The 144,179-nt window shown below is 43.6% G+C and overlaps 1 protein-coding gene and 2 long non-coding RNA genes across 8 annotated transcripts; 2 read left to right on the forward strand and 1 right to left on the reverse strand.

Moving 5' to 3' along the window:
- Positions 1-40,393: 40,393 nt before the first annotated feature.
- On the forward strand, positions 40,394-108,519 carry SLC22A15 (solute carrier family 22 member 15). Of its 6 annotated transcripts, XM_027681220.1 has the most exons (15): positions 40,394-40,691; positions 53,322-53,534; positions 56,617-56,749; positions 57,739-57,903; positions 58,924-59,053; positions 60,744-60,959; positions 62,323-62,463; positions 63,188-63,273; positions 64,024-64,144; positions 65,021-65,093; positions 68,709-68,897; positions 71,495-71,577; positions 90,915-91,023; positions 95,412-95,552; positions 103,382-103,450. In XM_027681220.1, the coding sequence occupies exons 1-13, from the start codon at positions 40,605-40,607 to the stop codon at positions 90,937-90,939; spliced, it is 1,662 nt and encodes a 553-aa protein (XP_027537021.1). In that variant the 5' UTR covers positions 40,394-40,604; the 3' UTR covers positions 90,940-91,023; positions 95,412-95,552; positions 103,382-103,450. The 6 variants fall into 6 exon arrangements, with proteins under 6 accessions (XP_027537021.1, XP_027537022.1, XP_027537020.1 ...); XM_027681219.1 differs by lacking the exons at positions 95,412-95,552; positions 103,382-103,450 and having other exon boundaries at positions 40,544-40,691; positions 90,841-90,961; XM_027681221.1 differs by lacking the exons at positions 90,915-91,023; positions 95,412-95,552; positions 103,382-103,450 and having other exon boundaries at positions 40,395-40,691; positions 71,495-71,587.
- Positions 108,520-123,311: 14,792 nt separating this feature from the next.
- On the reverse strand, positions 123,312-125,878 carry LOC113966665. Its single transcript, XR_003533912.1, has 3 exons — positions 125,736-125,878; positions 124,448-124,639; positions 123,312-123,371 (listed from the first exon to the last, which is right to left on the reverse strand). It is a non-coding gene; the product is annotated as an uncharacterized LOC113966665 (long non-coding RNA).
- A 2,682-nt stretch (positions 125,879-128,560) lies between these two features.
- On the forward strand, positions 128,561-128,973 carry LOC113966664. The gene is made up of 2 exons (XR_003533911.1): positions 128,561-128,723; positions 128,811-128,973. It is a non-coding gene; the product is annotated as an uncharacterized LOC113966664 (long non-coding RNA).
- Positions 128,974-144,179: the final 15,206 nt, after the last annotated feature.

Consider the following 144,179-nt stretch of genomic DNA (forward strand, 5'->3'; position numbering starts at 1 on the left):
TGAACCCAGACATCTGTTGGTCCTGGGTCAGTATTCATTTGCAGTGGCCATATCAATTCTGCAGCCTTCTTTTTGTTAAACTGGACAGGTTTGAATGCCTTGTCATTATGCAGAAGAAGGCAAGCCTGCTTTACATTTAAGGTGGTTCCGATCTTGGATATTTCCCATTCTTCCTGTTCATAGTTCTAGGCCAAAAATGTGATGCTTAGCATGCCAAGCCCTGAATATAGAACAAGAAATACATATCATGCTTCACAATTTGTCTGTAAGATCCTAATGCAGCATGGGTGCTCCTGGGACAGGTGTATTAGAAATCATATTACACTTAAATTACAGAAAACACATATAAGAACCTAAGGATGGCCACAGTGGGTTAGACCAAAGGTATCTTTTTTTCAGCAGTACCAAAAGAGGGCCTGGGAAACCTACGAGAATAACATAAATTTACAGTGTTACTGCCCTCAAATATTCTCTTGACATCCAGTTAATTGAAGTTTAGTGCATTGGATGAACTTTCCTTCTCTGAATTTGTCAAGTTGCTGTTTGAATTAATGTGAATTTTCAGCATCCATAATTTCTCACAGAAAGGATTTCTCTGCAATTTAGGTAAATGCATAAAGAGATACTTGTAAACATGTTTGCAAATAAATTAGCCAAGTTTGCTGAATTACTGTGGCTTCTACTGCTGATGAGCACATGAAGAGTAGTGTTGAGTATGTGGGCAGTAGTGCCATATGTTTTGAACGAATGCATTTGGTTGAAAGCATAAACAGTGGGTGGATTATAGCCAGTTAAGAAAAAGAGGAGAAATCTCCTGCAGCCTGGGTAGGGGGAAGGAAGCAAGACCAAGACCTGGCTCCTTGAAAACATCTGATCACCTTAAATTGACCTGGGCCAGGGTCTGAAAAAAAGAGCAGTCATGCACAAGCACACATATTTGTTATATAGGTTGAAGCTGTGGAAGGTGTCCATGTGGAGCAGGCCCTAAAGGAGTTAACAATACAAGCCAGAAACAGGGATGTGTTAACCTTTGCAACAAACTTGAAAACAATCCCCACACATAAATGACTAGTGACTAGTTTGTGAATTAAGTGGGACAAATAGGAGGAACTTGGTGATTTTTATACATGCCTGATGTACTAAATGGGGTGCGTGGGCTTATGCAGCTCCCAAACATACCTGGCTGGGAGGCAGCACTTAGTGAATTGAGGGGGAGGCAGACGCTGTGTGCTTTGCCACCAAAGACCTTACCTGTGCACATGTGTGCAACTGCTGGCTGCCAGGGTGAGGAAAGAAAAAGTGGATGTCAAGCCTAGCTGGCAGCCAATGCATCTGTCTTCTGTCTTTCACTCCCCCACAGTCGAGGTGGAACTTGGCTATTTTTAAATCGGATGTCTCTGTGTGCAGCCATGGGGAATGCTCTTTCTTGCGAAAAATGAAAAAAAAAGAAAAAAGAAAGAATTAGGATTTTGAAGCCACCTGCATTCCCAAAGCAGATATTTCTCTGTCTATCGATGCCAAACACCCCAGCCCCAAGGTCTCCTTTCCTCACTTGGAAGTAGAACTCGTAAGGAAGAACTTTGCGATGTGACACATGCAGTATAAGAATGGCCTCAGTGGAGGATCCAGGTGCTCTGCCCAGTTCAGTGCCCTCTCCTCAGCCACGGTTTGTATCAGCATCTCACAGGTGAGTGCGCTGAGCCCTCTGGAAGATGCTGATACAAATATCTAGTATTGCAGAGTGAAAATAGGATATGTCTATATGAAACAGAGTTCAAAGGTTAAGAGCATGCCTGTAGGAGTGACACAACAGCCACCTAGCAAACAGGCTATCATAAATATAATTTTAAGGTTTATTTCATACTGCAAATGGCCTATGGCAACCATAGGTTACCAGAGGTAAGAGCTCTCAGGAGCAGTTTAATCAGACAAGCAGGTGGAAGAGCAGCTACTCACTAGCCTAAAGACACCTAATTGGCTCTGTGGTGCCATGTCAAAGAGCTGCCTCGCTGCATATTGACATTGGTTTGTAACAGAAGATTAGAGGAGGAAGGTGAGAACCAGGTGACTAACATTACCAGGCCTGATTTTCTGTCTTCTAGGAAACTGTGACTTGGTTATTTCCTGGGGTCAGAAGGGTTTTGGGGAAGTTAACAATCCCTGAAGGATTTGTTTTCCATTCATTTGTTCAATTTATTTCGCTTTTTAAAATCACATCCACCCTCTTCCTTTTGTTTGTTCTGAACACACTGTATTTCATTTGCCTCCTACTTCTTGATTTCTAGGAACAATGAACAACCATTACCCGCTCTTTTCTTTCCATGCATTAGCTTTTCCACTCTTCCTGCTTTTGTACACTCTATCACAGCTTTCTTCCCAACAGTCTCTTTTCCACTCACAAAATCTCCGTGTTGTTACTCGATACTTTATCCTTGTAGTAAATTGCATGCAAGCAGTTACATGCCTTTGTCCAATTTCGTTGCACTTCCTTTTCTGCAACAGTGTCATTTGGCATGGGGATAGGACCAGGATGTGCTCTTCAAGATGTGGACACATCATAAATTCATACAATGACATAAGGGTGATTTTGGTTATGCCATGTATCCCCTTTTTATTCCATGCTTGGCACAGTCAGCTCTCAAAGTGGCTGCTTGTTCATCCTTCCTTCCCAGTAGTTTTATGCCTGAATGGGAGGTCCAGAAGTGTCTAAGGGTGATACTGGATGAAGAGGAAGCCAGGACTTCTTGGGTCTAAGCCCAGATCCACAACCAGGTCAGAAACTGGTTCCAAAAAAAAAATTCACCTCCCCGTTCCTTAGCTCTGTCCCCAGCAAAGGAGGAGTTTCCTAAACCAATGCAGTAGAACCTGTGTGAAGCAAGGTGAGTGTGTCTGAGATCCCTGGATGAGTGCTGGCAGGAAAGGGAAAGCCAGTGTTAATTAGGGTTAGCACTAATGCTGTTTGCACAATGAAAGTTGTAACACTCTTCCTGACTTGTTGCACTCCCTATGTTCTCACTCCATTGTAAACAAGGACTAAAACTAACAGATTAATAATGAAAAAGTGTAATGTAAATTCAAACAAATCTAGTGCCTGAAACGAAGCAGCAAGTGTTTTCGCCTGTGTGCAGAGTATTGAAGACCGACCATTTTATTTCCACTTGTACAGCTCAGGCCAGCTGTAACTGGCTTTACTCTGGCTTCTCTGAGTTGTGTGGTCATTCTTGGCAAAGAAGGCAAATTGATTTATTCCAAGAAGTCACTCAGGCCTAACAAATTGTTTTTCCTAACAAAATGTTTCCAGGGAATACAGGCAGGTGTCTGAAAAGGCATTCCTTTCCACAGAGGCTTACACCATCCCTGTGCAGGCTTTAACCTCCTCCAGCATCTGCTTCTCCCTCAACTTCCAGACCTCTGGTTCTCTAATCCTGAGCATGTGGAAGGTGGTGTTGGGTTTTCTGCATCTTCAGTCTTCTACACTGATCACCTTCTCTATTCCACTGAGGCTGTGTAGCACTGCTCTCCTGATTTCTGAGATCCTCTTTGAACTTAAACCAGCTGGGTCATAAACTGCTGGATGTTCCTCTCCTTTCATTCCCATGATTTTAAACTCTGCTTCTGGTGTATCCATCCTCTTGAACATGTTTCCTCATGTGTTTCTCAATATGAAATCTGTCTGTTGCCCACAGTTATCTTTCCTGACTGTACCTCCTATTTTTCATTTTGTTTCCCCATGCTGTTTTTTGTTACTGTTCATCACAAATTATTCTCAAATGGCCTAGCTGGGTGGTCGCTTGTTTGAAGGGAAGAAGTCTTAACAAGAATGGCTGGTCAGGACTCAGTCTAAGCCAAGAATATAGCCTCCCTGAGGGATAAAATAACTTCTGTTATCTTTCAGGATTTCCTCATGAATTCAGACTATTTCTATTTGTATCTAGGACAAGTTTTGATGCTTATAGGAACTCTATTGAAGCATCCTAGGTCAGTAACTCCTCATATATTTGTATACATACGTATTCAGATAGGGATGTTTATAAGGCAGCTTCTTTATATTCATCTCAGGCTCCAGATTTTCTGCTTGCCTTCTCAAGAAAACTCCACTTTAGGGCTACAATTAAAGATGAGGAAGAAAAAAGTAAAGCAATTGTATGTCTATGAAATTTCATGTTATAATTCACATTCTAATTTACTTCTTCTTCTGTAGCCTCTGTGTTCATCTCTGCAGGGTTAATATAAGACTCATATCTGGTAGGGAGTCTGGATCTCTTCTGGAGTCATGATTATGTAAAATTACTGCATCCCTTAAAAAAGTGCTTCTAGCCCTCATAGTGTTCAGATGAATTTGAAACTATGCCTTGGAGAGTGCTAGATGCAGAGAAGTATGAATCTGTATGTGGTGTCCTGAGGTCAAAACTCTATAAGAGATGGACTATCTTGCATCATTTTGATGGGGTATCATTTCATTGTTCACAGTTACTGACAATATTTTTAAGAAGACTAGAGTTGTAGTAGGATGCTGTAAAGCAGTTGAAAGTCCATATGACTTAGCAAATGTGTGCATTTCCAGGTGGTGAAGAGTGTCTGATGTTGAAGGCTGTGAAGGAGAAGATGTTTCCATTTCTGTACATTGTAGTTAAACGTTTAGCTCTGTGTAGTTCCACTTCATCAGCCTTTCTTATCCCTGTCAGGGCTGTGCCCATTGCACCAAGAAACTCTTGTTGAACGACTTCAGTATAATACCACTGGTTCACAGGGAAGATTTCTACCCATTCTCAAAGTGCTTTTAAAAGGTGAATAGCTTCACTGGCCTTGTTTTATGGGCAGGGAAGATGGGATGTGGGTGAGTTATAGCACTGAAGAAATCTCGTAGAGGATAGATGGAATCATGATCAAGAGGGAACATGATTGGGGTTTGTTCAACCTGGAGAAGAGAAGGCTCTGGGGTGACGTTATAGCACCTTCCAGTACCTAAAGGGTGCCTACAAGAGAGTAAGAGAGGGACTTTTTACAAGGGGACATAGTGATAGGAAAAGGGGGAATGGCTTCAAACTGACAGGGTATGTTTAGATTAGATATTAGGTAGAAATTCTTTACTGTGAGAGTGCTGAGGCACTGAAACAGGTTGCAGAGAAGCTGTGAATGCCCCATCCCTGAAAGTTCAAGGCCAAGTTGGAAGAGGCTTTGAGCAACCTGGTCTAGTGGAAGATGTCCCTGCCCACGGCAGGGGCATTGGAACTGGATGATCTCTCAGGTCCCTTACAACCCAAACCATTCTATGATTCTATGATTCTATGAGCTGATTCAATCCTTTCTCCACCAAGACTCAGATGTCAGGAGTTTTTATGCAGAGAACAATCCCCTGCTTACCTCCATGAGGTGGCTTAGGATAGAGCAGTAACTAATGATGGTCTGCTAAACCAAACAAGATCATACTCCCAGGTCCACTGATGCTGACATTCACTGACCCTACTGTTTGGAGAACATTTCCAACAGAACTATTCCACAGATTGGTGGTAGCTGTAGCCTCCATGGGGTCATTTATGAAGCACAGCATCTCTGAATTCTTGGCTCTACAAAATATCAAACCTCTGAGCTGGTTTTAGACTGCAAGAACTCTTGCTTGCTATTGACCATAGTTTGCTCGTATTCAGGGTCTAGGTTTAAAGAAAAAAAGGTGATTGTTAGGCTGTCTTGAAGTCCTCTTCAGGTTTCCTCAGGTAAGGTCTCTCCACTGCTCACTTCCTCCATAGTCTCTTAGAATGAGGACTGAGTTGTGAGTTGTCCCCCTGTGCATAGTGGGTATGATCTTCCTGACAACTGCTGCTCTGCAGCATTGAGAAAAAGCTAATGCAGTTTGATTCACCGCTCTCTTGGCGTTGACAGATGAGCTGGCAAGTCTTTTCATGGCAGTTTAGGCTACTTTCATATCCAGCTGCCTGCCTCGTCCATCAGCCACAAGTTATTGCCCCTGTGACAGAAAGTCTCAGCAGCTCCAGTTCATCATCTGGTGTCTCAGTGCTTTTAAGCTAATGCACCAGACTCCACCATGGCAGAGCCACGGGAGGATGCACATTCCCATCTGCCGATTCTGCAAAGGGAGTAGTGGGAGGAGGGTCACCAGTAAGTTCTTAAACTACTACTGTGGGGCTCATCAAAGCTCATCTGTCAGAGCACTTGAGTGAATCAAGTTACTGGTAATTGGGATCAGTATCATTGTTCTGTGCCTGAGCAGACTCCAGCTTATAGGGTATGGAGGCTCCAGCCCAACCCTGGGTCCTTAGAGCCTCAGGTCCTAAAAGGAAAAGTCTCTGCTTTCTTGATGGATTCAAAATTTCATGTCCATATCCATATTTTATATGCTATAGCTGGAAAATTACTATGCTTTTCATTCAGAGCTTGTCATCTCAAGGAAAATTATAGGATGGGTCACAGGAAGAAGCAAATTATGGACTGCATCTAATAAATGGCCACTTACTAGGGCTGCAAAGACTCGGGATATGGAGGGTCTCCCAAGGCTGCAGTTTCACAGGCAGAATTAACATTGCTGCATGGAGCTTGACAAGTATATTCAGGCTTTTTACGCAAGTCCCTCAGGAGAAAAGAGATCTTCCTGTTTGTTAAATGGTGGAGCATGGGGAAGTAGATGGGGAGAAGAGGAAGACTAAAGGCTACAGGTTGAGTCAAGCAAGACTTGGTTTCATCCCTTCTCAGGAAGTCTGCAGGGAGAATACTCTGAGGAGTGTGGCCTGGCTCTGGAAACATGCATTTCCAAAGAGCTCAGCCTGGCTCATTGTCCCTCTGGAGGAAAACAGGAGGCGGAATTGCACCCTCTTCAAGCATCAAGCACAGGTACCAAGGTAGCAGCTGGCTTCAGTCACTCTTGTGGCTGCTCGGGCATCTCCCCCCATGGCATATCCCTCCAAAACCCAGAAGCATCCTGGAGCCTCAGCAGAGGCTGAGACTTTGCCATGATGCAGATGTTGGTGTTGGGCTTCTCCTCACTGGTTGGACTACTCTTCCAGCAGCCAGGAAAAGCAATCATTGGCAAAGGTAATGAGATGGAGTTGGGCACACTATATAAATACTGTTTGGGCTACATTCATAATCCCACACCATGAGCTGCGTTTCCATGAGTGAAGCAGTCTGGCCTCCTTAGATAATCTTAATTGTTTCTGACATGAAGGCTTCTTCTCCTATTTCATGACTTATTTCCCCAGTAGCATTTAAATGTATTAAAACACTGTTAGCTTAGAAAGTAGGCATCATGTTAGCATAATATCTAATCAGAACTAGTCTGCCTGTCCCCACAGGGTTTATTTATTTATTTATTTAGTGTCTGTGCGGTTTTCTTGCTAGATTGGAAAGCTCTTCCTTGACATACTCATTTGTTCTGCTGTGTAATAGAATAGGATCCTTCAGAGCTGCTGACATCTGCTTTATTCTTGAGATCTGCAACTCTCAGCCCACAAAGCAACAATGATAATAATAATAGTGATAATAATAATCACAGTGCTAGGAAGCCTGAGAAGTGAAGTTAAGCATGAAGAGGAGAAGACAAAAAATGTAAGAGGAAAAAAATGGGCTAGCAAAGAATGTTTCAATTACTGTGAGTGTATTTTTATCAGCCCTGATTCTCCACTCATTTACTCATGCTTTATGATTGCACCGCCCTGTGGACTGCAATTAATTTCTTTGTGACTTGCAATATTGCAAGGGAGAGGGGTTCAGACACTGTGGTGTGTGTGATCAGGACACTTGTTCAGGGGTACATTCAGCTCTGCTCTCGCTCAAGTACATTGCTTTGATTTCTCAGTGGCATTGCAGTATTGATTTTGAAGGGAATTAGTTTCTTCAGAGCTTCTGAAGATCTGGCCACTGTGATTTCTCAGGGACTTATTCAGCCTCCTCCCCCACAACTTTATCCTCACATGTCACAGCTGAAATAATTGGCATTGCACTATATCAAACAGAGAGGATGCAGTCCTGGAGGCTGGGGGGAATCAAATCCAGAGCAAGCCTTGACAAAAAGCTGCATGAAGAAGAGAGTTGTTGGGCTAAGCACTGTCTGAAATAGTCCTGGTAACTGTGAGTTCCCACTCTGGGTCATCTTGTCTGAATCCTGCTCTGTTGAGATAATATAGGGCTTTGTACTAAAGAGAAGATACAGTGTACTGCAAGGAGGAAAGGTAGTAAATGGTAAGAAAAGGTAGGAAAAGGAAGGAAACAAGAAAGGAGTGGGAAAAGAGGAAGGGAAAGGTAGAAAAAAAAAAAGGAAAAAAGAAAAAATAAAAAAGAGGTCCTAGCAGTAAGATCAGGTCATGTTGAGCTTCGAGCATCCTTAAGGCAGGGAACTTATCTGACTGTGTTAATCTAAATGGCTGTCTCACATCCCCTAATGTAAATTATTCACACTTACGAATTCTGCATGATTTTTGACGTGAGATGGAAACAAAACTTGGGACTTGTGGTATTGAAAAGCAAGGTTCTAAAAACAAGTTTCATGGCTGGTCTCAATGACTGTGGCCAGTCAATAGACAAACAAATCTAGAAGGGCTTGAAATCAGTGAATTTGGCTCATCCTGACCATCTGGGAGCAAGTGGCTCTCTTGCCCTTTAGCCTAAGGCCCTCTGTCATAAAAACAGAGTGGCTGAGCAAGTACAGAGACCTGACAAAACTCTAAATAGCTTCATTAACAAAGGCACAAACCCACCTGGACTCAGAAGCGAAACTCAGGCTCCAGCATTTGTTGTCCTCTTCCTTTCAGAAGGACAGCCTGGGCTGAAGAGTCTTGCTCATAATGGATTTCCCAAGTCCTGCTTCTTCTGGCCCAGAGCTTGGGTCTTTTTAGAGCCCCCACTACACACTATTACTATTACTGGTGTCATCATTTTTTTAACCTGACGTAGGCGTATGTGACATTTTACAAATAGTAGTAGAGCCACTCTTCTGCTGAGTTCCTTATGTATATGACATGCAGGCATAAGGTAATACAGAATAGAAAAGGGGTTCATGAAAACTAGAGATGGAAAATCTTTATGAGGTCGCATCTGCCACCTTTTTCTCCTGGCCTACGCTTATAAAGTAATAATGCTTATATTAGTGTTTTGCCTGGTTTTAAATACTCTAGCCAGCAGGACTTCTATGTCCCATGGGAGGCTTTTCCATCTACCAGTGGCTCTCCTACACTCAAAAAGAATGGCAGACGGGTGCTTCATGGGACCTCCTTCAGGGCCTCACCCCGTGTCAGACCTGAAGAGGACATATGCATTCAAAAGCTTGTCTGATTTGTCACTACTTGAGCTACATCAACCTGATGAAGGGCCATGGCATCACTCAGACACTCAGAAGCATTTCACTACCATTCTGTTCCACTTCAGGTGAATATTTTCTTTCAGGGAGCAGTAGCAGGAGTGGTTTTCCCAGGAAGCTAATGGATTCTTACACCTCTCATAAGTAACACGGTGCCACCACACTATGTGGGCCATCAGTGTCTTCTGCTGGCATCAGTTTGTGCTCACTGCTCTCTCACACACTGTGATTCAGGCCTGTTTGACTGGCCACAGGCTCATTGGCAACCTCTATCTTTAAGGGTACAGATCAGATTTTCTTTCTGCTATGTCATGTACACTTTCTGATTTTGCCCCTTACTGCAATCCCACAATACTTTCCTTTCTTTTGTGAATAATTGCAGTCTGTGCTCTCTCTCCCTTGGTAGCTGCCTGGCCAAGCCAGCTACTCTTCTCATGCATGATCTTTGCTCAAAATAAAACCCTTTTGCCCAAATTTAGGGTGATTTCTACGGTTCTTCAGTTTCTCCCTGTAGTTTGTTCTTGTCTTTTTGTAAATCAGGTATTTATGATTAGTTCACTAGGCAAAAAGGCCAATCTGTCCTTGTCCTGCTTAGTGAGCTGATGCCTTTGAGTCTGAGAGCCTGAGGATGAAGTAATAATATTTTTCTTGCCTTGTTGGTTAGATAAGACTTAAAAAAGCTCTTAGAAGTTATTTGGAGGAGGAGTGGCTCTTGGCATAGAGGAGGCTGGAATGGGCCACAATCTTTTGGGATAGTTGGGCTAAGGGTGCAGGTGGGAAATGACATGCAAATTGAGGAGGCAGAGTTATGGAAAAACATTGAGTTTGGCTGAAAATTAAAAAAAAAAGAAAAAAAAAGTGGAAGGTATATTACCTCCACTGAAGGAAAGAGAAGCCTTATGGCTTACAGGCTGGTTGATAGGACTCTTGGAAATGAGGGCAGGCTGTAGGGAAGTACTTTCTTGTGAGAGAAATCTGCTACCTCTCCCAGTTTAGCCAATGGGAAAAGAACAAAAATCTAAGGAGCAAGAAGTGTGAGCTCTGTTTGATGAGGGCCCACCATGGGTGTCACTTCCAGAGGAACCTTCACAGGCACTGTTAATTACCTATGCATGCACAGTGGCTTATATTCTTATAAAATTAATCTCTCGGATCCTACCATCTAAATAAAATTGTCATTTATCTTCCACAGCAGCTAAGGTTAGAGAATTTATGGATGTACAGGAGCTCTGAAGATGAGGCCATATTTGTTTCAGTCTCGATTTTTGGGAACTTAACTATGGTCACCCAAACCAAAATGTTCTGTGCTCTGTTCCTAAGAATATGATCACGTAATACACAGCAATTAAGCCAAAGCAAAGAAATCAACTACTCAGAATTTGTCTCAGACACTAAACATGCCAGTTTTCTTGTACTTCTGTGTTACACCATTATGGGATATTGATTTCCATTATTGTGTATTTCAGAAAATTCCCTGGGTAATGCTCTGGTGATTTACTCCAAACTGGGTGTCTCAGTGATCTTTTGGCAGGCAGGAGAAAGAAACACAGCTTGCCTGTCAAGCAAAACCCTGTCAACCCAGCAGACCAAATTCAGCCCATTGTCCAGTTCCTGGTCCTAGTTCATTTTCAAATCAGTTCATATTGTAAAAAAATTTCCACCTCTTCTCCAACTGACAGCAGCAGAAAATTGGACACCCAGGACCCTTGCTGGGAGGTTTCAGAGAGTCTCTAACCTGTCTTATTTTGGTATCTCCCTACAAACTCATGGTCCAAACACCAATTTTTTTTTCTGAGATGCTGTTGGGATCTTAGTCCAGTCACTTGTCCTACGGTTCCAAGATCCCTTTATGATTTATTAGGTTATTTGGCATTTCCACAGTGGCCTTCAGCAGATAGAGAGACTCAGTTGTTGTAGGTGTTGTACAGACATAGGAGTTCCTGCTGTGAAGGATTTCAGGCAGTTTTACTCCTGCCAGTCACCTCTAGGCTAGTGAGAATGTGTTTGGTCAGACAACACACAGGTCCTCAGAGATGAAGTGCAGGTGAGGCAGCTCCTCTGGCTCCATTCATCACATGACCATAGGATGCCCAGAGTGTAGCTGCAGTCATCTTGGTGGCACAGAGCTAGTGCTGAAGTTCTCAGATCGTACTCACTTAGCCTGGGAGGGGTGAGGAGCTCTGATCTCTGGACCCCTTCTCAGGTCCTTAGAGAGAGACCTTGTTTGGCCTGACTGAGTGAAGGGGGTTAGATGTTGCAAGGGCAAAAGTGCACAAAGGCACATTTACCTTTTTCCCTTGGATTTGACCTGGTATTTTTACACTTCTTTTCCCTGATCTCTCTCAGCCCCACTCTCCACCCTCAGAGAAAGACAGACTTGCAGGCAGTGTAAATGATCACTGCTCCACCCAAGAAGGTTCCCCCAGAAATCGCAGCTGCTGCGGACCCTCTTCTCACCTCTCCCTATTTCCTTTCTCCCTCCTGATCTCTTTGCTTCTTTGTCTCCCTCCTCCCCACCTTTCCTGTCTTTGTTTTTTTTTACCCCGTTCCCTCATGATCTCCCTCCGCCTGTGTGTCTCAGTCCCTCTCCCTGGCTCGCTCTCTCTGGAGACAGGTCTAGTGGCCTGGTTGCCATCTGCTGCCTGGGTTGTTTTTTTTTGTGAGTGCGTGCGCGTATGCGCGCGCGCTGGTGCACGTGGGGGTTTTTTTTATGAGGTTGAGATCAGATGGCATCTAATCGATCGTCATGGTCTCCATGGTTACCCGGGTGACAGAGTAGTTGGGAGAGAAACATACTCCAGCCTGGGGCTGTCAGACCATTCCTGAGTGAAATAATAAAAAAAAAAACCAAACAAAACCAAACAAAAAAAAAAAAAAGAAAACAAAAATCAAACCTCTTCCATCATATTTTATGCATTTACATCTCCTCGGATCTAGGAAAACATAGCCTGTGCTTCTGTTTTACATTGTCACCCCTTGACTTGGCTTGAGGAGGAACAAAGCAGACTCGTTTTCCTTTCTGCGTGGTACAGGCATGAAAGTGAACCACATCTCTGAGAGAAGCTCCCCTTTCCCCTTTTGCTTCTCTGAAAGGTTTGATTCGTTACTTTTTTTTTTTTAAGCCCCCCTGGTCACTGTTGTAACCATAATGATTATTTTTATTCTTCTAAATTGGATGGTTAGTCTCTTGAACTGACTACAGGCAATGGTATCCTTCGGGAAAAGAATTGCAATCTATTAGTATGAGCAGTATCTTTTTCTCCCTGGCCTCAGCCCCTAACATTACACCATCTTTAGCCCTCATTGTGACAGATCAATCAATCTGTCTATGATTCCTGTTCAGAAGCAAGAGGAGTGTGATGCTAAGGATGAATTATGGAACTAGGTGAATTTCTTGTCTTTAAAAGCAGATTGAGTTGGGCATGGCAACATCTCTGACTATGGCAATTAGTGTGTCAGGAGCACAGGAGTTAAAACAGCACAGTGCAGAATATGAACCTGCATGAACTGGGGGAGGATGCTGCTGCTGCTGCATTTCACACAATATCATTGTGGCAGACACCCCTCAATAGTCCAAGAATTTCACAAAGTTTGCCTATAGTGCACCACCCAGGTACACCCTGCCTGGTTCTTTGACAGTCATATCCTGGCTAGGCAGACATGAATTTGTCTTTGATATGACCTCAGCATGGCCCCTAAAAGGCAATCAGGTTATGACTCCTGTTGTCTGGCTGCAGCCACAGCACTAGTGCTCATCAAAGCTCACCTTTGCTGTGCTGCCCTGGCCGTGTTCCTGCTCATGGTTTCCAAGCACACAGGACTTCGGAAATGGCAAATGTAAACACAGGCAAAGGAAGCTAATAGCATCGATGCACACGGCTGTGATGGGCTGAGAGGTTGGTGGCCCAGCAGAGCTCTCCAGAGACCTAGAAGTGCTGACTTACTGCTGCTAACTATGAAATGCATCAGATCAAAACACTCCTGGACAAGCAAAGATCTCATAGAGCTGCACATGGTTTGAGAGCTGGATATACTTTCAAATATCTTTTCTCCAGTTCTCAATCAAACTGGTTTTTAGTTGGATCCTGTGGTCTTGCTTTACTTTCTTGCTTTCCTAGTAGAAGCAGAAGGTGCCCAAGTTGGATTGTTTAGTTCAGCCTGTAGATATGCATTGAGGGCAATATTAAATTGTCTGAAGGGTGTCATTGCAGAGGGCATTCTATCCAGCCTAAGTGCACCACCCTCAAAAGGCTCAGGTCTTCAACTATGCCCATTTATGGTCTGCCAAACTCCTTTGTGTGCTATAGGGGTTTAAAAGACCACTAGACATGCATTCAGCTGAGTCCCTACAGGACTCTAGGAGCAAAACATCACCTCAGTTCAAGATGATGCAGTATCCAAGAGGTGCAAAGATTTGACAACACCCACACTTGCAAGGAGGGCGACACGGATGTGAGATGATTAACTGTGATGGGGCAGGAGGAGGCAGGGTAGCACATCAGGGACTCTCCTCATCTTTGAAAAGGGGAGCAGCTTGCAGGAGGCTGTTTAGGTGCTCTGTGCTAGCTGGATGCTTGGGCTCTGAGAGAAGCAAGGGATTGTGAAGACAGACTCTGTAGATATATCAGGTACTTTCCTACTGGGACAGCAAACAAAGCTTTTGGTGTGGAAGGATGTGGTGTTTGGACCACAAAAGTCCTCTCCCCATTCTTTGAAAAATATGTCACATAAGTCCCCTCCACCCCAGTAAAAACTGTCTTGATTAGAAATATTTCCTCATTTGTAGGCAGCCAGGGGTGATGTTTCAGTGTATCCTACTTTAAAAAAAAAATCCATGATCAGGCCTATTTGAATACTGATTCTCTCCCTCCCAGCAGCATAACAACCCTGCTTCTAACCAGCAGGGTGGGAAATCCTCTGCTCTTCAATATTCCCTAATGTTAAATACCATGGGCCTCTTAGATTTTCATTCTGTACAAACACAAACTAATTAAAGTCGTTCAAATACATCCCAGGCAGAGAATGAGAATCTGTTCACTTGACGGAAGACCACTGGCTTCCATGTCCCAGGGAAAGCTCCCTGGCAGTTTACATTGTTCTTTTTGCAAGGGATAATTTATGGTAAAGCCAGTTTCCTCCGAAACATCAGACTCGTGCATGCAGAGGGGAAAAAAAAGGTAAACACAACAGCATCTTTGTGAATGCAGCAATGTGCTGGTGCCTGCCTCTGCATGCTCCATAATATATTAATACACACTGGCTGGCCAATCCCACTGGAGCATTCAATCATGCCACATTATAATAGAATTTAATGGAGCTGACAGCTAAGACCTAGTTGCTGGAGACATGTGAAAGACCTTTGCAATGAGGATAACAATTAATAAAGGAAAGCGCCATAGATTTTTGGAGAACCTCATAAAAAAGTAAAATATCGACATTGATCACGGCATGCAAGGATATTAGACACGTAAATCTAGCTATTGCCTTTATTTATTTATTTGCACATCTTTAATAGTATAGGCACAGGTTTCCCCAAGGCCAAAATGCAATTTCTCTCTCCATTTCTCAGCAGGAGCTTTTCATCTCCCTATTCACCAGGTTTTGAATTGCACATTTAATAAGCGATAAAGAATTCCTGTCTCTTTTCCTTGGGCTTTTAGCCCACAGTTTTTCCCTCGCTTCTATCTTGTGATGGAAACAACAATCCTCTTTACCTGGCAGTGGGTTCCTTGGGGATGTGGGGGCAGTGTAAAAGGGGATCTGGAGCCCACGGGGGGTGTCTGGACTTCAGTGTGTGCTGATGTGCTTTGTATGCCAGGATGCACTGGGAAAGGAAAAGAGTGCATAAAAAGAGGGAAACAAGGTCTACAACTCTGTAAATCAGCCTTCCCCCGTCTGCCTCATCAGAATTTTTTGGCAGGAGGAAAAGCTTATGACTTCACTGCCTGCGGAGAAAAGTCTTCACCTTTCATGGAATATCTGTAGTCATTTTAAAGAATCGATTCTGTGGGTAAACTGCATCCACCTCCACCTTTTGTTCTGATGGAGGTGGCAAACTCATCTCCTACAGCTGCTGCAAGCACTGCTGGGCTCCAACAGACTCAAATCTCTCTGGATTTTTCTGTCTGTGCACAGTTAGCACACTCCTGAATCAGGGCTGCTGCTTGGCTTCTCACCTTCGAGAAGTTCTGAACCACATTTCCAAAAGTATTTAGGTGTGAATCAGTACCTGAGGGGATATCTAGAAACACCTAGATTTGAGCAAATCAAAAACAATAGAGTGGGTACTTGTAAGCAGGCATGGTACAAAAATAAAAACTGGACTGAATACTTACGTCTTTCAGTTTTAAGACAAGCTGCAGTAGGTTACTTTCTTGTCAGGTAAATCAACCTTGTTTTTCTTTCACTTACCTATGTACAGATGCACTTCCCCAAGACAGGTGATGTCTTGCTTGGAACAACAGAGGCCATTTGTCCACATCACAGCAGCAGTGACTGCACAGTGTCATCTCATGCTCTCCTCCAGTAAATTGAGTTTGTCAGTGCTCAGCCACACAGCTGAGTGGAGTGCTGCGTGATGCCTCACCTCTCCTGGGAGAGAGAAGTTGGCATAAGCAATATCGTAATGGGATCCAGAAACAAAGAAGCGTGAATGAAGTGCTAATTGCATTCATAAAGACATTAACAAAGGAATTAAAATGGCAGAAGCTTCCTTTCTCCCTCAAGATTCATATAAACAACCAAAAATATATTAATAATCACTGAGATTTACAATACTTTGAAGAGATTATACAGAGATGGGGCATCAGGTCTTGGACAGACCATTTCAATGGTGGTTTTTATTGGATTCTATATCAGACATGAGGCACTCCACTGCTTTTGTTTATCCAAACTTGTTCTTTTCTTTCTGTTTTTTTTCCTGTCATTGTGCTTCCTTCGAAGAACAGGAGCACTGCTCCTCATTTTCCCCATGATTTCATCCTTCCATTACCAAACTCTAGCACCCTGTTGTTATTTGCATTGCTAAGACTGAGAGAAAACAGTTCCTTGTTAAAATTCTTTCCAATCGATGGGGTCTTTTTCCCTCCATGGGAATATTACTATTAGCCTTAAACTTGGAAAGAGTTTGTTTCACAGATCCTAAATTTTGAGGCTACTTTAAATTGCTTGTATCAGCAAAATGATAGCCCTTTGCTTTTTAGACTGCTTGGCTGTACTTATCACACCTCCCTGACTCTTGCACTCGCCTTCTTTCCACCTGTTGATGTGGTTGCTGTGCTAGTGACAGCTACAGCTAAACCCAGATAAACATTTTTCTCCGTTCACTCATCTTCAGTCACTCATAACTTTCTAAAATGTTCACTCTGGAGACTGCACCCTGCCAGTTCCTCATGACCACTCAAAGGTGGATTTATCTGGCAAGGATGAGTCCAAGCCATTCAGCAGTTCTGTAGAAGGAGATATTTCTATCCCCTTGGTGACTAAGGGGATGAGGCTGAAGTGCCTGCAGAGGCATCATGCACGGAGAAGAGGACCCCAAACCAATGCGGGGAAGTTGCCAGTCCCCTTTCCCTGGGCTTTCTCCATTTGTTGGCTGTGACTCAGGACTTGTGAATGCAGGGATTGCTGTTTCTAGCTCTGGAGGGCCAGGAGGCAGGGAGAACTAGGGAGCACATCCAGGGAGATGAGATGGGATGTGTCACAAACATCCAAAGGGAATGAAGCTCAGATCTTCATGCATGTGAGATGTGTGTGGGAGCATGGGGATGGAGTCCAGGATGGGGTTTCTGATGGAGAGGGGGAAAGGCATGAACCAAGGGGGAAAGATTGTGCAAGGTGGGACAGGATAGGCTGAAAGGAGATGGGGGCACAATCTCTCCAGCATTCTCTGTTCTCAGGAAGAGAGCCTTCTCCAAGGAATGTAGGGACATGAGCGAACAAGGGAAACCTTACCTGAAGACATCTTGAAAAAAGAAAGAGAAGGAAACAAAGGTCTTTGTGCTGGATGGAGTATGGAGGGAGAGATTATGCACCCCAGACACTTTGAAAGAGCTGAACCACTCAGGGAAATGTCCTTGTTTCAAGAGCACACCTCAGCTCTTTCCATGAAAGACAGATTTGGGATCGTTAGGAGAATGAGGGATATTGGAGCTCAAGCACTCACAAGGGTGAGGTAGTTGGTATTAAACCCTATTCCTGAGGTGAATTTAAAGCCTGTAGACCCTCCCACACCAACATGGCATCTCCCACTTCTCGCTTCTGCACTTTGCTTCCCTTCTTTACCCCCAGGCACAACAAAATCCCTCAGAAATGCACCAACAGTCCATCCTTCCTCCTTTGCCTCTGTCCTGTCCCCGACAAGGTCCCGATGACACCTCAGTGAGACCCCCCCATCTACAGTGCTCTCCTGGCATTCCTGCACTGCCTCAAGAGCTCCTGAGGTCAGGAACTAAAAGCACTATAGAAGGAGTGATGAAAAGAGTTGGTGCTAGGAGGAAGAATGAGCAATGGTCCTGCATTAAAGGCAAAAACTAAAATTAAAGCAATTTTCCATGTTACAGACAGCTACAGGAAAACTGGTTACCAATTAGCAGCAGCAGGATTTTTCAGGAGGTGGTGGGAGTCAGGATGGGGCTCAGCTATTCACCTCATTTCAGTATCCCCAGCTCAGGAAGGAAACACAGCCTCGACTGTGACTTCAGTGCAAGTGAATGGAGAGTAAGGGCAGCCTCAGCCCAGGTCTTGTTTCTGAATAAATGAAATGTGTAGCTTCCACGTGGTCAGCCGGGAGGGAGAAGCCTATCTCAGGAGTGATGGCAGGTGCTGCTGAGCTATTTCCATTTTCCAGCTCTGCAACCTCAGGAACCTCTTTAATCCAAACCACCCGCCAAGCTCCATTCACTGGCCCTGAAGATCAGCAGCGGTTTTGGATTCATTTTTAAGGCTGTCTTTAATTTTTTTGAAGTATCTTGCTGGTAGATTTTTGGTCTCACCTGTGACTCAAGAAGAGATTTGCAAATCTCATTCTCACAGTATCAGTTATTTAAAGGGGCACATCACACCAGGAATTCAGGTTCTGCTTTTAATAGAGGGAACACGGGGTAAAGGGATATGAAAAGAAAACTCGGAGGTACAGAAAAGCTTTGGCAGATTTGTTAGAGATGAAAACATTTTTTATTTGAATTCTGTACTCCCTGGGGCAGTGAGGGGAACCAATATGCAATTGCATTGACGTAAAGTATGAAAATCAGAGAGTGAATTTGACAAGAAACTCCACCAAACTCACCTAGCAGCTCAGTGAGGTGCAAAATGTAAAGCAAGCAGAGTAAAGAGGGGCATAGCTCAGGGGCAGGATTTTGATTATTGTGTTTTAAGGCATTAGTAACAGGAATTGAGGTAGGAAAATACACAGAAAGTACGCCCCAGCTTGATTTTACTTGGGCATTATGTTCCACGGTGTTGACAGCTATTGAGAGATGTCCAAGGTAGACAGTAATTTTTTAGTCAATCATGCTTTTAGTCAATCATGCAATTTTTTGCTCTGTCTTCACAAGCAAATATGCACACATGGAAATGTGTGTGCTGCTACTGGTCCAAGTGCTTTTTGGTGTCTAGCTTGCTGAAATGCTTTCAATTAGGGTTTGGAAATGGTTGACTCAGTCAGCCTACACGACACTTGCCAAAGACAAAATTAGTTTCAGTCATTGCTGTTTTCCTTCCCAAAAAACAAAACCCCACTCTTTCCCTTTTCTCTTTCCCTTACATTAAGCAGGGAGTATTTCTCAGGTAGGTGTTTAGCTGATTTTTAATGTCATGGAAACTTCATCTGCAAATTCGTTAGAAACTCTTGAGTAAAGCAGCCTAGTAAAACAGATGATTAATATTGGTAAGCTCCTCATTTGCATATTAATTAGTCTCTGTACTCAACTAATTAAAACAGGGCTGCCTGTTTGTAGACTTTCTGAATTCCAGATTGTTGCTATTGCTCCCATGTAAGTGTATTTAACACAGCTAAGGCAGCCATTGATATTACAAACTAGCCACCCTCAGCAGTGGTAGCAACATTTTAAGACATTTAAGGCTATAAGAGAAGTACTTTCAGTATTTTCTTCAAAAAAACCAAACAAGACTGATGCTTGAAATAGCAGATGTAATGACTAAGCAGTGCTCCTATTTCCCCATTCTGCTCTGACAAATCCAAGGCCAAAGGGAGAAGAACATTGCCGGGCACAAAGAATCCCAGGCTGAACTGCCCTTAAGCCCTGTGGTACTCGCTTTTCTCCAGAGAGGCAGTCTAAAATCAAAGCTAAGGCTGATGACTCAAGACATGAAAATTCAAGATTAATTTTGACCTGTGTTGCTCTGGCAGAGCTCTGTTCATCCTTTCCAGGCTGGAGGAGGAACTAGACTTGGAGTCCCTGCATGTTAGGTGGAGTTGGCCTTGCAAGCCCACCTCATGGCCCCATGTGCTGTGCAGAGATGCTGCGGGGGACAGGCACTGGATGAACTTTTATAGGTAAAGAGCTGCATTTTCCCCATTCCACATTTCCCTGCTTACACTGGCTGGGCAGATAAATTACAAAGAAATTCCTCTGTTGATTCCTTGCCTTCAAACTTTAGCACATAAAATGCAGCCCTCCCATCACGCACAAAGTTCTCCTCCATCACAGAGCCAGAGTGCTGCCCTCTCCAACAGTGTCCTGCCTCCTCCTCCCTTTGCCTGGCTTGAGGACACACCATTGCCCCCTCTGCCATCCAGACCACCAGGCAGCCCCCTCATGTGTTTCTCAGCCAAACACCTGCTGGTGGCCATGATTCTCCTCTGTCTTCCTACAACCCCTTCTAGCTCCTCCTGCTGTTTGTGCTTCTGGACCTGATTCCTGGCACTTTTTCTTTTCTTTCCCCTTCTCATGCACCTGTTTTTTGTTCCTCACAGCTGTTCGCATTCCCCACTTCACTATCCCCACAGTAGTACTGGACTCCTGTAGAAATTCAGGGACTGAGGCTAAAACCTTCAAGGCTGAGAGGCACTTCATGAATGTATATTTACTGCCATAAAATATTTTGCATGGCAGTGACAAGTAGGCTTTCTCAAACTGTCTGTGCACAGAGAGTTTTCCTCACCCTAGCTGCCAATAGCAGTTTGACAGGTTTTATTATACTCCATTATTCACAACAAGCCAGGTCGCTGTGCCATATGCTGTCCAGTCCTGCTAAAGCTAACCATGTGCCCATGTTGGCTGCAAACCAAGGCTGGTTAAAACCTGCTCCTTTTTTGCATGCTATTTGTTTTGAAAGAATTGGAGACAGGGACTTCATGTCAGATGTCCCAGTGTGTCTTATCACACCACTTTGCTCACCCTCAGCAGCCTAAACACCAAAAGAACTGGAAAATCAAGGGTCCTGTTATGGTTTGGATCTGAGATTCTTCCAGAAACCTGCCCTGTCCTGGAGTTGATGCAGTTTCAGTCAGGAAGAGAGCCTTAAATCTCTCTGGGGTCACTGCCAATGTGTTCAACTTGGAGTGAAGCTTTAGATATGGTTTCACACACTGCTTAGTAGGACCCACAACAATGAACAGTGCAATGTTTCTAGGACTAAATCTCTGCTTCACTGGCAACAGCTGTTTTAGAGGCACTGCAGCTACAGCAGTCATGTCTGCATGAGGCTGGACAGACTTCCTACTGCATCTCCAAATTCTAGCCTCCTCCAAGCCTGCTCTCCCTCCTTCATGGCCCATGCAACTTCCTGCAGTCTGCTTTTTAGGTGCTTTTGGTGCTTTGTTTTGTTTGAATGTTTACTGATTTGCCAAACCTTGCAGTTACCAATGCACAGCCCCATCTAGAAAGAACATTTATTGCTGCCTTTCAAGTTTGGCAGACTTTGAATCCCTCTCCTACCCATTGTTTGCACTGTAGCTGTTCTCAGGTGGATGTTTTCCTTCCTCTTGCTGCATCTATTTAGCTGATCCTTGCTGCTCCCACAGCTTTTTCTTCCCAACCCTCCTATGTCAACTAAGCTGACGGCAGAGGCTACTTGTAAGTGCACCCATTTCTGGACATGGCTCTTTTTAATTTAGGTGTGCTGTCTGCTGGTTCTCTTGCATTGCCTTTGGTGGTGTTTTCCCTTTTGGGAAATGAGCAAACACTGTGGAGCATTCCTTTCACCCTGCTCCATGCATGTACATCACCAGCCTGTGATTTCTCAGATCATGCTGCTATGAGGATGCTCCAACACTGAACTGCCTATGATTGCAAGGGATCTTTGTGGTGTGTGGCACCATAAGGACCAAACAGAGGTCTTATCTGCTCAACACTGTCCGTGTGGTATCACTGTGATGGTACATATGATTCAGGGTGGCAGCCTCAGTTTGGAAACTGTGCCTCCCATTGCCCACAGTGAAGGCAGACTCTGCTTATGTGTGCGCTGATGACATGAGGTACATTTGATTTTAAGTGTATATCCAGATTTGCACTTGAAACACAGTGTGTGGCCCAATTCAAGGGCTTGTACACTTGTCGGTGGTGTAGGCAGAATCCACTTGCATTGCCTCATAAGGTCCTTGTTTTCCATCACATCCTTAGTGTATCTCAGTTTCCAAGGGTCCAGTCATTTGCAGAAATTATCATTTTAATGCTGTGTATGATCATGATCTCTAGGTATGACTGTAGCAGACTGCATGCTTCATTTTTGCTATACAACCTGGGCTCTTCCTGGCACTGGCTTTTTCTCTTCATGTTGTCATAAAGAGTCTACAGATGTTCTTCATGGTTTGCTGGCTTGACAGTCAAGGTTGGTAGAACTCTCCATTAGTCTTGCAGATCACACAAAGGGGTTAATATCTAACTTTATCTTAGTCTCGAAGGGCTTTCACGTTCTTGAAATATTTTGCTACAGTGCTGGATAAGATTTACAATAACCTCTTCATTCTTATGCATGGTGAGGATGTTCTGGCATGCTGGCATGATCCTATACAATAAATTAAGCAAGAGCATCTCTTGTTTCCTGAGGTTTGCAAACTGAAAGTTTCAAACACTCACTACTCAAAATGTGTGTTTCTGAGTGCTATTAGTACCTGAGGGAAAAGATTGACTTTAACTGACCTGCCCAGCCTTTTTTAGGCTCTCCACCAACACACCCTGTGACCATAAGCTGAAGGACTCCAGGTAAGCTCAAGACATAGGTGCCCAGATCTAGCCTGAGCTGTGTCCTTTGTCTCATCCTGCCTTACTGGCTGTTTTTCAAGGTTGGACACCAGACCTGTGCTGTAACTAGCTTTGTTCCAAATCCTAGCTCTGACCCCATCTCCTACTGCTTCTGACCAGACACATCACTTCACCTTGTCTGGACTGTCAGTGGTCTGTCACTACTCTGCCCTGTGCGATACTGTGAGACTGTGTTAGTGAAGGTGCTGCTCTGCCTATGCTGAGGTCGCCCTCAGCCCCCTGCCTGCTCTCCTTTGCAAAATAGCCCTTATCAAGCTGCTCCTGGACAGGTATTGTGTTGGTGCTGTCAGGCATGTCCTGTCTGGTCAACTCCATAGCAATAAAAAGCAGTCAGTTTCCCAGTGTTATCAGGAGAAATGGCCCAATGTTGTTGTGGTAGATCTAGAGAGACAATTAATTCATCATGCCTATAACCTTCAAGGAGATGTTGGCACTCAGATAACCTTGCTTTAGTACACTGCACACATCAATACTAAAATTCTTCCCTCTGTTGTGGGTTTGCTCCTGACTTTTCTGAAGCATGTCTGTGGCTTCTTTTGAATCCTGCCTGAAATCAGGATGTGTTTAACTGTTTCAAGGTTGCAGTTTATTGTACAGAAAAACAAATTGTATTTGCCTTCCACTGGCCAATGCATATCATCAGCACAGGATGTATTTCTCCGAGCTCATTTTCGCTTATCATTTTTGCTAGTATTGCACAGCAGCTGGGTCAGCAGTCTAGCAGAAATCAAACTGGTCATTGGTCTCAGAGCAGACTTACTACAATGGTAGTTGAGTGGCAGTCTTCAGAGATGTGCCTAGCATGTGTGAATCTTCCTGGCTCTGTTATCACACTACAGAAATCCCCTGCACCGGAAGCCTGTGTCATGTACTTTACCATCCATTACACAGCTGTGCTTTCCCTCTGCAGAAGATGTCCCACTGGGAGGTGAAACGGTGCTGTTTCTCCAGCATCTTCCACACCTGCTCATGACCTGTATATTATCCATCTTGTCTCTTGAATTGTTTCTGCAAGATGTGTCCCGGATTATGATTTATTAGTCGGCTTTCCTGCTTCAAGAAAAGTGTTACCTCTGGCAAATACATTTGTTCTTCTGCAGCAGCCATTGTTTTAATGCTGCCTTTAGCTGGGTTCAGCAGCCCTTCCTACTCTTTCCCTAAGCCTGGGTTTGTGTCTCTGGACAAGCTGGAGTCCTCTCAGTTCAGATGCAGGATGACTTGCAGGGATCTTTAGCAAGGCTCAGTGACAGTTTTGTTGTTGTTGCTGAAGAATGTTTCTTCTCTGCGTATGTTTTTTTCTGCATTGTATGTATATTGTCACTTCCCCAAAAGCAGCTCTCTCAGTTCTAATTTCCCTGGGGTCACTGTACTCACCAAATACATTGCAGGCTTCCCCATATCATAGGCGTGTACCCACAAGTGTACCTCACTCACTACTTAATCTTTTCCTCCAGTGAGATGGGAAAGGGGTAGATTTAACTTCTCTGTCCATGTGCTCCTTGACCAACAGTGTTTGCATCAAAGCAGGAACATTGCCTTGCAGGCTGGGGCACATAATTTTGAGACTTGAAACAGACTCCCCCTGCACCACTTCTGCAAGTTACTTTCTTTCCATGTAGTCTCATTCTTGCTGTAGATCTCACAGGACTGCAGACAGTCATCCTCTTTCATATTGCCACATGCTCCCTGGGTAAGAACTAGAAAAGCTCCATCTGTAAAAGAGAAGAAATCTACTTAGGGATGAAGATATCTTTTTACAAATAGCATTAAAATATACGTGTACACTGACTTACCAGTTCCTCTAATACTTCTTCCTGACTTCAACACACACTGCTACATCAGAAAAGATGTCCTTTGCTGGATCCTCAAAATCACTGCAAATGCTGCCCAAGGAACTGTGAGCCCTGAGCCCCAAACAACAGATGGAGAGGTTTCAAAGGCTGGAGTCTCCACTTTGTCTAGTAGCTACTTTATTAGTGCCAAACAGATGTGTGTGCAAATCCCTCCTGCTGGAAGCAATGCCTTTGATTCCTGATATCTAAACTATTCACTGGTAGCATGAGCCAACAGCCCAGGTTTAATAATGACTTATTGTTATCCATTGCTTCCTTGTTCCCTGGATCCTCTCCGAGATGAACCAACGGTTTTGGTAGATTACTTGACAGACAGAAATAAGACATTGGCAGCTTCTCAAAGACATCCCAGGCTACAGAAACTTAAATCTTCAACCTCTGCCCCTCAAAGCCAACCCTGAGGATGAATGCTGTAGCATGCTTTTGTAATAGGATCTGAAGACGAACTTCGTTATTAACAGATCACAGAAAAGTGCCCTAACCCCTAGTGATTCCTGACTTTTATCTGACCATAAATGCTGCCCCTCTTGCCCAACCCTGGGAAACAGCCTGAGAAGTTTCATAATTGACTTTCCCTGCTTACCCACCTGACACAGTGCACTTACATGAGCTTACAGGGAATTCTCTGCATATGGCACCTCTTCTAGGCCAGAAAGAAATATTTGTTGTGGATGCTGTGACTCCAGAGTCGCAATTCAGACTTGGGAACTGCTACCTCTGTCTTGCTTTGACAAGCAGCATTACAGGGTGTATGATCCAAAGAGCTATCTGAGTCTCATATACAGGTCAGTGCCTTTGTTTAAACATTCAACACACTTTTTCCAAAAGCCTGGCAAAAGGAATGTGTTTGGAGGTGTAAACAATTTTGACAATTCAAGTGTTGTGTGTTAATACACTGATCAAAATGCTGAGAATTTTCAGGTCAGGGTACATCTGTTCATCTCGGCGATCTTGTTAAGAAGTAAACCCTTATAGCATGGGAGACATTAAGGAAACATTGCAGGATTTCTCTGTCTGGCAGGATTCCTTTCCAGTATTAACTAGTGCTGGATCTTCACCACAGAAGGATTCCTGTCAGGGTCTTAAGCACTAAACAGAGACCTCAGCAGATCAGTGTTAAACCAAACAGAACCAAAAAGGCCAGAAGCACCCCCACACTGTTCCCCAGCATCAGCACTGATGAATGGCGAAAGCCGGCAACCATTCACCAACAAATGAATGCAAGGAGTTTGGACAATGCTAAAAGAAGGAGCAGAGCCATGCAGCCAATCTGCAGAGCTATTCTTGCTCTTGTGAGGTTTGGGTCAGTTCCCTGCATGTGCTACCAATTCATTAGATAAATCTGGGCACTTCTGAGGCTAACAGGAGGTCTCCCTTTGTGTGACAGGAGCTTGGCTTTAAACCATCATTGCCTCTTCCTCCCTACTTAGGAAATATGGATACTTCAGAGGGTAGCTCTCTTTGGGCTTGCACCACCTAGGATGTAACAAAAAGCTAGATCTCCCTGCCTGGGTGCAATGCATCTTGCCTATCAAGAAATAACCCTGAGAATAAGCACTTCTGGTGCTTTGCTGCACTTCATTACTAACAAAGCAGAACAATTTGCATTACAAGTCAGTTGTTTTAGAAGACAATGGGTGAAATCTGGAGCTTGACACTTGGCTTTCACTCAGTCTGTATTCTGTGGGACTACTGCCAGCCAAAGAACTGACTGAAGGCAGTGTAAGATGCAGTAGTACTAACAGAGCATTTTTACAGTGCTATTTGTCCAAAGGCTTCAGAGTACATTTATTAACTGAGGTAAAGCCCTTGAAATCTTTGCATTGACCTTAAGCAGCTTTTGGATCAGTGGCAAAATAAGGAAATATGCAGGTTCTGGAAAATCTTGGCATGTAGGCAAGAAGAATGCTTTATTTCCTGTTGGAGGGACAGAGGTGAAACAGCTTGTCTGGTGCTGCTTGGATAATCTGAGATTGATGCTAGGTAAATACATATGTTTTAGGAAGTACTGACCATGGCGTGAGGATGTTCATTTGATGTGAAATGGGATAAACTTCAAAGTGCAAATTCAAAGAGCTTCAAGAAACTTCTCTGTCTAAAAAAATCCCAAAGTCTCATATGGATTTGGAATAGCACAAATTAAGGACAAACTTCTTATAATTGAATCCAAAAAGCTCTCTTGACTATTCTCTCTTCCATTTCTGCCTTCTCCCTCCTTTGGTGTCTCTGTAGCTGTTATGTTTTATTTACAGATAATTGGAAATGGAACATAAATGAGCCCAACTGGAACTCCAAAGAATTTAGCAATTAATGAGTGTATTTAAAACAGTCTTGCTTAGAGACAATAAAGATGGATGGATGGATGGATGGATGGATGGATGGATGGATGGATGGGGTTGCAGCAGGTACATTCTGACATGTGCAGCGAAAATATTTTAGACTATCCAGAGCTGGCCCCAATTTTCCTGGCTTAGGGAAAAACTCAATCCCCAGACCTAAAACCTAGGAACTGACTTCCCCAAGTGTTGTGGTTCCTGCGTAAGACTGACCTGTCTCTGATCACAGCTTTCAACTGACTCAACTGAAAAGTCTTTATTGACTTTCAAATAGCTGAAAAAATAGATCCCTGCCTGAATTATGGAGTGTGGTTCCTTTTTTGTTGTACTAGGAACATAACTTAACTAGTGGTCATGATGGGCTAGAACATGACAGAGGAGAACATAGGACTCTGCTCAAATTACTAAAGACGTAACAAGACTTGAATAAGGGGCAATTCAATTCTACCTCAAGCGTTGGATTCCCTTTCCCAGGAGGTATATTATCCATGTTGGCTGATTGATAATTCTTTTCTGCTCCCCATGGGCAAAGCTGTGGCTCTCACACACTATTTGCTTGTAAGTCTAGCAGTGCATCTTTGCCAAGAAAAAGACCCTGTGTTTCCATTTTCCCTTTTTCCCTTTCAGTCTACATAGACATATATGTAATTTTTCTCACTTAACTTATTTCTGTTGATTTCTTTATTATCAAATATTAAACTATAGAGAAGTTTGGGCTGCAGTCTATATGGCACATATGATAAAGTTTTTCTAAGTGGCACTGTGGACTAATCATTTCCCAACTGTTCTCCACTCATGAAGAGCAAAAGCAGCTCTGCCTGTATTCTTAGCAAATCTTTCCTTGCTTTTATTGGCAATGCTTCTGTTTTGCCAGCAACCTGTCAAGTTGAGAGCTGTCAACCACAGTTTTTTCGCATTCTCAGATGAAACCTAGGCAACATGTTTTCTATGAAAACACCCTTCCTACTCTTCATTAGTGCTTCCAACATTATTGTTCTTAGTACAGAAAGCAAACATTGGTAGCTTTCCCTCTCCCAGCACTGCATCTTGAATGGAACAGGGCTGAACTGACACGGAGTTTTTGACTATGAAAAAATGTCCAATGAAGTAACAAGAAGCAAAGTCCCTCTTAGCAAGCCGAAAATGGTTGAGTCTGTTTTGCAACTGTATATCGAGGTTAAGAGTTGTATGCTGGTTTTGAATGAACTGGTAGATCCACACTACGCCATGCAGAGATACTTGATTCAGAATATTGGAAATGCTATGGAAATGAAATGGAAGTGTTAGCTTCATTGCACTATGTTCCATTCATGTTCCATGCACCTCTTTCAGCTCCACAAACTGATCCTTAGAAACACATCACACAGGAAGTAAAGCAAGTCAAGTCCAGGAAGTAAGGTTTCTTTTTCCACTCAGTATAAAATACATGGCACATATCTGAAGCATCAACTGGATCAGGATTCTCTTTGCTTGAGCAATGAGCTTGTCCCTACAATCTCTGTTTAAAACTCATCTGGTATCTGTCCATCTCACAAATTATTTAAAATCCAAATCCCTGTAGGGACCTTATTTTATCCTCCTAGATCTCTGTTGTCCTACTGTGTCTACTTTTATTGGGACTTTTCTACCACTGGTTCCCTCCTTGCAGGAAGGTTGCCAGCCCAGACTTTGCAACAAGACCTGGGATAGTGGCAGTCCATTTCACAGCTGCATGTGGAAAAAACCTCCTATCATCTTCTGGCACTGTTGCTGACTCCCTGCACATCTCATAGAGCTTACAAAATTCAGCTTTGCTCATGGCCTCCATTTCCCTAAGCCTCCTATAACCGACTTCTGAATTCTTCTAAATTCTTCTGAATTCTACTCTACCCACCAAGAAGATCTGGTAACATGGGGTAGGATTCAGTTCCCAATACCCACACATGAGGATTTTCAAAATAAACTGTGAGGCAGTGAGGAAGTTAATCTCTGCTGAGAAGCTTGGAGCCCTTTCTCTTGCCCACCCTGGGGTTAGGATGGATATCCCAGCTCCAGCAAAGAGTAACGCAGCTGTTCACACTTGTGCTTCCTTTATCCCTCCTAATGGAGCCTCTGCCCCCTCGACACAACTCACTTCAGTGACTGCAATCATTAAAGGCGTTGGAAATAGGGTCTGAGACTTATGCAAACCGCTGCCTCAGGTGTCATGACCAACGAACCGATCAAAAATGCCAGCTCCTCTTAGAATGCCATCCCTGAATTCATACCCAACGGCAGATCTGTCACACAGTAGCCAAACATGTTAATACAGCTCAAGCCTTTAGGTGCACTTGTACCCTCCAAACTCAGTGGAGTTGCTGTCATCCTCTAACTGTTCAGTGGCCCAGATGAAATTAGTTAGAAGTCTAAACGCAGCTGCTAATAAAGACACTGCATTTCCACCTCAGAAAAAGCACCAGTTTCCTTTTCTACCAGATGTCCTCTTTGGTAGTTCGAGTCAATGAGGAGCTAAGTGATGGAGAATGAACCCAGCCTCCAAGAGGAGGCCTCAGGCCCTGAATGCCAGTAGTGGGAACAGCAGCAGGGAAGTTCTCTATTGCTGCTCCCTACTGGGGCTTGGAGTTGATGTCAGTTCCTACTAATGCTGTTTGTCACCAGAATGTAACAGAGCTGCTTGTGTGAATGTTCTCCTGTTCAGGAAACTTCTTCCCTTGCCTCTACACGTCTCCTGGAGATAGATCTGTGGGTGGGCAGAGCAATCCCAAGAAGAAACGCAGGGTCTGGGGCCAACTGACAAGTACACCCTGGGGATGTCCAGATTTTGGGAGGAAGGAGGTGTATCCTACTTTCTCTGCCTGCTTGTTACTATCAGAGGGAATTAGACCGGGACACCAAACTCAGTTGGATGGATTGTTCTCACAATCCAGAGCTCCCATTGAAGGACGAAAAGGAGCAGGAGTGTTGCCTCCAACGTTTGCTGAGAAGTCCGTAGATATAAGCGCTATGTGTAGCTTGAATTCAGCACCACTGCCACCTTTGGCAGCAAAAGTGCTCTCCAGCTTTTATTTCATTTACAGCAACAGTCCTAAATCAGATTGCTCCGAACAGCCAGCTCTGGACTGAGCAAAGTGGTTTGGGAGCTGGTCACAGAAAATCACACATCTGAGAACCTTTTACACACTTTCTCCCTGTGTTTCCAGCCAAGGAGTTCTCCCCGGGTAGTTCTTCCTCTATACACAGTCCCAAAAGAACAGTAGAAGATTTAACAAAGTTGGCAGTCTGAGAGAGTTGGGGTTGTTCAGCCTGGAGAAGAAAAGGCTTCAGGGAGACGTTATAGCACCTTCTAGTACCTGATGAAGAGGGCCTACAAGACAGCTAGAGAGAGACTTTTCACACAGGTATGTAGTGATAGAACAAGGGGAAATGGCTTTAAACTGAAAGAGGAGAGATTTAGATTGGATATTAGGAAAAAATTCTTTACTGTGAGAGTTGTAAGGCACTGGAACAGGCTGTCCAGAGAAGCTGTTGATGCCCCATCCCTGGAAGGGTTCAACATCAGGTTGGATGGAGCTCTGAGCAACCTGGCCCAGGGGAAGACCATGGTGGGAGGGTTGGAACTAGATGATCTTTTCCCTTCCAATGCAAACTGTTCTACAATTCTATGATTCTGTGAAAGTTTATAGAACTACAAGTGGTATGGAAGATGTAAACTTTCCTCCATTTTACCAAATGAAGAACAAGGCATTGGCAGGTGGTGGGTGGCAGAATAACAACAGAAGGTCCTCTTTTCACAGAACATGCAGTTAAACAGTGGAAATCCTTGCTACAGGACACAGTGGACAAAAAAGTGGGCAGAACTTCCAAAGGGCATTGGACAATGGAAGAAAATCTGTCTAGACCTACTAAGCATAAAGGCATCAGCTGTGGTTGAACCAGTCACACATTGTAAGAAGACTGGGAAATCTTGGGGTATGCTTTCCATCTTCCCTATAGTCTTCCCTTGATATCTGCAACTGGTCAGTGGTGAAGACAATACTGATCTTTGTTGAGAATCACTACAGCTACTTCTATATGCAGTGCACACTAATGATACCGGTAAGGGTTAACAGGACCAGTTAGATCCTAGAATGAGTTAATTTCAAAGTCAGATATATCCCACCCTGACCAGCATGGGAGGAATTGGCCTTCTCTGTGACCATAAGGTACTCATGGGAATAGAAGTGCAGGCATTCATGGCCTTTGACTCTGGATTGAGGAGGACATCCAAATCCACTCCCATGGAGCTGTGGAAGAACTTTTACTGAAATCCCCCCAAAACAGCAACATTAAGAATTGGAGAGGCGTCCACATTTTCATCAGATCTACAGAGTACAGAATCTGCCCTAGAATGAGTGCAGCAGAGTCACCAGGTTTGTCCAGGGAATCACCTACAATTTTCCAGGATAAAAATATTAGTGGAAATAAGCTCTCTTTTTCTTTTATCATACTTATACAGAACGACCAGAAATGTGTTTGCCTCTTGCTGGATGTATTTTAAATTCCTCTAGAATGAATTGATTCAGAAGATCATGTATTTTTAATGAAGAGAAATCCTTCTTTTGGAGAACGAGTCTCTCAGATTTTAGTATTGCCTAGACTTTCTAAAGAGTGTATTAATTTGCTACACAAGACTTAGATTCTACCATTTCAGTTTTCTAACAGGATTTCTCCTATTCAGCCTAAGCTAACTCAAGACAAATTTGCTTCTGTGCTGTAGTCCAGAGACTTAAAAATGTATAAAAACGTCACATGCATTTACCTTCAGGAATTTACCTATGTGATTTAGACTTGGGAAGGGTCACATTCTATCTCTGCCCCTCTCCCAGGTTTTGCCAACATAAATAAATCTCGCAACTACTCTGTACCTGTTATGTCAATTTAATACTCCCCAGCAGTCTGGATAATGTGACCATCGTGGCCAGGTGACAATATGCTGGTAAGACTGACATTTAGCACTGCCATGTCGAGTAAGTGAATCGTCTGTGGAGCAGTTGCTGCTCTCACCTCTGGTAGAAAAATGTTCTTTGGCTTTCGCTGTATACAGCTCCGCGCCTGTATAGCATGATGTAGTGATGGGCACAGTGACTGATAGTAATGGCAGTTAAGAACTAGATCTTTACAAGCCTGAATGGCAAATTTGCATATCTTTCGCCACAAACATCCGACGAGGCTGATATTCATATTCTGACAAAGATTAATCCAGGCTACGCCATCCACTCCCAGAATCTCAGACGTGCCTTACTTAAACAGCACATTCAAGCAGCGAGATGTGCAAGTTGTTGTCACGCCCTATGCTTCGGGAAGCAAGCCAGGAGGGCTAAGGCTCGAATGCCGCTCTGGATAAGCACTCAGCACCCACCGCGGCACTAATTAGCGGCGATTAAACAAGTCGCGGAGCGAATCGCAGCCCAGACCGGGCCCGGCCCGGCCCGGCGGCGCTCGGCCGCCCCCTCCCGGCCCCCGCCGGCGCCGCACCCGCTCTTTGTTCGCGGCGCGGAGGGAAACACAGCCAGCTGTCCATTTGTTTATGGGGGTTTTTTCCCCCGTCCTGAAAAGTGATTAAGGCATCTTCCTCGGTGCCTTCCTTCTGCTGGTGGAAGGGTTCCGCCCTCACGTTTGTTTCACCCGCGTCAGGCCAGCGCTGGGGCCGGGAGGGAGCCTCCCCCCCACCCCGACCTCACAGGGGCTCGCTTTTGCCTTCCTCCCACCCTGCTCTTTTGCCAGAAGTGCCAGCTGCTGAGCAAAAACATGAGAACCACGACACCAGGGGAGGTTTAGATTGGATATTAGGAAAAATTTCTTCACTGAAGGGGTGGTCAGGCATTGGAACAGGATTCCCAGGGACCTGGAAGTGTTCAAAAACATCTAGATGTGGCACTTAGGGATATGGTCTTGTGGTGAAGATGGCAATGCTGGGTTAACAGTTGGCTCAGTGATCTTAGAGGTCTTTTCCAACTGTAACGATTCTATGATTCAACGAAACTATGCCCTGTACAAAAATAAATTACCCTAATCCTGCCCAACTGGGTTGCAAAGCCCTGTTCTTGGGCTTATTTTAGGAATTACTTCAATGGTTATGCTCAGCTGTTGTGTTTGGGTGATTTCAGCTTGTGTTAAATCTGGTTGTAACTCCATAGTAAAAAAGAAGTGAGGCTGAAGTGGTTTTTATCCAGCAGTTCCTTCTCTCACTCACCAAAAGCTACTAATGTTCAGACTATGAGCAGTAGTACAGCCAGCCTTGGTACTGCTCTGATGTCCTCAAAATTCAGATGTAGACTTGTTGTTTCTTTGCATAGACAGCTATACAAAGCTGTTTTGACCCCAGATGGATTTCCATCCTGTTGCAGTGGTTCCCAGGTTGTCCTAAACCAAACGTACAAGAATGTCCCAGCTAAGGTCTCCTGGCTTCCTGAGGTCATGAGCATATAGGCAGTGATGCATCTTTCCTGCTGTCAAGGCAGTGTAATATCAGCTATCACACCATCTGCACTTTCACATCCAGGGTACATAACATCCCCTCCCATCACCTCTGCTGCAGAGACCCCATATAGTCCAAATCCACTCCATGTGAAAGCCTGCCCTGGGACCTCTTTCTACCTGAGTCCCTGTGGAAATCTCTTAGCACGTTAGATGTAAGGGCAGTTCAGTGCCATTGTCTTGATCTCATTTGTATTGTACTGTTAACCTCAGTGGCAAAACCCTCTTGTCTCCATGTTTTCTGCATCCAGCTAACTTCATAGAATCATAGAACAGTTTGGATTAGAAGGAACCTTAAAGATCATCTAGTTCCATCCCCCCTGACATGGGCAGGGACACACTTGTTCACTCATGTGGATTCACATTACTGCCTTCCTGTTTCACTTTATTGCTCTCATTAACTCATATCCTGCACCAGACTAAGTTTCTGAAGGAAAAATAAAAATTAGTTTTGTGGATAGCTGAGAAATCCTTCTGACTGTAGGTGTCCAGGAACTGCAAGGTAAAGCCAGTGGTTTCTCTGGGATGCTGTGCTGGGTAAGGGGTTTGTGTCTTTTCTTTTCCCCATATATGAACTGGGATGTCTGAACAAAAGGATGAATTGAAATGTCCTGTTTCCTTAGGTAATGGGAAGCACCTGAAATTCTCTTTTTCCACGGCCTAGGTGCTCAAGTTTCAAAAGTGTTCTTTGCTGCGAAACCCTGATTGTGGCACTGTCCCTTCCCGGCATTATAAAGTGATGGTCTTTCCTCGCAGACATCTTTTCTAGATGCTGTACAGGATTCCAAGATCACTTTAAGAAGTACAGTTCTTTGGAGAAACGAAGTCCACAAGACCTTTGTGTCTTGGGAACTCCCCCAGGATGCAAACCTGCTTGCTGGAGAAATGCCCTACTATTACCTGTAGAAAAACCTCTCTGTGGCATCCTGGTTATTCACATAATGAGTATCCCCTACCTCCCATGTCTAGAGCTAAAAATACAGAATCCTGTCACCCATGGATGCTTCCTCTTTTTCGTGCAGAAGCCTCAGGTACCTCTACACAGTTCCATAGATCACACTTTGGATAGCCCTGAGCTAGTGCCAGCCAGAACCACATAGCACAGTCTGTGACAACACATCTGGTCAGACAAGAAGGGTCTCGTGAGATTTTCTATGTTGCTTCCACAGTGCTCTTAGGTCTCCAAACTTCTGCTAATTTTGACTACAAGCACCTGTTTGGCATCTGGCTGTCTTTACACCTTCATTTCTGAGGGGTTTTCCTAAGTTATTGCACTTCCTTTGCAAGGGCAGGACAGGAACAGAAGGCTTATTTTGCAGATCGGAGTTTCTGTTGAAGGATAGATTGCTCCCGTGACAACCTGCAGCAGCAGTGGTTAAGAAATTTGATGGGGGGCCAGACATACCGAGCAGAATACCAGTACTGCACTACATGGCACACCTGGGGCAGGAATAGCTGCTGAAATCCAGAGGCTGTCCTTGTTATGGGTTTTTTGCATTTTGAGGAAATTGTGAGGAAGCTATCACTTGCCAAGTGCCCTCTCTGCCTCTAAATCCAGAGTGGTGATGTCTCTGCCAGACAAACCACCTGTAAGTGCTTCTGCTTATTTCTGTGGGATCTTCATTAGTCTCCAGAGCAAGAGACATGGTCCAAATGAATCTTCTGCATGCTGGTGATGATACGGCCGAGAATGAACAGTATAAATGTCAAGATTATGAACACTGCTCCAGCCAAATGATGGCTGCTTGGAAAGAAAAGAGCCTACAAAGAACACATGGGTTCTCTCAAAGGCAGTGGGCATAACTGTTCAAGAGAACCATTTTGAGGTACAAGCATTCACCTTAATGTTCAACATTGTTATCTCTGTCTCAGTCACTGCTGAGACACCATAGTGGCCAATCCTGTCTCTTAGGACTACATTGTTTTTTCTTTTTGTTTTTATGTCTAAGATTTTATTATGTTAAAGCACAAAGGTGTGCTTCATAAACTCCTTTGCTTAGCCTGAAACCCTTGAGGGTGTTTGTGGTGAAACCAGAGCTGCCACCCCAGGATGGACACTGCAGGTAATGTCTAAGTGATGGGAAACTGAGCAGGATCAGGAGTTACAGAGGCTGTTGGCTAAGAAGGGTGTTGGTCATGGATGTGCACTTTGGGACATGACCAGGGGAGACATCTTGAGAGCAACTATCCACTGCCACAGATACATGATATGTAAGCAAGCTCAGATTTCCTGGGAACCTGAACTGGAGCTGTTTTGCAACAGACAACTGTCCATCTAGGAAGGGAGAGGGAATCAGCTTCTAACATAATTCACAGTTCAGACAGAAATTCAGCATCCCCAAGCCTCATCTAAAATTGAAAACTGCCTCCAAAGGAATTGTTTGTTGCTTTGTTTGCAAAAAGTGCAAACAGCACATCAGAGAAGCAAAAATGCCTTGGTGGATTGTTTGGCTGAACACTTAGTCAGGGTATATTGTAATGAGCCATATGCTAGCTTTGCACAGTCTTATGCGGTAAGCCAGCTGCAATGTGCAGCTGATTAGTCTGGTTGGAAAAATCTTCATTTTCCATAACAGGAGGCCAGCAAAGGCAAGCATTCTGTCAGATACCATCAACCCTCTGATTGCTCCTGTCATCTTGCTGTGGATCAGATGAAGTTAAGAGATGAAGGAACCTCTGCTTTATTTTCATCCTAAAGGAAGAACACTCTTTTAGCCCCAGGCTTGTTTAATAGTAACTGTTTTTATGAACTATAACCCTCTTATATTATTATGGAAGAGGTTTCTACCACCTCTTCCCACCAGTGCTGTTCTCACTGCCTCAGTTAGAGCTCAGTTATCTGCAATTCAGCATTCAGCTCAGATGATGTGTTGGAAACCTCCTGTGAGTTAAGGGAATGGAGGTTAGGGGGGGATGGAAATCTGATGAAGTGCAAGATAACAAAAGTGGCTGTGCAACAGGACAGCAAAATCCCATCTCTTGCTGTGGCCAAAAGCTAATGCTTAGGTAGGAATATCAGAAGAGAGGGTAAGTATTTCCTCCAGATACCGGCTTTGAACAATTTGTCTCTCAGGGACTTTCCAGAGACAGAGGTGTTTCCTCTTTGCATTTGATAAACTGTAGATGACTTTGTACCTGTTGATTCTTCACTCGAACTCACCTTCGGTCATCCACGGCAGCCTGAGCTATGGAGTTTCATAGCGTACTCACAAAGTCCACTCATGGACAAGCTGAAGCTTCCTCCATCAGGAACAGATCTTCTTTAGATCTCAGCTGTGCTAAATGCTGAATCCACAATTTGTGTGATCACCCTTTGAACAGGTAAGAAATCCTCAGCTTGAAGGTTGTGTTGTGTTGTATTATTGGTTGTGTTTCTAAGGCAAAATTAACAGCCATTGTCAGAATCTACTACAAATGAATATAACAAATCTGGAAACACAATGCCAATGAACCAGAATGAGTTTTTAGCTCTAAGATATCTAACTGTTTTTGTTGGGGGTTTTTTGTGGTTTTTTTTTTTTACAGAGAGAAGGTAGCTTTGGGTTATCCCTTTGCATTCACGTGTATCTAGTGCTTCGAGTGCTCTGGGTCATCATTACATACGGATAGAAAAGGGCTGAATGCATCTGAAAAAGAAGCCATGCACCTGTCTCAGTTTTGGGGTGCCCAGATGAATTTGATGCGTAAGCCTCTACAGAGCAACAAACCCATGAAGCAGTGGTAGAGGGGGGTTGGGAGCAATGTGGAAAAGTCTATGGCTGAGTAAGAAGCCTGAATCTCTCTCATTAAAAGAAAAATTCCCCACAGACAGGATTGTTAAGAGTATTCTTGTTTGACATGGTTATTAATGAGGACGAGGAGGAAGCAAATTGCACATTAATGAACTTCACAGACAATAATGCTCTGGGAAGATCTGAGGGCTCCAGCAAGGAGACATCATTGGCCAAGTGCAGTGCAGTGCTATCGTTATGTCAACAAAATGCTGAAACCTCTAAACATTGCATCTAATCCTTTCCAAAGCCAGTGGCCTCACCTTTAATTGTCAGTGAAAATCAGGAAGATGAAAAAGCTCTTTTTCCACTAAATTCATCATATGGACATTGCAGAATGTGACATGAGGTGACCTGCATGTTTGGGGTTTAGGATGATGGTTAATGGGTATTTTACTTCACCTAGTCAGTTCTCTCCTCCCCCTATTCTCTGCTTGGCTTCCTTGCTTCATACCTCTGGTCAGTCTGCCACAGATCCACTCCTGCCAAGTCCCACCTTCAGGCTGACCCCAAAACACCACCCTTTCTTCCAACAATTCAGATTACACTGCAAAAAATGAAAAGCCAAATCCCTACTAAAATCAAGCATTTTCGATGGTGTGACCAAAATCTGTAAGGTTTAGAATGAAGTGGGAATATGAGAGGCTCTGTCATAGTGTGACACACAAACTACAGAATCATAAAAATAGTTGAGATTGGAAGTCACTTCTGGAGATCATCTAGTCCACCTCCTCTGCTCAAGCAGGGTCAGCTAGAGCAGGTTGTCCATAACCATGTCCAGCTGGGTGTTCAGTATCTCCACAGATGGACACTCCATAACCTGTTTAAGGCAACCTGTTCCAGTGTTTGACTACCCTTACAGTAATATGTATAGATAAATAAATGCATAAAAATTATTGTATTCAGATTGAGTTTCATGGCTGTTTCTTAATTTATTTCCATTGCCTCTTATCCTGTTTGGGGGCAGCACTGAGAAGAACCTGGGCTCCTCCTCTTCAATACTTCCCATCAGGTATTTACACATATTGGGAAGTTCTTCCCTGAGCCTTCTCTGCTTTAGGCTAGACAATCCCAGCTCTCAGCCTTTCCTCATATGACAGATGATCCAGTCCCTTAATCATCTTCACAATTCTCCAGTGGACTCTGTTTGGGAAGCAGCAGCACAAGAGGAGACAGCTCCCAAACAGCTGTTCTCTGCACGTGTAGAGCATTGTTGCACTATGTTGAATATGCCTAAAGCCAACATGTAAACTTTGGTACAGTCAGGACTGGGGGCTGCAGAGTCAGAGGCGTTACCTCAGCAGAGCCACGGCAGGAGCAGAGCAAGAGCACCGTCTGAAAGGCAGCTCACGTGGAGGTGAATACAGCAGAGAGCTGCCAGTTCTAATTGCTGCCCGTGCAGCAGGCAGAGCCTGTAGCTTGGGTGGCTGTAGGGAAGCAGGGAACTTGGGAAGGAAAACTCCCAGGCAGGGGTCTGGAGGTCCCAAGTGAGAGGGATGAGATGAGAAATGCCTGGGGACTGCAGGGAGCACAGCAATGCAGGAGGCAGTACCCTCCTGATAGGGAGCCAAGTACCATCTCTTTCCCTGGCTCTGTTCACCTTTGCTCAAGAGTTGAGGAGGGGCTGGGGGCTTGATGGCAAAGGCAACAGCTCTCCCTGTTGCTGGGCAGCTGGAATAAAGCTGTAGTTGCCATAGAGTGTGACTGAACTGACTGGGAGAGCAGGAAGGATGCAGGGGAGATGAACACAGAGCATCCCAAGCACCAGGACATCTCCACATCTTAGCTGAGCAATAAAATGAGACAACTGCAGTTGGGTGAACAGCAGAAAGGTCCTGACATTTCAGAAATCCTTTGCTGCTTTGCCTTTAATCAATCTCTACTAAGCCTCAAATATGAAAAGAAGTGCTTAGGGCAAAGGTGAATTCCATATTAAGAGTAAATTGCTTTGATGCTTGTCAATTTGCCAAGATTTTTACAGCAAGGAAATCGTATTATTTCCTGGCTCCTGGCATGATCCTAAAGGTCATATCTCATGACACAACTCTCTTCCTTTCTCTCCAGCTGTTGCTCATACAATAATAGCCACAAGCATAAAGATGTTGCTGTTTCTTGGTACCACGAGGTAAAAAAGTCTCAATAATCATTTGTTTCATGTTCCTAGAGCTTTATTGTAAAGATAGAATGGAAATGGACCATGAAAAGCTCATTGCCATTTTGCATGAATATTGCTATTTCACATATTTATCTCTTCTGTTCCCTGTGCAGTAGAGTTTGTGTTCCCTCACAAACCAGACCCACTACTTTTAAGTGAGAAATTCTACCACATGTTCACAATGAAGGCTCTCCAAATGCTTTTCATAAAATACATTACAACTACAGTTTTGTAAAGACTGTTGTAATGGAGAGAGGCATGTCCTCACCAGGCATTAAATCAATAACAGCAAGATTTGTGTAGGTCCAGAAATGGCCTCTAGTGTCACCTACACAATAGTCTTATGCCACATTTGGCTTTTTTTTTCCCCCCAACTACTAGCAGGTATGCTATGATGTTATCATTACAAAATATTCCACAGCATTTCAGGATCCTGCATGAACTTACAGAATTTAAGCAGTGTGCACTATGTGGGTACAGCTTCCCAGACGCAGGGCTAACACTGTTCAGAATCACAGAATCAATTAGGTTAGAAAAGACCTCTGAGATCTGCGAGTCCAACCTATGACCAAACACCACCAAGTCAACTAAACCACGGTGCTGAGTGCAACGTCCAGTCTTTCCTTAAACACTTCCAGGGACAGTGACTCCACCTCCTCTCTTGGACAGCCCATTCCACTATCTGTGGAGATTCCACCTTTTCTGTGAAGAATTTCTTCCTAATGTCTAACCTAACAGGTGCAAACCCGCTGGACAGAGACTGTAACTTCACTGTGCTCTTAGGATGTGCTCTTCACCGGACGACGAGAGCTAAACTGCCGCACGGAGGATGCCATAAACCCCAGAACCATCTCGCCAGCGCGGACCCGGCGCAGCCTCCTCCCCCGGCCCGCAGGGCCAGCGTGTGCCTTGGTCTAACCAAGGCTCCAGAGGTAACACCTCTCTGCCCCTTCCCCTTCCAAACGGCTGGGACCAGAGGTGCTGCATCTCAGGAGGCACAACATCTCCCTCCACCTGCACCTGCACCCACCTCCCCAGTCCCGCACCCGCTCACAGCCCGGCCCGAGGCAGCTCCGCGCTGCCGCCCTGACACCCCTCACACAGCCCTCACAATCCCTCCCAACTCTCTCATACAGACCCTCACACCCCACCTCACGCACTCCCACCCCAAATTATTTAATCCCGGGCCGTGCGCGTGCGCTAACACCGCGCGCGCTTCCGCTTCCCCGGCGGGCGCCCGGGAAAGGAGGACAGAAGGAGGGAGGGAGGGAGGGAGGCGGCGGCATCCCGGCTGCTCTTCCCGGCGCCTGCGCATGAGCGCCGCATCGCGCCTCCCGCCCTTTCCTCCTCCTTCTCCTCCTCCTTCTCCTCCTTCTCCTGCTGCTGCTGCTGGCCCGCGAGGGCCCGGCTGCTGCTCCCCGCCCCGCCCCGGGGATGCGCTGCCCGGCGGTCGCGGAGCGGGATGGAGGTGGAGGAGGCGTTCCCGCTGGTGGGGCAGATGGGGCCCTACCAGGTGTATCTGTGCGTCCTGCTGGCCGTGCTCCTCCAGGTGAGAGCCCACCTTCTCCCCTCCCGCCCCTGTCCCGAGGGCCCGTGGGAGCGGTAGTGCCGGGAGGGGGATGTTCTGGGTACTGTGGGCAGCCGTTCTCCAAAGTGTTGAGCGGGTGGGAAGGGGTGGATGTCCCTGCGGTGAGTGCTGCCTGGTGCGAAGGCTGGTATGGGAGGGCTTGTGCTGTGGCAGTAGCTGGTCTCCTGCTCTGGATCTATCCAGCATCAGTGTGCTGTGCTCCTGGGACACGGGTGACGTCTATCCAAAGGCAGGGCGAAGTTCTACAGAGTGAATTTGGGGCGGCTGATGCTCTCTGTGCCGCATTGCTTGAGCAGTTGTGCCTTGTGTCACTCACTGAGCCCATTAGGAGTTTGGAGTTTGTCAGGCGAAGGGCTGGTTGGAGTGAAGTTAAGCTGAGGTTTCCATGAGCTAGACTGGAAGAAGGTGACTTCCAGCTCTGCTGGGAATCCTGTACAACCTAAAGTTAATGGCCTAGGCTAGGGATTTCTAGGTTGAGTGTGGCTTGATTGTCACCAGTAAAGTGGCAGGTGGTCAGTGATACCTCTGTGTGCAGATCATCTCATCTAATCAGCTGGTAGGTAAGGACTGCTTATGGTACTTTGATTTGCCTTGACTTAACTCTTGGGAGTGCAGGGGGAATGTCTCTCCATAAGGTATTTGGATGAGGCTCTACGTTTTGAGTAGTCAGGTTTGTATTCTGTGAGGTACAAAACTGGAGCTGTCTTAAGTTTTGTGGTAAAAGTGGATTCCAAAGTAAAGTGGAGTGCTAGATTATCTTTCAGAGACTGCATGACCGAGTGATGTGCTCTGCAGCCACGTTTGTCATCTTTCAACTTTGCTTTATCTTTGTGCATATTCCTATGAGGGTAGGGGTGGAAGATGAGAATGTTATGTGTACCTTCACAGTCAGGCCTAGGACTGAAGTAAGTTTGAATCTGACAGAAGTCTGGTTCACTCCTGTTAGCATCAAAAGCTTAATTGTAAATTCAGCTAGGCTGACAAAGGCTGGGTTACTGCCACTGTGGAAATTTAATTGCTGCAGGAAGGAAGAGGGGAATTTTAGTGTCTTCCCACCTCTGCTGGTCAGTATTTTGTAGTAATCAAGAACTTCCAGTCCCGAGCCATGACACAAGATGTCCTCTCCTGGCAGCTAGGGGACTGACTGAAATACTAAGAAGCTTTATGAGATGACTAAAGAAAATGCAGATGCCCAGTCTTGTTGGAGGGGAACTCCTACTTGGTTGCAAAGCTATGGTGATGAACAGCAAAAGCTTTGTAGGTTTCTGTTTCCTCCCTATTTTTTTTAACTGACTTAGCTGATTAATCCTTTAAAATTAGACTTTGCTTAAAGCTTGTTCTGCTGGCTGAATGGCTAGAAAATTTATATGCTCACTGAAGATTAGGAATTAAGGAAGTAGTAGTTACTTTTTCTTCCAGTACTGGTTGTGTTCTGGAATGAACTGCAGCCACAAGTGCTCTGTGTTTCGAGAATTTTAAGTAGTATCGGTCAGCTGTTCTGTAATGTTTGTGTTTGTCTGTTTTGGTTTTAATGGATTAACTTGCATTTCTCATGCGAGGAGTAAACAGAAGGATCACTGCAAATCCTAGAACTAATTCAGAATAACTAAAGAAAACATGGTAGCAGGTCTGCAGGTCTGTTTTTTTTTCTTCTTGTGTTATTTTTAATTCTTGAACTTTACCAAAGAGGATCATCGTTTGATTGGTATATTTTCTTTGCTTCAGGTCATTCAGGCACAGGAGTCTGTAAGGGATTTAGATGTGAAGTTTTTTGTCTTTCAGTCCATGAATAGATTTGGACTTATACAGCTGGTTACTGCTTGGGTGGTTGATTGCTTTTTATGTTCCTTTATTGGTGCCAAGTTACATAATGTGTCACTGGGATGTGCAAGAGCAAGACTGAAGGCAGGTTCCACGACTGGTATTAGTCTTTTGTCTGGTTTATCATCAACATTTGGAGGATGGACCCAAAGGTAAGTAATGTCTGGTGTGTGTGATGTAGATTTAGGTAATCCTGGGCTCCTTTAATGGACTTGATGCAGCATCTGTCATCAGAATGAGAACTCCTGGTAGTCTATGACACTGGCTCTGCCAGGGGCTGATTGTTCCATTTTATTGCTTGTTTGCCTGTCCACTTCCATGTCCTCCCTCATTTGGCCTATATTTTCACATTGGCCTATATTTTTGTGTTGGCCTGTTGGTATAAAAAATATTTCTGCATTCTTGAAGATAAGAATATCCCATGTGTGAAAAATATTTTTATCTTTGCTGTGTGAAGTCCCTTAATCTCTGATGCCTATATCCTGAGCTTAAACTGTGCTTTCCCTTCCCACTAAGATTCCCAGCAGATGCTCTAACTTTCCTTGTAGGCTTTTGTGCTTTTTCTTGTCTGCATGTTACTGATTTTTTTATTTCATACTCTGTAAGTGCTTTCCCTCATTTTAGTGTTTTTCTTATATAAATTTCTACAGTAAACTACTTCCACCACGTAGTCTTATTGACATGCCGACATATCTGATCTCTGAATTCTAATTACAAACATAGTCTAGCTCACAGAACTTCTTTAAGGCACCAAACACTTCTGTTTGTATGGGTGAGAATTTCCACACGTCAGTTTTCATGTGGGCTTGCATGAACTGGGACTGGACCTGTGGAGTGAGCTTACTGACATTCTGGCAAAACCCTCCAGGTTGCTTGTAGTCAGAAAAATGTTTTTGTGTGTTATCAGTGTAAAATAAATTAAGTGTAAGTCTTGTGGGCTGTTTCTTTCATCTTCCCTGATTTGTGTTATTCCTCTGCTACCTGCTGCTGTTATTCATTAACCTGTTGAGCTGTTACTGTATTAAGGTATGCCTGGCTTATTCACTAACTTAATTGGAATTTGGAAGATTTTTAGGAATGTTCTGTAGCAGTGGTTGCTAGCTTCATAATGGATTGATGACAGCTAATGTAGAGAACATTTTTCCAAATTATATGGAATTACACAAAGACTGAAGTTACCTGAAGAATGTGAAGATAGACTAATTATGTGAATTTGAGGTTGGACTAGTCTTGCATTTCCAGTATATCTCTGAGTGAGGGAGAAATAAAGGGAGCTTAAAACTGTTAAAAAACTTCGTACTTTATCTTGAGCTCAAAGTAACTGCTTGACACCTGTTGATTACTGGAAAGGTACTCACGATCTTTTGAAGAAATGATATTGAAGCATTATTAAAGAACGATCTTTTGATGTTCGTTTAGTGTGTGTGGCAACTTGATCATCAGTCTTGATCAGATGCTTGAGAGCGTACAAGCATATTTAAAAATAAGTTTCTTGGTCTCTAATGATTCAATATAGGCAGTTGAAAGAGGTTTGCCTTTGCCAGTGAATCTGAGCTATAGGATTGCCCAAGTCCAAATTGAACCTGCAGAAATGTGAGAATGGAGGTGTGTTCCTACTATATCTCTATTGAAAGGCTTTTCAAAACATGTTAGAGTTTAAAAGGGAGTTCTTGTTTGCACAACTGAAAAAGGCTTTGCCTCAAGTTGAGTAATGTGCATTGCACAGCAGTATGGAGAATTACCAAGGGTAGTTTTTCCATCTATCTTAGGAACTCATTACTAACTAAAGGGAAGATGGAAAAACATTTAAGATAGTTACATCAAGTTGCTTGAATGGTAGTTCGCTTTAAGGCAAAGGCATTCTTGATGCAGTGCAGCTATAATGAGCAGTGTTACTAACATCCCTTCACTGTTGACAACAATGTCATGTATGACTTCTATCATTACAATATCACAATGCAGAAAGATGCTCCTTAATCAGCCCATCTGCACAAATGTTATGAGGGAAAGTAAATTCTGGGACATGTGACTTAAGTAAGGCGGGTTCATCCCGAATAGTTAGAAATAATTCAGAAGAATAGTGTCTGTTTTCTGACAGGATACAGATGTGATCCCATATGTAGCCTTGTTTTACTCTGTTTCTTGACACTTCTTATCTACACCCTCTACATATTCTACCTCTTTTAGTGGCATGAGACGTAACTCTGTAGTTGCAATGATGGTAATGAAATACTTTGTCAGTGAATCTTCTTTTAATACTTATGTTTGCTTGAGTATATTAAGCTGTTCTTTGAACTTGCCAGAATTGATCATAAATTGAACACCTTATTCCCAGTCCTTGGTGATGCACACTATTAGGACTTTATTTGAATTGAAAGTGCAAAAGAAATCTGAAATTTAATGAACAGTTTAAAATTAAGGAAAGAGAGGGATATTACACAAGTTGCATTACAATTGCTAGTATAGAGTGCTGCAGTTGTTCCAGAGGCTTCATTACAGGTATTATGTTTACCCAGAGTTACTTGCACCATAACTTAAGACACAGTTGAACTATAAGTATCTGTAGGGTAAGTAAGCAAAGTGGCAGATATAAAAACAGGAGAAGTAAGAGTTCTAAGTCCCTCTGATTCTCAGGAAAACAGTTGCAGAATGTGGAGTCACTTATGTGGAGGGGTGATTTCAAATATGGCATGAATACAAACATAAAAAGTAGGGACTCAAGTTTTTTTTCTTGAGGAGATCTTCATATTCCCCCATCTTTTTGTGCATTACTCAGAACATGCTTATGATAAAGGATGTTCTTGCTTTTCTTGTGGATGTGATGAAGGCTTTTAGAGTGGTTGCATCACTGAATACAAATCCTTGTTCTGGTATAGTGTATTCCTGTTTAGGAAGAAAAATAAACTAGATGGGCATAAATAATGCAGAAGTGTATAAACTATTAATCCAGAAAGATGTGCTGCTACTCATTTAGCTAAGAATATTTCTACCTGAAAGTTGGTGGAATTTTTAAGTGAAGACCAATCCTACAATTTACTTCAATTAGCTGGGGGGAATCTCCTAAGGATTTAAAAAAAAAAAAAGGTAGTTGTTTGGTCACATGACATTTCATTTCAACGATTTAGATGCTAATCAAGACTCCTTGATCCCTTACTTCCTTCATATCCTTAACTGTTCCTTAAAAGAAACAATCACTTATCTTTAATTATGTTACACTTATAACCTTAAAAACATGAATGCAGCTGATGCAGACATTGTGCTATATTCTGCAGAAAACCTGAAATAACAATGCTGAGTTGTGACATGCTTCTTTAGCAGTGGGGTCCTTAGACTTCCACATTACATCTGAAAGTTGGATTGTAACAACTACTTCCATACTGATTAATTTTAAATAGCTAACTTGCTATTGTTTTTTTTCCAAAAATAATCCTTAGTGGAGGGAAGTCATGAATTCCTTATCAACTGCCTACATCTCCATCTTCCCTCAAAATTTATGTTGCCTTACACTAGTTTGATTCTCTCTCATGTAACTAAGCTTTATATTTATTTGCAAAAGTACGATCAGAGCAAGCTGAAGGTTTAGAAGAAAAGTGAGCTGTAACTTCAAGACCTTCCCTTCTTCAACTGCATCTGAACGGCAAGACGTGTAATTGAGCTCATATTTAGGTGGTTTTAAGTGCCACTGACAATTGCTGGATGTTCTTGCTCTTCTGAGGATCACTACCTTTCACTTGACACTGAAACTGCATTTTCGGAGTGTATGTATCCGTATCAACACCTCTAGTCAGCTTTTGCAATTTAACTTACAAGCCTGACTTCAGTTTTTGTGCAGTTCAGTCCTAGAAGGTGCCTGTTCGCTGTGCTGTTGTAAAGACCTTGACAGAATTATTGCTGATGGGCATAGCAAGAAGCAGGAGTTTTGAGAGAGGCACTATGAAGTAGGCATTGTGAAGGCCTAGCAACAGAGGGAAGGAAGCATGTTGTTCTGCCTATTTAAAAAAGTAACCCAACTATTTTTTTAAAAAAAAACACATGCTGTGTAAAGAGTGAAGTTGTCATAAGGAACTTGCTCTGGGGTTCTTCACTCGAGCTGTGGATGAATGTCTTGCTTTTTGCAAAGTCTTTTTTAACAACTGGGAGTGGAAGGTGTCTGGGAGGCACTGTGTCAAGAGTAATTGTCATCTTTATATGGAGTGTGGGTAAAATATATGGGGAGATGCTTTCAGATTTTAATAATAAAGTTATTGTTATGTAGAATATTTTGTGCAGTGGAGTGGTATTTGGATTCAGTGGGAGCTGAAGAAATCCTATCTTTTGCTATTCATCAGGGTGTCTTTCAGCCTGGCAAACTGGGCAGTCTGTCCTCTGAGCACCCTTGGGAGATGAGCCTGGGAGTTAACAGGCATAGTTCTACTGGATAGCAAAGACTATGCGTTAAACATATTTCTGTTATGACACATTGTCTCCCTTTCCTTCTTCCCTGCCTGTGTGTACACACAGTCTCTAACTGCCCATGTTTTGTAGGCAATAAATTGCTGTGTTTTTCCACTAGCAAGGCACACCATCAAGGCTCTCCTCACTGGCACTTCCTCCATTGTAGATGCTCTAATTTCCTTTTCTCTTGGGTGATAGAATTATTGGTGTGTAATTGAACTCAGAATAGTTGTTTCCAACCTGCATATGATAGTTGCTCTTTATTTCTGACACAGATAAAGTTTTGTGCTCTCAAAAGTCTTTATTTTAACTGGAGTAGTTAATATAACTACTTCTGTAGCTCTGCTATGTAGTTATACTTGTGCCTTGTGTGCATTGTTTGCATTAAGTAAAACCTCTGTTTGGTTTTTCCAAGTGTCAGCTGAGCATGACTGGAGTCCCTCTGGAGCAGCAACATCTGTTTTCTAGGTCTTGTCTGTTTACAGTATGATCTCTGACGAAGTTTATGACTTAGCCTGGTTAAACATTGTATTTGTGTTCACCTGGTCATTTTCCTAATCCTGGTGGGTTTGGGCTGAAAGGGTGTTAAGAATTTGCCTCAGAAGGCACAATGAAACTTTTGAGATCCTCACGTAAGGAAAGCTGGAGAGAGTTGTATGTATAGCTTATCAGGCTTTCTGTTTGCGATATGATGTTCAGTTATTGTTGTCTTAAAAATATATAAAGACCAGAGGTCTCTAATATTTTTCAATTTGCAGATCCCTTATGGACTCCTCACTGAAGAGGTTAAGTCCTTGTACAGTAAATTTAAGACAGCTGACAGCTTTGTTTCTTAATTATTTTTTCCAAGCACTTTTAAGAAGTAATTCATGGAATTCTGAGGCCTGGAGGCTGTAAGCTAAAAATCACTGGTTTAGCAAGTTCCACCACAAAACTGAAAAAAAAATGTTCTTCAGTTCTGAAGCATTACATTGCTCTGAAATAGCAGTAAGCCCAAGACTTTTTTTTAATTTAAAAAACCCACAAACAGCAAAACAGAAGTACAGCTAATTGCTTACCCTCAGACAGGTTCTTAAAATGAATAAATAAATGAAAGTATCTTATGCAAATGTCATCATTGTCTATTAGTCTGGATATTTAGACCAAAATGTCTGAAGTAATGGGTAATTTACCAAGTTAAATGCTTTAGCCAAGAACGTGCTCTTCTCATAATCGTAGCAGAACTGCCTCTGTAGGACCAAGGTGTTCACCCAATATTCTTTGGCAGTGTCCCAGACCAGTGTGCTCAGGTGAGGACTTTGACCTCTTGTAATCCTGTCTGTGACTTAGGTATGTTCATAGCCAGCACAGGCTGGAAAGTATGGAGGGAAAGAGGGACAAAGGTGAAATCCAGACAAAAGAATAATCATGCTTTTGGAAGCAGGACTAAATCCTGCCTGATACTTGTTAGCCCACAGTTCCACTCTTTCTGCCAGCCATTGCTGCCTTTTTCTTTATGTTATCCTATAATGCCACTGAGGAGGTCCAGTCTTGAGCTGCTTTGCAGTATATTCATGAACTGAAATAGGAACTTCTGGCACTTCTTTGCTTTGTTCTCTTACAAGTTCTTCTTTACATAGGAGCAGTGGAGCGGCACTTCTGACGTGATATTCGTGAAACTGTATAGCTGGTGTTTGACTGAGGAGTCTTGCCACTTGAGTGCACATAAAAGTATTTTAGCTTTCTTGAATAATCCCGTTGAAGCAGAGGTAGTATTTATAAAGCTTTTTGCAATTTTGTTTCGTGTTTATTGTCTTGGTTTTCTAACTTACCAGGGTGTGAGGTTTCTTTTTGTTTTTGTGTTTTTAGAGGCAGAAAAATAATACTTCCAACTTCTTTAGTCATGTTCAGAGACCTGTCAGCCCATGATGTGAGGGTGCAGTGTTTCCATGGCCCCATGAGGCAAAGGTGTGTACACAGGGGCTGACCGCAACTTGGACTGACGTTGCAGAAAGCTTGTAGAGTGAAGCTGTTTGCTCTTGAGATGCCAGAGTTTGTCCGTGGAAAGTAAAGCAGCCCTTGTCTGCGCACGACAGCACTCACCTGATTCATGGGCACATGTGCTGGCTGGCCAGGCTGAGCAGGAGTAACAAACCCCTGCCACTGCCCACCAAAATAATGCTGAGCATGACACGGAGTTGGGAGGTGTGTGTTTGGATGTTTGGAACAGAGAAAAAGGGAAAGCTAAGGGATCATTTTCTACAAACCTGTAGGAAGCGAGGCTCAAGGAGTGATGGTTTGCTGTGCAGTGTTAGTTTTCAATGTAGATATTAAAGAATTTCTAGAATGAAGTTATGGTTTGGACTTTCTTCTGTGGATTCTGGAGGCCTGCAATTTCAGCCTGAAAAACTATTTCGGTAGGTTTTTCTCTGTTTCTCTTCAGAAACCCTAAGTTATTTCAAAATATGTGTCTGCTCTGTCATTGCTAAGTCACAGGTGATGATCAGCAATGGTTACATTCTGCATGGGGAATATTTCCTCTCAGAGTGGGGCTGGGAGAGATGACCTTATGTTCTTCTGCACATGGTGATTCTCTGCTTTAACTACAACAGCCTTTCCTTCTCCCATATGGTGTTCTCCCTGTTATTGTGCCACCAAGAAGGAAGGATACTTTGATAGGAGAGTGTGTTTTCAGCAGCAGATAATAATTTTGCAGCAAGAAGACATTTTGGAGCTTTTCTACATCAGAGTTATTGAGGAGAAAAAATCATGTGAATTTAAAGACAAATCACCCTTTGGAAATAACTCGGAGCAGATGAGATGATCAGATTTTCAAAAATAAGGTTGCCCTCCAGCTTTTCAGCTGCTTGTCATGGGTTCAGAAGAAATGACTGTAATCCTGAACTGTAACCATCTCTTCATCAAAGGCTTCTACCGGAGCAAGATCATTCACTGTTCTTCCTTAATTTCTCTCTTTCCTCAGGGTGAGGTTTTAATGTTTCTATATTTGAAGGTCAGAAGTTGGTGTCTTACTCATTATTTTGTTCATCAGTGAACGCTTCAGCTGATACTTGTCTAGAATGACCAGGCTAGTTCTGAACTGCTGATGAGCTCCTCTTGGTAGCATTGAAGTCTTGCTTTTGTTTTTCTTTTGTGTTTTTTAATGGGTATTTCTTACATTATTTTTATGTGTGCTTTCATTATACACAATTGAAACTATTTAAATTTCTTCCTCCCCCTCCCTTGCTAGTCTTATTAGAGATTCTGCATCTTTTTTGCAAGTAATTTATTATGAAAATGAGCACCAGGAAAGCTGGTCAAGGCATTGCAGGCACTTCTATTAATAATAATTTTAAGTTAATTTCAAAACCTGTCAATGAAATAGCTATAACTGGCTAACTAAAATCGCTTCTACTTAGCAGAGAAAATGGAAGTTTACAGGTTATTAAGGCCTTTTAATAAATTTCCTTACACCGTAGCCTTCTCATCTAGACAGACTATAAAGTTTTGACCTAAGGAGAATATCAACAAACAGGAGAAACTAAAACCAACAAAACTCTCATCATTTCATTATCAGTGACTATGAGCTGATGCTTTGTACCCCTGTGCTTGGTATTCATCTTGATTAATACAGATCAGTGCAGGAAATTTGGTAGGGTACTGTAAACACCCATATATAGCCAAATAAAAATGTTTGAATAGGACCTGTATACTAATGATATAAGTTTGACTTGACTTGGGTTATAGAACAAATGAAAAATGAAGGGCTTTGTTTGCTACAGTGCATATAATGCAACCATTTTATACCTTATAGAGTTGTTATATAATATTTCTGTTTGATTTGATAGTGTTTTACGTTCTTTACCAGTCTGCACAACTATGTTACTGTTAAGTGCAAGCATTGAGAATTCTTAAGGGAGGAATCTCCAGATTCATTAACGCAAACTCCTGCCTCTTACTTAAATCATGAAAACTCTTTTTTGAAATTCTTTTAAGTTAAGAGTTTGCTTTTTTTTATGACCACTTTTAGAAAATCTTTCTGATCTTCAGAATTGTAAATGAATTTTGGGGGGGTGTTTTGTGGGCCTTGTTTTCGCAATGAAATGAATAGGATTTACTGTGCCTCTTGCCCAAACTACAAGGCAGGTGTTCAGTAGGAGGCAGAGTCTTGTGTCAACAGTGACTCCAATGAACTTGAGTATAGAACTATATTATATGATAGCATCAAAAAAATCTCCGTCTTCATATGTTTTTCTGATTCCACAGATCAATTCAAAGTATTTCTATCTTTGTTCTATCCTTTGTTGCTGCAGCCACTAGGATACTTAAGACTGATTTTTCTGTATTGAAAAAATATCTATAGTGTTTGTCCATGTGCCTGCAATCGCTTATTTTTCTATTTAGTTTTCTGTAGCTGGGGTGAAGTTGACCTAGAGCAAAAATGAAAAGCGTTATGCTTTCTTTCTTTAAACCAAATGCCTTGAGGATTTCATTTCCTGATCCACTTCAAAAATATGTTTATTATTTCACAAGACAAAAGCAAGGATGTAACTTAGTCCTGATGTGGAATTGGCTGAGTGAGTCAGAGTATAGGGGTGCACCACATATCATGACCTGTAATTCTCATTTCTGAGTAATTTCAAACTGTTCTTGAGAGTACTATATCTACACATCCCTAGCAACATGGCCACTCAGCTTTTTAACACTGCTTTCCCCATGTAATTTTAGTAATTGCCTTCTTTCCCAAATGAATTCTTTTACTTTTCATTGTTGTCGTTCTAGTTGTCCTTTAGCTTAAATAATGACATAGTTAACAGATAGTGGTTTTTTCAAATTCCTTCTGATATTCAATAATTTTAGTATGGAAAATGGAAAGAAATTTTTTTTTTTTTAAATATCTACCTTCTGCCACTACAGTAGCAGTTTATCCTGTAGATTGCAAAAAGGAGCTGTTGGGGAAAAATGCTTTCGGGGTCTCTCTTTTCAGTTTAGTAGTAATTTTCATTTAGATCTAGGTTGTAACTTCAGCTGTTATGCTGTTGTACAGAACAGAATAGTATTGTCTGGTGTTGCTTGCATCAGAATTCAGAGGTCTTCAGACTGCTTTTTTTGCGCCAGTGGTCTTCCCAGTTTTGCAGATTATTTATGTAGCAACCTTCTGAGGGAACACGCTTCCTACGGGTACATTCTTCCCAAGAACATATGCAGGAGGTGCTGGGAGGAGAGCAAGGACTATGTTAGGGAGGTGCCTGAAGTGGGGTTTGAGGGATGTAGAGGCATGTATGAGTGTTTTTTTGAGAAGCAACAGGAATTTTTTTCTTTGTGTTTTTGTTTGGAGTTTTGGGGGTTTTATTTGTTTGCTTGTTTTGTTCATTTTGTATGGTTTGTTTTGGTTTGTTTTTTTCCCAGGAACTACTGTGCTGAGTTACAGATCCCCAGTGAAGGCTTAAGACAAAAGGCAGTTTTCTTTGAAGAGTGTCTGGGGGTCTTTTTGATATTACCAACAACTTTTGTCTCTCAGAAGACTTTATCATCTGTCTTCTGTTGCAAAATTCGTGGCACTTCTGTGTTCAAACAGGTCTCAAACTACTAGGTTTTAAGGTGGAGCTGTAATGTGGCCTCTGTGTTTTTCTGAGCAAGCAGCAGTAATCCAGCTCTAGATCAGGCTTGAAATGTCTGGATTTCCAGCAGTTTTATTTGTTCTTTCCTAAGCAAAAGCTGCTGTTGATCACTTAGACCTTGATCATTTAGACATGTATGTATAAATGTGTAGATACATAAAAAATGCGTATATATATAAAAAAATATATATGTTCACACTTTTCTCTCTGTCCTTTTTTAAAGAGTGAAACAGGTTCATAGAAGATTAAAAGAAAAGAAGGAATAAATGTTATTAAAACTGGAAAAGATTAGATATGAAACCATGAGGAGGAGATCTATTCCAAATATCAAATTAGAGGAGTGAACAACACAGGTGGATATAATAGAGGAATATACTTGCATTAAAGAATAGCTTTATTTTGTCTCCCTAGTACTGCAAACAAATCTTCATGCTTCCAGGAGGTGTATTTGCTATGTGTGGGAGTTTGGGGGCCTCTGACTAAGGGAAAGGGGTCAGGAGGGGAACTTATTTTCTATCAAATAACCGACAGATAAAAAGTGCAAGAACCACTTGGTTGAAGTTATGGTTCTTCAGTGTGTGATACTTGGTAGATGGGGGCTATACCTGACACCTCATAGTGGTAGAAGGCAAATATAAGATAGGAATATTTTTAATACTGATTTGATCCAGCTGTGCAGGAAACATTGCCTGCATGTAAGTTTAGCATCTTTGCTGTTTTTTGTCTTTCATGCCAGCTCTACGTGGCCACTGAAGCCATCCTCATCGCATTGGTGGGTGCAACTCCTCCCTATGACTGGGATCTCCCAGGGCTCTCAGCTAATCAGAGCCATGGCAACCATTCAGTGAGTGAGCAGAGAGCTTTTGGGGAATGGCTTCTGACTGCCAATGGCAGTGAGATGCATAAGCACGTGCACTTCGGCAGCAGCTTCACATCCATAGTCTCTGAGGTAAGTCTGAAATGGGTTTTGCTGCCTATGTGTGAGTAGTAAATCTTACTGAGTTGGTTTTGGGGGACTGGCTGTACTGCTGCTTTCTTGCATTCTAATGCATGATTTGATTAGGAAACAAAACAGGTGGTCCCTTCAGGTAGAGAACAGGTAATGTATTTGCATCTTTACTGACAACAAAAGCTAGCTTTATTTTGCTATGCAGATCCAATGTTCTGCTCCAAAACTTCCCACCTTTTCCATATGGAAGTTATATATTGGTCTGATTCCACATTTGAGCTGGAATCACAACGTTCATTTTACTAATGTGGTCAAAATCCTTTATGGACCTTGAGGTCTTTTTGGCCACCTTTGGTGATTCCCTTGCTAAGCTCCACTGCACGTAGTACATCCATTGTGCAGCTGGCAAGCAGTGGAGGAACTGGAGAGGAAGTGGCTTCTGCAGTCTTTGCAACTCCAGATGTGGGAGAGGACATGAGCAGTGGGGAGTTAAGTGGACAAAGCAACTCTCATTCTGTTCCAGAACAAGCTTCTGCTTTATTGGTGTGGCCTCCGTGTTTTGTAAGTGTTTTCTTTCATGGTCTAGCCACAGTCCCTACTGGAATGATTCCAGACTCTGCGTTGATGAGTGCAACACCTGCCCTTCCTGGGGCCATCAGTATCTGTTAATGTCAAATTGTTCTGTACAAGAGCCCTGAATGCATTGGTTACAAGACCTGAATTTAGAGCTGAACTCTGGAGCTGTGCAGTACCACTAGATAGTTCATGGCTATTGTCCAGAGGTATTAATGCTATCTGAATTACTCCTCTAAAGCACTTTATTGGTTATAAGCACATTAATAAAAGTGGCTGGCTTTGGAATAGTATGAAGCTTTGTGTACAAAAGGCATTGCTTCTTACTCTGGTAATAAAGAGGATATGAGTACTTATGACACTATGTAAATTAAAATTCTAATGGACGGTGGATTTCTTAAGCATTATTTACACCCCAGTAAGGTTTGCAAACTTTCCCTGGGCTTTTTCTTTTTTTGTTGTTGGTTTTGTTTTTTTTTTACTTATTCAAGAATCTTTAATTCTCTAAAACTTAATGGTCAGACACGCTTGTAGAGGCTAGCATATGACATAAATTTTATAAAGATTTTTGTCATTTTGGTTGCATAAATAAGAAATGCAGGTAAAGAACAAGGTTTACTTGAAAAATAAAAAACTAACAAGAAAACAAAACAAAAAATCCCAAGGCAACTTGTGTAGATTCTGCTCCATTGTTCTTTAACATACATTTTTTTACAAGTCCCATGTGAATAAAATCTTATTACCTCTCCTGTTTCCCCCTATTAAAACACAGTTTTTAAAAAATTTTTGCTGAATGTGTGGTATATTTGGAAGTTATGTGCTCAATGCAAAGGTTTTGGTGAGATCACACTTAATTTGGGGATAGTTCACCAGTATGTAATTTCATTACTGATGTGTAAAAAGATTTTTTTCTGCATTTGAGGCAGATTTTTTAGTGCTTGTCTTGTGGCATCACTTACTGATAATGTGACCATTGCAAATTTACACTGAAAAATATTCAAATGTAAAAAGCTTCATTTATGAATAACAAGCATATATGTAACATGCTTTTATGTAGAAAAGCCTTCAGCTTAAAAGGCTTAGATGTTGAGCTTAATTTTCAGAACAAATTTTGCTATGCAACCATATTATCCCTTAATCCCTGAATGATTCAGAAATCATCTAATCTCAACAAGTTTCATGTTGACAGCTTCTTTCATGTTTATACTAAAAGTTAAGGCATGATTCTTGTAGCTCTTACAAAACAAATTGACCATGTTATTTCAGGATAAAATTAATCTCTTATGCAATTATATAAATGTATTTTTCTGGAAATTGTTTTTAAAGTCTACAGAAGCTTCAAAAGCTGATTTGTGGTCACGTGTTCAGTTTTAGAATTGAATTTTTTCAGTCTCGACGCTTTATTGGCACATTACCTACTGTATCAGTAAACACCTCACCATTAAAGTGACAATTCAAAATGAATCATATACTGCAAGTTATTTTCTTGGAGCTTATGAATGATGTTTTGTTAACTTCCTAATCTTGGTGAGGTTGAATTGCATGGCTCTGTTCTCATGGTGAGGTAGTTTATAAGTGAGCTTTGAAATAATATAAGCTTTGCTAGAAAGGATATTTAATGGGATTCTGGTAGAGGAAGAGAAGATTATGAGGAGCTTAGAGTGTTACTGCAGAGATAATGACATAATCACCAGCTTACCAGCACAGGCAGAAAAGTTGGTTGTCACTAAAAGGAAACATTATCTCAAGATGCAAGATAAATAGAAAAGAAGATGTGGAGTGTTTAGAATACAAAAGGAAATAACTTTTAAACAATGACCGCATGGCATATTTTCATTCTACACTTTTGTGGGGGAAAATTTTCTGTCAGGTTCAACTGGAGACGTTGAGTCTGTAAGAATCAAACATTTGAAGATTAGGTTTGTATTTGGAATTGAGAAGAATTGGAAATGACAGAGTATTCTGTAAAAAAAATGAGTATGTGCAGAAAACTTGACTAACATGTCTAAAGCTACCAGAGTATTTCTCAGTGACAAGACAGTTCATAAGGAAGAGCATGTGCAGGATTATCTTCAGACATAAACCACAATTATCTTTTTTCATTGTGTGCCTACACACTGCAGGACATATGTCAGTAGGTAGAACTGAGTCTATTTAGGTTGATGGATTTATGTGAGAAAAGGCAGAAAAAGGGAGAGTGGGAGAAAGCTGCAAAAATTAGAGTATTCTGAGGGATCTGTTTTGGATTTCAGAATCAAAGACTGCATGTGATTTGGGGGAACTGTGCAATTGGTTTGTACCCCAGGTGAGTCTGGGATACTGCAGTTGTGTTTTGATGACTGACTGGTGCTCTACTGAATATGATGCTTAGAAGATTTACACAGAGTTTGATCTTCTCTAAAATATGTCATCCCCTCCACCTACTAGCTGCTGGTGATCTGCTGAACTGCTTGGATTCTGCTTAATTTGCCTTTTTGTTGGTGTTTGGTTTTTTTTCCCCTCTGTCCAGTGGTTCTTGATTGGCAATGCATCATACAAAGTCAGTGCTGCCAGTTCTTTCTACTTCAGTGGTGTGTTTGTTGGAGCAATCTCCTTTGGTCAGCTCTCAGATCGCTTCGGAAGGAAGAAAGTCTACCTCACAGGTAACCACTGCCACCTAATGAATGAAGTGGTGTCATGTCTCTGAAGATCAGTGGCAGGAGCCCACTTTCTGCTAGAGCTTGATATGCAGCTGTGACTCATGTGTTGTGATTTTGTTTGTTTGTTTTTTCCTTCCAATATACTTCAGGAATATAAGTCATGAAAAGAAATTAATATTTGACTGTTCAATCACCCTATGAATATCTGCGAGGTATTCTGGATTTGAGAGTCATGCCGTAAGGGCTTACATCCATGCATATTGTGGTCATGGGATCCCTGCAGGTTGCAATTAATATTTCTAGTAATTTTTAATAGTGTTCTTACATGTATAACCTGTTAGGAATTTGCTGCACCTTTTATCCTCTCTCTGCATGATTTAATTTTTATGTATTTGTGATCCTCATAGTGTTTTAAAGCTCATAAGCTTTTTTACTATGCTTGGATCACGTATTTTAAACTGCGTGTTTTGTGTGTGTATAAAGTTTTGTGTCAGTGGATGAGCACATAGAATTTTAAAAATGGATTTTTTTTTTAAGGAGCAACCTCATTCAAAGCAGATAAAGGGGAGGCTTGCTATGCAGTGCAAAGCCACCATGTTTTGTCCACTTGCAATGTTTCTCTTCTCTAGTTTTTGTACACTGCTGTCTAAGAATGAGGGGAGATATTTGGTCGTGTATTTAGTCTGTATTGGGGATAAATGTCAAGCCATCCTAAGTGAAGTCAGGCAGTTGTTCTGAGTATATGAAAAAAATTGTCCATCATGAACTGAATTTGAAGATTTAATACTGCAAACTTTGTATCAAAACCCACTCCTTTTGTGTCCTCCCTCTATGATATTGACTCCAGGTATTTAAGTTTCTACCCAAATCTGTGGTGGTATAGTTGACTGATTGTTCAGGACAGATGCCAGTGAACATCAAGTAAAGATTCTAGTAAATGCTTCTGTTTCTTTAGGTACTCTTCTGAAGTGAAACTTTGCCGTGTTTTCCAGGTTTTGCTCTTGACATCTTGTTTGCCATTGCAAATGGATTCTCACCCTCCTATGAATTCTTTGCCATCTCTCGATTCTTGGTAGGGATGATGAATGGTGGGATGTCACTGGTAGCCTTTGTTCTACTGAATGAGTGTGTGGGTACTGCCTACTGGGCATTAGCAGGTAATGTGCCTTTATTGTCAGAATTTATAGATTTCAGCCTCTCACACCACTTGAGACACACCAAAGCTAACACCATAGCAGTTGCAAATTTAGCTCTACTTGAGCATCTCTGTGACCAGTCTTTGAACTCTGCTTTGTTTAATATGAGCCTTGGGCAAGCAGAGTAGATTACTTGGGGCCATTCAGGTTTCTACATCACTCAAGTTGACAAAGATCCAGCTGAAACATCTCCTGTGAATGTTACCCAGCTAAATACTCATCCAAGGGTTGTCACAGCCGAGCACTATCCATCAGAATTTTGGACTCTGCTAAACAGAGCTTAGTGTTTGTGTACTAACTATCAATTTTTTCCTTCCTGACAGTTCTCAAAAAGAAATCAAAAGAGCTTTTTATATAATGGGAAGATGAGACAACTGTTGTTTATATGTTAAAAAAAAATAATTGTCCCATGTGGTAATTAACCTTAGAATTTAGAACAAAAGATACAGACACCCTTAGCTGTCTTGGTTGATGGTGCTGGACCTGTCCTTCAGACATGATGTGTATAACTTGTACTGTTACAGCTCCAGGGCTGGACTTACCTAGTCTGTGCCAAGTGCCAAAGAAGTGCTATGCTGAGACTGTAGGGTATCTTACAAATGGTGAGAGCTACAAATAAATACTATATGTTCCTAACATACCTAATTTTCAATGGTTTGTAGTATTTATTTTTACACATAGAAAGCTGAAACATACTTATATTTGGAATTAGAAGACTTAACTCTTTATAGGGCTTTGGGTGCACAGGACGTAGAAGAGTGCTTTTGGGGCTCTTATTGATCATTGCAATTAAATGTAATTCATCTGCCCTCCTTGAGTGAAGAACAGAATATTCTTTGGTCAAAGAGGTGTGTGGTTTTGTCTGTATTGCTGAATGAATTTTTGTTAATGAAGAATTAGTTCTTGTCTGATCTCTGTGCGTTGAGATTTACTAATGTTTCTTAAAGGAGTGATAATGTTTTGTTTTTAATTGTATATTAGGTTCTATTGGTGGCTTGTTCTTTGCTGTGGGAATTGCCCAGTATGCTTTATTAGGGTACTTCATTCGTTCCTGGAGGACTCTGGCTGTTGTGGTTAACCTGGAAGGAACAATCGTCTTTATTCTCTCTCTGTAAGTTATTTTTCAAACTGAGTTTCATAAAGAAAGAAATTTTAAAAATAAGCAAACAAAACCAAGTAACAAAACCAAACAACTAAGTCAAGATGCCTTTCTAGGATGGCATGAAATGGTGTAAATATTTCTCTCAGCTTTTACCACCCCATGTTCTGTGGTTTGTTCGAACAGTAATGCTGCAATGTTTCACAACGTAAGTCTACATTGTATGGTATATGCATAATTATTGTAGATGGGAACAGTCTCAGAGTAGTATAGAAGCACATCCTATTCTTTAGCTGGCATATATGGATGATCTAAACTGTTGTCTGGTATGCTACAAGGCACTACACATACATGTTAAGAGATGGAAAAATGATTTTGTGGTTATGTGATAACACAATTTCTCTTATAAGTTTGTCTTATAATTGTGCTTACACAGAAGGAATAGCATCAAAATTGCTTGCACATACAGTCTTAAAGGTGACATGCAAAAGAAATGGGCAGCTTCCTTTTATTTTTTCAAATGTGATCTTTTTGGAGATAGTAGGGGGTTTGCGTTTGTGGATTTTAGCACTCAAAGCTATGTGATGCACTGTGCTTTTCTTTTCTTACCTACTTCCTGACATCTAAATCTCAGTAACTGAAAGAAGAAAATAACTTTAGCTGCTGTTTAAACTAAAGGGGTTTTTTTTCCTTTCCAACCTCTATTTAACTTCAGTAACTTTTTGAATAAAGCCTTTGCTAAAGAATCCACATGCCCTTTCAAAGGAAGCGTCAGAACTCAGGAAAAGGTCTCAGAGGCTGTTCATGAGGTGAAAGGGAGAGCTGACACTTCAGATATTTCAAAACTTAGTGATGCTTGGGGCTTTTGGCGAAAAAATTTTAACTTTCAGATTGCTATGTACAATTTTCTTCAATGAGTTATGCTTGGGACTTCAGAGCTGTGCTCAGAGGCCTATCTTGCTATAAAAAAGGGCCTTTTATTCCGAATTTCACACTGCCTTCCTCCCACATGGCTTAAAAATTACTCTGTGCAGAAAATACAATCAGATTTTTATCATGGGGAAGAAAATACGTTCTTTTCTAATCTTTCCTTTTATAAAAGCACAGAATCACTTTCTTCTAAATTTAGAGGTAAAATGTCATTTCTGGTCAGAGGCAAAAGTCCTAAAAAGCTTCTGGCAAAATACTAAAGTTTAAATTAGTTCTGAAAATCCAAAAGTAATAGAAGAAGATGTGTTTTGTTGTTGAAGTTATAGACCTGTCAAGTGAACAGGGCACATGAGGAGCATGACCTTCATGCAGCATCTGCCTTCCTGTCTAGAGGAGAGAGTTTGGGAAAAAGTTGGAAAATGAGAAACTGAAATTTTTTCTTATGGAAAATGAGAGGTGGAACTAGTTGGTCTTACTAAAACATCCTGTGTTACTTGTAATAATGTGTGCCTTCTTAATTCTGAATCCTCCAAAGACAGGGTCCTAATCATACTGTAACTTGTAATATTGTCCTTTCTATGTGAGTCTGTGTAAACAGTCAGTGTAATTTCTTGGTATCTAAATTACATATATCTTATGTTTCCTTTCACTGTGATTTGTCTCTCTTTCAATTAAGTCAGTTTTATACCTGAAGGGCCGTATTTTGACCCTAGGCAGGTCAAACCTTATGGAAAAGAAAAACCCTAAAGGTGTCTGTGTATGTGTGTTTCAGATTCATTCCTGAGTCCCCCCGCTGGCTCTATTCCCAAGGCCGTCTGAATGAGGCAGAAGATGCTCTCTACCTCATTGCCAAGAGGAACCGCAAGCAGAAGTGCACTTTTTCATTGAAACTCCCAGCAGAGAGGGGCTCCAGAGAGGCTGGCAGCTTTTTGGATCTGTTCCGATACAGGATTCTCTTGGGACGCACCTTGATCATGATGTTTACCTGGTACTTGAAATACTTTGTAGGCCCAACTTTACTACTGTGGCCTCTTTAAGTCTTTGAGAATATGTTGCTGGGAATTGGCTCATCCTGCCGATTGTACTTAGTCTCAGCCTGTGTTGTTAGGGACACTGTACCTAAAAAGGATCCTTTATAGTATTTCAGTATGTGTTAACAGTATTTTCTTAGTGCATTTCTAACATGAAGCCATTTTTAATATGAAACAATCTAGTTCTGAGGTGTTTTATCTTCGCATTTCTGTCTTGCTTTTTGAGTCTCGAAATAGTTGAGAAGTACCTCTTCTCTTCTGACCCCTGCTGAGATTAGTCACGCTGTCCTCCTCTTAGACCCAGTGCTGTCAGTATTTTGTCACATGGGTTATTGTTTGTTTTGTGTGTAAGGAGCCCATGAGCAGGTGGGTGGCCTACCTTGTCGAATGAGCATGTTTATTTTCTTCAGAGGAAGCGCTGCCAGTGCTTGCAGTTGTTGTAGTGAGGAACAGGAGCCCACCACGCTCCCTCTGGTCACTAGCAGAAATTTAACTCCAAAAGTGCCTGGTTTGTTTCAGAGAGCGTTGCTAGCCCTGAGGTCTTTTGCTGCTACTTTGAAATAAACCGTATGTATGGCATAGTATGTGAGTCCCCTGGCATTACTGCTCATACAGTTGCTTTTATAATGCGTATATTTGGGAGAGATGTATTGATTAAGAATAAAACAAATTATTTTGTCAGCAGACGACACAGAGCTGTTTTCCTGTTGCTTTTCCAAATGCTTACTGCAGAATAAATAATTCATTGTTTTGTTCCGTAAATGAGAATTGATGATTTCCTGTGGAATGAGTTAGTAACCAGTTTCTTTCCTTTCTGTAAAGACGATGGTCTTTACGGGGATGTATAAGATGACAAAGTTACAAAAGAAAAGTTAAACAGAGATGGAGAATGAATAAAACTGGACCAGTAGAATATAAAAGGGGGTCAAAGTGTCACTTGAACTGCTGGAGATATTTAGTTTACACACAGTTGGAAACGTATGGATGAACATGAGACCTGATAAAAACAAAAAGGCCAAAGACATTTCTCAAGTCAACTAATAGAATCATGATGATATTTAACTTGATTCTGGTTTACACATGTTCTTTTTAAGAGTAGTCTTAAGTTTAACTCAGTAATAAGTCAAGAATTGGGTCTGTGCAGGGACAGAATGGTTTCTTTGCCTAGAAAGCATCATACACTTGTAAAGAAACATTTTAGACCTATCTTCTGAAATGCTAAATATAATTTATAGTGTATTGTGCCAGACCAGTGCTTTGATTTGGCAGTCCAAGTGTCAGCTCTTGATTTTACTTTTCTTTTAATTCTGTCTTTTGCAGGTTTGTGTGCAGCTTGGTTTACTATGGTCTTACCCTTAATGTGGGTGACTTAGGTGGAAGTATTTATGCCAATTTAGCCCTTTCAGGGTTGATAGAAATCCCAGCGTACCCAGTCTGTATTTACTTGATTAACCAAAAATGGTAAGTATGGAACTTATTAACCCATTCAGGGTTTTTTAATAACTTTTCTCAAAGATAATGTTTCCTGTATATTGCATGTCCTGTCTTGTGTCTGTTGTGTGGGGCTTCCCGCTTCAATTTGAAAGTGCCATGATATATCTTTATTTCAAATAGCAGTTTAACTTGTTTTCAAGATAATAGTGAGCCATCTCGGTTTGGCTCAGATGAGGCTGATCTAGCTCAGCCGAGCCTGGCTGTGCTGACTCCATGCTAACACTAGATAGCGTTCTTCCCACCACTGTCGCGTGATCCCTATCGAGACTCAGCTGGAGCTGCCATGTGGTCTCGTGCAGCACTACCTCTGTGTGCTAGCGTGTGAGGAGAGCAGGTATTTATTTAGTCTTTTCCTGAACCACGATACTCTGGACAATGTCGCTCACTTTTTGTAGAATTCGCCTCCTCATCTCTTCTCTGTGTGTTCCCCAAGGAGGTTCATAAATGTGCACACACAGAGGGAAGCAAATCAAAATCCTAGAAGTTGTCAGCCAGTGCAGAAAGTTGGTGCTCATTTTGTTAAGCATGCAATAGAAGCTAGTTTAAAAACGGTGTGAGAGGAAGTGTTGGTGGAAGATGGCATTCAGAATTCCCAACTGTAATTAAAGAGTCAGTGTGAACTTAGAGGTTGCATTGCTCTGCAAACTACAGACCTAATGCAGAATAAAGCTTTGTTATCCTTGCATATCAGGTTTGGTCGTAAGCGAACATTGAGTGCATTTCTGTTCCTGGGAGGATTGGCTTGTCTTATTGTCATGTTTCTTCCTAAAAAGAAAGGTGAGTATTTCCTTTTGTTTCTGGAGTATGGGATAAAAATAGGTAAAGGCAGCGTCCTACAACCTAAGATTTTGATGGTTGCTAGTAGATCAGGCTCCTACCATGTGTGAGTCTCAATTTTTGAAATCGGAGAAGCTAACTCACAAAAAGAATAAACAGAATATTCTGGTTCAACTGGTACCAGTCATCAAGTAGTTTTTGCATATCAGTCCAAATAAAACATGTGAAAAGAGGGGATAGAATTGCAAGACTCCAGGAAATCAGCTGTGTACTGGATTGCCAAAGTCAGCCAGGGGCAAAGTGCCTTAGGAAGTGAAATGGCTCACTGGCCAGAAGGAACCACCTGTTTCAGCTGGGCATGAGCTCTGATGTGCGTGATTGAAGCAAGTAAGAACTGGCTGTTCTGACAAAAGTAAGCTGAATGAGATGTTTGGTATGGTCCTTTACAGCATCTTCCTTCCAGAGTAATAATGTTAGAAGCAGGTAATGATACTATAGAATTGACACTGAATCTCTTGTTACTGAAAAAGCCTACTCACTTTTGAAAAATGTATCACTCTTTTCTTCAACTTACCAATGGAACTAGTTTAGTATTTAATTAGTGGTAGACTCTGAAAATACTGAGTTATAGTTTCAACTCTTAGGCTCTTCACTAGATTCCTGTTCACTCCATACTATTGTGTAATTGAAATTGTTAGAGATGTATTTGAGTTCTCAAAAGCCTTAAAAGGGTCGCATTTTCTCCATCAGATACTGGAGTGTTTGCAGTGGTGAATAGTCACTCTCTGTCTTTGCTGGGGAAACTGACAATCAGTGCTGCGTTTAACATTGTCTACATCTACACATCAGAACTTTATCCCACAGTGATCAGGTAACACAAGTTATTTTTTAAGTCTTCATTTCTGTGGTTCTCTTAGCTGACCATCTTTTACTTCTCTGTTAGTTTTTTTCTATTAACTATACCTTTTCATTTGAATTTTTCAGTTACATATAATGGTTATCTGTAGTTTTACATGTTAAATTTCTTCCCTTATCCTCTTCTCATTTTGTCTTCCCTCAAATTTGCAGTGTTCTTTTCAGACTAACCATGTTTCTATGTAACAGTCCTCTGGCTGCTTGGCGTGCTTACAACTCTCCTTCCACCAACGAGGATAACAATAGTAACTGCTGATATTTCTTTTAATGAGTGATATCTTACTTTTTCAGTACTTTGTGAAGCACACAACTCTATTATCATACTTGCTTAACCAGGAGCATTGAAGATGGCTGATCAATAAGCTTAGTAAAAGTAACTCGATGCTTCATAGGCCCTATATAAACAACAGTAAGGTTTCACTCACTAGAAGCAGAAATACCCTGTGCTTGGGCTGATAGAGCAGACAAAAGCTTCTACCATATGGGTGCCTATGATGATTAGCCACCAGTGAAACTATACAGTGCTGTTTGTGATGGGTGGGTAATTCTGCTGATTAATAGGATTTGGATAAATTAATTCAGCCAGAGTTTCACACAGAGACAAGATGCATGAACTGAAATCACACTAGTTTTGTCTCTCTACCTGTGTCTGTATGTTAGAATTCTGAACGTAAAGGGGACTTTTGCTTCATTTTAATTACAAAAACGTTTCATTCCTGTCTTGGGATGCTTTCAGTTATATTTGACTTTTCTTTGCCAGTTAATGTGCTGAGGGTGATGACTGATGAGTGGCACTTTTCAAAAGATTAATTATTTTTGGTTTTTTCCTTAGGAATGTTGGAATGGGTGCCTGCTCCATGTTTTCTCGTGTTGGTGGAATCATTGCACCTTTTGTCCCTTCCTTGGTTAGTCTGAACTTCTATTATGTATATTTTTGGTTTGTGGCTCTGATGTATCAGAGCCTTACAGAGATGGGAATATTTTTGATGGATTATGTATGTAAACTAAGATATGTAAGTTGCATACCTTAACAGTATCATGGTAGACCAAAGGCATTGCAGTGTCATCTGTGTGATTAGACAAAACCTCAGCATTATTTATTTTAGAAGGTATTTTATCTCTAGTAAAAATTTTGGGATTTAACTAGTGGACTCTAGCAATATAGTAATTTCAAATTACCAAGATGGTGATACCCAGTTTGAAACCCTAAGCAAGCAATATCAGAAAACCTATATAGTTAAAGGATCTACTGTGTCAAAATAAAGCATATGGGCTCAATAACTTGTATTTCTGAGAATAAATTAGTTTTACTGCCAGTGCACTTCATGGTGTATAAACATCAGCAAATTGGTTTATCTTTCAATGAATGAAGATGATGATGTGGAGATCTGATACACTGGCAAGGCTTTTGAGCACAAACTTCCCAGCAATCTCTCAAGGCAAATTAAAATTCTGAAGAACAAAACATGGGGAAGATATTGTTATTTTCCTCTGCTTATAGTTTTATGTATGTGCAGGTGAAAGAGTGTGCCAGTTTTTCACGTCAGCTGCTCGCTGAGGTAAAGTTGCAATTCCTTTAATGTGACAGATTTTATCTGAGGTAACTTTATGCTCTGCGATTTGCTCTCTTATATGTGAGGCAGAAGGCTCACGAAAAGGCAGGTGAGCATAGGGAGCTCTTTAATCTGCAGAATGAAACGCTGGGTAGGTGAGAGTGTGAAAAGCTCTGGGTTACAACAGGCAAAGCCAAGACTGGTGCTGGTCTCCAAGGTAGATTTAATAGGCAGCTTTTATGTAGCAGTTTTGTCATCGATTATATTGTGTCTAGCAGAGATTTGATACTGTATGAGACATAAATCTTGAATCATCATGCTTGAAGGGGTTCCATGAAAATGAAAATAGCTCTGTTTAAGTAACAAATTAACATTGATTTGAGAAAAGAATTAAGTATTTTTGTGGTTTGGAATTTCTTTGACTATTTTAATGCGTTTTCAGTGTCTTTAGTGTGGGGATCTTATAATAGGAAGAATAGGAAAAGTTAATTGCTGAGATAAGAGGTGACATGTTGGTCTTCCATTTGATCACAGCCTGTTATTTTCCTCAATTTAGGATTGCTCTTTCCTATACAAGATGAAACAAATAGCTAAACTCTTGCCCTTTTCTAAAATGAGCCTGCTTTACTGATTATCTGAATGTACACATAACAGAGCTATGTTGTAGATAACTTGAATTTTTTGTGTCCACCTTTTCTCAGTGTAGTTTGGCTTGTAATAAGCCATGTGAGAACAGGGACAGGCATCAGAAGAGAACTATAAACATTGCTTAGGCTGTCACAATCACAAGTGATGATAGGAAGGCCAAAGCTACATTGAAGCTAAAACTAGCAGAAACATAAATAGGGATTCTATCAGCTAAAGGAAATTCGGTGAAAATGTTTAGCCTGCTGTGAAATGGGATGGGCATCCTGTGGATGACATGGAATAAGGTGAAATACTTACGCTTTAGTCTTGACAGGCAAAGCCTGACCCCATGACAGTCTGCCTATCAGCACAGTTGAGGAAGCAGAAGACCAGCAAACAGTAGGAGGAGCAGTAGGTTGAAAAACACTTAAAGCTGAAAGCTTTCCACTCCTTTGGATAGGATTCCCTAGGAGTTGATGAAAGAGCTGATTGTGATAGTGAGGCAAGTGTCCATCATGTGTGATAAGCCATCATCGTAGTGAAGGATCACTGTCGCAGGGTATCTTGTCTTGAGGCCTGGTCCGGTGGGGGAAGAAAGACGCACAAGACACACAAGACACACAAGGATGGTGAGACAAGAGATGTCTGCCTGCTCAGTGCAGCAGGCAGCCTTTATTGAGCTTACTAAGTTCACACACAACACAAACATATTCCTACAACAACATCCAGGAATCCAAGCACCTGCACATTATCAAACCGTCTTAACCTTGTTCTCCCTGCAACCCAAGGCCGTGTCCATGGAAACCATCTAACCAGCTCCACTGCTCCCATGGAACATGGCCTCACTTTTGCACTACCTCAAACTTTAATTGTGGGGCTACAACTTCACCCCACAGATCACTGCTAGCTGTGGGAGTAAAATGGGTAATGCTGTGTGCATCTTAAATATCAGAAAGTGGAACCAGGGTGTTACAGCCTGAGCAGCTTGAACTCAGTCTTTGGGAAGGTTGAGACATGATCTCTCAGAATCTATTTCTAAGCATGTGAAGGCAAGGAAGGTAATCAGGATCAGTGAACCTGGGTTTACTAAGGATAATTCCTTTTCAGCCAGTTGGATTTGATAGTCATTTCATCACAGAAGGTAATACGGATGAGGAAAGGGAGGAGAGCAGGGAAGGCTTTTGTAAGGCTCATGAGACTATCCTACATTATTAGCATTTGGAAGCTGAGGAAATGTGTCCTGGATGGAAGGAATATTAAATTTGAATGTTGTATGGACCACCAGGCTCAAAGGGATAGTGATGGGGTCAATATTTGGTGGCTAGTGAAAAGTGAAAGATAAGACTGAATGCATCCTCCTTTTTAGAGAATGCAAAATAGGGAGGAGTAGCAAGAAATGGTAGCTCTTGAGTCCAGTGTGACTTTCTGGGCCAACAGAAATCCCATGAAGGCTAACAAGAAGAATAAAATTCTGTTTGTAGTGTGGACTTACTGCATGGTCAGTACAGTCTGGGAACCAACTGGCTGAGTAGCAGCCTTGCTGGAAGAGACAGGTTAAGTGGAAGCCAGCCCTCTTGTCCAGTATGTGGCCCACAGATCAATTACCTTTCTAGTTTGAGAGGGATGCGGAAAAATCTGGGGAGGGTCTAGTGGAGGGTAACCAAAATGGTCAGGAGCCCAGGGCACATGGCTTCAGGTGAACACTGGGTCTTACATCTTGGTTCTTCCCAGCTATGTGGAACAGTTCAGAAGGGGTCAATGGACACAGATTTTGTGGTTAGATAGGAAGTTTTGGGGGTTAGATAGGAAATTTGGAAAATAATCTTTTTGAGAGGCTTAAGGCAGCATTGGAACAGTCTCCTTTCGGGGGAATATCCATCCTTGCAGTTTTTTCAATACTTGGTTACACAAAGCTATGATTGACTTGTTCTAGTGGTGGCTGTAGTTGTGCTTGAAGTAGGTGGTTGGCCTAGATGACCAAGAGATCTCCAAGCAGCATGTCTGTGTTTCTGTGGTATCTGTTCCCTACTACAAAAGGATGTTGCATTTGTTAAAAAATACATATGTTATAGGAAAGAATTGAGTTCAAATTCAGCAGGCGTTTCTTTTAAAGTTCATCCCCAAATCTGTGTGGATCTAATAGTATTAATATGATACAAATGACAATACTGGTTAAAGAACAAACAAGGAAATAAAAAACAACAGAAGGATTGGTAACTTTATACTAAATAGGAGCACAAACACATGCCATAGGAATTGGTTGTAAAGGCTAAGTGTTTTAATAGGCAGTATGAACTGCAGGGAACCAATCTCAACGTAACCCTCTGTTATTTTTTCCAGAAATCTGTACAGTGGTCTCTGCCTTACATTGTGTTTGGAGCGACTGGTCTGTTGTCTGGGCTCTTAAGCTTATTGTTACCAGAGACCTTAAACAGCCCTTTGCTAGAAACTATTTCAGACCTGCAGGTATGCTCGTACTGGAGGCTGGGAGATGAAGCCATGACATTGCAAGCCCTAGATGGCTCACAGGTATATTAGTTTTTTTCCTAGTACTTTTTCTGCTGTGTTTATTTCAGCTGTCAGCTTGAATATGCCACTCTAAATAAATTAGGATAGTGATTCGTGGCCTGTGGAGGATAGGCCCCAAGGAGATAGAGAAGATAGTTTAGTAACCCTACCATCACGTCTGAAATGTTGTCTGGAAATGCAGGCTGAAACATAGCTGGGTTAATTCATCCCTTCAAGGCCAGAAGCTTACAGTATTTCCCTTTGGAATAAAGTGATGTTTGTGCCTCTCTAATCTCTGAGAAAGATTGCTGCAGCATGCTTCATCCAAAGCTGGCCACTGAACCCTGAGAAGCCTTTTTTTTAAGTATCGATGGACTAGTGGTTCATGGACGATAGATTAAGTGGTCAGAAGACTTGAAGGGAAACTCGTGACAAAAAATGTTAGTTACTCCGTTAGGCTGAGATGAGATGGGACCCTTTAGCACCTTTTACTTTCATTTGCTTAGTTTTGGGTCAAGCACTCTGAGATTCACAGGTAGTCATACTTATTTTCACAGAAATCAGGAGGCTGAGTAGCATGTGTTTCTAGAATGAGAAGAGTTGCTTCCTATCAGAGACTTCAACATGTTGCCTTGTTTACCAGTTTTAGCTCTAATAGTTCTTGACAGGACAGCACAGTTTTAGTGACAAAAGCACCCTTTAAGTAAGCTTGAAAGAGGCAGCCCTCTAACAATTAATTTTATACCTTAGCTACCTCACATGTGTATTTTATAAACATTTTCAGTCATACTGGATAACGTGTTACAGCAGCACGTTCTTGCTGACTGCACAAATCCATCATATACGTTTACATCAGCTGTAATTTTGGTAATTACATCATTATTACAATCTTATTGTGCAGAGGATTTACCAATGAAAGCAATTCTAGCAAGCAGTGCAGGTTCACAACTTAGGGGGAGGGAAGTCATATTTTTATTTCCTTTTTTAATCAACCAAGGTCAGTATTGCCCTTTGAGGTGCCAGTTTTTGTCTGTCAGGATTCTCACTTATGTCAATCAGTTTTCGCAGGTTTAACTTTTCCTTGCTTGTTCTTCTGTATGTTTCTTTAAAATCCCACCCTGAACAGGACCCACAGAAGGAAAAAACGTAAAATTGAGAACGTTCTTCAGGAACACTTTGGCCAGATGGATAAAAATTATTGAATCCAAATGAAAAAGTCCTTGGTTCAGGCCTGAACTAATCCTGTAACTTCAGTGAAGTTATATCTGGAATGTCTGTGAGACATTAGGGATTTATTGTAAAGCTCACAAAGAAAGTGCTGATAAAATGGAAAGCTGTTAAACATTAACCCTATTTGATAAGGCCGTAGAGAGGTCTTATGAAGCTGCTGTGAGAAAGATTTAGAATTTATTTGGCATACCCTGAATTTCCCCTGTGGAATCCATTGTCCTTTTGTACCACTTTCAAGTTAACATGTGTTGTGATTGCCCAGAATGGAGGTTTTGTCCCTGTTAACATACGTGAATGTGATATTCAAGTTGGACAGCATCCAGTGATAGCCTGACTTTCCTCAAATAATTTTAGAAATCTAGAAAAAAGCATAACATGGTTCCCTTTATATCTTCTGACAGGTCTTAGTGCTCAAACTGTCTGAAATTCCTTTGCAGTCAACTCACAGTGCTGTAGCAAAACTCCTCTGAAGACAGATCTAAAGCTACAGATTTTGCTTGCATGGCACTGTCAGTCAGGAACATGATTTCCATTTCTCTATTTTTCACCCTCTCTCTCACCCTTCTTAGCATATGACTAGGCAGGCAGAAGTCTTAGGATGGATGCAAGCATACTGGGGGAAAAATCCTAAATAACCCAACTAGATAAAGTTTATATTAGCAGGAGAATCTTTTTAACTGGAATAATTTGTGTCAGTTCCGTGGAAAAATGCTATACTGGCCAAATAAAAATCTACCAGTTGTAACAGCTTACTTTAGTTTGGGTATGTGATATAAATTATGCTGTCAAAAGGACTCTGGCTGAAGTAAGTATGCATATAACAGGAACTTCACCTTCTGAACATATGATATGGTAATGGTTTTTCCCTTTTCCGTAACACCTTTAGTTAATTTTGCAGAGGGATCTTTTTAACTAAACTTGCATAGTAAAATGTCTGTTCTACACATGGAGAAGTATTAATTCTGGATGGAGAAGCTTTTACCTGATCAAGTCATTTGTGTTTCTGAGCTGTGGTGAGCTACTGTGTATCCAGTAGCTCTCCACAGAGTAGGAGCCTTAGACTTAAATTAAGAAAGTAGAGTAAATTATGACTTCAGAACCATTCTAGCCAGTCTAGTTCCTGCATGTGTTCTCCAGTGTACTAGTGAAGCAGAGGAAGTCCATCCACTAAACCCTGTCTCTTTTAAAGATATTTTTAAGAACCAAGGGCGTAAGGAAATCTGAATTCACGTTATGTCTTTGACAAAGTTTTAATATAGTGATTTGACCTGTCTTTTCTTGCTTTTTCTCTAGCAGCATTCCATAGAGGTGTAATGGTTCATGCTTATGTATTTTGAGATTGATTTAGTGACTTCTGTGCTAACTAATGACTTAATTTTTGTTTCTAGTCTGGAGACAAAGACAGTTCTACAGAGAGTGGAAGTGAAGATCAGGAGTTTTATGATGCTGATGAAGAGACTCATATGATCAAGTAATGAAAAGAAGAAACACTGGCCCATTTTATGCCTTTTCTTACTTGTGCAGTCAGTCTAGCTGTATGACAAGTATTGGGGACCTCACTTGTCAGGGAATGTAATTGGGCAAGTGCCTGTGTTATTCCTGACTGGGAGAGGGGGTTGAGTCCTGTTCAGACTAATTACACCACTGATGCTCTTATGGGACAGCCATTCAAAGTTTTGTGGTTCAGAGTGACAATGCATGGACTGCATTTGAAGCCAGGTGAGACAGCAAGGCTGGGATAGTGTATTTCTGAAGCCTAGGAAATTACATAGGTTCAGATGGATTTGGACAGATCATCAATGCACATGTTGGCATTTTATTTTCAAGGTGGTGGATTTCGATTCAGTATAAACCGATAAACTTGAAAACAAACCACTCTTTTATTCCATGGGGTGGAAGTAGTCACAGAATGTGCTGTATGCTACTTCCGTGGGAACAAATTCCTGAAATTGTGTGTTGAAATGGCCTCTGCATATTCAGTACAGGAGAGGCAACTGTGAACATAAGGTTTCTCTCTCTGCATACCTGTGTAGAGTTACTGGGTGCAGCTGGTTAGTCATGCACTGGGCATTTACTTAGTGATAATGGAATGCTGGGAGGAAGGACTACACAAAAGAGGCTGCAGACATAAGGGACATTCCTGACTTTTTTTTCCCTTCTTTTCATACACCAAGGTTTTTCTTGGGCTGACTTATGCATATTTTTGCCATGTTTTCCCCGCATCTCAGCACTGCTGTATAGACTTGCCTACTTCTACCTTGTCCTCACTTTGCCATAAATATTGAAGCTAAGCAACTTCTCTGTGGAGTGAAATAATTCTGTGACGGATATAATTTCATGGGTGTAACATAGGTAAGGTACTTATCACATACTCTGTGTGCCAGGTGTGTTAGAATATATAGCTCATTTTTGCAGACATATCTGTGTCTTTATTTCTGGAAGAGACTTAACTTTGAAATGGCAAGAGGAACTATGAGTTGCTCTTACATTTTGGGCTTCATTGCCAGGAAATTGCTCGTGTTTATTTAAAAGTCTTGTGTGTAGATAGCATTCTCACTTAAAAACCAGGCAAACCTCTTTGAGGCAGCATTTGGTTGCTTGATGTTGTTTCTTAACCAGGTACTTGCTCAAGCACTTGGTTACTTGACCTTGTTGAGCATGATAACTTCATTCTCCTGTTTAGACTGAACTTTTGGTAGATGCTTCATTAGCGGGATGTGGAGTCCCGTAATATGAAACATGAACATACGGAAAGTTCCATATACAAAAATGAGGCCTTACAAAGATTCAGTTTTCTTGATTTCTTGTCATCTTTATGCTCTAACCTGTGGCTTTCTCTTTGTTAAGATGGGTTTCCATAAAATGTTTCTCAGTCTTCCTACTTTGAGTTCCTAGCAAAGTGCCATGCAATGGCAGAAGGTATATTTTCAGGCTCACGAGCCATTTTTGTAGATCTTAGGCTTGAAGAAGCTGGGTTTAAATATATCAAACAGCTGACTGCTGAATATTTCCTGGTTAAACTGGGCAGTTCCTTTACTCTTCCAGGAAGTGAAAGTAAACAGAATCTGAAGTTTGCATCGAGGTGTTTGAACTTTGTTCACTGGGAACTGTAGCACTGAGCAAAGAGCAACTCCCCTGGTTGGTGCAGAGGGCAGCCCAGGGACTGCAATTTCACGTGTGCAGCATTCCCCCTTGGACTGAACATGATCCAGGCGTTGACTGTGAGCAAAGTTGGAATCTTCAGTCCGTATGGACAGAGTATCAGTATGGTTGTGGGGTTTGCCTGTATTATGAGCTTCACTAAAAGAATTCCAGCCTTCTTTTTTTTTCCAGACTGTTGGATAGTTGTTGTAGATGTGGCAAGGCACTTTTAAACCCAGCTGTGTAGTCTTTTTGCCTTATTTGACCCTTTTGTACGTAAGAAAATTTCTCAAATAAGGTACTCAGAAATACTTGAAAAGGTTGAACCTATTAAAATATTTTTTAATTTTGTATTCACATTTTAATTTATGGAGAGGTGGAAAAATGACTTTTTGTTGCTGATGGCTTCTAAATAAATAAAACCTGCTTAGTTAGAACCAAACAGCAGTAAGCCCAGTGGTATTAACATGCTGCCAAGACCCAGTGGTTGTTTTTAGGTGTTTTCTGCCTCTGTCCCTCTTTGGGTGTTAGATGGAGTAAGTCATCCAAGAGGCAGACGGGAACAGTTAGCCTTCCTCCCTCTATGTTTTTGCTGTCATTATCCCCTACTGGTAACCCTGCTACAAGACTGCTACAAGACACCTCAACATAATTTTCATTACAACTGTAGGATGCTGTCATGGTTCAGGTGGAGAATATCACTCTGAGCTAGATTTTGTGACAGTCTTCAACTTATAATTAAATTTACCTCTCCACTCATGCACTTTTGTATCATCAGTATACATATGTAAAATTGAAAAAAACAAGAGTGAAGACAAAATTAGCAATTGTTTTCCATAGATATTGCTGCTCTTCTTTTAACCTTAAATCTGTCCCGTGTTGCACCTTTCGAATTTTAAAGAGACTTTTTTTAGAAGGAATTTTAAATCTTCTTTCTGTCAACCATAGGAACTCTGTATTGTTACTGTCCCTGGTGAGTTATATCAGAAGGTTTATAAGAGAGAATCCCTGCAGGAGAAGCTCAGCAATGTAGCATCAGGCTTTGCTCTCCCCCTTTGTGTTCTGAAGTTCAAATCCGTTGGGTGTTTTTGAAGTTGTGTAAGAAGTCTGAGTAGGCCCAATCAATGAATCTCAGTGTCTGAGCAGTAAGTTTGCCCTGAGAAGCTACTGGAAAGCAGAGGTTGATACAGCACTAGATACATCAGTTTATTATGTATTGTTATGCTAGGAGTCTGAGACCTAACATCCTTGTTACAGTTGAGTGAAGTATCCTATGTTTTTTGCTAGCGTAGCTTTGTATACTAAGCAGCTGGCACTGTTAACTTTCTTTTGTGTTGTGTAGATGTTAAGATACCTATCCCCAATAAGGAATTTCTTCCCTCTATTCCTCTGGCTGTCAGTTCTGGGGTTTTTTTGTCCAGCTCACTTAATGGGATTATGCTAGAGAGCAGAGAGGCTTTCCCATGGTGTTGATTAGTCAGATCTTATTAATACTGTCTCAGATGAGGTATGTTTGGGATTCTGCTATCTCAGGATCTCACAAGTGATACGTGAATACAGCTGGGAATGAAGGAGAATGACAGGTCATGACAGCATGGAGGAAAATTAGCTGGTAGGAATTAAAAAGAAAAAAAAAGAGGATTCAACTGAAATACTTCAGGGCAAGGGTAAGTGAAAACATAAGATAGCAGCTGTTGGGTAGAAATACCCTTCTTGCTCCTTGTATCGAGGCTTCTGCTTACAGAGCTAGCATTCATTCCAGGATGTCCTATTGGGGGTATCAGTTTCATTATTTCCTTTTTAATGTCAGCTTTGTTCAGCACTGCTGCTTTTGTGATGAAACATTTCTTTGAATCAGTACAAAATGTGGCCTGCCTCAGTTTTCATCCAGACTTGGCTTTTCTATGAAATGGCATGGCACCAAAATAATTAAAATTTAGAAAGCCTTCTTTTGGTGAATGCTGTATAACTGGTCATTGCTTAATTTGCCAGCTTCCCTTCAGAAAGATAGGAATATTAGAATTATTTTTGTCACACAACTTGTGAAGTGATACTTCAGCCTTCTAAAGGGATTTTACTACCTGGCTGCTTTTGATAGGCTGGAGGGAATACAATCCAGAAGTGAGAAGTTTATTTTTTTTAAACTTCCCCAAAAACGAAGCTAGTGCTCTCTATTTAGGGATTGGGAAAGTGCTGTTCAGAGACTCCCTGACACACCAGAAACTTAGAAGCTCTGTGTTAAACGAGGGCCACAGGTGACTCTATGTTCAGGTCAGGATGCTGAGTGAAGAATATGCCCATACCTCTCCGGAGATACATAATTAACATAGAGCGTGTTGTAGCTTGTTTCCACCTTTGTTACAGTCAAGGTTTTAAGGATTGCAGCCGCATGCTCATCTGCTCTCAGTGTACAATCCATGCCAGGGTCTCCAGACTGTGGATGGATGTACTGAGATTAGTAGAATGTAATTTACAGAACCATGGGGAATGCAGTTGAGCCATACATTTTCCAGCCTATTTCACCTAAGCATGTAAAAGCAGTTTGCAAGAGAGAGTTTTTGTTGTACTGAGGAAAAGGGGAAAGTGAGGAACAAACGTACTTTTCCTGGAGTGTGTTAATGGAAACATTTGAGCTAAAACCCTTGTTCCTGAGTCTTCTGCATAATCACCACATGCAAATTTGGTTAGCATTATTTTGTTTTAGCTGAAGGCTGGTGCCCTGTGTATCCCTTTCCCCACCCTGTTAGCGCTTCTTTGATCGTGCTCTTCGACACAGCTGAGTCTGTGCATGCAAACTGTGAGCCTTGCAGTAAATATGTCAGAAAAGCCCAAGAGCAATGCTGTCATTTGATGGTGGAAGTTAGTCTGGCCTGACACAATGTCTGTGTCAGAAATGTCTATACTCAGCTGTTTACCAAACAGGAGACTTAGGGTATAGCTGTATTTTGAGTCTCATGGACTGTATCTTTCTGCAAGATGTGTTATGTGAAGGAAAGACACCTATATAAGAAAACCTCTGTGGCAGATCTCAATGTAGAATTGGAGGGTGAGCAAATTTATACATAATTTTTCTATGCTATGTATTTTTAATGTCTTGTCCAGTCTGTTGTAGCCTTCAGATTTTCCAGGTGCTAGTGTTATTAAATCTAATAGAACTGGGTAAAACTTCTACCCCAACAGTCTGAATTTACTGAACTTTCTCATCTGAATTTTGGTACTACTTGCTGTTCCTGTCATTCTGAAAAAAGCTCCTGCATTGCTTAATGGGGAACAGACTTTTTTGTTCTAATTTGAAGTGCCTGTTTTATAGAAGTCATCTTTAATTTCCTCAGTTAACTTTATATGGGACTATGTGTAAAGTAGCGTCATAGAATTGGATTATATAACTGCCAAAGACAGTTTTTGCTGGAAAGCAATAGTTCAAAACTAGTTCTATCTGCCTTCATTTAGAATTCTTCCATGCAGCCTGCCAAAACTGGTATTTACAAGCATCTCTGAAACTACAGTGGACAGAGAGTTACCTTTGTTTGCTTGTCTTTCATTGCTCAGTTCACTTAAGTAGCTTTTGCTTCTGAGAAACCAAAGAAATTGAATGAAGGATTAAAGTATAGGCTTTGTAGAACATGCAGAATTTATACCATGTAGCCATTACAGAGGAATCTGCAGAGCCTGTTTCCTTCTGAGTTGCAAATGTCAAAGTTTACTCTAAAACTGATTGGAATTTGTTAGTTCATTCATCAACCTTACAAATCAGCATTGTTAATAACAACTTGCCTGGAGCTTCACAGGATCTAGCAGATTTTTATAAAATGCCTGGTCTGTTAGAGGCATTGCTAAATAATAATGTCTAGAGTTTAAATCCCTGTTACAACTAATGTTCACTGCAAGTCAGCCCTAACATGGCTGTGTGTTTGTCAGTAAAAAGGCAGATGGATAAAGCTTGAGCTGACTACCCCCAGAAGAAAGATTATTTCTTTTAAACCATTCTCCACTGTTTATGCAGAAGGAAGTAGGGCTATGGGGTTTCAGGGTCTTGTTGTATTCAGCAAGATTGTAGAATGGAGTGTGTTTAAATACTTGCCCACCCTCATTTACTAAAGGTTTGTAGGGGAAATTGGTCTTTAGCTTGCATGTTACTGCTTCTCACCACACGTCTGAGTTGCTCATCTCATACTTTTTATGGCAAAAATATGGCAGTAAGAAAACTTTGCCAATATTGAAGGCTATATTTAATTTAAAATCTCCCATGAGAGGTGATTTCAAGTATGCCTCTAAAGGACTGGTTTCTACTATTTGATCCTTTTCACTCTTCAAAATCAGAACCAAATTTTATTTTGCTCCTGTTAAAATTTGAGTAAGTAATGTAGAAATAGGAAGTAGATTTTTTGTATGTATAGTTTTATTGCACTACCTTTGCCTCCTGAATCTAATGATACCTTGATTTTTTTAAAGCTACCTCTTTATGTTGAGCTTGTTTGTCACTTTATTTAATTGATTTTTAGGAAACTACAAAGTCTTTCCTTTTTTATTTATGTGGGAATCCATGACTTAAAGTCATCCTTATATTTAAAATTTTTCTTAAGGCCTTTTAAATTTAGTTAAAAGGCTTAAGACTTTGAAGAAGCAGAATTACATGGTTAGAACGTGGCTTTTCCTGTGTATACTGTTTGCTTTTAGAAGGGCCAGAAAGCTCTTAATTTTATATTAGTATCAGTTGAGGACAGTTTTGGGGGGCAATAAGTTTTGAGTTGAGTTTTAATCAAATTAATTTATTGCCAATTGAGATCTTAGTTACTGCTTTGGTATTGAAAGAAAAAATAAATAAAACACTTAGAGAAAACACGGCTGCTTTTTTCCAGACACTGCTCTTCCTTCTCTCTCCCCTACACCACGGTGGTCTCCAGTTCCATGACTGCATGTCATGCTCAGTCCCTTCAGCAAGGCAACAGCCAGCACAGGAGACTGGGATCAATCTGGTGTGCTTGGTTTTTCTCACTGCTCTTTGTTTGTTATTCAACTGCTCTTGTGTGGGTTTCACCACCAGACACAGTCCCTTTAGAGTTGTAGCTCCTTTTGAATCTACTCTCAGCTTCTCCTCAGGCTGTGATTTTTCTTTTGGCTTTTCTCCTGCTCAGCTGTCTCTCCTTTCAGCTCCTCTTGTGCTGACATGGACTTACCCTTTTTTCCTCCTACTGCTGTAGCACTGTAATCTCTTTCTTGTCATTTGCTGCCCTTCTTAAACATGGTTTTGTGGAAGTGCCAGCAACTCCTCTGACAGTGCTGGAGTGCAGTGGGTCAGCGCTCACTGTGCCCGAGAGGCAGTGGACTCTATCTGAAACACAAGAGGATCCATGTGATCATAGGGAAGCTCTTTTTTACTGAGAGGGAGATCGAGCACTGGCTGCCTGGAGAGGTTGTGGAATCTTCACATGTGCAGATATTCAGAAGTCATCTGGACATGGTCCAAGGCAGCCTGCTTTAGTAGGTGGCTCTGCTTAAGCAGGGAGGTTGGACCAGATGACTTCCAGAGGTCCCTTCCAACCTCAGCCATTCTGTGATTTCCATGCTGCCTGTTGGTGAGCTGGCTAGGACCTGCACAGGGCAGTGCCTTGGCCTCTTCCCTCACAAGGCACCCTGCAGCCCCCTCACTGCTGCAACCCTCACAGTTACGCTCAGTACATGACTTTACAGGGTTGGGGTTTTTTTGTATATCAAGTCCTTAGTTTGGGCTGACAGTTAGTGAGTGGTAGTTGGTACTGTATTCCCTTTCTGTGTTGCTGTTGTCTTAGGTCAAGTAAGTGAAACTCCTAAGGATATAATCAGGCATTTGTAGCCAAGCTCTGTGTCTGTTTGCATTTACATCCTTGCTGATTTCAGAAGACAGGACTTAGACCTCCGCTTGACCAGAGGAGCAGCCAGAGGGGTAAACTACTTTGTTGCTGCTCCACCTTTCATCATCACAAAAACAAATCTTTGTGTAGTCTCTTTATCCTGTAGACTTTGCATTGTTTCCTCATGCCCATATAATTTGAACTATCAATCGAAAGTCCTTGCCAGTCGGGAACTGAATAACCGGAAATTGGAAATGGGGAGAATAGATTCAGTAAAAAATGAAGTTGTATATAGTTGGTGTGTGTATTGTTAAATATTTAATTTGGATTACTTGAATACTGAGTGTTACGAGCCTTCCCATGTTAAAATGAGGACTGATATATTTTAGAAGTACTTTCTCTTCTTTAACTGTATTAGTGTGCTGTTGTTAACTCAGAGTTGTACTGCTGAAAAGTCTGTTTGTAGAATACTTCATCTGAGAAGTCACAACTGAAGACAGCATAAGCTTTTCCACAGTAGACCTTTTATGGTGGTATATTCATATGTTCTGTGAACAGCTGTTGGATCCATCTTTTTAAGATGTTCTTTGCCATAGGTGAGGGGCCATAACAAATGTCGAAATATTCAGAATAATTGCACTTACCTATTCTGTTTTCTTAATGTATTTCCTATGCATTTTGCCTTTACTTGTATGTACTGTACTTCACTGGAGGTATGAAAGGTAAATATCAGGTTCTTAATCTATAATATGTAAATGAGTTTTAAAAATAATTCTGTAATACTACATATTTTCCAGTGATCTCTGTCTACTAAGAGAGGGTGATGGTGGTAAGCCCAAGTGTGAGTTTAGTAAAAGGTTAATATTGGTGGTCTTTACATTCTCTTTTAATTTCTGAATTATTTTGATAATTTGAAATATTTTTTCTTTTAAGAATTTTGTAGAGGCTAACCTATGTTAGTAAGCCAACTCTTAGGTGATTTGTAACAGCTCTGATACTGCCTCTGATTCATATAGTTCATCTAATGTCTTTGTAACTTATTTTGTGCCTTTTTCTTCCCCTGACACAAAAATCTCTCAATAAAAACAAGTTCTTTTGCAACACCACAAACCTATTTTATTGTACTGATTTTTTACTTGCCTGACCCTTTTGTTTTGTTTTCTGGAGGGGGATGAAGCTCTCAGAATAGAATAGATATTTATAATGGACTCTGCAGAAGAAAATTGACAAGGTGGAAAGCAGGTCATTTTGGAATGGCAGTGCTACAAAGCGCCTGGGAAACTGGGACTGTCAGTACTAATCAATATATTCCACCATATCTATCACAAATCATTTCTAACAAAAACCGGCACCAGTGGAATGTGAGAATCAATTTACTACTGGCTTCAGTTGTGCTGATTGATGTTGAAAGACTGGAAACACTTTGGGGGCTTTAGCATAGCAAAATGTCTGCAGTGGTGTTACTAACGTGTACGGGGGGGTTCTCACGAGCACTAGTTGGCACTTAACTAGTTGGCACCCCTTCTCTAAGGTGTGATACAATTGCACAAGACCATAGTCCCTGCCCTCTGGGCTTCTGCCAAAGCATCTTGTCAGGGAATGGCAGAATTTGAACATTTGTCTTCATTACCTGGAAATGAGATGATAAATAGCTTGACTGCATTTCCTGTCCCCTGTCTAGTGGCAAAGAAAATGTCTGAATCTGGAAAAAGTGGCTGTGGTGTAGGGATCTGTTTGAAACTGCTGGGTACCTGATATTTCATACCTCTGTATATGCTTAAAAAAAAAAAAAGATAATTTAGAGATTCTCCTTGAATAGCAAAAGCACTTTATCTGTCAGTATTCTGAAGTACACTTGCTGAAGAAGATGGATGGTCTACATGATGGGTAATATTACTAAACCTTGTGCCATGTTGCATTTTACTCTTCCTCAACATGGAGCTAAGAACAATAGTCTAGCCAGACTCCCTGTTCATGCTTCCTGGGCACTGGGCAATGCAAGAGTCATCATTTGCTCTTCTATTGCTTAATGCAAAAGAAAAATGCAACCAACTTAAGTATCTTTTCTGCTTAATCTATCATATGCCTTCTAGAATCTCATGGAGCTTTAAACAAGGCATTTGGAAGTCTTTTGAACTGAAAGTGTTTTCATCATCAGCCTTTCTAGAATGAGTAATTGGAATATATGAAGTATGCACCGGCATCCAAAATCACTTGTATTGTTCATCTCTTGCTCTAAATTTACCAGACAAAGGCTATCTTTTGTTCTTGTTATTTGCAGTTCTTGTGAGTTCACTCTCTTTCTGGTACTTGAGACACTTAGATTTTTACCATAGTTTTCACTTTTGCTGTTTCACCATGGAGGTGATGATTGAAGGCCCAGTTTTTAGATGTGTCTTGTTATGTACTCGGCATAATTCCATCCATAGCCATTCAGATTTGTCGTTCCCTTCTCTCTAATATGTTTCAACTACATGCTGCAGGAAACTACAGGCTTGAAACACTTCATTTATTGGTTGTCATTTACATGAGGATGAGGAGTGTTTCTGTGAGCAGCCACTGGGTAAGACAGCATGATTTACATTGACGCATCTCTTTGTTAGCTTGAGCTGCTCTTAAATACAGCTTTGTTTGCCTGTGCTTTGACTGGGAACTGGCTGTATCTTGCTGTGACTGGAGCCTGTTTGACTACCAAGCCATTGTGTTATACTGTTTGTTGGGCCCAGATAAGGAAAAAGAGAGTGAGAGACCAAGAATGAGGAAAGGAACCATAAATTACATTTGGGAAGGAGAATGTTTCATGTGACTGTGAGATTTTTTTTTTTGTTTTGTCAGTGTAGCTTTAACGTTTTCTTTGTTCTGATGCTTCTGCTGTAGGCAATTTTTCACACTGGCAGTAGAAGAGACCTCCAGAAGTCATCAAATGGGTGGTGTAGGACTAAGGTGCCATCCCTTGAAAGCAGGGACAGTTGGAGAATGTGCTTGTTCTTTGCTGGTAACAGGCAGTACTGGTGCTGACATGGCAGCAGTGAGCATTGCCTACCGGCTCCAAGCAGCTATTGGGCAAAATTACTCAGTTCTTCATGCACCAGGCTCAAATTTAACTAAAGCTACCTTGCTTCTGAGAGAGACTCAACTCTGCACTTTCCACTGTTATCACCTTGCATCTTGTTGGTGAATATTGGACTCGGTGAATACTTATGGTCAGAAAAAGAATTTCTCTCTGTCTTGGTCAGTAAAGGCTGAGAGAGTTGGAGTTGTTTAGCCTGGAGAAGTGAAGGCTGCAGGAAGACTTCATAGCACCTTCCAGTACCTAAGAGGGCTACAAGAGAGCTGGAGAGGAACTTTTTACAGTCATGCAGTTATAGGACAAGAGGGAATGGTAACTGCTTTATAATCGTACTGCTGGGCAAGGTTCATGAAATAAAAACAGAGAAACTGAAAATTCCTTAAAAATTAATTTGTAATGCTCTGATCCTTGCATGGTACGTAAGGAGCGTGGGCATTTGGGATGGCGTGGCTTTCAGCAACAATATACGCAAGGGCAGGAGAAAGTGCTTGCACAGTGGCCTTTTTTCAGGTATATTGCGCTGTTTGAATTGAGGGTCCATTATCCTCTCTAAAATTTTGAATTACTGCTGTGGCCATTTGATCGTTTTCTCTGCTAGTCTTGGGTTTGTTAGAGAGCAGTTCATGGAGTATAAGTGCATTCAGATGAGATCTTTGGTGTCCTTGATATGTGGAAGTGGACTGAATGACCCTGTGCTCTTACAAATGCTGTTCCCTCCTGACCAAACTGCTCCTCTACTACTTGTGGTGTTATTCACCTCATTTTCCATTTGAAACACATCTGCCTGTGTTTCAATTTCCCTTCATCCATAAAAGCCCAAGGAGCAGAGAGATGGCTTGCTCCTCCATGCACTAGCCTGGCCAAGCAACTTGTTCTGCATATTCCCAGGGATTTTATTCCAAGATTGTTTCTTCTCCCCCACTCCTGTTTTCAGTGCCCTGAATCTGCATTTAACTAGTTCTAGCCCTAAATATCTATCCTGTGTCCTGTCACTGCCTGGAGCAGATGCAGCACAAACGATTGACCCTCTCCCTTTGGCAATTTGGCTTTGACTGCACAAAACAGCCAATAAAGTGGAAAGGGCTGGGCAGCTGATTATGGGGATTAGCTTGAAGCTGTATAGTTTTATGGTCTGAGATAGAGGAGGAAGTGTTTGCTTGAAGAATGCAATTGCATTCCTCTTTCTTTCTCCTGCTGCCTGCTCTTGAGGATGACAAATTTTCCGAAGTTGCAGACTAAAAGAGTAGCATGTGTATTTGCCAGACATAGCTTGGACTGGAGGCTGTTAACTCATTTTCCAGTGACTGATGCTGGACTGTGTAGCTATGCAGGTCATGATCTGATCTGTCTAGAAATACTATGAAAAGACTTGACTGAAGCCTATGTTGAGATTCAAGGCTTGTTCTCACTAGTTTGCTGAATCTCTTGTTATGCTTTGTGGTACATATATCATACTTCTAATAAAAAGCATCTTTTTTCTCGCTTCTGCTGCTGTTCTCATTCTCATCCGTATAGCAATTGTTCCTCGTGGCAATTGTTTCCCTGAGGGCTCATGCATTTTAGAGTCCCAATAACTCTCTCCTCCGCTCCTTTCTTCCCACACAAAGCATGCAGTTGTCTGGGCCTTTCCCTGTGCTTTTCCTGAGACATTTCTGCAGGTATAATGGCAAAATCTTCCTTTATTCTGATTGCTTCTTCAGCTTCTCTTTCCCATCTTCTCCACAATGCCATTTCAGGCCCAGAACACAACGTAGTGCCCAGGTGGATGTATCCTAGAGATTTGGAAGTTTGATTTTTTTTTTTTTTGACCTTTGCGTGTAGGATGACACAAGCTGAGGAGTTTGATAAGAAAGCTTTTATGTAGTAGATTGGCCATACTGCTAACCAAGATTATACAAAACCACATCTGCTTCTATATGGTTCATGACTCACAGAAAGTGGTTGTTGAGCCATCTTAATTCTGGGGGGGGTTGTTGGGGGGGTTTTTTGCTTTTTTTTTTTTTTTTTGGGGGGGGGGGGTAATTTTTTTTCTTTTTTTTAATTTGTTGGTTTTGTTTGTTTGGTTTGGCTTTTTTTAATCTCACTCTCCTCCCACACAAATATTTCTCCCAGCACTCTGGGAGAAATAGCTCCTGAGGACCAGGCTTTTTTGGGCCTGGAGACCCTTCTCAGTTTGCTTGCTGAAGCTGACCTGTTTGTTCTGCAGTAATTGTATTTTCATCAAGAGAAAGCAATAGATCTGATGGGTATGTAGCTGTCATTGGCCTGTGATATATGAGACCTAGTTTCTAGCTCTGGCTCCAGTGAACTCGTGTACATTTTTTTATTAGTCAGTGACTGGATGAAGCACATAAACAGGGATGCCAGTCTGAGTATTCTCTTTCCCAAGTGAGTTTGTGTTGAAGTGACTATTCTCACTTAGCACTGGTGATTTATTCAATTTGCTTCAAACTGCCATAGACTCAAGCCATAAGTTCTGAATCGGGTCAATTTAGACACAACAGCAAAGTGTAAAAATAATACAAGCTAACATTGTACTCTGGAGGGCAGTCTTGGAAAAAAATACCAGCTCCTGGAAATGCTGTGATCCGGTCTGATTCAGCCCCTCATGTCGACACAGCATCATTGCAAGGATGCTTCTTGTTTTGGCTGTTGTAAATCTTGGATGTGGTCTGTCTGTCCCAGAGTTATTGTGCCTCTGGATTTAAAATCCTTTTCTTGACAGCTGAAAATAACCAGCAAACCCATGTTGACATCAAAAATGTGGCAGCTTTTAGCACTGGAAGTCTTTTCAGGTGAGAAAAAGTTTTCCCAGTTGCACTGTGCTCTGCTAGACATGTTTTTTCCAGACGCTGTTTTTCTAACCATGTGTTTAAATCAGTGAGAGCTTCCTTGGTATTGACTATTTCCTTTTTGGCATGCAGGCTGTTTACCTAGGCTTATAAATAGAAGTGCTGGAAGGCTCCTGTTTCTGTGAATGTTGGCCACAGGTAGTTTTTTCAAAATGGTGGGACATCCTGATTGAAACAATAGAACAGTAGTTGTAGTTTAGTAATGGATAAAACATAGTGAGAGAGAAAAACGTCCTTCGTAAATGCTTGGAAATGGTCTAGTGGAATATTTTATGTTTAAATCAGGGTGCACTGCACTTGTACTATTTCAGTGAACTTTCAGAGGATGTGCATTTAGATCTCAAAATGCCAGTTTTCTGGCCCAACATCTCCGTAAACTCTCCTGGGAGCCTCAAAGCTGATGCAGCCAGGGCTCACAGCTTCCTGCCTCTCCTGCCATCCTCTGAGCTGACCATTTTGAACTTGGAAATTTCCAGACCCTGAACTCATCACCACACTGGGTCCCAGTGATCTTTGCAATACTGCTATGTGATTTATGTTTGCTGCCCAGTGGCTTGCTGCTTAAAAGCAGCTGCAAAGCCAACTGGATTCTTAGGAATTTCCTAGTTGAGGCTGGTCAGTGGTGGGTAGCAGCATTATAATCTCAGCATTTTTCAAGATTTCCTGTATCCTCAGCCGGTGATCCAGGAATGATCACTTTCTTTGGAAATGCTACACTGCAGCTGGAGAACATTCAGGTTGTAAAAATTTTGGGTTCCAAACCTCTTCCCAGGTTAAGAAAAGTAATTTCTAGCAAAAGGTGTCTGCCTTCTTCTGACATGTCCAGTGTGGCCACGGATGGAAAAAAGATATCAGGCTTTATATGAACCACTGGACTTAAACCAATGCTGTGCTTAGTCTGGAAAGGATATAAGCCTTTAACTTGCACTTCATATCAAGCAGGCCCAAGGCTAATGCAAGAACGTGTGGCAGTGAGAACAAGCAGCATAGGCATTCGGAGCATTTTTGAGCCTGCCAAGTATTGATTGGTAAGGGGAGGGAATGAGTGGAGAAGCATTTCAATTTGGCACCCATATGTGATTCTGATGCTGTCACAGTGAATTAGCAGCACTTTCTTTTCCCTTTAGTCCATCCCAGGCTTTTGTCATTGAAGTATCCCCTTTGCCCATATCAACTTGTTAAAAGACAAAGTGGAAAAAAACCTGAAATGAATTCCCAGAACTTCTGCCCCAAAAAAGCCTGGTTATGTTATGCTAGTATCCTCTGAATGGAGACTCTGAACAGTACTAATGACTGTCACAGCATAAATGTTATTGGGGATTCAAGCTACAATTACTCATTTTGTACAGTCACTTAATCCACTAATAGGGAGAAATGGGACAACAGTTTAAGAAGGCAAGAGAACTGTCAGAGATTATTAAATCTGTTGGGATCATTTGGTTGGATAGTCTGTCTTGACCCAAGTACATGCTTCAGCTAATGCAACAGACTTAATGCCTCTGGTAATTAGAGCAAGAAGAGATGGGTCGTCATTAGCAACTACAAATTCATCTGGAAGGCAGCATCTTCAACAGGGCTTATTTGTTGCCACTGCAGATCATCTGTGAGTCACAAGTGGTACATTGGACTGACTCATTTGTGTGATTTAGTAGAGGCTTTTTAAAACATGCTCACTGTTCCGTATGAATAGTTCTTCTAAATAGTTGCCAAACAGAAAAAGGCACAATACTAGACTTCCCCATGCAGTAAATACTACTGCTCTTATTTACAAGATGTTGGTGATTTTTTTTGTTGTGGTGCAGTTCACAGTTCAGATTACTTTTGATTGTAGGTTTGAAATGTATTTGTCATATCTGTGAAACTGAAGAGTGAAGAAAGGAAAGCCAAGCAAGCATGGAAAGCATCAGTAATTGGCAGCTTCAGAAGATACAAGAGCCAATCTGATACCATTCAAGGCATATATTCACAGAATACTTTTACATGGGTTTCACAGATCCGCAGTCATATTCAGTTCTGGTTATTGCCAACAGCATGAATGGAAATGATATATCACAGATTCAGTGTTTTTGCAGATACTAGGAAATTTCTAAATCCCCTTAGAAGAATACTGATAAGTAAATGAAGATGCAGGTACAAAAGAAATTACCCACAATCTGAACTCCATTACAAGGTACTGTGAAGTGGGAACTGAAATAATACAGATGGGGGGATGTAATATAGCTGAATAATTTCAGATCTTATGCAGACTTGAGAAGACCAAAGTATTGAAATGTGGCTTGAAAATGCTTCAGAGAAGCTGGATAAATCAATGGATGCTCATCAAGCAGCATTTGGGGGAACTGTCTGTGGTCAGCTAGCTATGTAAGTGATGCTGATGATCTCCTGAGGTACACCAAAGAGAGAAGGAAGGTTGCAGTGCTTCAGCAAGAACTGTCTCTGAGAAACATGCTCAGACCCCAATGAGGGCTTAAGGCTCTTTCAATAATGAAGAGAAAATAAAGGGTTCAGAGTTGTCAGAAAGGTAGCCATTTCAGTCTGGATGGGAATCTCCTTAGAAACAAATATACTTGAGAAGTTTAATTTGCCAGATCAACAAAGCTCAAAAGCTCTTGACAGGGCTCATATCCATGATAATTGATGGATTGTGAACTAACTACAGCTGAAGAGACCTTTTCTGGTTTTGTCTTCAGGTGGTTGCCTGGCTTCAGTGGGGTGTTTTGTATCTCTATGAAGCTGTTATGAGCTTTTCACAGAATCACAGAATGGGTAAGGTTGGAAGGGCCCACAGTGGGTTATCTGGTCCAACCTCCTTGCTCAAGCATCATCCTAGATCACATGGCACAGGATTATATCCAGATGGTTCTTGAATTAATCTCCAGTGTGGGGAACTCCACAGCCTCTCTGGTCAGTCTGTTCCAGTACATGGTTGCCTGCACAGTAAAGAAGTTGTTCCTCATATTCAAGTAGAACTTTCTGTGTGTCAGTTTCTAACCATTGTCTCTTGTCCTGTTGCTTGGCACTACCGAGAAGAGCCTGGATCCAGCCTCTTGACACTTCCTTCTTTCCTTCTGTACTTCTCAAAGAGTAAGGAACAAGAAATAGCCTTTTTTCACTCCCTCTTGCTGGTGCACCTGAGGAATTAAGTTACTGTAGGCTCAGAATAAATGTTTTTCTCTGGAGACTGTATTTATCAGCCTTTGGAGCTTCGGTCCTTCTCAGGTTTTCTCTATTTTAGTCTTACTTTTGTGTACAAGCACTATCTTGATAGATGCTTCCTGCTTGACAAGGACCAATCTGTTAAAGGTTTCTCTGTAAGAACACTGCATCAGCTCAGCAAATGTCACTGGAGGAGCCTGGATCATTCCTACTTTGTGTCTACATCCTCTTTTATCTATGCAGATGTTCCTATTTCTGCACTCTCTTTTCTCTGTGCTCTTTCCTTCTGATGCAGGTTTTTCCCACAGTAATATTCCCTCCTCTCACATGGCCATCTGCCTCTACTTTTCTGCTGTGTTCTGTGCTATTTGGTCCTCATGTAACAAATGTGAGTTCTTGTGATGTCTGTTTTCCTAAGTGAGGTCAAGACTTGCTGGTGTCTCCCATAGCACTCTAACTTGTATTTTGCTGGTGATGTAAGGGCCTTTCTTTATCTGTTGTATATTTTCTGTCAGCCAAATGGCACTCTTCCAATCTTGTAAGTAGCATATGTGCTACTTATGGAATGGAAATAATGGATGGATTATAATAATAATAGAGTGGAAATAATGTGTGGATTTCCACAGGCACTCGGTGCAAGTTGTCCATTTCCTATGATCTCGTGCATCCAGTTCTTGCAAATGTTCTTCTCCTTTATTTCTTTCTTTGGATTCATTGAAATCTGAGGAAATTATGAAGCAGCAAATTCTTACAGCTCTGGAGCAAGGAGTTCTCAAAGTTAAGAAAAGGCTGTATTAAATGTTACATTTGATATTAGGTTTCTTGTTGCTTTTTTCTCTCCCAGCTCCCTTTTCACCTCAACAGTAATGATGAGAGTTATTTATTCTTTTCAGACAGAAGGAGCTGGTAGGAACTGTTGCTCAGCTCCTTGGACTTCAGCATAAACTTGAACTTAAATATGCTTGAACTTCAAACAAAAGCACAGTCCTTGTCCAAGACTTTATCACCATCCATCAGTATGAGGAGGGGAAACTGGGGACATCCAGACCCTCTTGGAGAAGTGCTTGCCAACAGAAAAGGGTAATAAGCATAAGGCATGTTATTGTATAAAAGAAAAATTACCAAAACTGCTTTATCTCTCTGCCAGCACCCAAAACTCTGGACAGTTGTCACGAGGAAAGACCTTATAGGTGCAAGAAAGAGAGACCTTTAATCTCTCTCCTTGCTTCAAAATACATGCCTGAGGTTCTGGATATTAAAGTAATTTATGGTATCGGGAGCATTAAGGAAGTTGCCTGCTGTATGCGCACTGGCTGTCTAAGGGGCACGCTTTTAATGGAATCTGACCATTTAAAAGGCTAATTCTCCTCCCTTGCACACTCCACTTGGTCTTAATCCCATCCAACCTGCCCTACGAGTCCTTCCCAACCTATTGTTCCACCCCCCTTCCTTCAGACCATGCCTTTTGTCTGGCTTCCCTAGCAGAGCTCACATACACTGTTAGCCTCTCAGGTGAAAGTTAGCCACTAAGTCTTGAAGTGAGTAAGGTTGTGGTATGGGGAACTAAGAAAATCTTTTTCAGTGCCCAACTCTCATGGAAGGTAAATGCCTACGTGTCTTTGTGAGGGAGTCCTCAAGTCTCTCAGCAAAAAGATGAAGGCAGATGCCTGGCAGGCACAGAGAAAGGTTTGCTTTGTAGGTTCTGGGGAAGCAGGTGTCCTGCAGGTATTGGTGCTCCTTTAATGCACTTAGTATTTGACTGTTAATAAGGAACATCATAAAGGATAACTAGCAAAAACAGTGTCTGTCCTCAGGGAGCACCCATAGCTGCCTTTTGCCAGCTGCTGCAAAAGTAATAAATCAGTCAAGGGATGTCAAAGTTCAGTTTCCAGGGGATAATAATGATTTTAGTCAAATGTGGAGTGTGCTTTTCTTAGTAAGGGACCCTTAGCAGCATGGGATCACATCTCTATACTCTGTCACTCCCTTGCATGTGCCGATGTACCCTTCTTTCTAAAAGCCACCAAGCTGCACTGGATCAATAAGGCCTGATCAATTGTTTTTCCCTCTCAACTGTCCATATGGGGTTGTTAGCTGAGCTGCTGGCAGAAAACGAGAGGCAGCTTTCTGTCTATTTACTGTAAAGAAGGCGAAGCAAACTACAGGAGGGGACAGGCTGCACGATATTTACTGTCAATACAGCCGGAGAGAAAGGAGATATAAGGAGAGGGGAACAGGGGCTGCAAACTGCAGCCTCAGTGAATGATCTGAATGTAAAAATACCCATGCAGTTTCAGATGAAAAGTGGGTGAATTGAAGTCAACAAGGGATAACTGAGAGCAATTAAGAAATTGTTTAGTTAAGGGCTAGTGAGACAGGGACGTACTAAGTAGCACGCATAGTAATAATGCTGTGCATGAGTATATGGAATCTGCACTGCAATCTGAAAAGCACTTACAGATCTGCCCTGAGACAGAGCAGTAGCTGGGATATTTTTGTGTGTCCCTACATGCAAAACCCACCATTTAAAAGTAATAAGATAAATAATAATAATTGAACTTAGAAAATAATATTTGGAGCTACTTTTCCAAAGCAGCTGGAAGTCACCATTGTAATTCAGACCAGGAAAAAAAAATAAAAATAGGCATACTTCCTTGCTTCTCTCTCCTCTTCTTCATCCACAGAGGAATAAGGTGACCTGAGATTCACAGGGCAAGAAGTCTCTGAGCACTCCATCTGAGTGTTTCTCTACTTCCAGAGGCAGGCGAACGAATGAAGAGTGAATTCACACTTTAAAGAGCAGCAAAGACCATCTTGCCATGAAACCATTCACAGATGAAGATGTAGAAAACTACATCCAGAGCAAGGTAAGGCTTTATCTGTCCAGATTTTCTGTCTCCCACACTAGGTGTTGATTCTGAAGGGTGCCAAACTTGACAGTTACTTGCTTGCCTGCTGTCTTCATTTCTGAGACAAGACTGGGTGAAGTTTCATGAGAACTGTATTTTTAATGAGATTTCTAGGTTCCCGTTGCAGTATGTTATCAGGGATCTCAGCTGGTAGCCTAATTTTTCAAGGTTCTTGTCCTCTTCTTCAAATGTCCTTAATTTTTGCTCCTGGTCTGGAATTCCAGATGTGAGACTAGCTGTAATTGCTAGCATTTAAATCTAAGGAAAGGTCCTTGCCTCTCTTCCTTTCTTGTGGTCTTGGTTTGACAGAAGCAAGACCAAAACCACCCCAGGCATTGCCTGTATGAAAGATTCATGTAGGAACTAGAGAGACAGACAACTATTTGTTAGAATTCACTCATCAGTCTGTCACCTCAGCTAAGGATACTTTCCTATATACCATGATAAAAATAACATGTCTCATTAGCACATGCAGATTGGAACCACATTTTCTATTTTATGAGATACTCCAGCACTCAGTTTTTCCCCCCATTATGAAATAAAGTAAAACAGAATAAAATCATCTGCAAAACAATACTGTTTAATAAAAGTAGCTCTAAGTGAGCCATAACAATTTTTAAAGCTGACATATTTCATCGCAGTACTTAGCTAGATCCTGTTTTATAGTCTGCTTTCTCAACAAAATGCAAGATACCAAGATGAAAAATAATTTCAAAATGGGAAAATGTATGATTTTACACTCTGTAAAAGATTACATATTCTAGTACAATGAAGGGGCTGATAAGAAATGTTTGTTTTCTCTATGGAAATGTTTTGGTGACAAGTAGATATATTTCTGTGAGAACTTTTCATTTTTCAGCCATGCAGTGTTGTGCACAGGAAAATCATTCCATCAGAATCTGTTCAGTGAGCTATTATAGCGAACACTTCTCTGAAGATTTAAAAAGCAGAGCTACAAAGGAGGGAACTGAGGGAAGCCATGCACAGGAAGATGCTCATATGACAGCTATAAGTACAGGGAACAGAAGCAGAGTGTAGTTAAGTGAAGCTCATAGTTGCCAATATTTGAGGTTCTACTGAAAGTCTGTTTTCTAGCAGCCCTCCAGCTCTGATGGATTCCTAGTTTCTGTCTCCTGTCCATTGGCTGCCTAACCTTCAGGCAGTCCCAGTTCAGCTTGTCAAATGCTGCCTGTTTTTGAAAATAGGTCAACCACCTGGTGCAATGAATCTCTATAATAGCAGAGATTTCTTCCTTAAGCCACTCAGCAAAAGAAAAACTCAAGAGCATCTGGAGAGGATGTGACTGGGTAAATGAGAGAAAACCCAAATGTTCTTAACAGTTCCTAATAAATCCCAGTCTTGCTTCTCTCCTCCTTAATAAGTCCTTAATTGACCTTGTTGTTCTAGTTTTGTGCATTTGTTTTGGCATGATTCCCCCAGTTAAGACCTGGTAAGGGGAATGCCAATAGGTGGTAGAAACAGAGATCTTATGCTATCTCTTCTCTCAGCATGTCTGTGCTGGTGCTAAAGGCATCTGAGATAAATGCCTTGGCTCTTCAGAAGCTGCATTCACTCACACATGTTCTGTCTTCTGATTTTTATGGCCTCTCTTCTGTAGGAAGGTTATATTTTCCAATAGCATGATTAGGGAGCTAATTATGGTTAGGAACAGTGAGCACCCTCTGTCACATGTCTCTTGTTCTTTTATCCCTGTCCCAGTGATGAGGAGCACACGCAGAAAGAGGTGTTTAGTTGTGCCTTCCTCAATAGGGTTTTTGAGAGTCTATACTCTTGTAAAGAGTTCATGACAACTGCTATAGCCTAGCCAGTAGGTGACGAAGGCATAAATAAATGCGGCCAGGCTGGGTTGGATGGATTCTCCCAGGATACTGGAGGTGGCAGAAGGTGTTTCTAGCAGGTGCCCCTTAGAACATAGCATGAGCAATGCATACAGAGGCACTCCAGGTCTCCATTTGAGCTGACCCATGGAGAGATTGTACACTTTCAGTATTTTTCAATAGAAAAAGTCTGCTTTTTTGTCTAAAAGCTCTTAGAGGTGGACAATTTTCTCTACCACTCACCATTCACTAGTTGGAGAAACCATCAGGTATCATGTTGAGCAAGACAAGCTTACTGGATTGTCCTAAGTTGTTCTGGATGAACAAAAGTAAGGTGGAGAAAATAGCTATAGCTACAGATGGAGAAGTGCCATGAATGAAAGCTGAGATGAGGAAGTGAAAATTAATATGGGCTAAAATTTTTCAGTATAAATTAAGAAAAAAAAGGTACATATAACCTAGCTAAAACTGGTCTTATAGAACAAGGATGAATTGGAATGAGGAGGAGGGTGAATCACTAGGGAAATTAAAGGATATTATATAAACATAAGGGACTATATGGTGTTAACATAGCAAAGAAACAGTGTGTCAAGGGTAGATGAGGACCCAGTGAAGGGAATATGATACTGCTATCCGATCTATTTCCCAGTTCCAAAAGCTATTCAGGCTTAGTAAAAATACTGTTAACTTCGGCTATGGGGGGAAGGTATTCAAATTCTGCTCACCCTCAAGTTCAGTGTTAGTCAATTGCTATTCATTGGTTAATTGATCTTATGCAAGCACTAGTCCATTTTAGTCCATTGAATGGTCCCTTATTTTGAAAAAGTGAATCTATTTGTTCCTTTTGAAGGCCTGGGGACACATTTCAACACACTTGAGTGTTTTTGTCTGATAGTTCAGCATTTGACATAAAGATGTCCTAAAGGACTTTAAATGAAGTGCTTGTCAACAGTATTTTCTAAGAGGGGAAAGAGTGTTGTTTAGGTGCTGAAGATGCTGAGAAAGCAGGACATAGGATTTTAAGAATAGTCACAGACTGGTTTGGGTTGGAAGTGCCAATTCCCTGCTGTGGACAATGACATCTTTTACCACACCAGTTGGCTCAAATTGTCATCCAGCCTGGCTTTGAGCGCTTCCAGGGATGGGGCATCCACAGCTTCTCTGGGCAGCCTGTTCCAGTGCCTCACCACCCTCACAGTAAAGAATTTTTTCCTTTTGCTTTTGCTTCCTTTTGGTCTTAGATAATAACAAAAGACTGTAGCAATTATGTTTGACTGTGGCAATTATGCTTAATGATTCACTTAAGCCAAGCTGTTAATGATCTAACACTCCTGTTTCATACCTGCAAACAACCCAGTTGAGGTTTTAGTTCTTGCTCCAGGGCAGGCAGGTTAATTCTGTAGTCTTTAAAACGTCCCATCTGTTTCTGGTTTTTTTTCTTTCCTGCAAACAATAAGATTTAGTAGAATATGGTGAGGAAAAAGAAAAATCAAGAAGAAAGCAAAAGTTACAATCAAATGAGATAAAGCATAGGATGCAAAAAAGGACAGTAAACAGTCTTAATATCTCACTCTGTGTAGGTAATTCTGGGTGAATAAGTAATGATGAAGATGTTCGTGAATTTCATTAACAGAATCTCCTCACTTTGGTAAATGTGTAAGGATATTTGGGAAATATTAAATATCCTTTACTAACATGGTTTCCCTCATGTTTCTCCTGTTGAATCTCCTTGTTCAGATTGTGACCATCCCCTTGTGCTCCATTCATCTTTAGTCATGTATGAAGGCGAAGGTTCATCTTGATATTTTTCTGAGTTGTTCATTCCTCACCTCAGTCCTTTCAAGACTCAAACTTTCCACTGAAATAATTTTCAGTAAATAATTATGCTACTCCAGCTTGAATTGAAGAACTATCCATTGAGTCACACAAACACCTAGTTCCCAATGGGACCAGCTTTGGAAAGATGCTTGTTCACCATCTAGGAGTAGACTCTCATCTGTACTTCAGCTATGAAGAGAGTATGGATACTTCCAATGTATAATGTAGGCATCTAAATGATGCTGCATACACCTGACACCTGACTAATGCACAGAGTATCTGTAACTCTTGGAGTGTTCTCAGCTCTTAGAACGAAACATATCCGGGCTCCAAGAATGGCTAGTATATGCATGGGAATAATTGGCTATTCTGCATCAAATGGATAAAGAATGAGACTGTAGCTGGTTGATAACAAATTTATCCATGTAATGAACCCTTTTCCTTCTATCTAATGGTATTGGCATGGAAATATCAATTAACGGTTGGTAGTCTTGAATATTTGCCCTGTGATGTTTACCAGCTCTGTCTTATGGTAAGTCATTTGCAACACACAGGAAACAGTAAGGTTTTTTTCCCCAGTGCAGCACAGACACAAATGTTTCAGGATGCTTTAAGCTAGTTGACTGTTCCCCACTGCAGACAAATACTGGAATTACCTGTAACATGAAGTGTCTTTCCTGGAACTGACAGGTGGAACGGCGACATCACCTGGTTTCCAAAGCAGTGGAGGAGGTGCAGAAAATCATCCAGCAGCTGACCACAGAAATCAGCCATAAGGCCGCGCGATTCCAGGCTATCTCCAACTCTGGCATTCACAATGAGAACATTAAGGTATGAACAAGAGCCCTGATATATTCTCTGGCAGCCTGCAGGCAATCAGTAAATGATTTCTCCATTGTGTAAATCTTTGTATGGGCAGGTACCTCACCCAAAACACCACAGACAATGTGCTGACACTTCACTGTGGGAGTTCTAGTGGCTGGGTTATAGAGGCTTACTCTCGTGGACATCTTAAAATTAGAGGAGTATCAGAGCGGAATGGGTAAATCAGGCAGAGTCTCTTTTTAGAGCTGCTGTGTTTACAAAGAGCATCTATTGCTAGAGCTGTCAGCCTGCAGCAGAAGGCAAAGTTCTTTGGGAGATAGAAAGAAAAACTTGTACAGCAGTAACATAAGAAAAAATCCTCATGCGTTCATGAGCTATGACTCATATTTTTCACAGGTGGAAAACCTGTCAACTCACTAAAAAAAAAGAAAGGAAAATCAAAATCTTCTGCTATGAGCATTAGAAAGCTCCTTCAGAAAAATGGGGGGGGGTTGTCATTGATTGGAATTTCTTTTTAACTTGGAAGAAATATGCTTATTAGTGAGAGAAATTAAATGCCTTCCCATTTTAGACCTTCAAATATGAAAATAATAATGTGACAGATAAAGACTGGTTGTTTTGGTTATTTCCTGTGGCTATGTAATACAAGAGTAACTAAGAAAGATAAGATAAAAGATATAAGAAACAATCACAGCAATGGCAACTTCTGATGAAAATTATCTTTTTCATCTGAATTAGTTTACATACTCTAGCTGTGTCAACCTTATACTAAAATGCAGCCAGTTACAGATGAAAACACAGCAAACATGTAAAAGCATTTTGCAGCTCTCTAGGATTGAAAGGGAAGAAGTCTGTGTGTACCAAGCTGCTGGAAGGTTATGGAGGTGGAGGCAAAATATAATCACCCAGTCGGCAATATGGCTATTGTCCTGGGAACAAAGACATTCAGATTTATAGCTTTTCTGGAATTTTGTGTATCCCAGGGCACGTGGCCTTGTCAATAGGTATGACCACAGTGACGTAAAACCACATCCTGGTCCACATGTTCCTTAGTGCCAGAGTCTGCCAGCCACCTCTTGTGCTGGAACAAACCTGCTTAGCTAATGAGGTCTGACAGGACCAGGGTCAGGGAAAAATTGTTGTTCTGGTAAACAAAGCAGAACAAAACTACCAAGGCAATCTATTCTGAGCAGTAATTTGGAGTTACAGTAGGCTGATCTGAACAATTTCTGCTTGGAAGAAATCCTCAAAATATATTTTCTTATAAAGTGGCAGATTTGTTATTCATACTTAACTGAACCCAGTGTTATAAATCTGTGGAAGTAACACTAGGAGGGCCTGACTAACTTTTGTCCTGTATATATAGGGCAATGAAGAATGGGTTGATGAGAAATTATTTTGGCTTGGGCTGTCTGCTTTCAAAAATTGGAAACCTTGATATTCTTGCTGACATAATTCAACCTAGAGGAGACTTGTGTCAAGGGAAAGTCAATGTATTCATTATTCTGTGTTTAAATTTGTAACATTTTTTTTTCTGTCAGTTAAATTTGAAGAACTTTTCAGAACTTTCAGCTTCTGGTTGCAGTGACTTTTCTGAACTTTCAGCTTCTGGTTAAAAGGAATCAATTTAACATGGTGAGAGGTCTGGATTTGTTGAGAAGCCACAAACTTCCTTCTAAATATGCACGGCTAAGAGGAGAATATATAAGAAAAGTCTTTAGATATTCAGTGTTTCTCTGTAACCCACACAACAAAAAGTCTTTAATAAACAACTTGAATTAAAATTCACGTGGACAAACCCACATTATTTTAAGTATTTGTTTTAGTTGTGGCCCACCATTTTTGCAGCTGTCAACGGTGCAGGGCTGGTGCAAAAGCTGTGGAGGCTTCAGTAAGGTGTAATGAACGGGTTAGGGTCCAGACTAATCACTCGTGCAGCACTGCCCAATGGCATTGCCAAATGTTTAACTCTGTAATCACAGTGGGGGCAGGGGAGAGGAGATTTTCCTTTAAAAAACAGGCTCCAAGGAAGCTTGCAGCTATGCTCTGTGAATGAATGACCTGGCACATGCTTTCTCTCTGTTCTTCTTGTGTACTTCTTGTTTTCCTTTCTGCTTCTCTCAGGATCAGCCAGCTTTACTGGCCAAGTGGTCAGCTATGCTTCGGAGGAAGCGCCCATTCCACCCATCTATCCAGGTACAAAGCCTTCCTGCCACCTGGTGCCTGACAGTCCATGTGCCTGCTTCCTCCTCACAGACCCTCTTCTCCGGACAACTTCACCCCCCTAACTGGTCCTCCCATGACTATTTCATCCTCTCCACAAGAGACTTCCCTTGTTTTTTTTTCTCAAAGCATAATTATTTTCTTTCTAACCTAAAGCTTTTGCCTCCCTGGAACGTCCTGGCCAGGACTGCAAGAATGAGGTTGTATTTAGTTTGCCCAGCAAACTTCAGACAGGTTTTTAATGCAGCACAATTGGCTATAATTTACACACCCCAGAATCTGAGGCTCTTGATCAAGCTTGTGACTTGCTGGGGTCCATGGTCTGCATATAGCGCATAAGACCATCGTGTGACAGAGCATAGGTGTGGGACTGGGATTTGTTTAGGCCAAGAGGACACCAGCTGCCCAGCTTTACAGTGCCATCCCCAGCCTTTTGTCTTCTGTTGTTTCCTGGTAAGCCCTAGGTGGAGGACCCTGTGACTTGCATTTGCAGGCACTCACATAACACCTTCAGCTCTTCACTTTACAATCTGTTGGGTGCCAGTGTGTACAACACAGCATCCTGGTATGGGAAGGAATGGGGGTTTATCTGCAAATGTGGCTGAGGCAGTGAGATAAGCAGTAACTGCATGGCAGCCATTGTATTTTTTCCTTATGGAGCCTCACACTCTGCTTCTGAGCTGCTCACAGGATTACTCAACCCCACCAAACCTGACATGTACAGGTCAGCTTGATCTGAAATGTCATCTTTCCCATATCCTCCTGCCTTTATGGTTTATATTTGACAAAAGAGCAGCTTTCTGGTGTTTCCTGTGCCATTCCCGTGCTTCTTGCTGGCCATCTTTTGTACTTCAAATCTCTTGCCAGAGAGCAGAGAAGACCAGCTGCTCCCTATGGGGGAGGGAGGTGGGAGGTGAGCATAACAAGGCAGCTTCTGCCTTGTGGTGCTCGAGTGAGGCAGACCTAGGGAGGGCAGCTGGGTCAACCAAGAGTCTGGGTCATCAGGTAAGTCTGCTGATAAGGCAGGTCATCAGGTAAGTCTGCTGAAGTCAAGCCAGGAGCGCTCACCGGGGTCAGGATCAGCTCCAACAATGTTAACCAGGGTCAGATGCAGTCTACTGATTGCCAGGCAAGCCCAGAGTGGCCAGGTAAGTCTGAGGCCAGGCTGGGAAGGAAGTCTGCAGATAAGACAACAAAGTCTATGGCCAGCACAGGCATAGCTGTCACACAGTTGGAGAACAGCATTCCTATGATACAGCCCAGGGCTCAGCTGAAATGGGGGTCCCAGACCCATGGGCAGATGCTGTGGGTAGAAGTCCCGGAAAGGCTGTTTAGAGCCATTAAAGCCTGTTAGTGCCCTCAGGGCCCTGGCACCTCTGTGGTAATATTTTAAATCAGTTGAGCTACCAGGAAGGCTACCAGAGTGTTTTGAGTTATTACAGGAGAGTGACAAGCGTGTTTCATTCACCTTGGGTGTACCCACCTCACAGCAACAGCTGTCACTTCACATTCTGCTTGTGCAGCAGTTTTACTTTATTTATGCCAATGTAAGTTAGGCTTGGTAGCAAGTGGACTTCAAGGGCTCCTGAGCCAATACAGTAAAATCTGAAGAAGTTTGAATACCCTTTCTGGAACCACAACTGCCAGATGCTTCCAAACTAGCATTTTGAGATTTCTGGCTACGCCCTGGGCCAATATGAAGTTTCAAGGTATTTGTGTCATCTTATTCTTTCTTTGCAAATATTGGCTCAGCACTGGTTTTATTGGAAAATGGTCATTCCCAAAATGAGGCAAATTAGATGGCTTGAAAACAAGCCAATTGAGGGTTCCTTTCCCATTGGTTGCTGCCTCCATCCTTACATCCTGTTTTTATCCTATGCTCAGCAGGAGATGCAGTTCCATACAGTAGAACTGGCCAAGACCTGAGCTTATCTCTGCAAATGCCACTGCCTCTATAGGCTCAGGCATATCACTTGCCTTATGTCTCTGTCTTTTTAAAGGACAGTCATAGAGTGAAACACTTGTAAAATTAATGGCCCGTAGTCTTATTTTACTAATGTCTGTAGTGGACTTTGACAGAGATCAGAAAGGTGCACATTTTGCCATAGTTATTTTTAATATTGAACTCTCAAGTAACAATTCTGAGGAAATAAATTGCACTATTTTTTTCCCTTTGCTGTATCTCAAAACATACTCTGATGCTTTCCTGCTCCTTGGAAGCTGCCTGTTATTATATCTCATGCAATTGCAGACTAGAAATAACACAAAAAGGGGGAAACCATCTTGTGGCAAATCAGTCAGTGAGCTCTTGCATTCTAAGGGCCGTGGCTGTCACATCAGACTCCTTCTAAGACAATTTCCTTTTAATCTGTGTACCAACAAAGTAACTCTCAGAGACAAGTACGGAACAGGTCCTGGCTATGTTCAATTGATCCCATGATACCTTGGCTTTTCCTTTTCTCCAAAGCCCCCAGTTTTACCTATTACTTCCTTAACCCCCTTTTCCTTACTTCAAGCTCATGGATCTGCCCTTGTCTCCTCTCTCAATTTCTCTGAACTCTCCCAGGTCTTAGCACCCAGCCAGTTCCTCATCACAGTCCCTCTGCGTGGCCTGACTGGGTACAGGGAATGCCAGGTACGGCACTGGCGTTATTACACCGTAAATGGAGCCAAGCTCCTCTCCTCCGTGCGGGACCCTGAGGAATTGCATCAATGGCTAGAGGTGGAGCAGTTCTCAAAAAGCCTTCAGCAGTGGCATGAAGAGGATGTGAACATCGAAGGTGATCTGGTTCCAGCCAAAGTCCTTATCGTCTTCCGGGAGCTGGTGGAGAAGTCGATTATCTCCTGTAACCTCTCCAGTGAGTTTAGTGGGGACAGGTATAAGGGAAACCATCACGCACACGAAGTGTTTGTTTGGCTCATGTGATCAGAAGCCAAGAAATAGCAAACCCCTCCAAAATCAGGAAGCCTTTAGGTGATGCATGTAGACCTGCATTGAAGATAGAATTAAGTAATTCTCGGGCTCTTCATACCCAAGGTGTTACTGCTTTCTTAGGAATTTGAGTAGGGTCTCCAGAAACATCACCCTCACAGTTCAACCAAGAGGCAGCCCAGATTTTTAGAACATTTAGGAATTTGTTGGGGAAAAAAAGTCTTTTTCTACTGCAGCACCTGCAATATATTTATACTATCAAGGAAGGTAGTATAGGAAAATTTGATACAGGGAGGGTGCATAAGTCTGAGAAGAATGTGTTTGAAGATACTTACAAGCAGATAGTTTTCTGGGAAAACCTTAGCTGCCCATAGCTTTCCAGCATGGACTGCTGGGAACTAAGTAGGACTTCTACTTTAGGCAAAGTGTGTTAGACAAGTGCTCCTTTCCCCAGTGTCCAGGCTACTCCAGTCCTGTTCTGGAAGTGGACTCAGGAAGTTTACTTTCAGTAGTGGAGCTGCAACCTCTGTGAGCAATCCAAAGTGCCTGTTTATTTCCTGTGACTGTTTATACTGAAAGTGCTGTTCACTGACATAACGTGGTCAATGGCACAGAGAACATGCCTTGACAACTGCAACATCTGTATCAAGATGCTGCTGAACAGAGATCCTTGGATTTAATTCTTAGTATCCTAGAGGCATGTTATAGAATTTAGCTACTGACAGTTTGGCTTGGTCCAAGCTACATAGTCTATGTCCATCTTTTCACATTAAGATACTGGGACATGATTAAATCCAGACTGTGGTGCCTCTTTTCATGGCGTGTTTCCAGGATGACTCCTTACTCATCAGGAACCTAATAGGGATCTTCTGTATTTCAGAGCAACAGGAGCCATATCCACTATCTGCTTGCACTCTGAATTGTGAGAAAACATGCTAAAGGCAAGCTCAACTAGATAATGGCATTTTTTCAAGAAATATTTGTTATCATAGAAATGGAAGGGTGGATGGGAATGAAATTTCACCATCAAGGCTCATGGAAAAGACCAGCGGGAATGGGCTTGTCTCTGAAGCTTTACTTATGTGAAAGTTATTGTATTGAAGTGAAAACCTGCCACTGTGTCTAGCAGCAGTACATCAACTTGTTGTGACAGGAGAATTACTTCAAGGAACCCAAAGCATGATGTTTGGGCTGACGATTGTGCTGCTTTTTTTGTAAGGCCCACTGGGAGGAATGAGCTAAGATGAACTCAGGAGAAGCAATTACCATTTTTGTTTGTTTCTGTGAAGAATGAATTTCCTTCATCACATAGTACGGCTAAAGTAACAGAAAAATTTCCCTGGTTTCGTTGCTTTCCTGGTTTTTAATTCTTTGAGCATCAGCAAAGCCAGTTTTTGAGGTGTCTCACTTTTCATTGGTGGAAAACTAGGTATCACAATTGGAATGCTTTTGGAAATGCCGTGAACATATTTACATGCTGACACAGTGGTTGCTTTAACACTTTTCAGCTGCCGGGTATCCTTGCTGAGAGCTTGGGAGCAGTATAGTTCCTGGTTTTGTTCCAGGCTTGCCTCAGCAGGAAAGTAACATGCAAATTTTACTGAGGGTTATGAAGTTCTGGTTGGGATGGACTCTACTATTTGCAAGTAGCACTTTCTGGAGGAGATGCTAAACTGGGGGTAGGCAGATATTTCCTCTGTAAGGGCAGAAAAGGTTGCCCTCCCAAATGTTCATCACTGTCCCTTCAAGTCTGGTACATGGGCTCCTTGTGGAATAGCTCTTTAGCCCATGCCAATCAAAATGAAGCACTAACACACTACTATTTAAACTGCTTTTGTTAATCTGCTCGGTCTTCTACTGCAGTGGTTTGGGAGCAGAGCTGAAGGGACAGTGATCCTACCAAAGTGACTGGGAAAGCTGGGGACAGCAACTTCTTCCATGAACACAACTGAACCAACAGGAAACAATCTCAAAGTCCATTAGTTGCAGCTTTCTTTCCTTTCTGCACTCTTAGAGCATGTTGTTCTTGGAGATGAGCCACTCTTCTTTCACACTGAAGAAACTTCCTTCCTCCAAATCACCTCAGAAGTAGCTCTTTTTGACACTCTGCACTCCCTGTGATCTATCAGTTAGCCTTTTTTGCATGACTGCTCTGCACAACAGCCCATAAATTCTGTGCAAGTGCATCTCCAGAAACAAAACTTACAGATACTCCACGAAACATTCTGAATGACTGGCAATGGTAAGTGTGATATGGCAAGGGTTTGATCTCAGGTTCTCTAAAGGAATAAGAACATCTTTAGATATGAAGCGTTCATCTGGTCCTCTCTAAATGGCAGTGATCTCCTTGTACTGTACCATTAGAAATGTTAGGTTGCACCAGTCATCTAGCTGTATTTTTAAGACCCTGATCCTAGGATTTAAGAGGACCCACAAAGGAAAACAAAAGCATGGTAATTGAGTGTAAAATTGAGAACTTAGTTGGTCTTTCATCTTCTTCCTGTTCTTGTTCGCCAGGATAGATTTAGATAGATTTAAGTTTTTCTTAGATTCTGCTTATGGCACTGAAGAGGAAGTGTTAAGACAGACCAATAGAACTGCAAGGTCTACAAGCCTCTTGGTTGGCTTGTAGAAAAGGACCTTTTCATTTGTATTATCTTCTCTTGTTGTTCCTTCACAGGTAAAGTGACAGTGCTGGAGAGCTTCAGCTCAGTGGTCCGGGTGGCTGTGGAGACATCAGAATCCCAGGTTGAGGTGGAGCTGGTCCCTGCTGTGGAGATTCCAACTTGCTGGCCTGAGAAGGCCCGGTGGCCTCGTTGCCTCAAGCGTTGGCCTTCTCAGGAAAAAGTGCGGTGCGTCAAGGTAAACAGTGTATAAAGAACTGTTAACTCTGTGCTGGAATTTACCTCTCAGGTGTCTGACAGTCATTTCCCAAAGGAAGAACTGCATGGTGATGGCAGGCAACAGCAGGGCTGGAAGATGTATTCTCTATTTCAGAATATTCTGTCATTTTATTTGGATTTTTATCCCCTTACAGTGGTGAATTCTATAGAAGAAAACCTGAGTTAGCTATTTATTGCATGAGTCTCTTGCACACAGCTCTGCCATTGCTGACATGCATCATTTTTGCTGTTCTGCTCTGCCTCGTATGAGCCTTCAGCAACTGCAAGCCTTGGAATTTTCCCTCCAGTCTAATCCCACCTTTCCCTACAACAGTCATGGCTGGATTCTGGCACTCCGGCTCAGCCCCAGTTGCCATGTTTCTGCAGGTCCCATTCTGCCTTCCAGGCCTGCTCCACACTCATGCACAACCTGCTGTTCCACAGCAAAGTGCCTGCAGAGCTGCACCTCTGCTTTAGTGGCACTGCTGGTACTGTACCTCATGGCTCTACAGCAGGATGTCTCGGGAGTAACTGATAGCAGCACACAAGGAGACAATACAAAATGCATGTTTATTCGACTAAGAATTAGGGTGGGAGCACGCCTCATTTGCTGCCTCTGCTAACCCTGTTTAGAATATGCTTTGAGAGATGTCGCACATCCTTTTTGTAACATCTCTGCATTGCTCAGAGAAGTTTGCCTCTGATCTGCTGTCACACTTCCCCTTTTGTTCACAGTCACTGGGTTTTGACCTTTTGGCCCGCTCCAATTATCACTGGCAGCTGTGCTTCTCCCGTGCTGAGCACATACTCATGGAAGGACTTGATGAAGATGGTGGTTGTCGCATGAAGTGCTTCAGGGTCATGAGGCAGATGAAGGAAGATGTCTGGTGTGCTGGAAATAAGCCTGTCATCACAGCTTATCACCTTCAGGTAGGCATCATTGCGATACCAACATACAGTTGCAGTAGCTGTTGCAGTGCCTTCCATCCAGTAATGTCAAAATATTGTGTAAATCGCTGTAGCACCTGTGTGACTTCTGAGGTAGCTGTCAAAACTGCAGTACCTTTTCATTGCTTTACAGTGGCAAGAAGTTCAGGAAATATATGTTTTCCAAACTTCAACGGGAAACTAAAGCCTGTAAGAACATTAGGATTGCAGCAAAATAAATAATGTTAGAGTTGAGGCCCCTGCTCTGTTTTGACTTCACATAGGCATTGTACTGTTGTCTGTAATTGCATACTTACCTCCTGCTTCTTGACTATCTCAGCCATCTATATCCATCTATCTGTGGATGTGCACCAACAAAACTGTCTTAGGTGAGCATTATTAATGAATTAGGTGCAAACTGCAGTTCTGGTGGTATTTCACCTGGGGTAGGAAGGGAAGAAAGAAAGGGGTGGTAGCATCCTCCCTGCACCTACTTCAGGGTTCAAGATGGCTTCAAACAAGATTTGTGAAGAAAAGACGGAAGACACTGCTACAACTGTGTCCCCACATCTGACAGCTACAGATACTGATGGGCCACGGGCAGCACCAGACTGTAGAGCAATCCTGTTCTCTGGATCTCCATCCTCCTGGAGTTGCCAGGGAGTGGCTGTACTTTTCACACCTTGAAGCCTCAAGCTACTGGCTTTCCACAGTACTTACTGATATTTTGGTGTCCAAAACCAGATGCAATGCCAAGATTTCTCCTAAAGAAAAAGGTTGTAACCACCAAATGCTGTTATACGCAGGGCACTACTCCAAGTCAAGATGGAGTCAAAAAAGAGATGACGAGGCTGATTATAGCTTAGCAGAATGTAAAACTCCTCAGTGCCTGTACGAACAACCTCCTGGAAAAACTGTCATAGATAGGAGAAAGTGGAAAACCATTTAATCATCAGCAACATTTTTTTTCTCTGGCTGATGAAGCAGATGTGCAGGAAGTGCTGTTGCACAGACTCATGATCAAAATAAAAAGCTATTTAGAAGCTCTTCAGCTCTTTACTGTTACTGTACTTGAGGCTTTTACTGCAAGAGAGGATTGGTTTACAATTTTTCAAAATTACTTACATTAAACAGAAAAAAAGAAAAGAAAAAATAAAGTAAAACGAGAGAAACAGTCACTGGATAAACCAGCAGTTGAGCAGAAGGCTTGGTGTGAGGTTTCTTCCCATTCTCAGGTTTCCCCCAACAGAGGTATCCAACAACTAGGATTAAACAAGATTCTATATGAGAAAGACCCTCTATGACAGAGGAAATCCTTCCCCCAGAAACTTAGAAAGGCTTAGAGGACCAAGTAAGAGCACTCATTATGTTTACTTCCATAGGAATGAAGTTCAAGATGTGGTAGTTCAAAAAGACCTAGGTACCTTTTGAAAACCAGCTCTATGCTGCTGGTAGACAGCTGGCAATGAGGGACAGTTCCATAAATGCTGGGGATAAATCACCTGTTTGGCACCTGACTGGAAAAGCAGCACTGTTTCCCTTGTTTCCATAAACTTCATTGCAACTGCTGCCCATGGGTCTTGCTGAAGTAGATTTAGTGTGACAGAAGGTAACTGGTCTGCAAGTCTTCGATGAGTAGCTCTCACGGAGTTATAGCTTGAATTCCTCGCTGTATCTTTCTTCCCTGGTTACATTAAAAAAAGGCTTTGTGGTTATTGCAGCTGTGAACAAAGAAATGGTTCACATTTGAAAAGCTGTCTGGGAAGAAATTTGTCAGCAATACAACTATAGATGAAATTCTACTTCTGTAGAAACAGAAGAGTTAAATACTGTAGTTCAACCACTTCTCACAGTATGTGTAGTTCTCTTTTTGGGTTGCTGAATTTGCAAAATAAAATTGGGATTCAGAGGACAGTTAAGGGACTTAGCAGAATTATTGAATCCAGGATAGGTGACTTAGTACTTTAAAAAGTGATTTCAGGTTGACCAAGGCAGTCAGTATGGCTTTTTCAGTACAGTAGTGTAAGTACCTCAAGAAAATTCTTCTCAGTCATAGGAAAGTCTGAAAAAATGCAACATGGGCAGTGTAAAAATAATACTCTAAGAACAATAATCACAGACATTTTGTTATTTTAACTACATATTTCTCAAATGTAAAATTGCGTAAAATAAACTTGGGGGAATAGAACATAAGACATGCTGTAAGTATCACATGTCAGAAAAAAAGAGGTAGCACTTGACCAGAAAGCAAGCGTTGCACCTGCAAGAGCTGCTTGGAATGTCAGTCTGTTTAGGATGCAGATCTGTGTGCATCTTCAGCACAAATACAGCTGAAGCTAACAAATAATTATGTTAATCTCATTATGCTTTCCTCCGTCCTTGCACCTACTGGCTTCTACACTTGCATAATTGGCCATTTTCTACAGCCTAAAATGCCTGGCATTTCTACAGAGGCTCCTGCTGGAGGATGGTAAATAGGCTAAGATTATTTTAGCAAGATCATTTTCCATGGGCTCCTGGCTCAGTCAGTGGGGCTCCTCTGGGGAGAGATCCTAACCAGGCATGTCAGAGTTGCTCTGCCTGGTCCCCAAAAGAGGCTTTAACTGTGATCCCCTCTGTTGCAGAAATGTTAACACAGGGAGATAGCAGCACGAGTCTCTCTGATTTCCAAGGCTGTCAGCCATTTACCAGCACTAAAACTGCCTTAGTAAGCTGTGTGAGCCCTCGACAGAACCTCTAACACATCTTCTCTCCCATCTGCTTCTTGCAGACAGTGCTATTCTGGACGTGTGAAAAATACCCACGCACCAAGGATTGGCGCTGCTTCCCTGAAGCCTTTCTGAGGCTGGTACAGAAGCTGCACAAGTGTGTAAGCCAGCACTTCCTCAAGCATTACTTTCTCAAGAACACCAATCTGCTCAAATATGCCAACACCAGTGACCTGGACCTGGTGGCCAGCAAGCTTGCAGTCTTCTTGGAGAACCCAGTCTTCTACCTGGACTGAGGCAGGCAAAGGTCTCCTCACCCCAACCCTGAGCCAATCCCCCACCTCCTCTCCCCACCTGCAGTTGTTCTTCATGTCCTTCCAGTAGATGTTGCAGCTGGCTTTGTAAGACAGTTGGCACATGCAGCATGAAAGAGAAGTGTCAAGCTGGCAGCAGTGGGCGGTGAAAACTGATGGAAGGTATCGCTTGATGCCCAGCTGATCTAATTTGCTTTCAACTGTGACAGCCTGCCTGGAAGCTACAGCCAGTGAAACCCAACTTTGTGTCAGTCAGAACAGGCAACTGCCTTGTTCTCTGACTCTAGTCTTGTGGCACTTAAGCAGAAAAGCAGTGCAAAGGAGTCTCGCTCTGCTGCCTATCGCCTCTGTAATTTAGCACATGTATTATTGCTGCAATCGCCTTCCTCACAAGGACAGTGGTTTAATTGCCTGCTTGCCTCACAGGCCAGCACTGCAGAAGAACACAGGAACATTTCTGAGGTGTTCCAAAGCTGGAAGCTTTCTCAGAGGCACTTTGAAGTCTCCATCTCCAATTTAATGGGACCCTGCTCCAGTAAGAAGACAACCATGCTGCTAGTGTTGAATAGCTCAACAAAAGCAAGAGGAGGAACAGTGGGTTTTGCCTCCTCTTCGTTTTTCTCTCCTGCACTTATATTTTTCTTCCAATTGCTTCAAATATGTTTTCTTCTTGTTTGCCTTTGCCAGTTGTGTTAGTGCCATACAACCAGGGGGCTTTGCCAGAGCAGATTTCACTCCCATTCCTGGTTCCATCCAGCAGGCTGGAGGAGGAGCAAGTCTTTCCCTAGTTTTTAGCACCCATGTATTTTTTGGGTGCCGTACAGAAGAAGAATATTTTTCAAAGGCTGTTAGCTCCAATTCCCCCCACCACCCTCAATGCTTTTAATATTATGAATGTTTAGAAAGAAAATCAATTTACATGTTTCAAAAGAACAGAGTTGTAGAATGAGTGTAAAGAATGCTGGTTTTAATGTTATTAAATCAGTGAAACTAAACCAAAGTTGGCTTTTTTTCTTTTTTTTTTCTTGTTACACCTGTTCAGGAAAGTATGTCAGTCTCTCCTTTGCCAAGGCGGGTGGCAGAGAGAGGATTTGCTGCTCGAGGAGCATCCGTGGCGCAGCGTCTCCCCCTTGTGCCAGATTGTGGTGTGACCACGCGTCTTCAGCGCCGCCTCTGCGCTCTGGCTTGGTCCCTGCTGCCGCCACTTCTGAGGGACAGGAACGTCCTGGAATGCGTCCAGAGCGTAACAAACCTGGTGGAAGGGCTGGCAGGCATGTCCTGTGAGGAGCGGGCTGAGAACTTTGGGCTTGTCAAGTTTAGAGAGATGGAGGCTGAGGGGTGACCTCATGGCCCTCTCCAGCTCCCTTGGGAGGGGGAGAGGAAGGTGCTGATCCCTTCTCCCTGGAATCCAGCAGTAGGAACGTGGAAATGGCTCAAAGCTTTCTAGAGGGGTGGTCGACGCCCCAAGCATGTTTGAGAGGCATTTGGACAAAATGCTTTAAGTCAGCCTGGAAGGGCAGTTGGACTGGGTGATTGTTATAGGTCCCTTCCAACTGATATACTCGGTTCTGTTCTAATCTATTCTATTCTAGCCTTTCCTTCACTAAGCATAGGAGGAGGCTTTCTTCTACAGTTCTTTAGCAGAGTAGATATGGGTCAGGCAGGATCCCAGCTATGTGGTCATTCTTGTACTGGTCTCTTGCATCAGATCCTACCATGTGCAGACCTGATCCTAGCATGTAAACCAGAACTCTCCTTGCTCAGAACCAGGGAATACTCTCCAAGTCACCTTTCCACATGGGTAACCACATTGTGTGGAACTGTTTTGAACAGTTAACTTCTCTTGCGAAACCTCTGTTCTCCAGGCTCCTTTCTAAATGGGACGCAAGTGTCAGTTTCGTGATGACACCTCCTGTTAAACTGTGGCTTTCCTGTTTCCTGAGCTGTTTTGGTAAAGAGCAAGGAGATGCCAATCTGCCGAGCAGAGTCAGGCAGCTGTGGCAATGAAGTAATGTCTCCTGTTTCGTCTTGGTTTTGTCTTGTGGTTGAAGGGCTGGCTTCTGAAGTTAGAGGAGGACAAAAGTGGTTTGAAAGGACAGTGAAAAATGTTCGGAGTTATTAATCCCAAGTTTGATATTTTACTGCTCTGATGTAAGAACCTTTTGGGATTTAGTTCTGGCTCTTAAATTTATCTCCCTTTGTAGCTGGGTGAAAAAAAATGTTTCAGTGGTGATATCTTAACTTGGATGCAGCTGCGTATCAGAGTCCTCAGTTGCTGTGGTTCACAGTCTGCTATGAAGCAAAATCATGGGCATGCACCGTGTGCTGCAGAGCCATGACGTGGGACATTCCGCTGCTCTGCCAGAGTGGCAGCCTCTTACAGCCAGGAATGAATCAGCAAAGCCAGCAAGTAAGCACAGAATGATGGACCCCTGCTCTGAGCCAAGTCTGATCATTTTTTTGCTCTATTTTCTTGTTGGTACACAGGCAAGTGCATCATCTAGCATATGCTGCTGCAGAAAATATCTTTGTCACCATATAAAACTAAAGATCTGCCCTGGAAGGTACATTGCTACTGACCACAAAGACACAGGAACAATCCCTCAGCTTTTCTCCAGAACAGCAAGACACAACACAGCTGGCCACTAGCAAAGGGTGAGGGAAAAGAGTTCTTTGAAGTTCTTTGCAAAAGTAACTAGTGTATCCATTGAAGTAGAAGAATACAAGAAATAATTCCATCTCAGACATAGCTTCGAGGTATACTACATGCTATCTTATATCATCTAGTGCAGGTCTGGTTGGGTCTGTGTGGGGATTTTGTGAGGCAGTTTTCTGTGGTTGTGGGAGAGTTGTGCAGGAGGTCTGATAAAAAACCAAACAAACAAAAAAACAAAAAAACCAAACAACCTCCAAAAAACAACACCCCCCAAAAAAAAAAACCTCAAAAAAACTTGCCAAATATACTTGCCCCATTTCTTATTACAGTAAACTCTCTGCAAATAGCTTTTCACTTATACACCCAGTCTGATTGCAAAATCATGCCCTCATCCCAAGGTTTTCTTCCAAAAAAAGGATATCACATTGTGTTTTGGCTACAGAATAAGTTTTATTTTTCTTTTTTCAAAAAGTGATCATGTTGACAAATACAGACTTTCTTGAAGTAGGTTTAATCAGAAGTTCTATCTTTGTTCAGAGCATCTGGAAGGACTGTGATGACCATTTGTTTGCCCTCTCTTTTTCATTACTTTCATGAATGTTTGCTGACTCCCAAAGGCACTGTCAGGGACAGACGGAGAAATCTTGACCTTCATAATTTCTTTATATTTGGCAGTGACTTTTTGCTTACTTCTCAGTTTTGCTTTCTTTTCTTAACTTCTTCTTAACTCATCTTAACTGTCTTTAAAACAAGAAGGGGCAAACAGTGGCCAAAAGGAAACTTCTTGCTTGCATGTGAAATGCAGCACTCGAGAACAGCAGGCATTCCCAAAGCACTCAGTTAAGCAAAAGAGGGAGGAATTAAAATTCATATTTGTGATGAGAGTGGGGTGCAATGAGTGTTTACAGAAACCCTCTGTTCACGAGACATGAAACTGCACCTCTGAGAGAATTTCAGCTGACTCATGGCTGAGCTCGTGGCCACTGTTGCCTTTGCACAAGATGATGGTACTCAGCCTGAGTGCTAACTGAGGGTGTTTTTCAAGGTATATGAAAGGTAGCTTGTTCAAGTAGCTTGTTGCTAGCTGTTGACTGGGCAGGAGAGGTGTGTGGGATCCTCACTGTCATGCCATGTGCTGGAGCCTTAGCTGAGATGAGGGATGCTGAGAGGGCTCATGGCGGGTGCTAAGGGCATCCTTACAGCTGCAGGGCGTTCACAGCCCTTAGCACAGACAGCATCCCTTCATCTGTCTGAAACTTCAATTTTAATGTGTTGCTCTGCCATATAAAACCCTACAACATCACCCTCGTGATGTTTTAGTCCTTTTACATTGCCTGCCTTCAAATCACTAGAGGGCAATGTCTCTCTGAAGCACACACACCTCACTTGCTCTTAAAATCAGCATCTTGTTAGTTTATCATCTCGTTAGTTTATCATCGAGCTGAGACAAATGAGCATGATTAATTTAATGCTAAAAAGGAGAGAAGAAAAGAGACCACGGAAGAGCTTTCTAATAAATAGCAAGACTTGGGTAAAAAGACTCTAAACTCTGGGAACCACTCCAAGAGCCAGAATATGGATTTATTTCTTTCTGCAGCAGAAGATGGGCTTGCAGTAATTCACTGCCTTGGGCTGGGGAGAGCACCAACAAGAAAAGTGCAGGCAGGGTTCTGGGAAGGAGGAAACTTGCAGGAATAGCCACTCCCCTACTCCATCAGGATCCTGCCCTCTCTTCATGGGGAGCTGGGCCATGACTCCCATATATGCCTACCCCTCAGGCTCCTCTGTCTCCCTCTTTTTCTCTTTTTCTCCTTCCCTCTCCCCTCCCCCTCAAAAAAAAAAAAAAGAAAAAAAAAGGAAAAAAAAGAGATATTTTCTCTGAAGAAGTTTTCTGATGCTCTGGGGGGAATGGTCATTTCTGAGTGCAAATCATCTCTCTTTTAGTTTATGGGACCCGAGTGTACACAGAGGCCATTACAGACCATCTACTCACCTTCACTTATACTCTATTTTTAGTTTGAAATGGTACCAAGCAATGAAGTTAGAGTACCTTGCAAACTATGTTCCCAGTGGGAGCAGCCTGGCCTCTCTGAGCAAAACAGTGGCATGGACAGTAATAGATAGCAGGCTAATTCTTCCTTCACACTAAGTATTTTTCTCCTTACCAATGCTAGAATTTCTGTTTTCAGGAGAAACATACTTTTTATTCTTATACCCCACCCCCAAGGACTCTCATCTGAAGTCCTTGCAATGTCACATGAGACAGTGACACAGCACCCAGTGCTCAAATCAAGGTAAGAGATCCCAGCCGCCCTATCAGGCCAACCTGTGCCATTGCCATAAGGAGTTGTGTGGTGTCCTTGACCTCTTTGGGGTCTGACTTCTCTGGCTGGAGTAATATGCATAGTTGCAAAGGAATAAAACAGCTCCAGGTAGCAAATGTGTTTTAGCCTGTTCTGACCCAATCCATTGCAGCACAAAGAAATGGACAATGCTTTCATCATGTTACAGGTGTTTATTTGTCAGTTCTGCTCCATGCAACATCTTCGGTCTGAAAGAAAGGACAGGATCAGAGCCTGGCTTTGAAAGCATCTCCTGGATGGGTGATGAGGAATGCAGAGATGCCACCAGAGACCAGGCCTGTGGAGAGTGCAGAATGTATTTTTCACAGGAAAGATTCTCTAATTTACCCTTAGCATCCTCATAAATAGAAATTACGAGGAAATGCATCAAGGAAAGAAATAATCAGATTGAAAGGCTTTATAATAATTAGAAAAAAGAATGGCATCTTTTCAGGCTCTCCTGGGTGATGGTAATTACCAGCTGCACAACTGTGCAACTTAAAGATTTCTGGAGTAAAAAGCTGAATACCTCCTTATTTCTGTTCTCAGAGAAGCCACTCTTGGAAACAGGCAGCAACACAGGTCAACAGCTCAGAGAAGCCTGAATTGAGCCTTCTTCAGCCTAGCAGGGCACCACTTTACATGCAGGGTGGTCCAGAACCTGATCCCAAGCCATGGCTTAGTTGCATCTGGCCCAATGCATTTCTCTTGTTGCCTTGTTGGAGGTGGGTACTATTTGTTATCCAGCTACTCAAACAGCCAAACAAACCTCTTCTGCCACAACTGCAGGCACCCTTACACCCATCTGCTTCTGCTGCAAAGGGCAGGTCAAAGCCCCTTCTGGTGCCAATGTTGTCACCAGCACGGCTGGGTGGCCTGAGGGTCAAGGCAGCATGCACTGTAACTCAAGAAGTCTAGGTAATGCCTTCCAGGAAAAAACTTTGGTTAATTCAGGAGAGCTTAAGAAAGTCCAGCTCCAAGCTAGTAATGAACCAAAACAAAAACATAGCTCAGGGAAAATTTAAAAAATCCCTCCTAAAAAAATGTTAAGGAAGTGAACATCAATGCTGAATTCCTGTGATTCCCTTTTAAAAGGATGTGGACATGTAGCTGGGAGGAATGTCATCAACCACCGAATCCATCTGCTGCTCTTTCTTTCCCTTCCCCTGAATCAACCAAGAGCTGTTTCAAAGGTAGGTAGATACTTTGCCCCTGGCTCCTCAGGCAGGCAGACTGTTTTGGACCCACACAGATCATTAGAAGCTTTCTTTGAACTTTCAGCCTAAATGTGTTCACAGCCAATGCTGTCTGGTTTTTACCAATACAGATCAAGCTGCTGCTCTCCCTCCATTAGGGTTTGGTGTCTGTGCAACCATCACAAGAATAATCATACGCTCTCTTGGCTTTAGCTGAGCATGACTAGATATGCCAAACTCTGTGATCTTTTCTTCTCTGATAAACCTCTGTTGCAGTCCTGCTCTGCACTGAGTGTAACTCATCTCAGCACAGATAGCCAGGGTGGTTTGCAGCATTCCAGATGGGGTCTCATCAGTATCTCCTATAATGGCATGCCACATTGATAGTACTAATCCATGCAGTATATCCCCTGTGCTGAAGAGGAAAAAACACCCAAAGGTCAAGTTCCCTCAAAAAACAACTGCAACTTCAAAGGAAGAGCGACTGTCATCAATGATTTCCTTTGGCAAACCAGGTCAGGCTGGTTGAAGGCTTGCCGTGGTTAGGTTGTCTTGGAAGTGAACTCTATGCCCAAAGCTGTGGGCCAACAGATTCATCATCTCCATGAGACTTGAGGCCAGGCCAAAATCAATGAGTCTGCTTCAGCCTGTTCCTCTCTGACTTCCCCAGTCAACAGCCAGCTCTAGCTTATATTTCTCCACCACTTCTTCCCCTTGAGTTAATGGTAGACACAGTCCCTCCTTGTAACACAAATCCAGCTTTTTACCACTAACCTGAAGACTTTGGCTGTTTTCTAGCTGTGTCATTAAAATGCCATAGACTGGAGAGGTAACAGATCAGTGACCAGAGCTAATAGCAGCAAAAAGGATTAAATGAACAATAGATCTTGAGTGTAATTTATGAATGCCATTAGCCACCAAGAGGGAATTACATTATGGCTGCAGTTCTGAGGAGGAAGGGTGGGTCTTATCTAGGCAGGAAGAAAAAAAAGTGTCTGATTGCATTTGGATTAACAAACAGCTATATTAATTTGCCATGTGATACATCTTGGGCTTTTATGTTTAGATCAGATGTAATAGCATCCGAACAAAGACAAGCTGCATTTTCTCTATCTTGTGTTCAGATCCCCATGGCCAGCCAACATTGTGGTCATATCTCACAGCTGCCAGTCACGGAGCATCTGCCACCCTGCCTGGTAAAGCACACTCCTCCATCAAAACTCTTGCAGAAAGGCAGGTTTTCTTCTCTTAGAGAAGAGACATGACTTTAGTCGCATGAGTGTTTCCTTGCAGCCTGTACCCCACATCCTGGGGTGGGACTGAGCAAGAAATGCCTTTGTTTGCAGTGTCTCTTCTGCCTTTCCTCAGTATCTCATTAAACTGCTTAGCTTGACAGCTGGGGGCATTTGTTATAGTATGATATGAAGGATCATAATCAGATTAAACCTCAGGATTGTGTTGTGGAGGGAGAGATTAGACTGAAGAATAAAGAGAAAGTTTAATTTTGTGTGACAGTGCAGAGTTGCCTCTACCTGAGGCAGTGACAGGGGTAGAAGTCGTATTGGAGGCTCAAGCTGGGGGGGATTTGTTTCAATGTCTCCCTGCTCAGTTTGGAGCAGAAGGGTTTTAGCACCCACTTTGAAATAGGGAGTAGCTCTGCAGCCACCAGCCCCTCACGGGGTCGGTTCACTCTGCTTTGCTTCCTAAATGAGGGCTTGAATAGAGGGCTTGCATGAGGGAGGAAAGCCCAGGGGATGTAAATGATGCCAGAAGCCAAAGCTGCATGTGTGCCGAAGCACGGTACTTCTGGGAGCAGGATGGCCTTGGCACTAGTCACTTAATTATCATTATCTTTGTGCTGGAGGCCCAGGTCCTTGACCTGAACTACTGTTTCCCGGTTCCTTCCTGTACTGGTGCATTTAGCACAGCATCCTATGAGTCCTTCAGCAGTCTTGGATCAGGAGACACTCTACAAAAGTCAACAGGAGCCCCACGGTGTGAATATACCTCTAGGAGGTTATGCTGTGAGCTCCTCTGAGCTGATTTCGCTAGTATTAGAAGTAGCAATAAAAGTTAGCAGGTTGGGAAAGGCAGCATGCAGATGGGTTTCTGGCATCTGTGCCACCAGAGAGAAATGTGATTATAGGTCAGAGCAGCTTCAGTCTCTGTCCTGAGCCCATTTAACAGGCAGGTCTCATGGAAAGACCCCAGCCACCACCAATTTCAGAATCAAACTCAGACCCCTGCAGCTCTCTCCATGGGCATTAGGTACTCACATAATCACATGCACATCCCATCATAACCAATCAAAACAGCATGAACATATAAATATACCTGTTTTCAAAAAAGGTGGCTAGACTGAGTCCTACCCCAAATGAAGTAAACAGCTGTCAAAAAAGTGGAGATAAAAATGGCTATATAAATTTTTTAAAACTGTACCTAAGACCATTGTAAATTCTGTTCCCACACTCCCTCTGTTATTTGTCCTAGAGATACACTTAATGAATAATATATTCTCTCATTGGCTTGATCTTTTGCTCAGATACTGTAGTCTCTTCCTTCTCCTTTGTCTGCTCTCCATTCCCTAGAGACTAAGTACTTTATGGCAGGAGCCTGACATAGAAAGATCTTCAGTTTCATTGTGCTTCCTGAAACTTAACACAATGCAAACTCTTATCAAAACCTCAGACTAATGAAGGAGATCCTGATCTAAACAGCTGAAAAGATGTCAGAGCCTTTCCAGCCACCCCAGACAACTTCTGGGGTGATGAGGAGGTACTTGGCGGGGAGTGGATGGATGAGAAACTTGTACCCCACTCCTTTCGAGTGCTATAGCCATACAGATCACTAATGACATTCCCTGGTTTAGGATGATGAAGTGCCAGCACACAGGGGATGGCAGTGCCAGATGCTCGATATATGGCTTCGGGGGACTCACATCCAACATTAATAACCAAAAAAAGACGGCAACAGACTGACTGTCCCTCTTGATGCCTGACAGAAACTGCAAGCGGCCACTCCCACAGTGGGAAGGCACATACTGAGCTGTGACACTCTAAGTGTGCAGCAGGATGGAGTGATTCTTGCTGCTTCTCCCGAGCCAGACATAGTCCAGGGCTGCTCTCAGTACCTCTGCACAGCATGTTGACTTTGGGCAAGCTCAAGGACCCATGAGGAGCCAGGGGAGCTGCATTGGAGGCAGAGCCTTTTGACAGTGCTTGGAGACTTTTCTGCTCAGCCCACAGCCGTGGTGGAGTAGCGGCAGAAATCCTGCTCTGGCTGGCCAAGCTCACCTTGGGTGTAGTGGTGCCCTGAGACAGTGCTGTACAGGATGACAGCAACAGTATGGCCTCAGGAGCTGCTCCCTCTCTGGCACCACATGCCACCAAAAGCATCCCTGATGATGAAAGAGGCTGCTTTCAGCAACAGCACCTCAGGTGCTGTTTGAAGTGGTGATGATCACGTGCAACATGAATGTGACACACATTATATAAAATATGCACCAATCTAGCCAGTCCTAGGCTGTATTTGCCTTCATCAATCTCTCTAGGTACATGGGCAGCATGAATTTGGGGCACAGCCCAAACTTTCTCTGCCTGTGCACCCAGCTGGAACAAAAGGTGGCTGCCCCTGTAAGCACAGAGCAAAATGAACTGCTGAGAGAAGGAGACTGACCCCATGAAATGTCGTCCTGCTGTTGAGGCACCGCCCTGGTGACTTTGTCAGCTAAGGTAGCCTGTGCTCAGGTGCTGTCCTTGTGTTAAAGGCTCCTAAAGGCAGTGATCCTGCTCAAGCCCCACGCAGAGAAGCCCAGTCTTTATTATGCCTCTTGGAGCTGCTGCAACACAAGAACTTATTTGGAAATGTCTTCAATTAGGTTCCTGTAGGAACTGAGAGAGGGGGATCTGAGGCACAGTGATGAGACATCAGACCTAATAAAGTCAAACTGCATGACACACATGGGACCTATGACAAGGGAACACCTAAAACCATGGGTACCAACCCTCCCGTCAATTAAAATACTTCAAGAGCTGTTAAAAGAACCCCAAACAAATATGAGCAAAGACTTAAGGTGACCCCTGCTCTTCCTGCTGTGTGTGCAACAGCCGTGGGGCAAGCTGGACTGACGGAGGTTGGGATGTGACCGGGGTCAGGAGTGAGCATGGCTAGGATGTGGAAGTGGCAGCAGGCTCATCAGGCAGACTGGGCAGAGCAGAGTTTTTCCACAGTAAGTGAAGGACAACATCCCTGTTTTTATTCCAGTACTAAACATTCCCCTTTTGCTTAGGAAACCACAGCAAAGGCTACCCTTGGTGTTTTAATCTCTTTGAACCTTCATCCTACAATCAAAACAAGGAAACAGAAAACAACGCTTCAACAAATAGTCACTGTTTACATCCAAAACATATGTAATTTATGAAAAACATGCTAGCATCCAAAACAGTGTCTGCTCACTGAAATCTGTGTAACACGTGGTTAGTGAACAGGAGGGCACTGGGGGCTGGGGGTGTTTTTCTAAACAGGAAACATCTCAGAAAACAAATAGAAATTTTGGCAATACTTAGTAGTTGTTAAAATACAGCATAAAGCAGTCTAGGAGAGCCCCAATACACATTTCTGCTTCACCAAGGTACTGCAGGCATAGCTCTTTGAGAGGCTGGTCAGGTACCCACAAACTTGCTATGCTAAGCCTACGCTGAAATTTCACACCAAACTTGGAGGTATGAACAGGTACATCCCTTTCTCAGTTCACAGAGAAACTGATTTGGTCAGTGATCAACAATAAAGGAAAACCACAATATGTACCAAAATCTAGGGCTTAACAGACAGAAGCACTAATGTCAGCCCAGCAAGAGTCTTGTAATGCTGACAGCAGAGCTATGTGAGAACAATGTAATGGTTCTTACCTACAAACGTTGGACAACAGCTCTGTCTAAACCTCATTCTATAAGAGGCTGCAATTCAAACTTAGCTTTTATTGATTTTTTTCCAGTGGTCTGCTCTTATAAGCTGTAAAAGCCCTATCAAGCCCTGGTCAAATGTAGTGCAGGTGCAGGGGTCTTATTTGAAACACTTGTAAGACATATGGTAGTGCTTTAAAGATGACCATTAAAATCAACAGGACTCCCTCTTTTTCTTCCTTCAGTTTATCACCACAACATTCCCAAAGCATCTTCAGACCCTCTCCTCTCCCTGGCTTGGGCAAGACATGAACCCACATCATTGCTGCTGCTGCTAGTGATGCTGTGTTGTTTTTCTCTCTGTTGTTATTTGATATTGTTAATGGTATGGTTTCCTTCCTGTTTGTTTGCTTGTTTAAATCCTTCTTGGTGATTATAGAGCCATCTCTTGGCAAACTGCAGTGTTCTGTCTGCAACATTTCTTGTGCCTTGGATGTAAATAGCATTAATTATTTTCAATAGTTTCTGGCTGTAAATGCAAGATTGACATGAGGAGAGCATTTTATATACTGCTGCCCTGGCCTCTTTCAAAGGTGGTCCCAGCGACAGGCAGGAGCAACTGGAAAGGTGGTATTTCTCAGACTGACCAGAAACAGCAGTATTTGCAGTAATTCTGTTCCTCTAGCCTGGGCAGGAAGGTACACAAGTATCTGGAGTACTGTCAGTATCTGCTCAGAAACACAGAGACAGGGTGTGAATGGATGCTATCCCACTCAGGGAAGCCACACTTCTCTGTGCTTCTTTCTGCTTCCTGATCCAGCCAGCTCAGGTGAGAGCCCTGCCGTAGGCTGCCTGTGCCTCAGCTTCACAAAAACCCCGGGGGCCTAATGCTATATTTGGGGGCAGTTTCTGCACTGCAGCTGCACCTGCAGGTGAAGGGGGACCTCCCTGTATTTATTTCTCCCTCATGGAGGGCAGGGCATCACTCCAGCCCTGCTGCTGGCATCTGGGTGCTCTGGTGTCCATCAGGGTGACAGCGTGTATGCAGCTTCAAGCTCTGCCCAAGGCCTTCCAGGGAGAGCCCTTATTGCTGTCCTCCTCCGCTCCCTGAGCTTGTAGGGTGTGTTGTCTGCAAGCTGGGGAGGGGGCACATCCAACACGTGTCTCCTGGTTCTCTTCAGAGCGCCACAGTGCCATCCCCCCACTTCTTCCCCTGGAAGATTCACAAGCAGTGGGGAGATGGGGGGGGGACAGCTCCAGTTTTCCTTAGTTGTGTTCTTCCTTGCACCTTGTGTCTCTTTGGTGTTGGGGAAGAAGGTGCTGCCAAGGGTCCCGCTCTGTTAACTTGTTTTACACGTGTGTGCCTGTATCTGCTGCAAACAGCCCCCACCTCCCAAACCCTGCACCTACAGTCCTTGAGCAAACCCTTCCTCTGGCTGCAGTGCTACTGAAGGAAGACTGGGACAGAGGGGAAGTGAGATAACGGGAGAAGCTTTCGGGCACTGAAGTGGCTGTAATACTGAAGAGGTTTTTCTGACAGGGAGGCACCGGGGAGGGCTACGGGCTCTCGCAGTGGAAAGGCTGAGGATGCGGAGGGAGCCTGAGAGTCTACGGGGATCCTGGGTTTGCAGAGCGCGGTGGCCGCTGGGGTGCAGTGCAGCCCCGCCATCCGCCCTCCGCCCACGGGCGGGCTGCGGGCAGGGGCATGGGGCGGCGGCACCTTCCCTCCCTGTGTTCCCCCTCTGGAGCCGTCAGAGTGGCCGGGGGGCTCCTTGAAAACAGCAGTTCGGGCCCATATAGCCTCCTCCTTTCCCTCCAAAACCTGCTGGGGGGAGCGTGGTCCTCTGTGAAGTGTGCAATTAGGAAAAATCCCCAATCGTAGGGAGTGGCAGAAGGAGCCGGGGCAGGTAGAGCTGATCCTCCATCCGGCTTTAAGCAGGGGGCTCCTGGATTTGGGACACTCCAGCACCAGAGCCATCCCTGCCAAGGCAGTAGGTACTTGCCCTCCCTGGGCAGAAGGCAGAGGTGATCATCTCTACACCCCTGGGCTGAGTTTGCTTTCACAGTCAGGTAATGCAGAGTGTTGCTTCAGACATGGGCACCTCCACAGAAACCTTCCTAAAAAATTTCTCATGCATTTTAATTTCATCCAAATGTGCACAGGTTTGGGGGTTTTTTTCCCCCACCTTCTCTGATCCAAGCCTAAATTTTCCTCTGCATTAGCTGTGCCAGCATGACCGAGAAGGCTCTCTCTGGGTAGCAAATGTGCCCATTGCCCCGTGCCTGCCCCTCCTTGGCCCCAGCCCGGGCCAAGAACATCATGTACCTGCTGGTGGGCGGAGCACGTCAGTGACTCCGCTCCACTGTTACGTTCCTCAAGCCAACACCAAAAGTTATCCATTTCCTTTTTTTTCCCCCCTTTTAAGTGAGTGTAGTAGATTTATTGGGCAATGGAAACTTTCCATTCCAAATGACTCGAGTTACACTGGAAACTGAAACATTTAAATATTTCTCCGCAGTCTTTTACACAGCTGCCTCACGGTCCTTCTCGCTGGAAGAGCTTTTAAACCCACAGATGAGCTGGAGGGACCACTCCATGCCCCCACTTCCCCAGACCACAGTGCAGACACCAGGTTGCTGATCACGGCAGAAAGTATGCTGGAAGCGAGGTGTCCTCAGCCAGCATGGAGTCCAGATGCAGCCAGGCAATTTGAATACAATCTCTAGTCCTAAAGCCAGGCTTTCGGCACGTGATAGCTGCGTGTGCGTCCTTAACAGCACTGGCAGTCAGATCCACTGGGTCCAAATTCCTTCCCACTCACCCAGATACCAGCTCAGGGAGGCAGCTGGTGCTGTGCCAGCTGGAAGGAAGGAAGTCCATGAAAGAGGGTAGCTGGGTTGGGGAGGGTGAGGGGGAGCCTCTTGCATTACCTAGCATAGTGCTTCTACCATCTTGCTCTGATTTGGTGCACCCCTTGGCTCCCCTGATCACAGGGATCAGTCCAACAAAGTTAGGATGGTGCTGTGTGAAAACTGCATCCACCTTGGATCTGTTTTGAGCTTCATCCATCTCAAAAAGCTTGTCTATAAATGGAGTTATTTCAGAGTAGAGGAAAAGCACTCACTCTTTACTCCACACATGGTGTTACTTAGGCAGAGTAATTATGCAAATGCTATTTGCATCCACCCTGTGTCAGCAAGTTAGCCCTACCCTGGGTGACTTTTGAGGGCAGCGTTTCCTGGGACAGGCAGCCAGGGCATAAAGAGCAGTGGGCTGTTGGTGTAACTCCCTCTTGGCACTCACTGCAGCTTGGCTCAGCCCTGGGGATGGCACCTGGGCTGCTTCCTACACTCCATTAGCAAAACTCGTCTCTGCTGCCAGCCCCAAAAACCTGCAGCAAAACCTGGGTGCAGCTGGAAAGAGGTGATGCCAGCAGGATACCTCTCCTCCTGCACACCCTTGCAGCATAGCAGCCAGCCCTGCCCAGTGTGTAAGGGGATGGGGTGTGGGAAATAGGATCCTGCAGATGGGACCTCTTACAAGCATGATGGTGTGCCCTGATACACATTTTCTGTGCCACAAGGTAGATTTCCAGTACCTAAAAGGGGCCTACAGGAAAGCTGGAGAGGGACTTCTTACAAAAGCATGTAGTGATAGAACAAGGGGGAACGGCTTCAAACTTCAAGCGGGCAGGTTTAGATTAGATATTTGGAGGAAATCCCTCACTATAAGAGTGGTGAGGCACTGGAACAGGTTGCCCAGAGAAGTTGTGGATATCCCATCCCTGGGAATGTTCAAGGCCAGGCTGGATGGAGCTTTGAGCAACCTGGACTAGTGGAAGGTGTCCCTCCCCGTGGTAGGGGGGTTGGAACTAGATGATCTTTAAGATCCCCTCCAACCCAAACCATTCTATGATTCTATGTGTCCCCATGTCATGGCCAGGTGCTTTCAGCTGCAGGCATGAGGATGAGCATGGCTCCACTGGGGATGGTCTGTGCAGCTGAGCCAGCTGCAGGGAGCCCAAAGCATTTGGCCTTGTGCTGGTGTGACCAAATGACTCATGTCACCCTGAAGAATAACAGGCAGCATTGGCAAGGCAGGGCGAGCTGAATCATTCTGGCCAGAGCAGCTGTACGCAAAGTGCAACAGACCATCTCAGATCTGTTCGCAGCAGGAGCACTGCCACAGTCAAATCCCTATGGCCGTGGGCTGGGTGGGACCAGGAGCAGAGGCTGGAGCTGTGCCGCAGCAGTAACAGCGTCGGATCAGCATGCTGCCTGTTGCAGCGCGGCTGGAGACTTGGCTCTGCTCGAGAGGTTAAAACAATCCCTCCCTGTCCTTCGGGGGGGTTGGATTTCCACTGTGAGAAACATCAGCTTGAACGGGAGATTTCTGACTGAAGTGCTGCTTTGCTGCAGTTCTGCAGGCAATGGAGAGAGCGATTCATGATGATTTCTTTCCCACCCCCCTCCTGAGCTCTAGGTCTGTGCATACCTTTTGTTGACTTCCCCTTAGTCTGCACCCAAACCTTCTTCTGCATCCTGCTGGGGTTTTCTTTGTGTTACATACAGGGCAACTTTTAAATCTGGGTAGTTTCCCTCTTGATAGTAATAATTTTAGAAAAATCAAACCAAACCAAACCTCTTCAATTTGACCTGTTTAGTACATCAAACCTGTATAAACCATCATAGTTTTTTGTAAATCACTTCTGGGGTTTTCATATTAGATATTACTTCTCAAAGCCTGAAAGAGAAGATAAGAGACCCTGCTGTTCATCCTAAATGTGATGAAAACCTCAAGATTTCTGCGTGGGTGGCTGCACTGGGCATCACTGACAAGCACCCACAGTAAGTAGTTATTCCAGTAAAGCTCTGGAGTTTGGAGCTATGTAATTATGAAAAACACCCCATTTCCATTTAAAAATAATAAAATGTCTTTCCAGGCCTGGGGGGTGTGTGTGGGAAAGTGTGAAAAATGAACCTACAAGCCTCACATTTCTCATACTAAGCAGCAAATAAAACCCCTACACATTATTTTTTAAATAAAATCTTGACTTTTTTTATCCACCTTCATGAGACTTGAAAGCTTCACATATGGGGTTTTTTTATTACTTATTTTTCTCCTTTCTCCACCCCACACCCCACTCCACTGAAAGCTGAGGAGCTGGCAATAAAAAGGCAGCCATTAATCCACCCATCAAGTGGTTCTGAAAACGCGACCTGTGGCCATGTAGCTGAGATGGATGGTGGTGCCAGGCTGGCTGTGTACATAGCCAGGGTGGAGCCTTCTATATTTAAAAGGCTCATACGGTGGTTAGAGGAGAAAATAAGACAAGTGAGTCTGTTAATTAGGGATAGAAAGCCTCAGTCCCTGAAGCTCTGGTACACATCACACTTTCCTCCAGCCCTTGACTTCCTTTCCACCCTAGTTATTCCATCTTTCCTGTTCATCTTATATTTGATTATGAGTTCTTGAAGTAAAGGCTTCCTTGTCCCAGCACAGCAGGGTAGTCAGCTGTAATGGCCTTTTCAGGTCACTCAAAGAGTTACTCGGTGCTTGATTCCTTACACACTGGGATGGAGAGCTTTAGTGCTCTAGGAAAAGTGGCCCGAAAGACTTATCAGCTCTGGGCAGCTCCTCTGTCCCTAAGGACAGTTTCCCAGGGGATCTTGTCCACTAATTCTTTAAAGAGCTGGAAGTTCACTCTTCAGAAGTTCACTCTGCTCCTTACCAAGCGTGTTCCTCAAGATCATGAACTCACTCAGGCCTTGGTTGCTACAGCCCAGACCGCCTCCACTTAACTTCCCTGATGAGCTCACCTGCATATGTGAGCACCAGGTCCAGCAATACTTCTCCTCTGGGTGGTTTGTCCAATACCTGGACCAGGAAGTTGTCCTCTATGCACTCCGGGAATCTCCTGGATTGCTCTCAGCCATCTGTATTGCTTTCCCACCAGATGTCTGGATGGTTGAAATTTTCCATCTGAATGAAAGCATGTGAGTGTGATGCTTCTGTAGATGAAGCAAGAGGCCTCATCAGCAGGCTCCCCCAATCAGGCACCTGGAGCAGACCCCAACCACAAGGTGTCCTTTGTTGGTCCAGTCCTCGATTTTCACCCACAAGCTCCCAACCTGTTCACGGCTGTTTCTCAGAGGCAGCTTTCCACAATCCATCCATTCCTTAACCTAGAGCACAACAACCCTCCCTCCTTCCCATTTCTTCTGGAAAGCTCGTAGCCCTCAATTGCAGTGTTGCAGTTGTGCTAATCGTCCCACCATGTTTCTGTGAAAGCAATTAGCTCATACTTTTCCAATTGCACCATGGTTTCCAGCTCCTCTTGCTTGTTTGCCATGCTGAGTGCATTGGTGTAGAGACACTTCCGCTGGGCTATCAACCTCCTCACCTTATGGGAAGAGCCCTCTTAATTCTTTTGGGACGGTTTACAATATTTCCCTGCTGCTTCTTAAAGTGTTGGTGTTTCCTAGTTCCTCTCTGACACTCAGATAAACAAATTTTGTAATTTGTGGCTCCATTTGGGACTAAAGGAGTCATATTAAAATTTGGGAGAGCAAGCACTGCTGTGTTGTTTTTGGCCTGGTATTCAAAGCCGGAAGTGCCCGAGGTCTTAGGAAGCCAGTTTCCACAAATCCAGCCTAATTTTGGCAAATTCAGGAGGCTTGGAAACAACAGCTAGCTCTTATATGACCTTAATCACGTGGAAGCCCAGAAAGGCTGTTTTGGGCTCATCCAGAAAAAGTAAATGCTGGATTGTGGATATTCTCAGAGAATGGGGTGGAAGGGAGTATCTCTCCACCACATGCTCACTGTAATACTCCAAAAAGCTGTAAAGGACTATCAAACCCAGTAATTCCCAGGGCAATGATGGTCCGTACCACATTCACTCCAGCTGCTTTGATTTGCTCCACAGCTGAGAAACCATCCCGCAGCAATAAGGTGGTTTTCCATTAGAGGTCCATTACACTTAATATCAGCCATCTGTAAAGCTCTCTGCTCCACCTGCAGTCTTAAGAGATCACTTCTCCTTAATAATTCAGTGCCTTTAGATATACACAGTAACAATTTGGCTCCTTTCAGCGGGGATTTTACCTCACAGGCAGCAGATAGAGGTCTCTCGGTATGGTAATGCTGCCCTTTCCCTCCGGGATGGGCCTCCCTCGACAGATACTGGAGGCACAAATGCAGCTTTCCCTCTGGTGCTGGAGAGCTGCCATCCCCATTTGCCTTCTGGAAAAGCCAATTTTAGCAAAGCTGTAGCTGTCTAGAATTGTGGTCTTGCTGCGATTGCTGTTGCAATCCAACGTGGGACATTCCAGGGCTTCCCAACAACAGCTGATGTGGGGCTGCCCCATTAGCTTGGGCTTCCTATGGCTGGTAGTCCTGAGCTGATTTATCAGCTGTTGTTCCCTGTGTCCCACGACCGCTCCTGGATGTGCCAGGGCCCAGAGTGAAAGAGCCTGTTGTTCCCCACAAGGGGTACAGTCTTGCCAGGTATATCATGTCCTCATTAAGAGAGGGCTGCTTATCTCCTAACCTGCGGTGGAGATTGCAATGTGCCCTTGGTTATGTCTCTGTCCCACTGTACAAAGCAGCCAGGAATGGAGTCTGGAAGCTGGGAGCATGGGGGTGCACAAATGCGTGCTCCTTCCTCACAGCTGGCCGAGGACTGGGAGACCTGCACACCCCCCACACCAGCCTTCTGTCCTGAAACATGGCCATCCGAGGAAATTTAATTACAGTGCAAGAAACAAGCAGAAGGCAAGGGGAGTTAAATGGGTGGTTGAGGGAGAGAAAAGTAATTAGATTTTTTTTTTTTAGCCTTCCCCTGTGAGCAGTGAGGATGTCCCCTCCTGCTGCTGTATCTGAGAGCACTGGCAGCTGCAGGCATCCCTCTCTTGAACTTTAGCCTTGGCTGCATTGATTTTTTTAAATTTCTCTTAAATTAACTACTAGTGATAAAATCCAGAAATAAGCTGAAAATCCAAACTGCCCACCAGTTCATGTGCCCAGTGTGAGCAGGAACCTGGGACAAGGCTCCTCTGCTGGCAGGAAGGGAGCCGGGCACCACTGCAAGGCCCTCCATGTGGCTTCACTGCTTTTACTGAATTCTCATGAGCATCAGGAGTGCTGCAGGAAGGGGTAGAAAAAAACAATCACCCTTAAATTAGCAAGCCAAGTGAAGGAAAAAGGCCAAACCCTGCTGCCCTCTGCACTGGTGGGCCTTATAGGCTGGTCTGCAGGCAGGCACCCCTGTGGGGATCATGGGATGCAGCAGCCAGGGACACAGATGTCCATCTCTAGGAACCTGCTGCTCCCAGGTGAGCTGGCTCCAGCTGTGGGGAACAAGGGACACCTGGAAAGCCATGTGGTGAGGGAGTGGCCAGTGTGCAGTGGGTCTGGGTCCAGTAACACCAGCAGCACCCAGCAGCACAGCCCCTCTGGAAAGTTTGTAGCCCTCAAATTCAGTGTTCTAGTTGTGCAACTCATCCCACCATGTTTCTGTAAAAGCAATTAGCTTCTAGTTTTCCAATTGCACCATCATTTCCAGCTCCTCTTGCTCGTTTCCCATGCTGTGTGCATTGGTGTAGAGGCACTTCAGCCTACTGGCCTCCTTACCTTTTGGGAAGAGCCCTCCCTAATTGCTTTGGGACTATTTACTTACAGTCTGCTTTCTAAAGGCTTGGTGTTTCCTCTCTGACAGTCAGAAGTACATCCCTTTTCCTTTAAAGCCTTGCTAGTAAGTCCAGCCAAGAGGTTGTAGCCAGGGCTTGGTCTCTTCTCCCACATAACAAACAATAGGACAAGAGGACATAGCCTCAAGTTGTGCCAGGAGAAGTTTAAGTTGGATATTAGGAAAGATTTCTTCCTTGAAAAGGTTGTCAAGAATCCAGATGAGCTGCCCAGTGCAGTGGTGGAGTCACCATCCCTTCAGGGATTTAAAAGATGTGTAGATATGGTACTCGGGGACATGGTTTCATGGTGGGTTTGGCAGTGCTGGATTAATGGATGATCTTAGAGGTCTCTTCCAACCACAATGATTCTTATTCCATATTCCCTCCACTTGGGACTTCAAGTTTCCACCACCTTGACAAGAAACACTTGACACAGAAAGGGACTTCAGGGCATGCTTAAACTTACCAACCTCTCCCTCTTTTTACCTCCAGAAGGCTTTGGACAGGAGGTGCATTGGGCATACAGTTCTCTACATGCGGAACTGACAGAAATGTGGCTCCCATGTTAGTCTTGGTGCACAGGCAGCAAGGCTAGAGAAAGCTTTTGAGCTGTCTGGGCCTCAGGGTGTGCACTCATGCAGTACAGACCACATTTCTGAGAGGCACAATCCACAGCAGGGTGTACAGGTGGCTCTCCTGAACTGGGGAAACCTCAGGGGAGCGGAGAGATGCGAGTCCTAGCATAGCCCCTCCAGCCCACTTGCTTGCCCTTGCAGGCAAGTTAGCTAGAGACAGGAGCCACAGGATCTTCTCCACTTGCACCAGGGACACAAGTGGCATTTGGCTTGATTGCCAGGGTTTGCAGGGCCAAGCCCTGCCCCAGCAGAAGGAAGCCAAGAGGACGAGAGGGAGGAGAGTTGTCTCTGCCCAAGGGCTCGTAAGGTAAGGCTTTGCAAGGTTACTTGGAGTCAGACCACCTGGCCCAGAAGACATTGCACTTCTCTACGTAGGTCAGGGACATCCACCTGCAGTCTCCATTTTCATTTAAATTATGACTTTGGAGGGAGAGTCTCTTTGTCAAGAGAGTCCCTAGGAGCTCACTTCTGCAGGTGGGGTTTGCACTTGTGATGGCCAGGACTCGCTGAGCTGGGTGGTGGCGACAAAGCCTGGGGCTTGCTGGCTGGGTGATGCAGCTCAGGTGGCTGTAACATCATGGAGGATGTGTCACAATGGGAGCTGTCACCAGAAGCATCATCCAGCCTGGCCTGAAGCAGCGGCACCAGATCGATGGAGCCACAGCCAAACAGATGCTGGAGCACAAGATGTTTCTGCACCAGGAGTTGGTTAATCTGCTGCAGGAGATCGAGAGTAGCAATGGTGCAGAGAAAGCCACGATCCCTTCTGTGTGGGTGTTTGGGATCGCTGCAGCAGCCCTGATCCTGCTTGCTGTGGTCTCCTCAGTTGCTTACAGTCTGCTGTCCCGATCTTCCAGCAGACATCTCTGAGGTTGAAATCAGCTTAACAGTTTATGAGGACAGTGGTCCATGTGCAACACCTCACACTCAGATTTGTAAGCCCGCTTCATAAGTTTGCCTGGGTCTGTCTGAATGACATCCCTTCTATAGCAGTCATATTAAAATTTGGGAGAGCAAGCACTGCTGTGTTGGTTTTGGCCCGGTATTCAAAGCAGAATCACAGCCAGTCTCACCAGCCCTCCTGCCGGCCACCACTGTGGCTGTTTTGGTGACTTCTGCTGCAGTAGTTTTCCATTGAGGTTGGGTATTTTCCAGAAAGTGAGGCAGAAACGTTGACATCTTCCAGGACCCCCCCTAGTCATCAGCTGGTACAGCTGACTCATTTTCATCTTGTTTTGTGGGCTGTGCCTGCCTCTGTGCCTCTTCCTGTCTCCCCACCCCTGCATCTCATGCCAGCGCAGCAGCTGCCTTGCTTCCCTGCTCATGTGAATGCTGCCAGCATTGCCAGTGCCCCAGTGGCTCTGACCACTTGTGTGGCGTGTGGCATGTGCCATGCAGAAGCTTGCTCTATCCCCCATGCCAGCTCCATCTTCAGAAACCTTGATATTCCCTCCTCTCCCAGAGTTTCTCACCTGGCCTCTCTGCATCTTCTAATTTGGCCCATCAGAGTTGTCTGCACTCAACAAGGTGCCCACAGCTGCCACAGCCCTTTGGGCAGCTCCCCTGCCCTTTGCATTTTTGGATGCTTAGTTGCAACCTGCCTTTGGTGTAGCATCTTCCCCCCTCCCCACCACACCTGTGGGTATGGCAAGGAAGCCCCCCACTGCGGGTGGCAGTTCATCTGGCTCATGATGAGGTGGCCAGCAACACTGTGTAGGGGACAAATTTGTAACCAAGGTTCTGAGAAAGTATTAACAAGCTGTGTCATGCAGTGTCGGCTGCCCTTTCTCTGTGAGGGAGGGTTGTAATGTTACTCCTATTTTAAACAGCCTTAATTGCTCACCCTGCATTTTTCTGAAATTGGAATATTTTTGCCATGCGTCTTCCTTTTCCACTCCCCTTGCAGCCCTCCCCTTTTGCCTGAGCTCTGATTCACATCTGTGCCCCTCCCCTTGACCCCCATGAGCCCAAGAGGCTTGGGACACCCTCGCCCTTTCTTGTTCTGGGAGGATGAAGGAGAGCTTCTCTTCACGTCCAGCTGGTGGCTTGCAGGCATTTCGTCGTTATCTTAACGAGCAGTCTTATCTGACGATCTTTTCCATGAGAGAAGTGCAAAGGCAACAAGAAGCTGGGCTGTGCCCTAGGCCTTTTCCAACAGCCCTTTTGCTCCCTTTCACTTCTTCCACCCCTCCACCCTCCTCCCTGTCCTTTCGTCTTGGCTCTTGGCCGGTGCAATTCGAGCCAACTTGGGTGCACGCGGCTTGGGTGCACGTGCCTGTCCTGTTTACCATGGATAAAAGGGCCCGTGGAGGGAGATACACAATTGCAAGCAGAGATGCAGGCAGGCGCTGGAAGGCAGACGCAGGGAGAGGTACACGAGCATAACTGAGCAGAAAAATACAGATGGGATGGAGATGTGCATGTAGCCGCCAGGCAACCTGAGCAATTATTAACAGCGAGACACGCACTGGAGCTAAGGGAGACACGCAAACGTGAGTGCACTTGCAGGCACACACATGGGGACAGGACATCACACGTGCTGAGGAAGAGACAGACAGATGTAGCCAAGCAGAGAAATACTAGGCAGGTAATGAGGGACAAGGACGGGAGGACTCGCAGAGATGTGGTGAGAGGAAACAGCAGGAGCTGCTGTGCAGGGCGTGTGCACTGGTGTGTGCCATAGCCCCTTTTCCCAAGGGAAGGATGAGTCCAGCCTCCTGCCTCCTCTCTGGCTGGATACAAATCGTAGACAGCAGCTGCTGTCAGCACTGGGACCCACCCGGAGCAGTCTCCCTCATTTATAGACAGTTTCCTGCCTTTGGCTGCCTTACAAAACCTAGCAAAAATTATGGTGAAGGAAGTTTTTTGAATGTTGAATGCTGACCTGCACAAGTCCAAACCCGACAGCCCAGATATGTGGGCTCATTAATGCCACCGTGTATAATGAGGAGAGAAAGTAAAATCCTTTCTCAGTCAGGAAATTTTGAAACTGTCTCCTGGCTGGAATATTTGCTCAGCAGCTCCAGCCTCTTGCTGTAGACTTGACCCAACTAATCCTTTTCCTCTTGGCTCTTTGGTCTCCCTGACCCATCTCTTCTCCCTCCCCCAGGAAGGAGAATGATAAAGTCCCGGTCTTCAACAAGAAGGTTTATGGAGCCCCCTTGTAAGAGGGGCTCCAGACCATGTGAGAAGTGTGAAGGGGGCTGCCCAGAGGTGCCCTGCCCAGAGTCTGCCTCACACACCTCCTCCTCTTGCTGATCTGGCATTGGGGATGGGAAACCAAATCCCCGTCACTCTCTCTGAGCCACCAGAGTCTGCTCCTGGTCACTTCCTGGAGACAATGGTTTTAGTCCTTGGACCACTGAACAGCTTTTGGCACAGGAGCCAAATCAGTGAATGGAAACATCCTCCCTGTGAGCTGCAGTGACATCCTGCTATTGTTGGCACCCCTTGGCAGGTTTGTTCAGCTGCTTTGTACCAGTTGACATCTCCGGGCTTTCATCAGTGCGTCGGTATCACCGTTAGGCACATGGACTTCCTGACCTAGTGCCCAAGGAAAGCCCTCTTCTCCTGTTTACGGTCAGGATGCGAAAGTAAAGGAAGTGTAAATGCTACTCAGGAATCCACCCCAGGCTTTAATCACCACTGTCACTGCTAGAAGACATGGGGAATGTTGAAAAATAATTACCATGCTGTGTAATAGGATGCAGATGTTCAGGTTGTGATCTTTGCAGACACTGTGACCTCCTGGCTACTGGAAGACAAGCCCTAATCAAAACTCTGGAGCTGAAAAAGATTGTTCCCGCAAACCTCCAAGAAATCAAGAAGATCTTTTTGTATGATTATTAGATGCACAATGGCTCTGAATAGGACTTTGGTTGGGGTAGGAGAGATCTCTCTGTTGTCAACACAGGAGAGCTGCAGTGGCCTCTCTTTGCTGTGGTATTGCTGCCTGGGGGCATGGGAGTGAGTCACTGCCCATGCCGGGATTCACCCCCAGCCTAGTGCACTGATGATTTAGGGGGAATCTGTTTGAATGAAGCTGAGGCACCCTGGTCATAAATGAAGAGATGGAGGAGACATTCCCACAGTGCAGCTCCTTTCTCCCCACATAGCCCACCTCTGGGCACAGCATAGGGCAGATGGGGTTAACCACGCCTGGAGATGGTTTGAAAAGGCCCTTGGCAAGACAAGAAAATTAAAATTACAAGTGTCTTGTAAGCTGTAGAGTATTAAGGTACATACATACATGTGTATACATATGTGTCCACCCACACCTCCCTGTGAAGGATGGTAGGTTGATGAAGTCCTTTCCTTTCTGTTCACAGTGGCCACGTTTGTCCCATGCTGCTCTTTACCATGCAGGAGCTGGCTGGCTGGGAGTTGCCAGGGCAGCTTTGGGAAGAGCAGAGGCAGTAAACTGCCTTCTTCTATGGGCCATCACAGTCCCACCACGCCCCTGGAAGGTGAAACTGTGCAGACCTCCTTCAGCTGCCGCAGTGAGTTTCCTCTAGCTATGAGAGTGCTGGGGTGGGGAGAAGAGGTCCAGACAGTGCCACTGCAGCTGGTTGTGCCATCCATCCCAGCCTCTTCCTCCTCTCTCATCCAGCCCTTGGCACATCCGGAGGCATCTATACTGGCCATCTCAGCTGGGGACTGCTGAGCTGCTGTGGGCAGGTGGGTAGGGCATCAATGCTTGTGGAGAAGGAAGAGGAGGCAGAGAGATGAGGGGATCGGGACTGCATCTCCCCACGGTACCTAAGCTCCCAGTATGACCAATACACTGGCCAAAAATATCAGCCAAGCAGCACAGACGCTCCCCCCTCCGTACACACCTCATTGGCGCAGACAGTTATGGCAAATCCAAAAATAGCAAGGTTAGATAAATACAGAGAAAAGAGTTTACAAATTTCCAAGAGGGTGACAAACAGCAGTGCTGGCTAAGAAGGGGAGCTTTTTTTAACTCAAAGGCTTTTTCGTTCTGAAGATTCTTTCCCCACACAAAATAAAAGATAATGTACTTCTGGAACAAACTGACCTGATACTTGAAGTCTGAGTGATAGAAAGTGATGCTGTGGGCTGCACTGAAGCAGAGAGTAAATTTGTGGCAAATACATGTCTGTAAGACAGAGAACAGCCTGAGCCTCCAGTTTTCTTTTTCACAGCTCTATAACTTTCTGCCTGCTGAAAGCATGAAAGAGTAGCTATTTAGGAAGCATATAGGAAAATAAATATGCAATGTACCTGGAGCTGGGAGCCAAGATGCCTGCTTTTTTGCCCAGCTCTGTTTCCTGCATCACCTTGCTTCGATGTACTTGCACGGATACAGATCATGGTACCAATTTCACTGAAGTCAGTGAGGCACATTCACCTGCCACTTAAAGCCAGCAGCACATGGAAAACCTTCCCCCACTGCAAATAGACTATTTTAAAATCAGAATTTTTGGTAATATCTGATCCTCAGGCCATACCTGATGAGAATGGGGGAAACGTATTGCCGTATGTTGCCTGCTGGGGATGCACCATCCTCTGCCAGCACTTCCAGAAGGCACAGGGGTGCAGCTGACAGGTGAGGGGGCAGAGGAGCTGGGCATCATCCTCATTTTACTGTCAAATAGGCACTGGGTGCTTGCAAACACCCCAACAGAGAAGCCGAAACTCCTTCCCAAGCTCCTGCGCTTTCCATGGTGGGGGCACCGGGACAGCCAGCTGCTGCAATGAGTAGAGAGCAGTCCTGGGGATGCTCCCACGGCTGAGCTGCAGCTGGGCTTTCAAACCAGGCTGGGAGCACTGGGAGTAACGGAGACCCTGCCGGTGCCCCTTTCTGAAAGGCGCATTGTTATTTCACGGAAATGACCTTTGGAGTCCAAATGTCTTTATTTAAAATGAAACAAAACCTACCCTAACTGCTCTTTAGGCAAAAACAAATTAGCTGTTATTGCCGCACAGCTCTAAATACGCTGTGGTGATCTTCCACACTTCTCTGTGTCTTACTGGTCAGTCAGTACGCTGTGCTGCCTTAACTCATGGCTGCCACCACTCCCACTCCGGTGAGAACGGCAAGGAAGCCATCAGGTCTCCTCCTGCACCTTGTATTTAATTTCACCTCAGTGCAAAGATCTTAAAGTGATCAGAAAAAGAGGAAAGCAGTTTAAAACTGTTGAGCAGGAAGCAAAAACCACTGTGAGTCTGAAGTATATTATTTTATATTTTAAAAAAACCCCACTGTGGTCTCACCAGGGCTCTCCTCTTTCTTCTGTCCCTGCCATGAGTTGCTGGCTTTTTTCAAGTATCTCCTTTTGCTATCACTCCAGCGGATGGTTGCGGGAGCTCTACTTCATCTGCCTCTTGGCTGGGTGGTGAAAATGAGCTGTAAAAAGCAAATTTGGAAATCAGTTTCTCTGGCTGCATGACTTGTTCACTTTCTTTTTAAAGCACCTAATTATTTGCTTGGGCATTTGTGTCTACAGAGAGCAAAGCACAAAGAGTTTCCCAGCCAAGTTTTGCGGTATCAAAAATGGTGTGTGCTCGTATTCCTTCTCTACCTCCCTCCTCCTCCTGTAGAGCCACAGCCAAACACAGTTTGTGTTAAAAGTTTGTGACCCTTGCACGGTATTTTCTGAGCCTTTCCAAGCCAAACCCAGAGACCTTGTTTCCAAAAAACTTGAATTTTCCACTGGGGCCTGGATAATTGCAGTGCAGAGGAGGACACTAAAACCAGTGCTTGTGCTCTGGAGTTCCATATGTCTGTAGCATCCTTCATCTAGGAAAATCCCAGAAGCCTACCAAAGGGTGCATTGCCAGCTGCAAGAGGCAGGTGGTCAAGTAACCTGCTTGCCATGAGGACATTGGTATTTGAGCAGCTATTTTAGAAGGCAGGAGGGGGCTGCCCAGGGCAGCCAAGGGAGAAGGGTTGACCCAGGGAAGGGGCCCTGGCGTGACCATGCACCACAATGGCAAGCATGAAGCAACCTGGATACCTTGTCCCAGCACTGGAGAGCAAAGCCTTCCACACCTCGGAGGAAATCTCCACGGGTACTGTCAGCGGCTGTCCTCAGGGCTTTTGCTGCCCTCAGGGGTGAAGGGGAGCTGTGCACAGGGGCACAGAGCAGGCAGTGTGCTTCTGCACCAGCCCCTGCACGACCCTGCATCCATGGCAGAAGGAGACTTCCCAGCCTGGGCAGACACACTGTCTCCTCTCTCTAATTGCAGCCTTGTGCATGTCCCAGAGTGGGAGCTGGCTCCTTCCCCTTCATCACATTGTCTCTTCCCACAGCCCAGCTCCCACAGGGCTCACTGCTTTTCCTCTCCGATTCGCAGCCCAGCTCTGACTCGCTGGCTCTGTCTTGCCCTTCACATCTTGGCATCATCTCCTCTCCTTTCCCCCTCTTCTTCATTCAGATTTTCTCTTTTTTAGCCATCACCTTACTGTCCTCCCTTATATTGTCTTTTGTGGTAAAGTCCAAAAAGCAGTGGGGCTGCACCATGGAGACCCAAAGGTGGGCTGCCCACTCCACTCCGGAGGCTTGCCTCCCTCCCCTTCACCTTGTCATCTGTGTTGCTGGGCCACAGAGGTCCCGACTGTGCCTGCCTGGTGGGGATGAGAGGCCCCAGAGCCCAGCTGGACAATAGGGGCTCTGTGCTGGAGAAAGCGGCTCTGTCCGGCTGCCACCACAGTCTGCATCCGCTGAGCACGTGGGAGGGGAAGGGTGTCCTTCTGCTCCCCTGCACTCTGCTCACTGCACAAAATCAGGGAAAAGATGATGCCTGAGACCAGTGTCACCCCACTCCCCAATGCGCTGTGAAGGCTGGTACCACTTTGCAGGGACTGCATTCGCCAGGCACTGGCTGGGTCAGACAGAGCTTGGACCTTTGCTTTGCTACAGACTCTGAGGGGAACCTTGGGCAGGTCCTTTGGGCCATGATGGTGCTTTGTGATCCCTGCAAGGCATGGAAGCTGCCCAGGCCAGCTGCAGAGCTGGCTCCCTCCAGCTCTGCACTTGAGGTGTGGGCTGGGACCCCAGGCATGGAGCCACACTGATATGCCCCAGCCCCAGACCAGCATGGTGCACAGGGCCATGAGATGCACCAGCTCAGGAGTCCCTGAGGCAGCCCCATGCTGTATGGGTTGGGAACACTCACAGGCTCGCCCTGTGTCCTTTGCCTGAGTGGCAGTGGAAGGAGCAGCAGCACAGCTCCATTTATGGGGCCTTCTCCAGATCCTGCATGCACTTCTGGCATCACTGCTGGGCTGGTGTAAAAGGTGGCTTTCTCAGCCCTCTCCTCATCCATTAGCGCCTCACAAAGCAATGAGTTACCAAAAAGTAGCAATTGCAGCATCAAAATAATATTGCTGCCACTTGCAAAGCTGTGGTGGCACCCAGCACCCCTGAAGAGGGCAGGAAGAGGGAGCTCCACCTGCAAGCCCAGGAGGAGAGCTGCTAGTCACAATGTGGTGGCTGAGCTGGGTAGGCAGTAGGGGCCAGCTGCTTTGTCTGTGGTCTTGCAGAAGCCCTTACAGGGACAGGAATGGGGGGCTTGCCCACATGTACATATTCCCACCTATATGCCTCACCTAGAGAAAGAAAAGGCAGCTCTTTCCAAGCTTGCTGGTGCATTGCCAGCATCAGCAGGGAAGAAATCACAACTTGCTTCCTTCTGAGATGTCTCTAAAGTGTAGTTTGTGCTGAAACAGATGCAAACTTGAAAAGAGATTTTCCTATCAGAGCTAAAAACCCCCTTCGAACCCTGGCTTGGAAAACACTCAGACTTCTGTTTCTTCCTCTAAGGTTCTCACCATAAAAAGAACCACAAAGGGCTCTTCAAGCTCATGGCAAGAATGAAGGCCCTGTATGGCTTTCCCTGCTTGCCCCAGTTTCTTCCATGCACATTTGTGCACATACATGCCATGGGCATCATTCCTATAAAAAAACCTCCCCTGCAAGCTTTCTTTTAGCTCCTAGAGAAAGAGAACATCTCCTCTCCTTCAATTCATGCACTGAATTGAAACTGGGTCTTCCTGCTTCTCCCCTGAAGGGACTAGAGGATCAGACTGGGAGTTAGGGACCAGGAGGGAGTGGAGAGCCCCGGGTGTTCCATCCCATCCATGGGGGGTGTGGTGAGCAGGTATGCAGTGAAGCTCCCTCATGCAGTGTGAATATGGCTCATACTGCAACATCCCAGGGCCAGTCCTCAGCCTCATGGAAATGGGTCCAAGTCCAGCTGGCTTCCCAGCAGCAGAGCTAGGAAAGGCCTGAGCAATTGTTGGGCTGCAAGCCAGTCACTTTGTGATGGCGCGACACCTGAAAAGCCTGGTTCCTCAGCTCCAGCAAACCCTCCATCTGGGACAAAAGCCCTGAAACAATGGTCCAGCTTCCCAGCAGCCAGTGACCCAAAGGATGCCGAGTGCTGAGGTAGTCAAGCCTACAAGGATTAATGACAGCTAGAGGAAGCAGCTCTCCGGATGCATTGCTGTGGGATTTGGCAATACAATAGCCAGAAGGAGCACGCAGTCTCCTCCACATTTTCTCAGGGCCTAGGTAAATAATCCCCTTCCATGGGAGTTGTATGGATTCCCATAAAGCTGAACAATAAAAGCAGTTCCCAGGCTTATGGTTAATAATAATTTTTTCCAAGCCACATATTGAGAGTCAGGAACCTGGGAGAGAATGCGCAGACACCGTATTTTCCCAATCAGCTCATGGTGAGCAATTTAAGTTTACTTAGAATGAGCCAGATGTGAAACAGTAAGCACAACCTTGACCCTTGGGAAAGGAGCATGGTGGGTACCCTCATGCCTGTAGACCCACCATCCCCTGCACTAGCCAGGAATTGAAGCTAAGAGCACGTGACAGAAACCACATCTCCACAGCTCATGAATTTGTCTTTGGGTCTTGGATGCCACAAAAATGCTTTGGAAATTGCTGGAGGGCAGAGGAAAGAGGGGAAAAAGGAAGGAATGTGCTTAACCAGGCAAGGGAAAGCAAGGCAGCCTCTGTGGAAGGGCTAGGAAGAAGCAGCGTGCGGGGCCTTCTGCAGCCAAGATCCAAGTATTTTGCATGGCTCATGCAGGAGAAAGCAGCAAGCAACTGATGGATGTCCATTCAAAGCCAAACTGTCAGCATTGGAAGGCAGGTCTCTCCGGCTGAGGAGCTGGCAACTTGGCAACTCAGCAACTCCACAACTCGGGGGCTTTCAGCAGGAAGAAAAGGAGAACAGGAATGCCAGCAGCTCCAACACGGATAGGTGGTGCAGAGCACTGGTTAGATCACACTTCTTGGTTACCAGCAAATTAATTTGCATGGCTGGAGAAAATCCTGCTGTGGGCAAAATCCTGCCTTTACAGGTTGGTGCAGCTACCCCAGCAGCAGGGGTGGGACCAGCCTCAGACTTCTCCTGTGAGGAGACAGGACGGCTCAAGCCCATACAGTCCCACCACACAGTGCTGCACATGCCAGTGCACAGAAACGTGTGCTGCTCCCACGTGCCAGAGCCGGCCTGCCTCAGCCCAGCCCTGCCCTTGGGAGTCGTGGGGCTCTGGCTGGTGCAAGAGCTGATTTTGCGTGGTATGGCACGGCACACTTGCCAGGGCAAGGGGTGGCAGGGTGCATCCTGCAGGGGTGCCCTGCACCTTCCCAGCTCTGCCTGGGGAGCTTCCTGCATTTGCACACTCCAGGGTAGCATTGGAAGAGGAAAGACATGATACAGTTCAGTGAACATGTGGCTTACTTGGCAGCTCTGGACACAAAAAGGTGATGCTTGAAACACACAGGGTGAACAGCATCTGCACAGGTGTCCTCTATTGGCTTTTCAGATTTGGACAGGTCTGGCTTATGTCTTTTTCCAGCAGTGTCTTTACCTTGTTGTCCAGATCTGTACATGCTTCATGGCAGAGATGGTTTGGGAGAACAACAGTGAGGAAGGAGAAAGTCACTGGAGTGGAGGTTAGAACTAGATGATCTTTAGGGTCCCTTCCAACCCAAGCCATTCTTTGATTCTATGACTGGTTCATCTCCTCTCTCCTGGGCTTCTCATGGGACATGGTGTTCGCCCCAGCAATTGGAGCCTCTCACTTGTATCTCCTTTCACATCCCCTTGCCAAAAGTGTTTTACCTCCTGGATATTGCATAACTGCTTTCCAGTGCCAGCACCAATTTTGTATGCTCAGGTTACAGAAGGATTACAAGAGCCATTTGAAATAAAGGAGCAGCATTTAAAGGGCCCGGGCCTCAGCTCCAGAGCGTCTGTTTGACCAGCTAAATGTGCTGTATGTGCTAGGCTTTCAGAGAAATTCATGTTCTTGGAGAGATAAAGCAAGATCAGGAAAGTTTACTGTTACCAGGCTTGAGGTGCGGGCAACTGAGGCAGCAACTTGCCTGAGGTTATACGCAGAAGCAGGGTGTATACACAGCCTCCTCCCTGGCACTGGGAACAGTATCCTAACTTTTGGAGCATGCTTTTGCCTGCAGTCTGGTTTCAAGGCAGTTCGTAGTAACTGTGGTTCTCAGAGCCATGTTATGAAGAAATGTTGGTTTTTCTATTTCCAGGTCTGAGTAAAGGGTCCTTCAGCTTCAAGACTTTTCTTGCAAGCAAGCACGCGATTGCTCTGAGGCTTGTGAGGGCTGCAATTGCCTCAGCCCCTTCAGCTCAGACAGTGAAGGGGGAGACAACTTCAGGGGTCTGCCTTGTGCCCATTTCCAGGATGGAAGTTGCCAGTCAAACGCATAAAAATAAATACTTTTTCCCTGTGTCCAGTTCTAGGGCAGATCAGTCATCATGGGTCCCGTGGGTGAGATTCAGGCTCAGAAGGGCATCTTCTATACGTAGACCTTCTCTAGGGACTTTCCTGGCATCATGCCCTCTGTAAACCTTTCTCTGCAGGCCGTGACACTGTCATGGAAATGGGCAGTTGAAGTTGCTGGACTGTTGGTATGGAGCATGGATAACCTCTGTCCTCTGGCTCTCCTGCTGCACAGGGATGGATGGAGGCAGGTGGTGTGGAAGTCCTGCCAATAGCGAAGGGTAAAGCAGGTTGCCTGATGGACACATGGTGTCCCTGAGCCCAATGCTGCATACGTAGACCTCGGGGAGGTAGGGCACAGTTCAGACAGTGTCAGAGCAACCTTTCCCCATGCGTCTTCCTTTGCAGGACAGGACCTGTCTGAATCAGTTGCTCCTTGGACAGTCAGCTGAGCCAGCCAGAAGAGCAGCTATGTTGGACCAGTTGGCAATGGTTTCGTTCCTCTAGGGCAGGCAGATGCCAATGACATTTAGCTTTTGCTAGGGGCAGTTTGCAAGTGGTGCTGCAGGAGATGGGCACCTTCCATATGGTTTGAGCTTTGAACAATGGGCTTGTGGATGCTTCACCAAGACACTCGGCTCCTCTGAGCAGCCAGAAGCTGCTCCCAGCAGCTCAGACAACAATAAAATTCCTGTTGCCTTCAACTGCTGTCATATTTGAGCCACTGTATCTGTTGACAATACACTGTGGGGAGAGCTGAGGTGCTTCCAAAAATGTCTCTTCAGGGCTAGCCTGTGAGTGATATAATTCCTTGGTACCCTGTCAAAGCACCAGTGCAAACATCAGCTCAGCACCCTGAATGGCAGCAGTGGTGGGATGCTGGAGAGAAAGTGAAACAGGGAGGGATGAAAGACAGAAAAGGAGGTGAGTGGAAGGATGGAGACTATAACCCAAACCTTCTTGCTTTCATCTCTCCAACAGTACTCCCCTCCTGTAGTGCTTACAGTGAAAGAACCAATTTATATTTTGTTTCTGTTCTGTTTCTCTCTTTGGGCTTGATAGATAGAAAAAAAAAAAGGCAAAAAAAAAGCAGCAGATGCAATGGAAAAATGAAGTGAGAACAGCAATGCTCCCAGGTCACCCTCTTTTTCCTTTCCACTGTGCTTGCCAAGCACAGCCCATTTCAGTCTCTGCTGACAATGCTCCGTGCTGCACTATGGCTGCTCCAGCTCTCCAGGGCATGAGCTGAAACAGAAACTCTTTGCAGCCCCCAAGAAATGCAGCAGTGAGGAACTCCAAGAACCTCCACGAGGCTCCTACCCTGATTCCAAAGCTGGGGAGCGTCACTGTCCTGAGATGTGTGCGTCAAGGAACTTTGTGAGGGTTGCAAATGGCCTAAGAAGACACCATGTCCAGTATCTGAGGGAACGGCCAGCTACTGCTCTGAGTGCGTGAGAACTGGCATGGCAGCGATGATGAGGTTGCTGACAAGCCCCTGGGGGGTTATAGACCAGTCTGTCATAGTTAATCAAAAAGATTTTTTTTTCCCTCTGCCTGTCCCCTTGACACTAAACTGCTTGTTTTTTAGTCTGTCCCAAAGAAGAGCTTCAAAATAAAAAATATTCTCTGGGAACATAATCCAAGGCAGAGCCTCAGGCAATATCACATTCAGATGCCTGATCCCTTGCACTTGGTTTTGAAGAGACTAAATCTGAACTCTCTTGAGCAAAGTGCCCTTTGACCTGTGGTTTGCAGATCCCCTGTTTTGAAAGGTAATTAAGGAGAGCAAGCCTTTTGCAGGCCAGTTTAAATTCACTGTATGGGGCCTGCATCTTCAAAGGGAGAAAATCATGTGAAGATCTCTAATCAGAGAAGTTGAAAGCCACAGTCCAAGAAACTGGAGGCACTTACAGGAGAGATTGCTGTGTATCTTTTTGTTCCCACAGGAGAAATTTTGCCTGCTTTTAGAAAGCACTGCAGGACCTGGTTTCTCTCACAGTCCTCCCTTAAGCATTGGCTACGGAATAAATAGAGGATGTTTTCCTTCCCTGAATATCTATTTCCTTCCTAAATAAACCATGGGTGAGTCTGTTGGGTTTTTCTGTTTTTTTGTTTTGTTTCGTTTTGTTTTGGTTTTGTCTTTAATGGAAGAAACACAAACCAATAAGGATCTTACAAGCTTTTAATAGCTACATTTAGTCCCTCGGTACTATGAGGATTGGGGAAATCACCAAACACAGAATAGGACCTTGGGATCAGCTAACTCATCCTCCTCTCCAAGGCAGGATTAACTAAACCTAGCACATGCCTGACAGATGTCAGGCTTCTTGACATGTATTTAACAGCCCTGCAATCCTCCAGCATACTCAGGAAGTGATTCACTCACCTTATTATTTAGAGAATGTTGATGGTATTGATGTGGGTCTTCTTACTGTGCTTTAGGCACGTGAGTTTGATTTTTCCCCAGTGAGAAAAGAGAACGGGTTCTTTTTTTTTTTCCCCTTTCCCTCTCCAGTGACCTTTCAACTGTTTGAAGCCTGTTACTGTGGCTCCTCACAGTCTCCTCTAGGTTGGATAAAAACAGAATCCGTACTTTCTAGACCTCCCATCACAGTCAGAGTTGGGGAGGCAACTCTTTGTGCAATTCTTTCACTGTCTGTGATGGTGATGATACAGGGGGAGTGGATAAAACTATGAGAGGTCAAATGCTATCCATGCTCTGTACTCAGAGAGCTCAGCTGAGAGCAATTCACATGCATCAGCACCAAGGTGCCTTTTTGCAAACCATCCAAAGGCCTGAAGCTATGATTCTGCAAAACTGCTGTCATTCTCATGAGTCACTAGATAAAGGAACTGCTGGATTTGAACTCTGCTACCTGTTCTGAACCCTCTGCTGATATGAACCCTGGGATCTCTTCTGCTCTGACTCTTACTTCTTACACCACTGAGCTTCCAGGAAGGCTTGGACTGAGATCCAAACACCTATTCTGCGTGGGCAAGTTCAGATACAGGTTTTTGCAAGCAGGTCTTTGCTTCACCCATGGACAATTTCCATCTGGATGGTTTGCCTCCAGACCCATCTGTTGTTGTGGCCTCACAGATATAGCTCATGGCTTGTTCTTACCTCCTACTCCTCGGCCTGGACAATGTCCCATCCTTGTTGCAAATACCATAGCCCTGAAGCAGCCAGGTACAGTATTCCCCTCATGTTACCAGAAAATTGATCCTCTTCAGCCACGGAGAACTAGAACCGTATTTAAGTATTTTCTGAGTCAGCACCACTCTCAAAGCTAATGAAATGTCAGGATTTGGTCCATGATTTCTGCAAGGCTGTGATATAGTAAACTTAGGTTGATCCTTCTACGTAGGTGAGGCCAAGCTTTGTTTATGACAGGACATTGCTCCATATCTAACCTATTGCATGAACACACTTTCTATCTGCAATGTTATTGTCTAACCCTCCTACGCTTAAGACCCAGGTCACCCCATCAGTACTGCAGTGGAGTGTGATATTGTCTCACTGTATTCAGTAAGACAAAATCATGTTTGCAGGTAGCATTTCAACAGCTCTCCTGAGCCAGGCTGAAGCCCAGGCATGTTTAAGTGCTGAAGAGGTTCTGCCCGTAGAAGACTCTACAAAGCCAGAATGAGGCCCCTACATTGGGGCTTTTGCTGGGATACAGTTGTCATTGCACAGTAGAACTTTGTGATTCACCCCAGTATGTCCTCTTACAAGCTTTCAAGAGCAGGTAAGCACTTTTCACAACCACAACAAGTGTGTGCTGCAGACTAGGGTGCATTTTGTGTTGTTGGTGGCTGGGTGTCCTCTCCCAGTGGGAGGTTTTGGTTGGTCATTGACACATGTGGGGACCACACCATGTCCTCACCAACCAGCATAGCAGTGCCTCTGACAGCGTGGCCTCTCTGTGCTCAGCACTGAACAGCTTTGCTTCCATCCCCAGAGCAGCTATTTCACTGGCCTTGGAACTGTGGTCAACCTCACAGGTCCCCACTCAGCCTGAATGCAAAGGAAACATCCTTGAAACCATAAATGATCATATATTCCTTCTGCTGAGGGCACATCTGGGAGTCCCTGCCCTGAGACAGGAGTTTTCCAGTGGAGATCTGTGCAAAGAGACAGGCTCCGTGTGAACTCCTGTGCCAGGCTGCTTTCCACATCGGTAGGAAAAAGTCACATCTTGCAAGTCACATCTCTACTGTGGAAATGCGGATGCCAGTATGTATGCATACATCCTGATGCATACAGAATGGCTGTCTTGTTAGACTCCCAGCTCCACATGATGATTTTTGAAGTCCTTGGCAATATCTATTCTGGATTCATATTCTAAAAGGGCAGAAACTGTTCATGCATTTCCTTATTCCAGAAAAGGCTGAAAACCCCTTGGATGACCTACCCTTTAATGTGCTGCTTTTGTTTAGAGGGTTTCTTACATTGAAAGCCAGGTCTGGTGCTTGCTTAGCTGCT

Source organism: Neopelma chrysocephalum, unplaced genomic scaffold (assembly GCF_003984885.1).
Source record: "Neopelma chrysocephalum unplaced genomic scaffold, ASM398488v2 Primary Assembly neopelma1_60, whole genome shotgun sequence".
NCBI classification, from domain to species: Eukaryota; Metazoa; Chordata; class Aves; order Passeriformes; family Pipridae; genus Neopelma; species Neopelma chrysocephalum.

Coding starts and splice junctions, on each gene's coding strand:
- SLC22A15 (XM_027681220.1), top strand. CDS start 40,605: ATGGAGGTGGAGGAGGCGTTCCCGCTGGTGGGGCAGATGGGGCCCTAC. Junction 60,960..62,322: donor TTGATCATGATGTTTACCTG/GTACTTGAAATA, acceptor TGTCTTTTGCAG/GTTTGTGTGCAGCTTGGTTT. Junction 71,578..90,914: donor GAAGAGACTCATATGATCAA/GTAATGAAAAGA, acceptor CTCTACTTCCAG/AGGCAGGCGAACGAATGAAG.